The 144,179-nt window shown below is 40.6% G+C and overlaps 2 protein-coding genes and 2 long non-coding RNA genes across 7 annotated transcripts in view; 2 read left to right on the plus strand and 2 right to left on the minus strand.

Moving 5' to 3' along the window:
• LOC120443264 overlaps positions 1-5,043 on the plus strand; it is a 14,948-nt gene extending 9,905 nt beyond the window's left edge. Inside the window, exons 2-3 of the long non-coding RNA XR_005615292.1 lie at positions 4,213-4,277; positions 4,921-5,043. This is a non-coding gene — a long non-coding RNA (uncharacterized LOC120443264). The remainder of the gene's footprint in view (positions 1-4,212; positions 4,278-4,920) is intronic.
• Positions 5,044-24,280: 19,237 nt separating this feature from the next.
• LOC116316524 (serine/threonine-protein kinase VRK1-like) lies at positions 24,281-56,794 on the plus strand. 4 transcript variants are annotated; one of them, XM_031735082.2, is made up of 15 exons: positions 24,518-24,535; positions 24,885-24,949; positions 25,112-25,246; positions 26,589-26,644; positions 28,246-28,315; positions 28,870-28,957; positions 30,255-30,363; positions 30,559-30,651; positions 34,193-34,325; positions 47,603-47,723; positions 48,755-48,813; positions 50,222-50,394; positions 52,046-52,192; positions 53,458-53,625; positions 53,837-56,794. In XM_031735082.2, exons 3-15 carry the CDS (start codon positions 25,117-25,119, stop codon positions 54,188-54,190), a joined length of 1,701 nt encoding a protein of 566 aa, XP_031590942.1. In that variant the 5' UTR covers positions 24,518-24,535; positions 24,885-24,949; positions 25,112-25,116; the 3' UTR covers positions 54,191-56,794. The 4 variants fall into 4 exon arrangements, with proteins under 4 accessions (XP_031590940.1, XP_031590941.1, XP_039477399.1 ...); XM_031735080.2 differs by lacking the exon at positions 24,885-24,949 and having other exon boundaries at positions 24,281-24,535; XM_031735081.2 differs by lacking the exons at positions 24,518-24,535; positions 24,885-24,949 and adding an exon at positions 24,282-24,493.
• fancl (FA complementation group L) lies at positions 54,175-91,223 on the minus strand. The gene is made up of 14 exons (XM_031735085.2): positions 90,882-91,223; positions 90,316-90,374; positions 88,492-88,552; positions 88,000-88,056; positions 87,625-87,722; positions 76,472-76,568; positions 73,110-73,178; positions 61,186-61,336; positions 60,978-61,061; positions 59,905-59,950; positions 57,690-57,771; positions 56,885-57,001; positions 54,695-54,766; positions 54,175-54,315 (listed from the first exon to the last, which is right to left on the minus strand). Exons 1-14 carry the CDS (start codon positions 90,966-90,968, stop codon positions 54,280-54,282), a joined length of 1,116 nt encoding a protein of 371 aa, XP_031590945.1. The 5' UTR covers positions 90,969-91,223; the 3' UTR covers positions 54,175-54,279.
• A 15,100-nt stretch (positions 91,224-106,323) lies between these two features.
• Positions 106,324-106,871, minus strand: LOC120443223. The gene is made up of 3 exons (XR_005615250.1): positions 106,802-106,871; positions 106,697-106,719; positions 106,324-106,462 (listed from the first exon to the last, which is right to left on the minus strand). It is a non-coding gene; the product is annotated as an uncharacterized LOC120443223 (long non-coding RNA).
• Positions 106,872-144,179: the final 37,308 nt, after the last annotated feature.

Here is a 144,179-nt window from a genome sequence, read left to right on the forward strand (position 1 = left end):
TTAATCATGACACATTTCATGCCACTGTTTTTTATTCCCACTGTCGCCAAGTGCTTGCTAACCTGGGGTTTTCTGGTTACTTTAGGTTTTTTACTTTACAATGTAACACACCTTGAGACGATTGCTGTTACGATTTAGTGCTACATAAATAACATTTTATTGCTCTTGTGAATCATCCTTTCTTTGAAGTCATGATTTATGATATACTGTTAGATCTCAAGTACCTTGGTTACTCTCCAGTATTGTTACTACTGCACTACATGCAGCTGCAGTAGTAACACTTCAAAAATAATATGCACTTGGCATACTACTGGGCAGTTAATAAGGGTTTGGCCATAGAAAAAAGAGTTTATTTTAGCTCACTGTGGCGATTTTAAGGAATTATATACATATTAGCTATGTTATTGAGTTGTACTCAAAGCAAGAAGGTTAGGAAACATTTGAATGTGATATCAGGACAGATTTCTAGGTCTGCAAACCAGTAACAGCCCTTCCTAACTTCCTTTTTGACCAAAAAGAAAAAGCCCCAATATAGGGCCTCCTCCTGGTTCCTCTGTGGTTTTACATCTGCCTACTTGTACAGGACCAGAGGAGAGGCTTTGTTGCTGCTGACTGAGGCCTGATTTAGACTATTTAGAGCTTATGATATAGCCTATAAAAGTGGCGATTTAAGTGGCAAGGTGGCATTACAAGCATTTATACCTGTGCTGATGTGCCTCCAATGTTCTGCAGTTTTGTCTCTTCGAGTTGATGTGTTCTCATTCTAATCTTTTTGGAAAAATGGCAGCATAAGGAGAAGTAGATAGAAATGCACAGACGGAATTGCCGGTTCCAAATGGGACAATCACAGTTGTTATTGGCAACCGCTGAAACAACCTTTGTTGGTTTCTTCTGAGGAAGTGCACGTCAGATAGTGCCACAAGTTCCAGCATAGGTTTCAGAAGATTTTGTAGTTACATCATTTGGCGTCTGTTAGATGCAAGTTCTATTCCTCCAGGCATGGAATCAATGCTACCTGTGTCACAGCTGCTTGTTTATGTATATTCGTTGGTTAAAAAGTAAACGTGTCGTCCCTATTATGCTCTCTTTTAAACCATTCAACTTTTTGTTCTGTTAATTGTTGGACCAGTGGACACTGCTTGTCTTTGTCTTGCTGAGGTGATTGCAGTTCTTTAAAAAAGGCACTGGCAGAGCTTGAATGAATGCAACCAAAAGAATTTAAGTATTTTCATAGATGTTCAGCACAAACATCAGTGACACCTGCATACTGTAATATACACACAATGCATCACAAACATTTACAATATAAACTCAAATCAATAAGCATTTAAGAAAAATGAAGCAACACAATGAATTCATTCAAATGAAGGACAAAGCCTAATATTCAAACCATATTCACAGCACTTCTGACTCACATCAAAACAGTTTCATATCTGCTCAAAGGCACACAGTGTTTTTTAGATTACACACACACTGTCTGTAAAAATAATAGGACTACGGAGCATTCATTACATAATATGGTAAAACAAAAAAATGCAGCCATCTTTCAGTTCAATAACATACAAAATGCAGTATGCTGTAAATATTCAAGATTGTAGCGGGCACAGAGAATCTGCTGAGGGCTGTTCTCTGTGTCCGGCATCTCTTAGGTCTGTCAAAATGTTTGGGTGTCATATGAATTGTGTGTCACATATAGTAAGACTTTCATGTCGCTGAATATATCGTGATTTCCCCTTGAAGGTCTTAATTGTATACTGAGAGTTCTTATATCTCTCAGCTGGTCTGGAAACTGTTTGGTGTTCCTGAACCTCCTGAGCTGGAGGAAGTGGCTGGGCTGAGAGGGAGATCTGGGCTTCTCTGCTTAGGCTGCTGCACCCACGACCGGCTCCTGGATAAGCGGAAGAAAACGGATGGATGGAGTTCAGTTAGGTAATCAAGTATATGAGTAACTCACGGTATGAGAGTACAGCCTTTAAGTATTAGCTACTTGCTATTAGCCACCCAGTACGTGCAGCTAACTCTGCAAGCTAACTATGTGTGTTGATGAGTTTCACTGTAGAGTGTATTCTGTCAAAACCCTGCAGTGCTTCAAAGTGGCAGGAATGAGAATCAGCAGCTCTGAGTCTAAGGACATCAGCTGGAAAAGGTGGTGTGCCCACTCCAGGTCAGGGGCAAGTTACTATCGCAAGAGCGTAGGGTCTTGTTCACAAGTAAGGAGGGTGACTGATGGATTCAGGCAGTGATGCTCACCTTTGGTCAAGAGATTTGGACAGTGACCAAAAATAAAAGATTGCGGCAGAAATTAACTTTCTCCAAAGGGTAGCTAGCCTCTCCCTTAGAGATCAGGTAATTCATTCAAGAAGAAGCTCAGAGTAGAGTCACCAATAAACCCTTTTTAGGTGAACTGACTTGAATCGTTCTCCACTGCAAACATAGTAAATATGCTAAAGCTCGATGCAACTATTCAACAATATATGTTACAGTAAAGTTCAAAAACTAAATGACACTATATTTCTAGACACCTTTTTTGTTTTGTTTTTTCATTTGAGTGAACTGACCCTTTATTCCAAAGCCTTGATTCTACACAGCAAGCAAGTTTTTCCACTCGCTTCCATCTCGCAGTGTCGTGGCGACCGTGACGACTCGAGCGTGGCTATTTAACAGTAAAGATTTAGTATTCATGCGGTGTGCTGCCGGATCGCAGCACACTCATAAAAGCTCTGCCTGAGTCCAGCCCCAAACAAATGGGAGCTGCATGTTTTTCTGATTTATTAGAGGAGCCCTCCCTCCTTGTTCTCCTTCTCCTCCTCTTAATCTTTCATTATTGTCTTTTCCCTTCTCTCCCTTTCCCCTCCTCTCGTTGTGTGTTACAGTGTGAGGGCGCCACACTTCCACTTTCCCGCCTGTGCTGTCACGATGATTATGCGTGCATTGTGCAGGGTGCAAACATGACAAGCGTGTCACATGACGTCCTTAATGACAATCTGTCTGTGATCTCACATTTCTCCCCTCAGCTTCTCCTGTTGATGAAGCATGATGCTTTCCTTTTGTTGCCCTTAATGGAGGCTTAACGCCTCTACTCACAGATCAATATGACTTTATGAATTATTTGCTCTGAGGCTGTTTTTTCTCTTCCCTTTTTTTTTAGGGGCTACACTTGCTCATTAGCATGCCGTCTTTATTAGCCAGGGCCACCAGTGTTGTGTGCTTCTGCTCACGTGTGTGTGAGTGTGTGTGTGTGTGTCAACATGAGGCTTTAGGTGTTGTGTGTGGAAGTCGTGGTGTAATTAATCTGCTGGCCCTCAGCTCTGATTAAGCTCAGATTCTTCCACACAGCTGAACACTCTCCACCTCCCGTCCTTTTGGCTTCTGCTCATCAACACGCTGCGAAACACACAGTCAAATATGATGATTTGTGTTTGTGTGTGGCAGCAAATACAAAGACTGACAAAGGAAACAAGAAGAGGAAACATGTTGGCTTCAATTTCAATTTAATTTCAGTAGCTTTTGCTCCCTGTTTTTCCCTTAAAAAAAAACAAGTTTTGTGCAAAAACTGCTAATAAATTATAATGCATTTTCCTGAGTAGCTTCTGTAAACTGAGTGTAAAATTAGCAACAGGGGCTGGAAAGGGTGGGAAGCAGTTCCCACATCCATGCTTAATACAACAAAACAACAGAAAATATAAGTCCTCTATTTCATGGGTGTTGCCCTTTAGGTGATATGAAAAGTCAATAAGCGCCATTGTACAGACCTAATAAAAAGCTGCTTTATGTGAGCATGTAAGTGTGTTTGAGTGCACACCCACAGGCGCACACACTCCTCTTCCCTCGGCATAATCTCTAATAATTGTAGCCATAATAATCTTGCAAACAGAGGAAAAGGTCAAGTTAATATGGAAAAAAAAGAGAAGAAACAACAGGAGAGTGATTGAGGAGGAGAGAGGTAAACCAATATGACAAGAGTGGAAGGAAAAATGGGAACAGAGGAGAGAGGCGGGCATACGTTGCTACCTTCCGCCACTAGTCTCTGCTGTTGCATCAAGGATGAATGAGGCTCTCCGTCATCGAATTGGACGCCACACACTTTTTCTTCTCTCTCTCGTCTTTATTTCTTCCTTTTCTGAAAAACCTCAAGGTCTCTCAGGCGGTGTTGTGTTCCTGTCTAACTACACATACAGCACTGTCGCTGACATATCCATTGTTCCTTTGCAGGGGGAATCAGCACATTCCTCGCAAAAGTTGAGGTCCACTAGCCACGTTTCCCACGGAGAACAGAGGTGATGCTCAGCTTAAAGCATTATGAAGCATTATGCATTAGAAAGTATTACATAATGTTTACAGTGTGCTCATTATGTTCTCGTGGCACTGATGAGCAGAGATGGAGTGGTAGAATGAGTGCCGAGTTTCATTCTCAGCGTGATACATGATTATTGCATGAACTTAATGTGACATATGCTTGAAAAAATAGCTGATGTATATATTCATGTATTCAGAGACATTAAAGTGAGCTTTGCAGTTTTAACAAGCATTAACACCTTTCTAAAATTACATATGCTAAAAGAGTTATACATTATTTAATAGTGTAATTCCCTCAATTAAGCATATTTAAGGTAAGTGGTGCATAAACACATATCACATAAAGAATTCAACAATGTAGCTGTGAGCAGAGGTAAGGGTATTATTGGTGTTAACTTATGTTAATCTATGAAATTACAATTTCTCCTGTGAAAAGATAACAGGCAATATAACACTGTTTATAATATTTAACCACGATTAACAATAGTAATGTGATTCATGGGGTTTTATCTGCACACACATAATTTAAAGGTAGAAATATTTATAAATTGTGGATTTAATTATAGAATGTTTCAAATGTCTATGTATTTCTTAATGAACTAATTTCTTGTGTTACACCATCAGCTGAAGAAGCTTGTGCGATGCCGGCAAAATCCCAAAGAGTAAATAACCTACAATTCAGTAGGTAAGCAATCCAGATACAAACCATTTAAAGCTCCTGTCTGTCATCAGCTCTTCACACAAAAGGAAAAATAGAAAAGAAGAGAAAACAAAAAGGATTTTAAAAAAAACGGTGAATGATCATTTTTGTTTATGGATTTGAAGATTTACTAATAACGGTGACATTTAAATTTGAAATGTTCACTAATGATAATGCCATGAATATTAATCTAATTGTTCCTTTTACATGCTCTTGTACAGATGTGGCTAAAGACTCTCTCACCCCCTTCATGCACTTGTATTTTAAGCATAATTAATTTGCCACCAAAAGACATGCAAGAAGCCAAATGTACAGTAAACAAAGCGATACAAGATTATCACTGATAGCATTTTTGCTCTTATTTTTTTAAGATTGATGTAGATATTACACAAATATCGTTTTGATTTATTTAGCAAGCTAAAAACTGTTTTTTTTTGTGCGTGTGATTTTAACATGCTGCGGTGGTTTTAAATGTGCATGATCATTTATTAATAAATATATTAAAAACTACAGCTAAGCTTTGTTATGAGTCCTTCTTATCATTCTGTTTAAACATCAGTGAAAGATGCCAGATTCTTGATGAATGTGTTAATAAAGACTCAAACTTTAGTTTTTTAATTTCTGCTCACAAATATCATAAATACTTATTATTATTATTTATTGCTATTCATAAATGATAAAAAAGGGGTGAGCCACATGATTATATGTGTGTATAGTATATATAAGATTAAATAAATGAATATGTTCCATTACAACCGGTTTATGTCTGTCTTTGTAAGTCTATGAACAACTGTCCACTGAATTCAGCTGCTATATACAAAACAAGAGGGATTACCCAAACCAGTGATATTTCTTAACATGAATCCAGTTGGTTTTATGAGAAGCTGGACAGTGTTAAATTGACACTCATGTTTGAAAAATTGCGAAATCTCTAAATATTCATTGTGGGTTTTTCCTCTAGTTCCTTTTCCCTCTCGGGTGCTTGCGATGGGTGCTCTGAGACTTTCTTTCCATTGTGTCGACTTATTTCCCCAAAGAGCAGGAGATAAATGGGTCATCACAGATCAGCAGCAGGGACAGACTCTTTAAGTCTCGAGATATGGCTGTTGACAAGAGTGAATTCTCAGAAATACTTTTTTTTTTACACATTTTGGAAAGGAGGGCTGCTCCGCCATTAAATCCGTGTCATTTAGTGAAGCTGGAGGCTGTCATGCAGATGGCATCGTCTTCCTGTCGAACTAACCGCATTTGGATGTCTGTGACGCACAGTGCAATCCATTTCATCCCGATTATTATTTGGGATTCAGATCAGAGAAGGAAAAAAGAAGTTTGGATTGCCTGTACCTGCATGTAGAGCAGTTTAAAGGTTTGGCTCGTGTGCAAAGGCTGAGCGTTTGACTCATGATCATTAGACCTGTTTGGAGCTTGAGCATATGCAGCCAGCTGATTAAGTGTCTCTTGAAAGAGTCAGTTAATACACTGCTGTGAGGGGCTTCTCTTCTAAAGTTGTCATAAATAGGATGAGTTTCATAAAGATTATTCTCATTAAAAATCACACTGATAAGATTATATAACACATATTGTGCCTGCCAGTGAGTACATCTTCATTTTGTTCAGTTTCTTTGTTTTCTTTTAATTACATGCTCTCCGAATGGTGAAAATATAAATAAAAATACACATGTATGCACTGTTTTAACAGTTCTTTTTTCAGTCTCTAAGAATCTAACACACTTTCTAGCAGCACTGGTTTGGCCTGCATGTGATCATGTAGTGGGAATAAGACAGCAGCTGCTGCTACGTTTTAGCACAGCCGGATTTATCTGTTAAAGGGTGTCAAGGCAAAACTATGCTTTGGGTCCCCCTGTAAACCCCCCACCACCTCCTAAATGTCCAGGCTTGAGAATTTTGATTTTTTTTGTGTGTTTGATTTTTTCACTCTTGTGCATTCCTCCGAGTTTTACTTTGTTTTGTTGGTCAGAACTCCTTCATGAGTATTAACTAAACAGTCACCTCAGTACCACCTCCTACTTGCCAGATGGTCTTGTTACTACTTGCAGTCAATTTCTCTTTGTCCTTGTGATTTCTACTTTCCTTGTGTCTGACCTTTCACCTGAATTGATGTTTTTGTCTTGATCTTGATTTATGGGATTAAAGATTTTGATTTTTCTGTTGAATCATATCATTACAGTCCATTTCTGGTTTGCAGTGATGAAGCAACGTTTTAATGTCTCTTGTGTTAACCCTGCAAGAGATCTATCCAAGGTGTCACCCTATAACAGCCGGGATAGGATCCATACCTGTGACCCTGAATTGGATTGACATTAGCATAAGTACATATTTGAAAAAAGTCTACGCTGCTGCTAGTGCTCCTATAAAAATTAGAATAACACTATCTTTTTTGTGAGGCTGAAAATGTGGGAAATTGGATTTCACAGTGTTCAGTCGCAAACTATGGGAACAGGGGGAAGACCTTTTGTTGGGTCTGTCTTACCACAAACCCCGCTAGTTCTAGAGACTTATTCATCATGAAAGAAAACAAGGCAACAGCGTTCGATCGATTACTTGCACAAGGGAGGCCTCATCTGTGTCCAGCACGAAAATGACCCCGACGATGGCCTCCTCTCGCTGCCTTTTATTGAGAGACAGTTCACACAAAACACAGCAAAGCAACGCCCACATGGTTCTAAGGCATTGTATGTATATGTGTGAACTTCTGTATGTAAGTAAGAATGTGTGTGTGTGTGTGTGTGTGTGTGTGTGTGTGTGTGTGTGTGTGTGTGTGTGTGTGTGTGTGTGAAGGAGAGACCTCCTGCTGGGCAGGAAGCTTACATCAAAAAGACCTTCACAAGGATGTTGCCTGTAATAAAAGACTACAGCCCCCCACCCAGAACCTCGAGAATCTGGGGAGGGGGACAGTGAAATTTCCAAAAGTTGAATCTGTTCATCTGGACGTAGCGTTTTGTGGGAGAAACGTTTCGTCATTCATCCAAGTGACTTCTTCAGTCTCAGACAGTGAAATTCCTTTTGTAGAGATGGTAAGCATAAAAATGACAAACATTTGACAATTCACTCTAACACCTTTCATGTCTTTTTTTCTTTAAATCTTATGATTTACTTAAAATATTCAGTGTTTCCTCCTGTAAAACATATTTTACAGAGTAAATGTTCACAACTTGGTTCTCCTGTGTGAACTTGTGTGAACTTTATTTCTGACATGTGCCCGCAAGAACAGACTGAACTGTGAGATGAATATCTCCAAGCATCAATTTCACGCACACACACCTCATCCAGACGAAAAGCAAAGCCATCTTTTCACAGATATCACCATCACGTGACTCAGCTCCCAAACAGACAGAACCTGACTTCTCTTTGAAAGTAAACTTTTGTGGCGTGAAAAGAAAAAGGAAAAGTCATGCGTGGCAAATATCACACAGCGCTGATTCACTGTGTGACCAAACACTGAGCCCAAGTTGAGACTAATGAAGTCTTTAATTTGGTTATAGTTTATTAATGTCAGAGACACTCTTCCATTAATCATATTATAACGCCCCTGTGTGTGTGTGTGCAAGTGCTTGCACTAATGTGTGTGTCTTTTTCAAGTGTGTCTGAGCATATGTCTGCATGTGTCCATGGGCCTTCGCATATGTGCATGACTATGTGTTTGTGTGTATGTGTGCATGAGAAGTGTGCAGCTCTCCACCAGCAATAATATCGCATACATTTTAAAGGACCGTCATTATCGCCGTGGGTTACCCTCCGGCCCCCCATCACAAACCCCACAAACCATTTTCATTCCAAACTCATTAATATGCAAACTTATTCAAATGAGATTGTAATTAAGCATCTACTGAGTGGGAACCCTTTTCATGATAATTTATGATAAACTCCTCGCCACCTTTGATTGAGATTGATTTTTGGCGCAGACGAGCCGACCTGAATACAAAGCTACACCTGAGAGACCTGGAGGGAGAATAACACTTTTAAAACAGCAAACTTATTTCATGGCTGATTGTGCCACAATCATCTTGGAGGAGTAACAAAGATCTATTTGAATAATGCATTCCCACTGTGCTGGGGATGTGCTTAGCCTTAAAAAAATAGAAGAGGAAAAAAACTGGGCATATCTACTCTTGGCATCAAGGTGACAAAGTAATGTGTGTCTGTTTTATAATGGAAGGTAAATCAGCCATAACTCAGTTTATCCAGTGTTTTATTGGAACCATTAAAACCTTTTATCAGTCAAACTGACAGCTTGAAAAATATTAATTTTGTGTCCTTATAGATGGTGTGCTGTCTTTATAGTGATCATCTGTAGCCTGAAGCAGCCATGCAAGCCTGTTTTCCCTTTTAATGGGGACCAGGATTTCCAACTCCATATTTTTGTTCTTTGACTCTACCAGACTAGCTTTACATGATTCAGAGTTCAAAATAATCCTCATTTATTATCTGTCTAAAATGAGCTGTTTTAGCTTTCCTCCTTAAAGCTAACTTTCCTCTTATTGGCTGCCCTTCACAAACAAAACGTTAAACTGCAGGATGGGGCAATAGACATTGTTGAGAATAACTTGGTTGCTACTCTTGGCTTTATTCTTTTGGCTCATACTAATCTCATTATTATACATTTTGGTCATGTTTAACATAAAAATCCACCTTTAGACTAGGATATATTACTGAAAATGATATGATAAGGCTACAAAAGCATACCAGGCTCCTTTTAAAGGTATGTTCAAGCAGTTTGTTGTTAAACTTCCTTGAAGCTGTGAAGACCCCAGTCACCCATCACATGGACTCTTCACCCTCCTGCCCTCTGGGAGGCGCTACAGGAGCCTCCGGACTAAGACCACCAGGTACCGGAACAGCTTCTTCCCCACAGCTGTCAGACTCGTGAACTCTGCCTCCTGACATCTGACCCACGTTAAACTCATGGACTGAACATACACACACCCACACACAATGGACAACTGTACCCTCAAACACACAATAATAACATGGCCTCTGTAGAAATTATCCACATATCTCACTTATCTTAACTGCAATACTGTATAGTTCTGTGTAAATAATCATTCTGTACATACAATAATTTTTAATCCTACAACTGTTTATAACTTGCATAGTTCACATTTCTGTATAACTGCATATCTCATATTTCTGTATAGTTTTTTATTTCATATTCTGTATAGTTTTTTTCATATTTATATCCTGTTCATAGCCTGTACATAGCTTGTACTCACTACAGCCTGTACATACTTATAGTTATAGCATATTCATAACATACTTCATACCGTGTACATTAAAACATACCCATTTCTGTAATATACTTACATATCTATATTATTGCTAATATATATTGTAATATATCTATATCATGGCTAAAGCACTTCTGGATGGATGCAAACTGCATTTCGTTGCCCTGTACCTGTGACATGTGCAATGACAATAAAGTTGAATTCTATTCTATTCTATTCTATTCTATTCTAAAGAGAATTATGTGCATGAACAATGATCAGGTAAAACATTATGACAACCTGCCTAATATTGTGTCTGTTCCCCTTTAGGCTGCCAAAACAGCCCTGACCCATCACAACATGGACTCCATAGACTGCTGAAGGTGTGCGTTGATATCTAGCACCAAAACGTTAGCAACAGATCCTTTAATCAGGGAATACCATTTCCATAAAAGATTGTACATGGTCTGCACCAATGCTTATGTAGGTGGTACGAGTCACAGTAACATCCACATGGATGACAGGAACCAAGATTTTCCAGCAAAACAATGCTCAAAATAACACACTGCCTGTGCCGTCTTGCCTTCTTCCCATAATGTATACAGATGCCAGATGTTCCCCAGGTAAGCAACTCACCCAGCCATCCACATGATGTAAAGACAACATGATTCATCAGACCAGGGCACCTTCTTCCATTGCTCCATTGTCCAGTTCTGATAGTCATGTGCCAATTGTTGGTGCTTTCTAGAAGTAAACAGGGGTCAGCACGGGCAACCTGACTGGTCTTTGTCTATGCAGCCCCATACACAACAAACTAGGATGTTTGAGCTATAGCAGCTCATCTGTTTGATTGAACCACACGGCCCAGCCTTGGCCCAGGACCCTGTCGTTGCTTCAGCACTGGTTCTTCTTTGAACCACTGCAGATAGATACTGACCACTGCAGATGATAGATAGATAGATAGATAGATAGATAGATAGATAGATAGATAGATAGATAGATAGATAGATAGATAGATAGATAGATAGATAGATAGATAGATAGATAGATAGATGTAGCTCTAGTGAGTACAAGTATATAATTTAATATCACAATCCATTTTCTACCAAAGTTAAAGTCCTTTTCAAAACTGTGTATGACCCACATCGGCATCCCAGTCCACCACTTGGGCAACGGTGGTTTGGATGCAGATGGTAATCACCTTGATAATTAACACTCTGCAAGTACCAGTGGGGAGATGAAGAGAAGGAAGGCATTGTTTGAGGAACAACATCAAAGACAAAAGGTAGTCTCGAGCAAATGATAGCTGTGTAATTGCCCTGCAGTACCTGCGAGCTGCATGACCGTACTCTCAGAGCTAGTTAGAAGCCCCAGGTGAGAGAACAGTGAGGCCAAAACTCTTCATCCCTGTAGTCTACTCACATGCACATACATGCACACACATCTGCTCAAATTGGATGGAAAATTTGGGATCAACATCAGAGAGTCTTTTGTTTTTTCAAAAGTATATTGTTTATTGGGGTCAGAATGATTTAGGGGTGGGACTTGGGATAAAAGAAAAGAAAAGCAAAGTGCTGTTTGTTTGTGCATCTACAAAGTCTAGTTAGCATGGAGAATAAATCAATATGTTCTTCTCTGCCAGCAGTGCTCCTTTGTTGTTTATTTTTACTTTTTTTTGTCTGAACGGCAGCTTTATGTCGGACGCTTAGTGGAGGTAAAGTAGGTGAGTCTTGTTAGTGTGAATGGCTTGCAGGCCAGCAGCCACTCTCCTGAGTGTGAGGTGAGTGTGTGAAGCAGCTTCAGGTGTTCACAGAAGCAGTGCAGCAGAAAAACATGCAAACAGTTTTTTTTTAAATGATGCACATGTGCCAGTTTTATCCTTATGTCTTTCATCACCCCCCCCAAAAAAACCATCACACTGCAACACTAACATCCAACGCCTTTTATTGCCACTCAATGGCAATAATATTAGCTATCAGGCCTCTCTACTATGGAACCAGCTCTCACTTTGGATAGAGGAGACATACTCTGTCTCTACTGTTAAGATTAAGCTTAAAACTTTTCTTTTTGATAAAGCCACATCAGCACTGATATAGGAAGAGAAGAAGTCAATATTGGAAGCAAAGACATTGCCGAGTGTTTTTTAGACTGTTTGTTTTGGAACCGTTCAACAGCTCCCTCTGTATAATCTGTGACTTTGAGCTTCAGTATTGCTATATCATTAAAATGACAACATAACTCTACAGTTGTATTTTCAACCCAAAGGCCACACTCCAACCCGGGCCAGCCACTTTCAGCCGTGCGGAATATGGTTGCCTGCTCAGCTGACTGAGCTAAACCAGCACCCAAAAGGAATCATTTTTATGCGACAGATCATTTCAAATGCAACTTTCCAAACCACTGAGCAGTTTGTTGGAAAATGTGTCTGTAAGGTAAAGAAATAGTTCCTATGTTTCCCGGGGAGAGGAAAAAAACACAATGTTAATGTGTGATATATGGAGAAAGATGGAAGAAAGTTTCAAATTTTCAAAGTTAAGCATTACTCAGCAAGTGGAATTTTTATAAAGTGAAATTTTTAATTTTACATTTAATGTGCTAATTTATTTTAGAGTTATTAGATCAGATTGTTTTTTGTAAAACATCTAACAAAACAAACAGGAGTTGACTGTTATTAGCTATTATACCCATGTTACCTTTATGTTATTCAAAGCTCCCGTGAATATACCGGGCAGTACAGCACAGGCTAGTTTGCAAGTTTACAGTAATTCGGTGCTTTGCTGGTTACACCCATAGCCCTGTCCCTAGGTTACATCAAGGGTAACAGGCATCAATTTATACTTAAGGTGATGATGCCGATTAGATTTAATCTCTGAATTCAACCTTTTATACTAGCTTTATAGTGTCTAGGGGTTGGAAACGTCCTTGTGTAACATCTGCTTATATCTTGTTGGATTCAGCTGGTTAAATCCACAGAGAGCAGTGAATATAGGAATAGCATCACAGGTCAGCTGATAACAATACACACACACACACACACACACACACACACACACACACACACACACACACACACACACACACACAAACGCACTTCTGGAACCCACAAAACAAATCATTATGTGACTTATTTCTAAGTAATCCTTTTTACTGCCCCAAATGAGAAATCACACTTTTCAGCCTTTAGAGTTATCTTTAAGCTGCACTATGAACACCCACACACAGACTTCATCCAGCTCCATTTAAAAAAAATTTTTTCAGTAACCACAAGTAAAACCATTTCTCTGTGTGTTTAGTGTCATTAGCAATGACATTGATGGCCACTGTAATAATTACAGCATCTAAACAAATGGTTTGATGCTGTGATAGTATTAGCTTGCCATTATTAACATTTATTAGCATTTGCATTTGTAATTTAAAATGCAAATGTGTATTTGTATTTGAAATTAATGTTGAAAGAAAATTTCAACAGCAGCAGAGTTTATATGTATGTACTTAATCTGGACAGTGTAATTTAAATGCAAAGGCATATTATCTGCTCACATGTGTATGTGTTACTCGTCAGGTTATAACACATACACTATATCCTTTTGTTACTGGGTTAAAAGTTGAAGTCTGTTTACATTCTGTAGGCTGCTTTGTGCTAAATAATTTCTGAATCATCCTCTAAGACCCCCATAGGAGCAATTACAACATGAAAGATGACATATTGTTAAAATTACTGAAAGACAAAATTAGCATTGCTGGGTGTTGTTCGCTGCTTGATTCATCACTCTTAAAATCTCTGAGGACCAATGAAGGATAATGTTAATAAGCTGCTTGAAGACCTATACCAATGTATGAAACAGATTGTACAGCCTGATGTAGTATGGGGTTTATTAGAAAGCATTAAAAAACTAACCCATAGAACATTAAGAATGCTAAATTACTAGACATTAGCAGGTACCAAAATCATACTTATATTTTAACCACATAAAACTGAATATTTACTACTGCTGTATGACACTAACTACTACACTGATAGTGTGGGATTTGATTTTAAAAGCAGTGTCTATCTAATAATATAGTCATGCCCTTTGTAAAGCATGATGTCTTCTTAGATTCAAATATAATTAAAAAGATTTGCCCTGACATACCTTTGAAAGCTGTGGTCTTATATTTAGAAATTCAAAAGAAACTGCAGTGACTGTCTGTCCTAACAAGAAAATATTCAGTCTGTGTTGAAGCTATGTCTGCATTCAAGCAGAGCAACACAATGCCCAGGTCTAGGTCTTTTAACTGTAGTATAACACACTGCAGAGATGTCACTGTGATTTTCTTTTCATGCAAACTTTTGACTCTCATTCAAGACAGAGGGTACAAAAAGCATTATGATGAAGTAAAGCATAGAAGAATGAGAAGTGAGAGGGAGGGCATGGTCAAGGCATGACTTTAAAACATATCCAGTCAATAAGGTTCAAGGTATGTCCAGGTAAGAAGAGATCCTGTCTGTTTCCCAAATCCAAACTGGGAGCTGGTTCCACAAAAGAGGGCTTTCAGGCCCCCACAAATAAGCCCGCAGTCCGAGAACAAAGTGCTCTATTGCAGGTATATGGTACTATGAGGTCTTTAAAATAAGATAGGCCTGAATATTCAAGACCTTGAATGTTATAAAAAGAGTTTTAAATTTTAAACTTGATTCTGAATTTAAGAGAAAGCCAGTAAAGACAATATAGGAGAAATAGCTCTCTCTTTCTAGTCCCTGTCAGTACTCATGTTGTAGCATTTAGGACAACAATACAAAAACTTAATAAATACAAATTACAATAGGTGAGCCTAGAAACATCGATATGTCGTTAAAAAACATTTTATCAAATTTATTCTGTCTGCCTCCACGATTGGTGTGTTTTGTGTTCAGAGATTCTCAGCTGTATACCTTGGTTTTAAAGATATTTGAGTTACTGCTGCCTCTCTATCAGCTCAAGGGACATTGTACTTTGACCTCTCGCTGGATAATTTTTCTTTTTCAGACCATTCTCTGCAAATTCTAGTGATTGTTCTGTGGAAAATCCCAGAAGAGCAGCAGTTTCTGAAACACTCAAACCAGCCCATCTGGTGCCAACAACCACACCACATTCAAGGTCACTTAAATCATCTTTCTTCCCCATTCTGATACTCTATCTATCTATCTATCTATCTATCTATCTATCTATCTATCTATCTATCTAGCCAGCTAGCCAGCTAGCTAGCCAGCCAAATGCACTGGGTTGCTGCCATGTGATCAGCTGATTAGATATTTGCTTTAACAAGCAGTTGAATACCACTGCATATAAACATGGATAAACAAATCAAAAAATCAGTATGTGGTCAGTTGAGCCCAGTCAGTGCTGAACATCTTATATTTGAAATGTTCTGTAGCACATTCAATCCGCTGCTTGATAAGTTTTCTCTGGATAGCACACACCAGGGAGAAAACCCATAAGTGCTTAAGCAGTTGAATTCATAGGGAAGAAGCTGTTGAGTGGACGCAGATTAGCACAAATGAACTGTTATTGCATCACAACACAAATCCAGACGTGCGTCTTCGTTTCACTGGGTGTAGTCTCTTCAGTGCACTTCAATGTTTGCACTAAAGAAAGCAAATTACAGTTTAAACAGCTACACGTCTCCAATTTCCACTTGCTGGGCCACATCAAGAAACGTAAGAACTAAATGATGTTTGGTTTGGAGTTTTACATTTCAATTTAGCCTCAGGCCTGGAAGCCATTAAGGCCTAATCTGAATCCTGGTCAGTGCTTGCTCCCTGGAGCAGAAAGTATGGCTTTATTAGCATCAAATCATACACAGCACTGACAATGCACACACACACACGCACACACACACACACACAGCCCACGCCCAAGAACAGCGAAACAGCATCTCATTACTGGCCATTAGATTTGTATTACTTTCATTTGAACCAGCAATACATCTCATATTCATAAAGGGAACAAAGTCGCAACATGAAATAGTGACACAGCTGCATGACGGGAGCTGAGAGTCAAGGCCAGAAACAAATGACTCATAAAATGAAACAGTTTGAAAATGTCATTTATGATCCGAGGAAAGGATGTCCATAATTACCGACAAAATGTAACACCCACTAATGTCCCAACAGGTATGGCTACTGTACAGGGAGTGCAGAATTATTAGGCAAGTTGTATTTTTGAGGAATAATTTTATTATTGAACAACAACCATGTTCTCAATGAACCCAAAAAACTCATTAATATCAAAGCTGAATGTTTTTGGAAGTAGTTTTTAGTTTGTTTTAGTTTTAGCTATTTTAGGGGATATCTGTGTGTGCAGGTGACTATTACTGTGCATAATTATTAGGCAACTTAACAAAAACAAATATATACCCATTTCAATTATTTATTTTTACCAGTGAAACCAATATAACATCTCCACATTCACAAATATACATTTCTGACATTCAAAACAAAACAAAAACAAATCAGCGACCAATATAGCCACCTTTCTTTGCAAGGACACTCAAAAGCCTGCCATCCATGGATTCTGTCAGTGTTTTGATCTGTTCACCATCAACAATGCGTGCAGCAGCAACCACAGCCTCCCAGACACTGTTCAGAGAGGTGTACTGTTTTCCCTCCTTGTAAATCTCACATTTGATGATGGACCACAGGTTCTCAATGGGGTTCAGATCAGGTGAACAAGGAGGCCATGTCATTAGTTTTTCTTCTTTTATACCCTTTCTTGCCAGCCACGCTGTGGAGTACTTGGACGCGTGTGATGGAGCATTGTCCTGCATGAAAATCATGTTTTTCTTGAAGGATGCAGACTTCTTCCTGTACCACTGCTTGAAGAAGGTGTCTTCCAGAAACTGGCAGTAGGACTGGGAGTTGAGCTTGACTCCATCCTCAACCCGAAAAGGCCCCACAAGCTCATCTTTGATGATACCAGCCCAAACCAGTACTCCACCTCCACCTTGCTGGCGTCTGAGTCGGACTGGAGCTCTCTGCCCTTTACCAATCCAGCCACGGGCCCATCCATCTGGCCCATCAAGACTCACTCTCATTTCATCAGTCCATAAAACCTTAGAAAAATCAGTCTTGAGATATTTCTTGGCCCAGTCTTGACGTTTCAGCTTGTGTGTCTTGTTCAGTGGTGGTCGTCTTTCAGCCTTTCTTACCTTGGCCATGTCTCTGAGTATTGCACACCTTGTGCTTTTGGGCACTCCAGTGATGTTGCAGCTCTGAAATATGGCCAAACTGGTGGCAAGTGGCATCTTGGCAGCTGCACGCTTGACTTTTCTCAGTTCATGGGCAGTTATTTTGCGCCTTGGTTTTTCCACACGCTTCTTGCGACCCTGTTGACTATTTTGAATGAAACGCTTGATTGTTCGATGATTAAGCTTCAGAAGCTTTGCAATTTTAAGACTGCTGCATCCCTCTGCAAGATATCTCACTATTTTTGACTTTTCTGAGCCTGTCAAGTCCTTCTTTTGACCCATTTTGCCAAAGGAAAGGAAGTTGCCTAATAATTATGCACACCTGATATAAGGTGTCGATGTCATTAGACCACACCCCTTCTCATTACAGAGATGCACATCACCTAATATGCTTAATTGGTAGTAGGCTTTCGAGCCTATACAGCTTGGAGTAAGACAACATGCATGAAGAGGATGATGTGGACAAAATACTCATTTGCCTAATAATTCTGCACTCCCTGTAGCTAATTAAGCACATAAACATACATCAGTGAATTTAGTTTCAGATTGTAGCCAAAATGTAAATTTATGTGTGACTGAGAGAGGGAATCGAAAGGAGGGCAAAGAGAGTCAAACCTCCTCCATCTCTCTGGCACCGCGTCCATACTGAGTATCTCTTACTGATGGACACAGCACATTAACTGGCTCATTATCAGCCTCCCACCATATGGACTCAGGCCGGGGTGGGTCAGAGCTGCGGCCGCCCCGATCCGCGCTCCCCTTCCTAATTAGGACAATTATGCCATCTCCATCACGAGGGCCAGTTACACAAAATGGTGTCGCGCCCTCGCCGAGATTGGTGTCACTTAGCCCAGACTATGAGAGGCGGCGAGAGGAAACCGCAGTGTCGTTCAGCCGATGCCATTGAGCCCACAGAACAATTACCTTGGGTGAGGAGGTTGCAGACTAAGGGAGGAAAGAGAGAGAAGAGACCAAGGGAGGTAGAGGACAAGTGAAAAGAGGGAAGCCAACAGAGAGGAAATGGCAGAGAGATGGAGGAGGGTGAGGGTTAAAACCTGGGCCACACCGAGAGGTTACAGTATCAATGAAGTTAACACTGGTGACCTCTGGATCGATCGGGTGTGAGGCTGTCTACCTACCTACTGTATCCTACTGGAGAAGGACAAAGACGTTGTTTAACCTTCTGCTGGTCCCACTCAAGTTAACAGCTTCTTCCAGCAGAGGGCTACTTAAAGGAATAATGTTGGAAAATGTTTTAACAGCTCAAACAGTCATGATTTCTTAATGCATCACTCTGCTTAGAATCTCGTGCTTTGGTGCAGATTGCCAAAATACAGGGTGTGATTAATTTTGAGGACTTTGTTCCAGGACAGCAGTGCAGTGTGGAGGTGGCTGCCCTGATCTGCTGGCCTGCGCTGTGGCTTTTAATAGGTTTGTTTGAGTTGTGAGGAAGAGATGACATTCAGTGACCTTTCAACTTTAGTGGATTTCCTCACTCTATACTGATTTTGAAAGTCAGTATCTTTATAAATATACCTAAGCACATGCACAATAAAATCCGAAGCGGGTGGCACACTAACATCCATCAAGTCACCAGTGATCTTTACACAGAAAAACAAACAAGAAATGGAACAAACATTTTATAATAAAGGCCCCATGATCTCTATATTCCTTATTATAGTAGTTATTCTTATTATCCTAGTATTCTTCTATAACATGGGTGTCAAACATAAGGCCCGAGGGCCAGATTCAGCTCAGCAAAGACTCCAATCTCCCTCACTGGGTGGCTTTGGAAAATTTGAAGGAGGGCATAAATCTTGGACTTTTAACTGCATTTTCTGACTTTCTATAGCGTTTTGTACTGATAAAGACCTCCCGATACCCATTCATCGTACACCAAAGTAATTTAGCAATACACAACTAAATGACAGAGAATTAAAATATTTTTTTCAGACTCACATATACTTAGAGCAGCCATTCACACCAACCGTGTAACAGGATGAATTTCATGCTTTTATTTTGTTGGATCGAGCTGGATTTTTCAGATGTTTTTCACATGCAAATAAACAGATCTGACCAAAAAATGTGCTCATAGCTTAAAATGTGCACCGTAATGATTATACAATGATATGGAAATAGTAAAATAATGCTATTTTACCAAAGACACACAGCTACACACTGCTCCGGCTCAAATGGCTCTCTGAAACTATTTCTCTCCTCGTCAAAGGTCCCAACTGTATCACCAAGAGCTCAAACTGCCCCACTTACATCCTGAAATATGTGAGATATGTGATACAGCTGTAATTGTCCCCTCTGCTGGAGAATTGGATAAACTCAGAGTCTCAGTGTCTTCCTTTTCTTGTTTAAAAATATCAAGACAATCTCATCCTCACTTGATGTCGACTTTTTCAGATTTTTTCAGAGTGGCTGTGTGGCCCACATTGTAAAATAACTTAAGTGTTACGTTAAGTGTTTAGTTTACAGACAGGAAATATATAAAATAGGAGCAAATGGGACAGAGGTCCTTAAGGACAACTTGCATGGCCATTTTATTTACAAAATCTAATAATATACTAAAGTGATGATTCTCACATTTGTAAAATGCCGTTTAGTCAGGGCTACAGGTATGCAATTAAAAGCATTCCTTATCCCATTTGATATAAGCTCAGTAATAGCAGCTATTCAGACACATCGTGAGCTCTGTAGTGCAATAATTAGACTATATTCATTATAAGTGTTGTTCCATTGATCTTCAGACAAACAGCACACATGACTTAGAGCTGATCTCCAATCCAAAGCAGACCCAGTTTCTCCCCCTTTTTCCTACGACTACCTGATGTTCAACCAGTGATGTTTTATTTTCTTCCTTTCATAGCAGAATCCTTGAGAGTTAAATTAGGCCCTAAGGGTGCCGGTAGATCGATAGGCTCACTGCAGGTGCACGCCGACAGGAACAACAAGAGTAGGCATTTTGCTTCTCCTTTCATTGCAATAAAACACGCTTGATTGAGAGCGATGAGTGGAGAGAAATGTGTGAGTTTGTGTCCACCACAACCATCACCCTCGGTTTCCAGCGTTTTGTTCCTGCAGACTGTGTTCATTAGCCAGCCGTGGTATTGACCGTGTTGTACAGCAAAACGGAGATCAAGCTCGGTTACAACAGGGACGCTTGAATTCCCGAAAACAAACTGCTATTGATCTGTGTAAGTAAGTTGAATAAGCAGTATACAAGAGGCTGGTTTGAAGGCCCAATCCCGTGTCAGAATCCAGCACCACCTCTTCTTCCATTTTACAGTGTGTTGCTGCTCACACCGGCTGCCCTTATTGACTATTTGGAGTATTTATGCACAAGTGGAGTCCACTTTAAGTGTAACAAGGGTGTGCTAGGCTGTGTGTGTGAAGCTGGAATTTATAGATGACACTTTGAGCACCTGCCCAACTGGAACCTGCTATATTTTTACAAGGCTGATACACAGGAGGCTCTTTTTAAAGCGAAAGTTACCTATAAGATCAATAACAACACAACGCAGCCGCATAAGGGACACTTAGAAATGTACTCTTGGTCCTCTTCAATGGCATTTTTTATACAACAGGAGATACTTAGACCGTGACTAATTAATTTATTATATGGTGTTCATCTGCTTGGCAAAGCAGGGTAACCCACAGCTATTCAGTGGCATAATTAGACCTTTAAGTTAATGGAAAAGAGTCATTCCTCAATACACTAATGAATACAAGAAATATTTTACATTCTCTTTTCATACAGCGGACTTGTATCCTACTCCAAGGGAAGGACTTCATCTGGTTTAAATGGCATTGATTTTATTTAGAGAAAAAATTACACTGATCAATAAAAGTGCATTCAATGTAGCTTTACTGTAGGTTAGCTCATATTAAATTGGGATCAAGGCAGATAATTATTCATATTTATTTAATATCAAAATTAATGCTGTTTAACAAGTTCATGAGACCACCTGTCATAGAAACAAGGAAAAAAATGAACTAAAATCTAGCATATAGAAATCTGCCACATGTTGAAAAATATTTATTAGTAAACCAAATTCATGTCAGTAGGCTCCTAGAGCTGGTCCCAGGCCCAAATAAATGGGGAGGACATAGAATTTTGGCCAAATCAAAGATGTGTATCATAAAGAATGAAATTCCTATACCGGATCGACCGGTGCCCGGTTTAACAATGACCGATTTGGTGGTGTTGGCCAATAGGGTGCTAGTGGAAACTGTTGGCTGATGACAAAGGGAAAGGAAAGGAAAGAGGGAAGGCATGTTAGGAAACAGTGAGAGAGAAAGAAAAGTGGAGAGTAAGGACTAAATATAGGGGCTATGACTGGTAAAGGAAGAGAGCTGACTGAAATGATGAATAGAAGATAGGTACATGTATTGTGTGTGCAGGAGGACAGATGGAGAGGAAGCAAGTCCCCGGGCACTGGAGGTAGATTCAAACTGTTCTCATATAGATAGGAAGAGGAGTGGAGTAGGGGTAATCTTGAAGAAGAGTATGTGAACAATGGGGGAAGAGTGTCAGACAGGATACTGAGTTAGTTTGAAGATGGAATTCTGAATGTTGTCAGTGGATATGCTCCACATATTGGATGCCAGTTAGAATAGAATGAGGAAATGGTAAATGGCCTATGGCCTGTATTTGTATAGCGCTTTTTACTTAGTCCCTAAGGACCCCCAAAGCACTTTACACTACATTCAGTCATTCACCCATCCACACACACATTCACACACTGGTGATGGCAAGCTACATTGTAGCCACAGCTGCCCTGGGGAGCACTGACAGAGGCAAGGCTGGCGGACACTGGTGCCACCGGGCCCTCTGACCACCACCAGTAGGCGACGGATGAAGTGTCTTGCCCAAGGACACAACGACTGAGACTGTCCAAGCCGGAGCTCGAACCAGCAACCTTCCGATTACAAGACGAACTGCCAACTCTTGAGCCACGATCACCCACGAACTCTGAAGTAAGTTGGATGAAGTGGTAGAGAGTGTCCTAAGGAGGAGAGACTAGTGATTAAAGCAGACTTTAACGGACATTTAGGTGAAGGAAACATGGGAAGTGTTGGGTAGGTATGATGTTAAGGAGAGAGCACAGATGGTAATGGGTTTTGTGAAAAGGATGGAAATAGCTGTGGTCAAGAAGAGGGAGGACATAGTGTAACTATAAGAGTGGACAAAGGTTCACACATGTGGACGACATCTTCTGCAGAAGGTGCAGTGTGAAAGAGATAGGAGACTGTAATGTGGTGGCAGGGGAGAATGTAGTTCGGAAGCATCGTATAGCACTGTGTACTTTGGAAACCAAGAAAGGAAAGCAAGTGAAGGAAGAGCCAAGGATTAAATGGTTAAAGTTGTAGAGGGAAGAATCAATTCACTGCACAGAGGGAAAGTAAAGGTGCCATGCTAAGGGAAACTACAAAGATTGTGTTTAGTTTATCATTTGAACAGAGGAAGAAGGACAAGGAGACTTGGTGGTGGAATAAGGAAGTGCAAAGCAGGTTAGTAAATAAAAAACTGGATAGTCAGGGAGATGAAGAAAGTAGACAGGAGTACTGGGAAGTTAGACGTACAGTAAAGCGAAAAGTAGCAAAGCCAAACGAAGGGTCTTATATTGAGTTGTAATTGAGGCTGTACACTAAGGGAAGAGATGAAAACTGTAGGGATATGGAGAAGAGGAGTCGGGTTGGAACTTTTCTCAGATTTGCATCGAGGAGAAAGATATGGGAATAGAGGAAAAACTTAAGTGGATGTCTGAGGAATGGAGAAGTATACTGGTACCAGTTATCAAGAATAAGAATGTAAAGAGCTGTAAAAAATACAAACGGATAAGTTGATGAGCCATAACGAAGCCCAGAGAGGAACTGTGGTACTGCATGAGGAAGTCAGGAGCAGCAAGTATATGAGATTGGTGAGGGAGGACAGGACAGTGGGACAGTGGTTTGGTGTGCAGAAAGAGTGACAGATGGGTTCAAGGTGGGGGTGGGATTACATCAGGATCCTGTTCTGAACCTCTTGGTTGAACTGGTGATGGAGAGGTTTACAGATGAGGTCAGGCAAGAGTCTTCATTGATTATGATGTTTATAGAAAAAATTTTGATCTGTGGTGAGAATAAGGAGCAGGTAAAAAAGAGCCACCTGGAGTGGAATGAAAGTCACTAGAAGTGAGACTGAATACATGAGTGTGAAAGAAAGAGACAGTTAGATAGATGAAAATGCAAGGAGTAAAGTTAGTGAAGGTAGATGAGTTCAGTTATGAGTACCTAGCGAATGTCAGGACTCAGGAGTGATTTGTGACAGAAGGACGGCAGCCAAAATGAAAGGGAACATTTACAAAATTATAGTGAGACCTGCTGTGATATATGGTTTGGAGGTGGTGGCACTGACAAAAAGAGAAGGAGGCTGAGCTGGAGATGTTAAGATGACGAGAATGGATGAAGAGTCCATCAGGGGGACAGCTCAGGTCGAGTGGTTTCGATATAAAGTAAGAGAGGCAAGATAGGCAAAGCTGAGTAAATTAGCTTGAAACATCTTGATTAAACCTTTAATTCCCTACACTGCATATAAACGGAGCCAAGAGCTAAAAACTATTCCCTGTAGCCACGTGAATACAGGGAATACATACATTGTACTCGAAGCAATGTTTATATGTATGTATTGTGAATTATCCCACTTAAACGAAACAAAGAGGCTGCGATTATTATTATTATTATTATTATTATTATTATTATTATTATTATTATTATTATTATTACTATCGTTATTATTAATCCTACGTTATTTTGTATTCGCGCCTCCTTCGCATCCCTATTGGTTGTTGAGAATTTTTTGGCGCATGCAATTGGCTGTGTGGCGTAGCGGGAGGGATAACGTTCAGGAAGTGAAAAGGGGTTTGTTTCTGTTTCCAATTTACAGGGCAGCAGCTTGTGCTGGAACCCAGCGAGGAAAACGTAGTTTAAATTACTTATCGGTGTGTTCTTAGTTAAAAATCCCAAGTGACGACGTGCGGCTTTTCGTCTTCTCGGCGGTTGCTGAACATTTCAGTCCGTGAGTCATACTGAAGAACTTCTCATTAGCGGAGTTTAGCAGGTTGCTAATTAAGTTTTCTAACAGTAAATGTCTTTGCAGAGGAGTTCTGCCAGTAACTTTTAGCCAACTCTGTAGTGTTTTTATCGGTCTTGCGTTGTGCTGTATTCAGCTGTCATTCTATGTTTTATTAGGGTACTTGTGTTATTAGCTAACTGTTTCTACTAATGTTAGATAGCCGTTGGTCATAGCAAACATTCAAGCTGACCAAAAACTCCATGTGATATACACAATCAGTTAGTCGTTAACGTTTTATGTGTGTGTATTGTGTTAAGTGTTATATACTTGTGAAATATAGAACTATACTTTAATAATGGTCAGTTACACTAGCTGTTTCAGTTTTGATTTTCAGTAACTGCTTCAGCCTCGTGTATGAGTGCGTCATTAACTCCCTTAGAGGTTTTCCAGAGCCCTTGAGTAAGTCCATAAACAGCACTCATTCCTTTTCCTCATAGGCATACAGCGTTCTGTGGTTTCAGGGCACATTACAATATGTTTTCATGTTTTTCCTGTATGCAAATATTTGCTTGATATTCTTTCAATATTATTATTATTTTTTTTTTTTTTTAACATTCTCAGTTTTCATGGCACCTCCACGAAAAACAGTGCTACCCAAACCTCTTCCAGAAGGCTTCATACTAACAGACACTGAGAAGAAGAAATGGAGGCTGGGGAAAATCATTGGGCAAGGTGGCTTTGGACTGATCTATCTTGGTAAGGAGCAACGTGTCTGATGACAAACTTACCCATACGCACACACAAAAGCTTGTTTTATGCTTTATCATTCTGTTCATGGGTATTCACCTATGTTTTCAACCATGGAGGGGCAGTCCCCCAGAAGCCCAGCAACACGTAGCTGTGGGTGACATGCTTCTCTCATTCCATTTCTAGAAAAAGCTTGAAAAATCATTAAAGTTGAAACAATGCAGTATGAAAAGCACAGAAAGTTGCTGTAGTGGATCCTTTTTTTGTTGTTGTTTTTTTTAACAATGGTTTCACCTCAAGCCTTTGCATGTCATAACTGCTTTTTTTCCACACAAGAGTTGCCCACAGACCAGCTGTATCACATACTTTGGACACTCCCTCAATCTGACAACAGATGCGCTCTGCAGGTAGATGGGCTGTCCCTAGCTCTCTACAGTCTGCCAGTGTACTGCAGTTGAGCCCAAAATGAGTCAGTCTTTGAATTTCCGCATATGGAGGACAAACAGATTTGTGATTGTTGTTGATTTTTCGCAGCTAATTGCTGTATTGTCACAGACAGACTGCACGTAATTGTCAACTTGACCATATTCAGTAACAAACTTATAACAGGCTGATTCTTATTGCTGTTTTATCTCTGTCTTAAAATGCACCAACAAGATGGCAACTGAATGTGAGTGGTTATAAACCTGGTCGCCATCTTCAAAGCAACCTTTTCAAAGGCATCGAGATCACATGCTCATTCCATACAGTCAACCACCATATTCTCTTGTGTGACTGGAGGATAATCTGGTCCTCCCAGTGACAGTAAACTGTGCTACATTCAAGGACAGGAAACACATATTGAGGATGAAGTCATATGCTGACAAACCACAACATTTAATAATGTTTCAGATTTTTATTGTGTATTTTTTCTAATAAATAATACATTTTCTTTATGTTGTATTTCTTGATGAAATTAAAATGTTTTTATATTTGTTTTACTTCTGACAGAATGCCTCATTGTAAACCAATATAATTGCTTATTTATGCAAAAATAATCTTATTTAAAGTAATATCCTAATATTCCATGAAACTGCCAGAATTGTAAAAAATTCAGTGGCAAGTTTTTAGGTGCACAGGCACGCTGGTACTATGTTGATGTTTGTTATAAACTGTTTCTCTTCAGTCCCTTTTTTGTGTATAGATCTTTAATTTCCAAACAGATTACTGCTTACATGCACAAATCCAATGATGAAAACACTCGTATACATTTCCTTCTGGTCTTGGATATATTTTTAAGATCCAAGAGGCCTGCTCCTATCCAAGAATTATGTTGTCTTATCTTCATTCTCTGTCTTCTGTTATGTTTCAGCCTCCCAGGACATTGACAGACATGTTGGAACAGACACTGACTTTGTCATCAAAGTGGTGAGTACATATGTAGCGCACACAGCTGACCTGTCCACCTTCAGGGAGACGTTAATGCTGTGATACTTGAATGTGTCTGCACTATGCTGCTGGAAGTAGAAAGCAGGTGTAACTGTGATTATGGATATTACATGACTAGACTGTTATACAGCAAATGATGTTTCCTCTTTTTTTCATTTTCTATTTCACCAAATATCACCTGACTTTCTCACATGAAAGCACATGGACCAAAAATAAACATGAGAGCAAAGTGCAACCAGAATCGGTGTGATGATTCCTCCAACTTTGCACAAGAAGTAATGTTTAGTGTTAACAGAATGGCCTTTGATGGATTGCACATGTTCTTCTTGCTTGGAAGTTGTCATTTCTTGACGTGCGCCTTTTTGTGCCAGTTATTGGACGATAGTGAAGGGAACAAAACTCTGGTGACAGCATCTCTATCTGTTTATCCCTTCAATAAAGACGCTAAAATAATGCACAGGCCATAAGCCGCATTCTTTGTTTACTTGCAAGCAGAAATACTTTGGACTTGAATTAGTGTCCCCAAGATGCTTTGAAACCTGAAACAGGAATCAGAGATGTCTAATTAATGCCTGTTTGTCTATGTGCCGTTCTGAAAAAATGCACAGTAAATTCAGTTGAATCCCAACCAACGTCAGAGCTTAAATATTGACACATTTTGGTTTTAAAAGGGCTTATGTCCTGGACTGTGTCTTGGCTGGGAGCAGTAACTTCCTGGAATCTCTGCTGGTTGCATTGCAAACTCTCAATGACACCAACAGTTTAGGAGGTCTGTGGTTCCAGTTAGGAAACAGTCAATCACAAATACTAGTTTTTACTGTTTCTTTAATTTCATCGCATCCCCATTCACCTGGTTGAGAGGGTTCTGTCTGTACACCTCATGTTACATGGCTCTACTTCTTCTGCCATTTCGTCAGGGTCTAACTCTGAGTTCTGAACCAGTCCTATACATGCTAAACTTTCTTGCTGCTTCCTGATGTTCCAGTGAAAGAAATGGCAAGAAAAAAATATCGTTTGATGTTTTACTGTCAGCTGTTTAATTTGAGATATAACAATAACTAATCCCTCTCTTAAGCAAGCTCAATAAGTCAATTAATCAATCAATAGTCAATTAATTATTATGCTCTGATACTAAATTAAGCTAATGCTATTATTCTAATTCTATTTGTCAGCTAGCAGTGTTATTGTATGTATTACTGTGTGAAGTAGTTCTAAAAGATCTTATCAGTGACAATTGCGGTTAACATAAGTTTGGGCATGGACTTGAGCTAAAAAAAAAAAAAAGAAAAAGCATTTAGAGTTGCACGGGGCTATTCAGATGGGTTTGCTAGACTAAAGTTGGACAACATTCATGTGTCATCCAGATATTTTTATGATTTCTCCCGATACATAAGGAATAATAACATAAACAACCAGGAAACAAAGCATTGAAACAGGCATGTAAGTGACATGATGCTCACTGGCCGAGACACAAATCTTTTTCATAATTTTACCTTTTGGAATTAGACACAGACAATTAACTTTTGCATGGTCACTGGTTAAAGCTGCACTGTGCTAATACTGTGTGCTCATACATGCAGGAGTACCAGGAGAATGGCCCCCTGTTCTCGGAGCTCAAGTTCTACCAGAGGGCAGCCAAACCTGAGAGCAGTGAGTAGCACCACCCGTCCAGTGTCCCGGCAGCTCGCTGGAGCACGAGAGCGTTTGACTGATGAAGTGGCTGCAGACTCAGAGGCTTTGCTGAGTGCTGCACAGTAATTAATAATAAGCCAAAGCAAACATGCACCTCAGTGGCAGTTGGGCCCCACTCTCCGTGCTTGTCTGAGCTCTCCAACGCCTTCGTTTGGAGAGGAAGCTGCTCACACGTAATGATGCCCGGGCCTCCACTGAGCCCCTGACCACCTGCCAGCCTGGTTGAGAGCCAGTCAGGCCAGCCGCCATCAAGCCCTGAGCCAGGCCCACTGCTTTGTCTGGGGCCTCTGTGTGTGTGTATTTGTAGTCCCAATAAGATTGATATTTGTATGCACACATTCTTACACTTACAAGGACAAATCTTTTTTCTTTTTTCTTTTTTGGCAAAACATTTGTCTACTTTTCATAGAGCTCAGTTTTTGTTTTTTTTTGTTCAGACACAATAGCTCCATGTTAGCAACTTGTATAGATGTGTAGATGCATACCTGTGATTGTTCCTAAACTTGTTCCAGTGCAAAAATGGAAGAGAAGCAAGAAGCTGGACTTCCTGGGCATCCCGACGTACTGGGGGTCAGGAATTGCAGAGTATAATAACCTCAGGTATTGACACAGTCAACACTAATAGGTTTGATTAACTCATAGGTTGCTATGATTGTTTTTTTGCAGCCACCAAATTTTAAGCAAGGACAAAATAACTTGAACAATGCTGTGTTTAGATTCATAAATGTAAAATAAAGCAGGAAGAAAGAGCAGTGTGTTTCTAATGTTAATAAATATAATAATGCAGACGGCCTAACTGGAATGAGTGTAGTATTTTGTAGAAATTGACACATTTGGTATTATGTTATGTATCTTTCTTAAACAACTATATATGATATTTTACATTCATTTATGAAACCAGATCAGGTCTTCGTGTCAGTTTCGAAGCTATTTTTCCTCTCTGCCTTTCCATGCGTCTATTCATGATGTGTGCACTGTCTACATGAAGCTAATTAGAAACGTATATTGACATTGATATAGTATTATTAACACATATTAATAACTTATAAAGAAGATTAATTACCTCTTGACTTAATGCTTATTACAAGAACCTGAATATAAAGCATAACTGAAAAAATGTATTTTCACTGCATATGGCTGTATTTTAGCCTTAATCTAACCAGAAGATTAGCAAAAAAATATTCTTTTTTTTTTTTTTTTTTTTTCATCATTTAGCTCCATGAAGTTGGCTCTAAAGTAGACTCTTTGGGCAGAACTTAAAAAGGAAACGGTGTGTTCAGGGGAAAATATTTGGAAGGTAAAGGAAAGGACCTCTGGGGTTTTTGAAACCCAGCTGGCTTTTGTTCGTGTTCTGCACATGAGTAAAGTGGACATCAGTATTTATTTGTGCTGTTGTATATCAAGTAAATTCTATGCACCAGTGTGAAATCCACATGTATAGCAACCAAAGTTTAAAAAAATAAAACAAAATCAAGCAGATAAACTGATTTTAACAAGGAGGTTGCGTGTGCTTTCTTAAAAGCTCTGTTATCTGCTTTAATATCAGATTTCAACCATCTAGCCTTAGAATTAAGGCAACTATAGTAATTATTTCCAATAAAATATCTGCTTTAAGTCATAAAATGTGGGGGTTTTTTCACATCACTGTCAGTATTGTATTTTTTCTGTTGTTTTCTCTGATTCTTTTATTTGATTTTTCATCTTTGTTTGCTATATTATGACTCTTGTTTGTGAAAAGCATCTGTTTTTTGACATTTTGTTCCACTGTTTTGGTAAATAAAACATCCTGTCATAGTCTTTCATACAAAGTACAGTTTCGGTGTGCGTCGTTAGTAAATCTGGTGTTGTGTTATGTCAGAATTAGGACAAGAGTTTGAGCTTTTCCTGTCTCACTCAGGTATCGTTTCATGGTCATGGATCGACTGGGAAGTGACCTTCAGAAAGCTTGTGAGTCCAGTGGAGGCCGACTGAAGAAGATCGCTGTTCTCCAGCTTGGACAGAGACTGGTGAGATAATTATCATATTTTGACCTGTTCAATAATACCAGTATAAATAAGCTGGAGCAGCCTGATCGCCTATCAATAACACAGTTAAAGGCCAGTTTAACAAATTATGACCCCACTTTACCAAAACTTTCGTTTTACTGCATTACTGTCTGCCTATAAAATTCTTGTTTTGTATGCTTTTGATTCTCGTGCCAGGTGGATATACTGGAGTACATACATGAGAATGAGTACGTCCATGCTGACATTAAAGCTGCCAACCTCATGCTGGGTTACAGGGACCCTGAACAGGTCAGTCCACTGCAGATCCCTGGTACAGTTACAGGAGAGAATAAAACCCGTTGATTTTCTTTAAACTGCATTGATCTTAACCTCCTAAGACCCGAACTCTTCCACGACATGCATTTTTAATTTCTCTTTGATATTTGGGCATATTGGGGCCCGATGAATGTAAAAACAAAGAATTTCCAGATTTTTTTTTTTTTTTTTTTACCTTATTTTTGTTTTTAAGAAAAATGAGAGCCACAAATGAGGATATTCATTTAAAATTTTGATAGAACAGTAGCAGTATAATGTCCTCGTAAGTGGATATCAGGCCCATGTAGAGCAAAATTGAGTATTTTGGTCAAAATAACCAAAAATGTGATGTCCACATATGTGGACGGCAGGTCCTAGGAGGTTAAGTATGACCCAAAACATCTTAGTTTCATTAAAGTTATAAAAAAGATATAGACGATTCAGTTAAACAAACAATTTGATCTAGCAGAAGGCAACATTGCAGACATTGAGGACAGCTACAAGTACCTGGGAATCCCACAGGCAAATGGGAACCACGAAGAGGCCGCTAGGAAAGCGGGAGGAACGAGGCCGAGGACTACTGTGTGTCAGTACCACAGTGAGACAACAAATATCCACGAGTACATAAGGAAGATGGCCACAACTGGCTGCATGCTCAGTGAATACCTCAGGCAGCAGAACATCAAGAAAGAGGAGCAGAAGAGGAACAATCATGGAAGGACAGGCCGCTGTACGGTATGTACCACCATCAGATAGAGGAAGTGGCTGATATCCAGAAATCCACCAGTGGCTGGAAAAAGCTGGACTGAAAGACGGCACAGAGGCACTAATCATGGCAGCACAGGAAGAAGGTCTGAGCACAAGATCCATAGAGGCTGGGATCTATCACACCAGGCAAGAAGCCGGATGCAGGCTGTGTAAAGATGCCCCTGAGACAATCCAGCACATAACAGCAGGGTGCAAGATGCTAGCAAACGGGGAACACCATAACCAACACCATAACCAAGTGGCCGGCATAGTGTACAGAAACATCTGTGCCAAGTATGGCCTGGAAGTCCCGAGGTCAAAATGGGAGACACCCCCTAGGGTGGTCAAGAAGATCACCCAAGCTAAGATCCTGTGGGACTTCCAGATACAGACGGACAAAATGGTGATGGCTAACCAACCGGATATAGTGGTGGTAGACAAGCGGAGGTTGACAGCCATAACGATAGACGTAGCGATACCGAATGACAGCAACATCAGGAAGACGGAACTCGAGAAACTGGAGAAGTACCAAGTGCTCAGAGAAGAGCTTGAGAAGATGTGGAGGGTGAAGGTAACAGTGGTAACAATGGTAATCGGAGTGTTCAGTGTGGTGACCTCCAAGCTAGACGACTGGCTCCAGCAGATCCCAGGATAGGACAATGACCCAATATTAAATATCTGTGAGAAGGGACATTTTAGTGAATGTCTGACAGTTTTCAGGAGGTGCCCTTTCTTTTTTTAAAGAACAGGGATCTATAGGATACCTAAGTCTATCATTGGGAGAATATAAAATAATCCATGTCACGACTGGAGGGAGAAAGTACGGTTCTCAAGTCACTGCTGCTGTCTGCAATTTGCTAAAGATATTGATGAAAAGCCAGAAAGCTGTTTGAAAGAGAGCGTCATGTTTGGAGAATGGAAAAAACTATACCTCATCTCTTGAAAGCAGATATATGGTAATGGAGTTTTCCCCCTGTATATCAACACCACTACAGGGAGTGCAGAATTATTAGGCAAATGAGTATTTTGTCCACATCATCCTCTTCATGCATGTTGTCTTACTCCAAGCTGTATAGGCTCGAAAGCCTACTACCAATTAAGCATATTAGGTGATGTGCATCTCTGTAATGAGAAGGGGTGTGGTCTAATGACATCAACACCCTATATCAGGTGTGCATAATTATTAGGCAACTTCCTTTCCTTTGGCAAAATGGGTCAAAAGAAGGACTTGACAGGCTCAGAAAATTCAAAAATAGTGAGATATCTTGCAGAGGGATGCAGCAGTCTTAAAATTGCAAAGCTTCTGAAGCGTGATCATCGAACAATCAAGCGTTCATTCAAAATAGTCAACAGGGTCGCAAGAAGCGTGTGGAAAAACCAAGGCGCAAAATAACTGCCCATGAACTGAGAAAAGTCAAGCGTGCAGCTGCCAAGATGCCACTTGCCACCAGTTTGGCCATATTTCAGAGCTGCAACATCACTGGAGTGCCCAAAAGCACAAGGTGTGCAATACTCAGAGACATGGCCAAGGTAAGAAAGGCTGAAAGACTCGACCACCACTGAACAAGACACACAAGCTGAAACGTCAAGACTGGGCCAAGAAATATCTCAAGACTGATTTTTCTAAGGTTTTATGGACTGATGAAATGAGAGTGAGTCTTGATGGGCCAGATGGATGGGCCCGTGGCTGGATTGGTAAAGGGCAGAGAGCTCCAGTCCGACTCAGACGCCAGCAAGGTGGAGGTGGAGTACTGGTTTGGGCTGGTATCATCAAAGATGAGCTTGTGGGGCCTTTTCGGGTTGAGGATGGAGTCAAGCTCAACTCCCAGTCCTACTGCCAGTTTCTGGAAGACACCTTCTTCAAGCAGTGGTACAGGAAGAAGTCTGCATCCTTCAAGAAAAACATGATTTTCATGCAGGACAATGCTCCATCACACGCGTCCAAGTACTCCACAGCGTGGCTGGCAAGAAAGGGTATAAAAGAAGAAAAACTAATGACATGGCCTCCTTGTTCACCTGATCTGAACCCCATTGAGAACCTGTGGTCCATCATCAAATGTGAGATTTACAAGGAGGGAAAACAGTACACCTCTCTGAACAGTGTCTGGGAGGCTGTGGTTGCTGCTGCACGCAATGTTGATGGTGAACAGATCAAAACACTGACAGAATCCATGGATGGCAGGCTTTTGAGCGTCCTTGCAAAAGAAAGGTGGCTATATTGGTCGCTGATTTGTTTTTGTTTTGTTTTGAATGTCAGAAATGTATATTTGTGAATGTGGAGATGTTATATTGGTTTCACTGGTAAAAATAAATAATTGAAATGGGTATATATTTGTTTTTGTTAAGTTGCCTAATAATTATGCACAGTAATAGTCACCTGCACACACAGATATCCCCTAAAATAGCTAAAACTAAAACAAACTAAAAACTACTTCCAAAAACATTCAGCTTTGATATTAATGAGTTTTTTGGGTTCATTGAGAACATGGTTGTTGTTCAATAATAAAATTATTCCTCAAAAATACAACTTGCCTAATAATTCTGCACTCCCTGTATTTTCACTTAGTTTAATCAGCTTTTCTTTTCCTGCTTTGCAATTGTCTCAAAATTAAGCGATGCTTATGCAGAAATAAAAAACATTTCAAAGGTTTCACAATTTTTTTTTTTTTCCCCTGCAACTGTTGACGTCCCACAACCTCACTTTTGCTCTCATGCAAATAATTTATATACAAGTTTATATCTTTAAGATGGGAAGACTTTTTTTTTTCTGTCCTGTTGGGAGCTATAGGTCTACCTTGCAGACTATGGGCTGTCCTATAGATACTGCCCTGATGGAGTCCACAAAGAATACAAGGAAAACCCCAAGAAGGGCCATAATGGAACCATTGAATACACCAGCATCGATGCCCACAAAGGACTCGGTAAGCGCTTGACTTTTTAAATAGTTAAACATAACAGAAAATAAAAACATGTCTAAATGTTCAAATTTTATGTCAGGATATTAATGGTTGGTTTACGTGCCTGGTAAATTACACACAATGGAATATACAGTGGCTTGCAAAAGTATTCGGCCCCCTTGAACTTTTCCACATTTTGTCACATTACAGCCACAAACATGAATCAATTTTATTGGAATTCCACGTGAAAGACCAATACAAAGTGGTGTACACGTGAGAAGTGGAACGAAAATCATACATGATTCCAAACATTTTTTACAAATAAATAACTGCAAAGTGGGGTGTGCGTAATTATTCAGCCCCCTGAGTCAATACTTTGTAGAACCACCTTTTGCTGCAATTACAGCTGCCAGTCTTTTTAGGGTATGTCTCTACCAGCTTTGCACATCTAGAGACTGAAATCCTTGCCCATTCTTCTTTGCAAAACAGCTCCAGCTCAGTCAGATTAGATGGACAGCGTTTGTGAACAGCAGTTTTCAGGTCTTGCCACAGATTCTCGATTGGATTTGGATCTGGACTTTGACTGGGCCATTCTAACACATGGATATGTTTTGTTTTAAATCATTCCATTGTTGCCCTGGCTTTATGTTTAGGGTCGTTGTCCTGCTGGAAGGTGAACCTCCGCCCCAGTCTCAAGTCTTTGCAGACTCCAAGAGGTTTTCTTCCAAGATTGCCCTGTATTTGGCTCCATCCATCTTCCCATCAACTCTGACCAGCTTCCCTGTCCCTGCTGAAGAGAAGCACCCCAGAGCATGATGCTGCCACCACCATATTTGACAGTGGGGATGGTGTGTTCAGAGTGATGTGCAGTGTTAGTTTTCTGCCACACATAGCGTTTTGCATTTTGGCCAAAAGTTCCATTTTGGTCTCATCTGAGCAGAGCACCTTCTTCCACATGTTTGCTGTGTCCCCACATGGCTTGTGGCAAACTGCAAACGGGACTTCTTATGGTTTTCTGTTAACAATGGCTTTCTTCTTGCCACTCTTCCATAAAGGCCAACTTTGTGCAGTGCACGACTAATAGTTGTCCTATGGACAGATTCCCCCACCTGAGCTGTAGATCTCTGCAGCTCGTCCAAGTCACCATGGGCCTCTTGGCTGCATTTCTGATCAGCGCTCTCCTTGTTCGGCCTGTGAGTTTAGGTGGACGGCCTTGTCTTGGTAGGTTTACAGTTGTGCCATACTCCTTCCTTTTCTGAATGATTGCTTGAACAGTGCTCCGTGGGATGTTCAAGGCTTGGGAAATCTTTTTGTAGCCTAAGCCTGCTTTAAATTTCTCAATAAATTTATCCCTGACCTGTCTGGTGTGTTCTTTGGACTTCATGGTGTTGTTGCTCCCAATATTCTCTTAGACAACCTCTGAGGCCGTCACAGGGCAGTTGTGGAGCTGTTTTGCAAAGAAGAATTGGCAAGAATTTCAGTCTCTAGATGTGCAAAGCTGGTAGAGACATACCCTAAAAGACTGGCAGCTGTAATTGCAGCAAAAGGTGGTTCTACAAAGTATTGACTCAGGGGGCTGAATAATTACGCACACCCCACTTTTCAGTTATTTATTTGTAAAAAATATTTGGAATCATGTATGATTTTCGTTCCACTTCTCACGTGTACACCACTTTGTATTGGTCTTTCACGTGGAATTCCAATAAAATTGATTCATGTTTGTGGCTGTAATGTGACAAAATGTGGAAAAGTTCAAGGGGGCTGAATATTTTTGCAAGCCACTGTATGACCCACAAAATAATTGGTTTGTAGGTAAGCTAAATAAACCTTCACCATACATTTGCACAGTCCATTTGCCTCCATACATCTTTGTTTTGGTCAGTAACTTTTATGGAGTACAAAATTCAAAGGGGCTCATTCTGTCTCGTTAAATGCTCAGTTCAATTAAAAGTCAGCAGTCCTGTGCAAATTGAATTCTCAACCATTTTCCACACATCTTTGCTTGATGATCTTCAACTTAAGTCCAGATTCTAATTATTAGTGGCCTACTTAAATGGAAATTGAACAAATAAGATATCACCAGGTACTTAAATTGCTATAAGAAGACACCCCTGCTTATTACAGGGGCAATTGTGTCAGTATTAACTAAAGTGGTCCGCACTTGCACACATCCACCTACAGCAAAGTTTCTGAAGCTTATGATGATTCGAAACAGTCTTCATCATTTTGCCAATTGCCGTGTAATGTCCTGTGAATTTTTTCCACAGCAGGGCCAAAGCCCTGAGAAGATTAAGCAAATTAGTCCACTGATGCATCAAAAGTCTGATGCTCCAAATTCCTATTGTATCTGATTCTCTGCAAACATGGGCAACAAATCCTGGACTTGTCTGTCTGCTGGCGGCCTTATACTGACTATTGCTGCACACAAACTACAAACAAAGAAATGTTGCGGTCTCTCTGAAAATGCCTGTGGAATAATAATGCTTAAAATGCTAGCATGCATGACCAATGAACAACATTCTGATCAGGGACTTCTTATAGAGGCTAAAACGATCATACCTGAATGCCACCCTTATTTCTGTGATGGAAACATTAAACATGTTAAACATGAACAAAGTTGCATGATTGAAAATGAGTTTGAGCTACTTACTGTGTTAGTAAAAAATACTCTTAGTTAAAAAGAGTTCTGACATATTAGCAGATGTAGCGTTCGTCTGCTAATATGTAGATGAATGCTACATACCAGCGTTTCTCTAGATTACGTCATTGACATCATATTATAGTGCTCCTGAAACTGATCAAAAATTACAAATGTATTTTGTTTTTACTGGCCACAATGTATTATTATTAGTAGTAGTAGTCGCATTATTCGTATTGTTATTATTATTATTAGATGTATTTTTTCATTTAAATAATGAGGAAAGTTTCCAGGATACTGACAGTAAAACGAACAAAGACTGAAAAATGCCCCCTCCCACATTTTAACTTGCAGATATGGTCTTCTTATGCAAACTACCAGGACAGAGACATTAACTTGATTAAGTATGTCAGATTTTACAACTTAGAATGAAAGGTGTTCAAAATTCACGAAGTGCTTTACGTTATCTTTACTAAGGCTACTATAATTTCTTTTCTTTCCATCTTTATCAATAGATGTAAAGTAGTGTCCAATTCATCACTGTCTGCCTTCCTTGCTGGTATTGGGAACACATTAACTGGCAAATTGCCTAAATGCTCCCTTTCTTCACTGACCATCGATTCTCCATCCGCGGCCCCTGCTGAATTCCCCAGCACCATCTCTGTTTAACAATTCCCTAATTAGCTAAAGTCATAACCTGCATCGTGTTTTCATCCCCCCATTAATTAAGGGCTTTGATGTTTGGTTAGAGCAAGTCACAGATAACCCCTGTGAGCTCCACACCGGCCAACTCCACTACCCACCGGTTCAATATTGTGAGTTAGCATGGCTCAGACTGCCTAATCTCCATGGGAGAGTTTCTATCGCATAATCGATAAATGAAAGAGGTTCAGATTGTGTCCTGTCAGCAAAAACTATCACATGAAAAGCATGTCAACTGTAAAATGTTTAGAAGAAGGAAAAGATGGAGCAGCAGGAAAAAAATACCGTTTTTTTCCCACATTTTTTTTCTTTTAGTTGGTATCTAGCAAGCAAAGTACTTATTAACTTTCTTGATAATATTTTGTCTGGTTTTTTTGTTTTGTTTTGTTTTTAAAAAAAAATCAAGACACAGTTTAACACACATTCTAGTTTGGTACTTATAAACTTTTCCAGGTACGTAATTGTTAGAAAAAAAATCCAAAGAATAATTAACTGGTCACATATCAGGACCAGAGACTGTAGAGAAAAGCTAGATATAGAGACGGTTAATTCTCTCATTGATTTCTGGACTCGTGCATCTCGCCTTTTAATCTAAATAAGATCATGTCTGAGTTTTCAGCAAGTCAATTGCTACTGCGAAATAAAGCTCCAAAATCATGTCCAAAATACGAAAACGGAAAGATTACGTTAAGTTACAAAGAGCAGAGGGTGGGAACACTCACCATTGCTGTGTCATAAAAACATCAAATGATCAATTTTGATGTTTGAAGAGCATAGTTAGATTGTTTGTTTACATCACTCAACGCAAGCAGAACTGCATTACTGCATGCAGAAGACACATCATCCACATTCAGAAGCACATCTCTGTATAGTGACAGTTCTTATGATTTAAACAGGCAAATGTTCAGCATTGTGTTCTGCGTCCCGATTGGCTGTAGATCATTGTCGATCTCCTCCATGCCGTGCCGTGCTCTCCTGTACAGTACAGAATCGCTACATCGATCACTAGCAGTGTGACTCTGAAGTGCTGTACTGTATGTTTGTAAGTTTTCTCCCCAACAAACACAACAATGTCGACGAAATGTTTTGCACCGTCAAAGGCACCTGCGGTAGCACCCAAAAGGCAGAGGAAGATGCTAACCATCGCACAAAAAGTTGGACTTCTTGTCCAGAAGTCCAACTTTTTGTGGACTTTAGCATGTCCTGCTAAAGGAAGGTAGAAGTTACCGTATATATTTTTTTTTTTTTTTTTTTTTTAACCATACCGCGCACCGGATTATAAGGTGCATTAAGCTTAAATTAAGCAATTAAGCTTAAAGTTAAATTCATTAGTTCTAAAATCTGTCATTATTATTTATAGGAAAACAAATATACTGTAGGTTTATTTCTCAAATAAATGTTTGGGACTGAAAACAGGTTTTGATCTTCGGTTTCATTCTATAATGGACTTTTTTTTTTTTTTTTTTAGAAGGTTTGAACTTTGAGAATGTTTAAACAAGAGAGAAAAGTGTAAAACTGGTCATGCCTGTCTGAGAAAAGTGTATAAAGTGTGTAGTGAGGGGTTTTACAGCCTTAAAACCTCTAAAATAATTGTAAATAATAAAGCTGGCTACTTCACGGATTTCACCTATCGCTGGTTATTTTTAGAACATAACACTCGCGATAAACGAGGGAACTCTATATACAAATACTGAGAAATTCGTCCATTTGGTTGACCTTTTTTGGAAAACCCGACCGTAAACAAGACGCGAATATCACACCGGAAACGAAGCGCCCTACAGGAGTTTCCCCACCGGAAGTAGCATCTGCTAAGGTGCACATAGTCTATAGCTGTTTATTGAAGGAAGGAACTACCCATAGAAGCCAAAGCCACTTCTTGTACCAGGCTGTAAACATGCTTTTTAATGCTGTGTAGTTTGACATTTTACACTGGGCTTGATTTTTGTCGCCAGTCTCAAGCGACCTCTCCAAGAACTGCATTTTTGGGCACTTCCAAGTTGGACTAATTTTTTGGTGTTTCTGCTTTGTTAAACTTGATTTCTCAGAAAAAACATAAAGTGACCACATCAAGCGACTCTTAGAGCCAACGGCAATAAAAAAGTTTTTTGGTTTTTTTTTTTTGACTGGAGCCTGAGCTACACAAAAATTTGACATGCTTAACATTCTAGATATTGTTATATTTAATACCTGCTTAGATGGACCGGTAAGTGTTAGAGTACGTGCCACTGCTCTTGGAGATATAGTTTAAGAGCTTGACCCTTCTATACCCTGATGGCAACAATCCCCACAAAGATGTTGACAGGTTACCATGGTGAGCTTTGGTGAACTCGCAACGCGAGTGCCGGCCTATGAACTTGGAGTTAAGTAGTGTAATTACCGCCATTTGGTGGGCGGACGGCAGACAGAAGACCGTCTCTGGACGACAAGACTGTGAAGCAGAAGGGTTAAGAGTGTGACACTGCAGCGTGCTTTAGAGAATCTGAATAACAATAGGAGATAATTAACAACAACAGCATCACTTCCTCACCTCCCTGTCTAAAGCATGTAGAGAATGCCACATATGCACGAGGGTCTTGCATATTTATGTTGTGTCCAATCTTCCGTTGAGAAGTGTTTATGTGTGATGGTATGTACTCAGATGCAGCTGTCTCTGTGCTGTCTTGTGCTTTTAAGGGCATTATGAGGGGAAATGCTTACATGAATACAGAGGAGCAGACACACAAAATGCTGTTTTGAACTGCGATAACAGAACACACAAAGGTCAGCAGCGCTTAATATAGTTGTTGTCTTTTTAATTGTTAATCTATTATAGCACACTGGAAGTTGCGACACTTATTTCTAGTGTCAGTATCACATGTATTTTTCATCTTTATTTCCTTTCAGCTGGCTCCTGGTATCTATGGAGGGCTGTGTAATTATTTACAACAATAGGCAGCCTCACTGTAACACTGACTTAATGCACACTTTACACCCACAAGGGCAAACACATCTAACTCTTGTTATCAGAGTTGTTGAGATGAAGCGTGGCACATGACAACAGTTTTTTAAATGTTGGATTACTCTTTCTTCTGTTTTCTCTGTAGCTTTGTGCATATCTGTTTTGTTTAAAAAGTAGCCATTAAAGATGTTAGTCAGGACTGGTTCTACCATTTGAAGAAGTCATTAAAGTCATCTTTATTTAGGACTTTATAACATATCCCGTCTTTCCCAGGTTTACTTATTTTAACAAAGACTAAATTAAAAATGAAATCATGTGTGAAAAAATATTTTAGATTCTGAACTCTTTAACCCTTTCCCTCATGAAGACAAAATTTGTTGACCTTCCCTTTACCCTTAATGACAAGTTTTGACACCTTAGTATACATCAATAAAGACAGTTGGGCAGCTATCAGAGTAGTTCCCAGGGTTTTCAAAAGGTAGCTGTATAGACGGAGACTACCCCGTACACAGGGTGTGTATCTCAATAAATCTCAAGTTTATTGAGACTGGAACATTTGTGTAAGCCAGAGTCAGCTGCTGCTAGATTAGGCTGTCAGAGTGCGTTTTCTTTGAACCTGTTCTCAAGCACTCAAACATTAAGGTTTGAAAAATATCAAAACAGGTGGAAAAGTTGGTATCTGCATCCTCTATATCTGCAATGGTTTATATAGTATATCCATATAATCTGTTCTTAAATACTCCATAGAAACGGCACATGCTGTTGGGTGGGAGGCATTATCTAACACCTCTTTTCTCAACCCCCTTCCTATACATCCAGTCTTTCACCACTACTCCTGTTCTGATCAGCCTCACTGATTATTTAGACTTCCTGCTGGGTCCACTTTAGTATTCTATGGTAGCCTTGCAGTTTCTGACTCAGACACAACACTGTTTCCTTGAAATGTTTAGTACTTATAGGCGATCTGTGCCCATCTTCATCTTGAAGATGTAACCTTGCACTCGTACATTTGAATACTTGCATTTCAAGAATTTGCACGTTATCAGATTACTGCCCTCAATCCCACATAATGTGGTCTTCTGTGCCAGTGACCACGCTTTCCTCCTTAGACCAGACTGTTGGCTGGAGAGGATCAATGCTGGCTGTGACTCAGGGAGGAGATTTCTCCCCTCTGATGGAGTCAGTCGATAGGTAATTTCTCCCGAGACGTGTGGCGGCTGTTACAGTATTGAGCTGCTAAAACCCTCGGGCTCGACCCCTCTGGATGGACTTGGTCGCTAAATATTGATAGACCTCACACATTAATGTAGACTCATGCAGTCACGCACACACAACAAGACACAAACACAGTCTGGACTTGTTCTTAAAGAAGCTTTAGTACATGGGAAGCCACACTTGTACGATCTATTTAGTTCCCTAACATCAAATTGTGCCGTTCAGATCCCTGGTTATGGTTTGTGGAAACCTTTTTTGTGTTGGGATATTTACAGTGCTGAGATGGCTGATTACAGGACTCTTAGGTCTAAGGCACATATTGAGCACAATAGTTCTTTAAAGTCAACAGCTGATCCATTCTAATTGTACTCTATAGCAGAAAGGTAACATTTTCGAAAGAATGCAGTAGGTGGTGAAAAAAAATAAACTGTGTAGACAAAGAGAGAGTCTGCTAATGTAGCATTTCACTCCTATAAAACTGGCAATTTTGAAAAAAAAAAAAATGCAGGATTAAGTGATCCTTTTTGTTTTTGTTTTTAAATACCAGACCTCATTCACCCATGTTTAGCCTCTAACCTACAGTGCTACTGGAGTACTTGGACATTATGGTGTGTTGTAAAAGAGCAAGGACTAAAAAAATGAAGCCAGTGTGGAAGCGCCAGAACTCCAGTTCCTCTGACAGCCATCTGAGGCAGGCTTCAACACGGAGTAGAATAGAATAGAATGGAATAGAATAGAATAGCCTTTATTGTCATTGTACAGGGTACAACGAAATTGGAGTGCCACTCCCTTGGTGCAAAATACAATAATAAATATAAATGTAAAATATAAAAGGTACAATAAAACAAACAATAGTAAGTACGATATATACAGGATAGCAGCATTAATATAATGACAGTATGAATAGCAGCATAATATAATGACAGTGACAGTATGGTATAGCTAAGCAGGTTCAATTGTTTTTGTGCTTATTTACTACGGTGATAGCTCTGGGAAAGAAGCTATCCCTGAATCTGTTTGTCCTGGTTTTATGTGACCTGTACCGTCGGCCTGACGGTAATAGTTCAAACAGTTGATTGCTGGGGTGAGAGTAGTCCTTGATGATATTGCCAGCTCTGCTGAGGTACCGAGAGTTTGCAATGACCTCCAGGCTGGGCAGAGAGCAGCCAGTGATCTTCTGGGCTGTGTTGATGACCCTCTGCAGAACTTTCCTGTCTGCAGCTGAGCACCCTGCATACCATGTTGTTATGCCGTACGTTAGGATGCTCTCTATGGTGGCTCTGTAGAATGTCACCAGCAGCCTCTCCTCCAGGTTGTTCCTCCTGAGCACTCTCAGAAAGTGGAGACGCTGCTGGGCCTTTTTTACCACCGCTGTGGTATTTGCAGTCCAGGAGAGATCATCAGAGATCTGCACGCCCAGAAACCTCATGGAGTGTACCCTCTCCACACATTTCCCGTGAATGTAAAGTGGGGCCGGGTCTGCTCTGCCCTTCCTGAAGTCCAAGATAAGTTCTTTAGTTTTCGTGGTGTTCAGTTGGAGGTTGTTAACTGAACACCACTCAGTCAGTCTGTTGACCTCATCTCTGTAGTCCGACTCATCCCCCCCTTGAGATGAGTCCAACCACTGTGGTGTCATCCGCGAACTTTATGATGGTGTTTGAGAGATGGGTAGGGGAGCAGTCGGATGTGTAGAGCGTAAACAGGAGGGGACTCAGAACACATCCTTGTGGAGACCCAGTGCTGAGTGTGATGGTGCTGGACAAGTGGGGGCCGAGTCTGACAGACTGTGGTCTATTTGTCAGGAAGTCCTTGATCCAGAGGCAGATGGGGGTGGAGAGTCCCAGGTGAGACAGTTTCTGGACCAGGATCTCTGGGATGATATGATTGAATGTTGAGCTAAAGTCCAGAAAGAGCATTCTCACATAGCTTCCTCGGTGCTCCAGATGACTCAGCGCAGTGTGGAGCGCTATGGTGATAGCATCCTCGGTGGATCGATTTGTCCTGTAGGCAAATTGGTGGGGGTCCAAAGTGGGAGGCAGACCGGCCCTGATGTGCTGACAGACCAGTCTCTCAAAGCACTTCATCACTACAGGGAGTGCAGAATTATTAGGCAAGTCGTATTTTTGAGGAATAATTTTATTATTGAACAACAACCATGTTCTCAATGAACCCAAAAAACTCATTAATATCAAAGCTGAATGTTTTTGGAAGTAGTTTTTAGTTTGTTTTTAGTTTTAGCTATTTTAGGGGGATATCTGTGTGTGCAGGTGACTATTACTGTGCATAATTATTAGGCAACTTAACAAAAAACAAATATATACCCATTTCAATTATTTATTTTTACCAGTGAAACCAATATAACATCTCCACATTCACAAATATACATTTCTGACATTCAAAAACAAAACAAAAACAAATCGGCGACCAATATAGCCACCTTTCTTTGCAAGGACACTCAAAAGCCTGCCATCCATGGATTCTGTCAGTGTTTTGATCTGTTCACCATCAACATTGCGTGCAGCAGCAACCACAGCCTCCCAGACACTGTTCAGAGAGGTGTACTGTTTTCCTCCTTGTAAATCTCACATTTGATGATGGACCACAGGTTCTCAATGGGGTTCAGATCAGGTGAACAAGGAGGCCATGTCATTAGTTTTTCTTCTTTTATACCCTTTCTTGCCAGCCACGCTGTGGAGTACTTGGACGCGTGTGATGGAGCATTGTCCTGCATGAAAATCATGTTTTCTTGAAGGATGCAGACTTCTTCCTGTACCACTGCTTGAAGAAGGTGTCTTCCAGAAACTGGCAGTAGGACTGGGAGTTGAGCTTGACTCCATCCTCAACCCGAAAAGGCCCCACAAGCTCATCTTTGATGATACCAGCCCAAACCAGTACTCCACCTCCACCTTGCTGGCGTCCTGAGTCGGACTGGAGCTCTCTGCCCTTTACCAATCCAGCCACAGGCCCATCCATCTGGCCCATCAAGACTCACTCTCATTTCATCAGTCCATAAAACCTTAGAAAAATCAGTCTTGAGATATTTCTTGGCCCAGTCTTGACGTTTCAGCTTGTGTGTCTTGTTCAGTGGTGGTTGTCTTTCAGCCTTTCTTACCTTGGCCATGTCTCTGAGTATTGCACACCTTGTGTTTTTGGGCACTCCAGTGATGTTGCAGCTCTGAAATATGGCCAAACTGGTGGCAAGTGGCATCTTGGCAGCTGCACACTTGACTTTTCTCAGTTCATGGGCAGTTATTTTGCGCCTTGGTTTTTCCACACGCTTCTTGCGACCCTGTTGACTATTTTGAATGAAACGCTTGATTGTTCGATGATCACGCTTCAGAAGCGTTGCAATTTTAAGACTGCTGCATCCCTCTGCAAGATATCTCACTATTTTTGAATTTTCTGAGCCTGTCAAGTCCTTCTTTTGACCCATTTTGCCAAAGGAAAGGAAGTTGCCTAATAATTATGCACACCTGATATAGGGTGTTGATGTCATTAGACCACACCCCTTCTCATTACAGAGATGCACATCACCTAATATGCTTAATTGGTAGTAGGCTTTCGAGCCTATACAGCTTGGAGTAAGACAACATGCATGAAGAGGATGATGTGGACAAAATACTCATTTGCCTAATAATTCTGCACTCCCTGTACAGGCGTAAGTGCAACAGGCCTGTAGTCATTTGGGCTGACCACAGCTGTCTTCTTGGCGATGGGGATGATGGTGGAGGTTTTGAGGCAGGGCGGGACGGTGTTTAATGACAAGGAAAGGTTGAAGATTTTAGTGAAGACTCCGGTCAGTTCGTCAGCACATGCTCTGAGAACCTTTTCATGTATTCCATCAGGACCTGCCGCCTTCCTGGGATTCACTGACCTTAGAACACACCTCACTTGATCCTCCCTAAGTGTTAGTGTGCCGGTGCTGGGGGCGGGTGGAAGTGGTGTGACAGCTGAGGGCCTGGTCGTCTCAAAGCGGGCGAAGAAACGATTTAGATCCTCAGCCAGCGAGGCATCAGTCCTAGATGTCGCCTGGTTATTGCTTCTGTAGTTGGTAATGTGATTGATCCCCTGCCACATTTTTCTGGGGTCGTTGTCAGCAAAGTGATCTTCAGTCCTCCTCCTATAGGCAGCCTTAGCTTTCCTGATGCCTCTACTCAGGTCTGCCCTAGTCTGCCTTAATTGACCTAGGTTTCAACTGGAGACAGTCCCCACAGACTCCAATGTTTAAATGCCGAGCTTACCAGCAATGTAAAGCATTTTTACAGTCTGGTATGAGACACATATTTTGTACTCTTTAGATTGGTTCCTCCTTAATAACAACTGTTGAGGGTATGTGCTTTTAAATAGTTTTCATGTCTCACCTTGGAGTTGTCAGGTGTGCCGACACAGCCGGCTGTGCTCTCTGCAGGGTTTCAACTCTGCTAATTTGAGTCACTTCACTGGATTGCGCTCTCGTGTCTGTAGTTAAGGAGTCTATCAGACAAACAATATTTCCTGGAAGCTTGTCCTTTAGTTTTGATGAATATGTTCTAGTAATCAGTCTGTTATGTCCCACCAATTGATTAGGTGTCTTGACCATGTGTCACTTTTGGCTTCAAAAAACCAACATGTTGCAGTCAAACCACTAGTGTTGGTGCTTAAAGATGTGGAGTCCAAAACCAATTGGGTGATGTCATGGTGGCTGTGTCCATCTTTTAAATACAGACTTTTATATAGAGAGCCTGTGATCTGCCTTTCACTTTCCCACCAGTTTCAGACTAAAGTGAAATCAGTTCCACCATTTAAAAAAAACAAAACAATGTTTCTGTTAGCAGACTGGAGGAGCAGAGATGGGGTCAGCAGTACACTACTGTTGACTTCTGTAACATGTGGTAGTGATTTGAACTGGGATGTGTTTTACAACCAGTCAGTGAAGTTTTACTTTGAGTGTCTGGATGAAGCACGGGTATGGTTTCATTTAACCTCCTAAGACCCGAACTCTTCCACGACATGCATTTTCAATTTCTCTTGGATATTTGGGCATATTGGGGCCCAATGAATGTAAAAACAAAGAATTCCCAGATTTTTTTTTTTTTTTTACCTTATTTTTGTTTTTAAGAAAAATGAGAGCCAGAAATGAGGATATTCGTTTAAAAATTTGATAGAACAGTAGCAGTATAATGTCCTCATAATTGGATATCAGGCCCATGTAGAGCAAAATTGAGTATTTTGGTCTAAATAACGCAAAATGTGATGTCCACATATGTGGACGGCAGGTCCTAGGAGGTTAAAGATACTAAAGAAAAAATGACCAAATAAGTCAGCAAGAGTACTCCAGAATGAGTTTTTTAATCATAGTAAGTGTGGGAAGCTACACAAGTCCATTTGGAAGTAGAAGCTGAACCCACCCACCAGAAAATCATCATGATGGTATAACACAGTATTCAGTCTCATTTAGAGACTATAATTGAAAAGAGGGGTCTAGTTGATATACACTTTCTTGTCTTCATAAGTTTTCATCCTGTTTGGCCAAACAAAATAACCCACTGACAGATGACACAGTGTAAGAATTAGAATATGTGCTTCAGCCTTTTTGATTGATTTCTACTGTGTTAGCTTTAACTTCAAAATTTAAAGAGTACTTGTGTCCAACCTCGGCTATGCTACAGGAAAAAAAACCCAACTATTTGATTGAACGATAAACAGCAGTATTTTCTAACTGCTGACTTACGTGCTCCTACTTTTTCATTGTCTTCTTTAAATTGTCTTTATGGAATTATGCTAGCAGTACTGCACCATCACCATCATTTCATTTTTCTTCCTCTACAGCGGCATCTAGACGTGGTGACCTCCAAATTTTGGGTTTCTGTCTCCTTCACTGGTTATGTGGGTCTCTGCCTTGGGACGATGTCCTCAAAAATCCAACTCAGGTCCAGGAGGCAAAGACCAGGTAGGGAGTAACTGAGACTGAACGTGTATTCGGGTACTCTCTACAGAAGGATGGAAGATTTTAAACACCTTTTTTTTTTTCTGGATTAGAGTCTCTTTATTGCCATGAAAAGCTGTTGACTGATGTTGCAGATTTCTGTAGTGAAATTAAATTATAATAATTAAATTGCATTGCAGCATCTCTTGCTCTAACAGTACAACATATAGTACCACACACACACAAAGTCTGATACTGGAATTTCACTTAATAACATGATTATAAATCGTTACTACCTTTCTTCCTGTTTCTGCCTTAAAGAAGCATGTGCAGCATAGCACAGGTGTAGTCTGTTTTAATGATGTGAACCCAGACATCACCCAGTCCACCTGTCTGGTTTAAGGAGTGGTAAAATTGTATCAAAGCTTTGAGTCTGTTTCGCTTACAGGACACCGTTTGAGCATATTTCATTAAACAGGATAAGTTTTCTTATCTGTTGTTGAAGAGTTATACCTGAGGGCAGATTTTACTGTGTGCTTTTATAGTCATGGAGCTCTCATTCATTTTGATTGGGGCTTGGATTCATGCTAGGGTGGCTGCCAAGTCTCCACTGCATCAGTACTGTGCAAAAGTCTTGAGCCACGCCAAATTTCCTTATAATTAGCTTTCTATAAGAGAAGACTTTATTGTAATTTTTAATGAGATCTTCAGCAATAGTTCTCCAGGTTTTTATGGTCTTTTTAAAGTTTCCATTAATTTTTTTTTTAAAATTTAATTAAAAAGAAACAAAGACTACAAGTGCAAATAAGAGTGTAATGACTTAACAGCTCTGTCTGATATGAGGCTAGATATATATGGAATGTACTCCACAGCAGCGTTGCATACATAATCTACTCCTAATAATTATGCTGAGTGTGTGTAGTTGATGTCAGAGTGAGGAAAAACTAATGTTGTGTGCTTTGGCTTCATTTCAACTCGTTCTCCTGCTCTGCCCCCGAGTCCATCTCTCACATCTTTTCTGTTCTCACCTCTTCTGTTTTCGCTTCTTCTCTCAGACTGATGGATAATCTGCCACATTCAGTCCAGCAGCTGTCAGTGAGCGGAGCCAGCACAGGTAAGCCAAGGCCAAAGGGCATCTTCAGGTTAGCGAACTTCTTCTCCACTTCTCAGGTTAACGAGAGAATTTGAAAGTAAAACTACAAGCCTTTGGAGGGCAGGAGAAAAATCTTCTTTTGGGCTTTGGGTTTACTGAGAATCTCTGTTAATAAAAATACAAGATTAGACAGAGCAGCACTTCTTTATTTTTTTTTTTTAAATCAGTATGTGTGAATGTAGAAACAACACATGTAAGATGACGACTTTTCTAGTCATTAGAATGATATCATTACTTAGTGCATTTGTAGAGAAAATATGAATATTTCAAAGATTTTTTACTTATAGAGATATACTGAAGGCAAGTTCAGGTCCAATGGAATATAGCTACAGCCGAACTCTACAGGTGTTTCTGGTGGTTGGAGAACATATTGTATTCTTCCACATGCTGCTTGGAATCTGATCCAAGAACTGAGTCAGCACAGCGTGGATGACTTTTACGCACTGTGTAGGCAAATTGTGTGGCTAGCTGCTTGACTTTATACTCCTGACTTCAAAGATTAAGCGGCATGGCCGAGTATTTACAGTATGGTGTTGTGACCTTAGATTCCCAATGTAAATTAAGATTCCGGTACATTAATAATGTAAAGAGTGCAAAATCATTTGCTAGCTGGGTCAAAATGATGACACGTGACACATAAACTTGGTGTAGCTGTGTGGTTATTTGCTGAGCTCAATGAAGAGGCTAAACTTAGTTTGTCTTCACTTCAGGCATTTTTAAGCCAATCTTTAAACTGGATTATAAGAAGAGACGAGGCTGCGACAGTCCAGGCTACATGAAAATGTCCCGCCCAGAATAAAACAATCAGTCTCCTTTTCTCTCACCTGAAGCTCCAGAATAACTTTGTAGCAATTAAACAGCTGTCCCATTGACATGCCTTTCAAAGTTAGTCGTGTTTTATCTCTCCTCTTTATAAGGAGAGGTCACACCTGTGGGATGGCTCGGTGTGTGTGATGTATGGTTGGGACTAGATGCTCCTCTACTGACAAAGCCCGGCTGCCTGCCACAGATAAGAGCCGGGGTATGCATCAACCCTGTGTGCGAGTGTGTGTGTGTGTGTGTGTGAGACACCGTGCTACTGCAGTATGTGTCATACACGTCACTTGGCCAGTGTGTGATGCATCAGGACTGACTGAGTATGACACTTCCACACATGCAGGTCCTTAGCCACGTGCTCGCCTGATCTCCTCTGCGGAGAGATACCACCACACACACACAGACACTCAGAAATATACGGGGTGCTTCATTTTCTGAAGATGCACACTTTCTTGAATAGTAACTTTGTAAAATCAAACCAGATTTAATCAAATCACTATCAGTATCAGTTAACATATCTGATTCTTGATGTCCACTCTGCTCCTGTCTTCAGATGAGGTGGCTAAATTCCTCCTTTATGTGAACAAACTGGGCTACCAAGAGAAGCCCGATTACCAGTATCTTAAAAACCTGTTGGGCAGTGCTGTCAGGGGAGGACTTGATTTGTCCAAGCCACAGGGAGCTGCAGGGGAATCGTCCACCAAAGATTCTCGAGCCAAGGAAAAGGTGAGGACTCAAAACCTGTGAGATGGTGTGGAAAAATTTGGCACTTTTCCTTTATGCACTGAAATCCTGTGAACCCATCTTCATCCTCCAGTAGGCATTTGGCTTCTTACTGAAATGTTGGCTCAGTTAGACATCTGTCTATAGCAGCTCACTTTCTCAGCGGGTGTGGTCACTTCACAGGCACAGGCATATTCCAAGATGACAACGCCAGGATTCGTCAGGCAGATTATGAAAGCATGATTCACCACCACAGACTGCTGGGTTTAACCCCAGTGGGAATCTTTGGGATGGTCTGATTACTCTCACCATTGACTGGCCCTCCCTAAAATGTTTCTCGTGCATTGGAGAATAACCACTATGACACAGAAGCTGAGAATACACCAAAAAAATTAGATCTAAGACTGGTGATAATTGACAGAATTTTACCATTCAGTCAACATTCAACTACTTAAGTGTTTGGCCGCAAAGATCCTTGTTTCCCCTGCTCAGTCTCTTAACCCTGAGTGCTGAAATGTGACAGCAGTGAAAGGGAGGGTTAACCTGCCCCAATGAGCATGTGAACCAGAGGCGGTCAGGTCTGAAGCTGGAGGGCTGCGATTCTGCCTCAATTTAACCGAATAACTTCTTGACCCCCCCCTCCCTTACTATCAACGGCCCAATTTGAAGGAGTTGATGACACACACTACAGAGCACAGGGTGTCTCCAATTATGCTCCTGATTTCCTCTCCTCTCCTTGTGTCATTTAATTTCCATGCTAAAGTGCTGGCCAGTTTGATCCCTAGTTAAACAGAAGTGGCCATTTACAGGCGGTTTAGTGAGGAGAGTAAATGTCAGCTGAGATAAAGGCCACTGAATGGGTATATTCACACAATCATTTGCCACTAGTGTTGGATAAATATGGAATTATTTTATGGAGGATTATAGTTTTGTACTGAGGCAAAGTTTTATTTAAGAAACACTGTTCAAAGGTGGGCTTACGGGGTAAAGAGATTTCACGTGACATTAAAAGACATAGGAGCAAAGCATGCACAGCTGTAGATCAGGAGTTCAGAGGAAATGGCCTTTAGACTGAGGCTTCACACAGAATCTGGCCTCAGCAGCAACTTTTGTAGTGAATAATGTTAGGGCTGACGTCAGGCAGCAAATATTATCCGTTCTGCGTATGTGTAACATGAAAAATGGGACTGTGTATTCTCCTGGATATTGGTATTGAGTTTGAGTATTTTATTTTGGACTTGACAACAGTAGCAGTCCAGTAAAAGAAACAAACCAAACATAATGAGTGAGAGCCAGTAGCTGAGATGAGGAAGTGGACAGTGAAAGCCTTACCTTCATCTGAGACAAACTGCTGATGCTTGTCTAGCTTCAGCTAATGCTATGTTAGCTCTCCTGCTAGCAGGTGACACACGGTGAAGTAAACGCAGAACACTCTAACTAAAACTAAAACTAAATTGCACTGCATAGCTTCGTACACTGAAGAAGGCAGGATCTCATATCTGATCCAATCTATCCTCCAGCTGCGTTGCATAAAAGGAGGAGAAATAAGCTCGCAGATAATGTTGTGACTGAAATGAGGTCAGTTAGAAAGCAGTCGTGTCAGCCTCACATCGGCCATCAGAGAGATAATAAAACTGCTTTTTGTTTCCGTCAGCAGAAAGCAGGAGGAGCGAGCGGAGTCTCTAGAGCCAAAGCTACACCTCTACAGGACCATGATGAAGTCTATGAAGGGGGAAAGCCCAAAGCAGTGCCAGCTCGCTACATCAGAGGACCACCCATCAATAAACCTCTGTCAGAACAGGTAAGGCCTCAAACACCTTAACTGTCACCCTTTATGAAACAGTATGCTGAGACAACATAACCAGAGTCCCACATCTCTTGTAAATACAAAAATAACTTTGAAAGTAGATTTGAATTACACTTTAATATTTCATCAGAACGGTTCAGAAGCTTGTGTAACAGTTTACTGTGTGTGACATTTCTGCTTCCTGCTAAAGAGTGTCTAAAAGAAAGATCAGCTGGAGTTAACCTAATGATGAGATCAGCTTTGACTGACCTGATGTTGCACCTCTGTGTGTATATGATGACATGAACACCATAAGGCATCCAAACTCCTTGAGGAAATTACAGTCCAGCATTTTTCAGCCTTTGTGCTACTTTTAAGACCTTTACACACAAAACACACTAACTTATTTTTCAGATTTTTTTTAATGCAAACTTGTCATGTAACATGTTCAAGGTGAAACACTGGAAGATTTACACAAAATGGATCAAAAATTTGTAATTTTAGACAGAATTACATTCAAATATCTGTCACAGGCACTTTCGTTAAAACAGAGTGATCAGCATGAGACGTACGACGTGTAATATTGCAGGTCATGCATAAAAGCAGTTGGTTTCTCAGTCAGGAGCTGCAGAACTGTGCTGTATATTTCTCTGTGTTAAAAGTAATACGTGGGTAAACTGTTTTCACTCAGCAGGTTATAATTTGGTTTCTTTGAAGTGATCTCCCACACAGACAAGAGTCTGAATCTAAGACCTCACGCTGCTGTGGACACAGTCATCAGGCACAGATTTTACACACCTCAAAGAACCAATATGGGTTTAAGTAGATGCCAACATTAGAACATTCTTACTGCTTTACCTGCTGTCAGACAAGCCATTACACTCCACCAGCCTCCACTGACAAAAACAGTCATTTTACCTCATAAAACAGGAGCTGTTCACTGCTGCCTCGACTGGTTGGTTAGTGGATTTTGTCCCCTATGGATTGCACTATAAGCACGTTATGAAGATGAAGAATAATTTGGCTAGAGTGTTTTTGTTTTATTATGAATCTGCACAGGCAGGAGTTACCCACAGCTAAAAATCAGTAGTGGAACAGTACAGACAACACAGCACCCCGGGTTCTTGTGCGTTTGCCATTAGATGCTGTACTTTGATGTGTTCATCCCTCTACCTGTAATGCACCTGAGATCTGTGGCTGTTTAAAATACTAAAATTCACTGTCAAATAAATGATTAAGTTTCTGATTGGTCAAACTGCCTTTTATTTGTTTGAATATAGACGGAAGAAGTTCTCCCTGCTGTCAGAAGGTCCCCGAGGCAAAGGCCTGTGTGCAGTTATGAAGACATCGACAGTGAGGAGGAGGAGGAAGAGGAAGAAAGGCCCAAACCCATTGCTGCATGCTATCTCAGAGGTCCTCCAGTAAAGCCCAGAGCTCAACCCAAACAGGTGTGAGGCCATAGCTTGGGCAGAATGAACCTGTTTTACACTAAAGGCTACAAAACAACTATTTACACCTGACTAAATCTTTACAATGTGCTGTAGACTCTTCAGTTAGGTTGTTCCTCCAGATTTCTAAAGGTTGCAAAGAAAAAGCAGAATTGAAAGTTGACACCTAAATGCTTCAAAGCGCACACACTTGAATTACCTTCTTTAACAGGAACGTAACCCCAAAAGGACAAGCAGCAAAACAGATGACGTGCCCCTGACCTCAGCGAGAACGGAGCGCCGAGTCTTCCCACAAAGGAGAAAAGAAGATCGAGCAAACCGTGACATGGAGAGGCAAACACACACACACCACAGAGCGGTGTACAGCCATCCAAAGTACTGGGATAGCCAGCTCTATTACAGACATGCTTTGGGTAAATGGGAAGAGTCTGGTCCCAAAAAGTCAAGTCCTGAAGCCGGTCCCCAACAGAGAGGATGGCTGACGTCCTGGTTACTCTGTTTGGGCGCCTTTCTTTTACTGCTTGCTGTTGTCAGAGTTTGCCAAAGTACATTGAAGCCCCTTTGAGGAGCTAATGGATCTACGAGTTTTAACAGCTCCTTTCAAAGCTTCTTCCCAAAGTGGAGATGGAGCAGCCGGGAACACAAAGCCTCTCATCAGGACTTCTGGGCTGCCATTTTCACAGTGATGGGCTGAAATAGAAGGACAAGCCTCAGTTTATTCTACCTATTAGATGTTCTGTAAAGGTAAACATGCGATGAAAGATTTCTTTATGATAAAAAGATGAAATGGGCTCTCGTTTCTAACTGCGACTCACACGCTCGAATAAAACCGTCTTTGACTTTGAATCGGTGGCGAGCTGTATTCACAGACACGCAGTATCACACGCTTACTCCTTTATCAGACGAGGAGTAGCTTCAGTCAAAGTGTATGAATGCAGCACATTGTTGAAAGCGCAGTGGCAGAAGAAAAGGCTACAGGATGTATAGAGGCATGCTAATTAATAAGCTGAATATCTATTGAGGGCTTTCTGAAGGCAGCTGTCAGTCACACTGTGAGGCGCGCACATACCTTACTGCAGTAAGGACACTCTCCAAAAACAATGTTGAAGCTCTGCCTGCTGGAGTGCAGCGCTCGCAGCCACTGAAGGCAAAAGAGAAAAGATCAAATCATTACCTTGAATCTGGTGTGTGGCTCATAACAGCACTTTCAATATACACTCTGTACAGCTATGTTTAAGATTATCCAGCACCCTTGAAGCACTGAAGGGCTTTTTTTTTTTTTTTTTTTTTTAAAGTCGATTAGCATCCTGCGATTTGTTTCTGAGTTTCAAAGATATCTGGCCATGCAGCAGCGTGTCACTGAGGACAGAGTCCAAACATAGTCATCTGTGCTCATTTCCTGTGTGTTGCAAGGCTGCACTGGTCCAGTTCTACCTTTGATCATATCTGACTGTCACTCACCTTGAGCAGCCCACCTGTTGAAACGCTAAAACACTCATGGCTAATGAACGCAAATCTTCTATGCCTGATTAAATGAAATGCTGTTTAGAAACACTTTACAATATGTATGTCCTCAGAGGGGAAACAGGAAGGAATAATCTGTATTCATGTGCGTATTTAGACAAATGAACACACTGTACTTGCAGTGCGCTGACCACATGCAGCTCTCTGAAGGCAACAGGATAAGGCTTTGTATTATGACTGAGTGAAAACGGCAAATGTAATGCGCAAAACTTTGTTCATTTAAGCAAATAAATAAATAAAATGGATGTTTACAACTGTGTCCACTCCTCAGGAGGAACCCTTACAGTGTTTGAGGAGGGAGCACTTTAAACTCAAGTCAATAAATGGAGAATTGTGTCCCAGAGGCACACTGATGGTACGGAGGGACTTTTTTAATTATTATAACCAGATCAGTCATTTGGTCATTTTGTAGCTTTGAAGTAGTCTGGGGTAAATCTTAAACTTTCTGAGATTATAATATGGGTGATGTGACAGTCTAGTTGTTGGGCACATGACATATGAACGCAAACACCCTGAGCAGTGAGTTCATGCTCAGTTTTTTACCCACATACAGCCACACATGCTTTTTCAAAAGTCATAATTATACAGTGTGGTGGTTTCCACGTTCACCTAACAAACAAAAGAGAAAATCCAAATCCCTTTGCATCAGGAAGACCATCAGGTGTTTCAAAATCTGACAAACCTACTTTTGCTGTGGTGACCCTTTCTGAATAAAGAAACAACCCAAAGTAGCTTCTATGAATATATACATTGCTCAAAGGGAAAAAAAAGGACTTTTGATAGTTTGGGTTTCCACTGACCGCTGTTGTGTCATTTTATTCTTGAGAAATCACATACTGTATGTCAGCAAAGATATTCAAATTGAATATTTGTACATCAAGATATGTCAGATATATATAAAAACCATTTCCGTAATAAGTCATAACACTGTGGCTTCACATCTGGGCCGTTGTCATGTCAGACATCTTTATATACACAGTCTATATTCTCCTTAAAAAAAAAAAATCAATTTGTTAAACTTCCAGGACATTGATCTGGTCAATTAAGTAGCAGAGGGCAAAAAGGGCTGTAGAAGGCCCTTAACCGATCAGCAGGACTGGTATCTGCTTGCACACCACAAATACAGAAACAGACTTCATGAGGGTGGTCTTACAGCTGACGTCCTCTAGTGGGCCCTGTGCCACCGTGGAGCCCAATTCTGGTATTCTATGGCATTTGCATTTGCCATAGAATACCAGAATCAGCAGTTACATCATTAGTGTGGACCTGCTATAAAATGGACTACCTTGCTGTATGAATTTTTTGTTCACTTTGATTTTCAGGATGCCTACAAATTCAGCCTTCTGTAGGTTAATAATTTTCATTTCCATCAAATGATGTTGCATCCTTTTGTTCCTAAAACATTACCGTGTATACATATCCACTGAAGTCCAACGTGTTTCAAAAGTTTTTGGTTTTGTGTTGCTTACAACATTTTTGAATCCTTCATATTAACTTGTATCAAATGTGTCAAATAATTCATACACACACATATTTTATTAAGACTTGATGAGTTCATATCCAGTTTTAATGTAAGGCCAATGATGAGCCATTATTTGCAGCTTGCATTTTTTTTCTCTCATCTGTTATAAAAAGCTGATGTGGACACATCTGTCTGATTTCATTATTCAGTCTAAAAATGGAAGGAACGCTGTTGTAAACCTCAAATTCTGTGGGGGCGTGTGTGTGTTCATACCTCATAAAGACAAGTCTGGTGGAAGGGCTGCCCACAGCGAGGGTCATTACACACCTGATCAGGGATGGCAGCTTCAAGTCGATATGAATAGCAGATGCCACACTCAAGGTTGAAACTCTACATGGACAGAGAGCAGTGAATGTGCACTGTCCTTACACACACTAAAGCACACACACCCCACACGTCACCCCATAACTCCTTCCCTTTCTCCCTGCTCCTCGTTGCATTTTGTAATGAGTAACTCCTGTTTTCTTTGGGTTTTTTTTCCTGCAGCTATCCATTAAAAGAGATGTCAGAGGAAAAAAACCCCCAAAAATCAACATCTGGTCAACTCAACTTTTTTGCACTCCTCTGAATTTTAATGAAGCGGAGGCATTAATCACCGCGGCGACAGTGGATAAACACGACACCCTTTCAACCCATCCGCAGAGAGAGGAGGGGAGAAAAACGAGGGCTTTAAAAAAAAAAAAAAAAGAGGGAGACAAATGGTTTTTCGTGATTAAAGTGGTTTGATAGTGCAGAGAATTCTGCCATCTTTGTTATTCTAATGATCTTATCTGTAAACAACCCAATTAAAGGAGAATTGGAGCCCACCTCTAAGAAAAACAAAACACACAAAGAAAAATGCGGAAAGAAACGGGAAAATAAGCAGCAGTGTATGTCCGCCCCCTTAGAACTCTGAGCTCAAACAGGAGAATGTATGCAGAGATGTAAACACACACACACACACACACACACACACACACACACTGGTGAAGAGAAGGGACATGTTTGAAATGGAAAATGGGGCAACTATGTGACATACAGATTTTTCGTGGGTGGCAGGTGATGGGAATTCGATCTCCAAAACATCCCGGAGGTTGTGCAAGACGCTGGAGTCCGGGTTCCTGCCAGCAGACCACAGACAGCTCCTTCACACACTAATTAACCACATGCAAATGAGCCCGCAAAGACACTGGGGGATGATTAGGAGACTTTCACTACTGCTATATAAAATGTAAGAAAAAAAAATAGCAGGAACATTTGAGCCGCCTCAGACTGTACAGTGGTGGAGAGAGAATTTACTGAGATGTGTGTCATGCAGGGAGGCAAATGTTAAAACCTGGGGTGAAATTTAAATCTGTACCCAGCTTCATTTGGAAATGACTTTTTTCCCTCCTTCCCCTGAGTGTTAATCAAATGGTTCTCTGCTCTCTGTGCAGGGATCCACTTCGACACTGATAATGCTCCTGGATGTAAAGATAAAAAGAATTGGAGTTTGAATAGCAGATATGCTCACAAATAGAAAAGACCAAAATCAACAATTAAAGCACAGATGACACTTTGTTGTGGACACAATGGAAAAGCTGCAAACACCACAGATGAGTTGTTCTTGTGTTTTACCCTTTCCTAATACACGTGCTTGTATAAAACATGGGCACATTCCCTCCCATGACCAGCAGGGGTGACCCCTCTCGCTGCAAAAGATAAATAAATAAAAAGACTTCTGTCTGGGTGGGTGAGTTGGCTAACTCACTAAACTCAACAATTAGACAATCCCCTTTTAGCAAGCACTTTTGCTCAGGAGATAGAGCAGGTCACCTACTGATCGGAAGGTTCGTGGTTTGATCCCTGGCTCCTCCAGTCTGCATGCCAAGTACCCTTGGGCAAGATACTAACCCCAAGTTGCTCTCCGATGCATCCATCGGAGTGTGAATGTGTGTGAATGTTGTTACAAAAGCACTCAGTTTAGAGTCAGTGCTTGTGAGAATGAGTGTGATTGGGTGAATGTGGCATGTTGTATACAGCGCTTTGAGTACTCCGGGTAGAAAAGTGCTATATAAGAATCAGTCCATTTACCAGTCCACTTGGTGACAGTGGGAAGAAAAAACTCCCTTTTAGCAGGAAGAACTGGGGGGAGTGAGACAGGACAAAAATGTTGGCAAAACAAAGTGGGTGGGTCCTGAGATAACCTTTTCTCAGCTTTGAGGTGACTGAAGTGACTGCCAGTGAGAGCACAGGATACCAGGAACCGACATATGACCTGGTAGGAAATCAGGAACCAGAGCCTGGAAGGTCAGCAAAGCAATTCCCCACCAGCATGGAAACAGCTCTATTGAACTTAACATGATGCTCATTTTGCAAATTATGGACTGTAATGGGAACACCTCACTATCTTTCAGAAACTGAAAGTAACCACTCTGTCAGGAATGTCACTCCCAACTGTCATTTATCAACACAGAGGTGTGAACGGGCATATTTCAGCCTCAAACAATGGTTTCATAAATCTAACCAAGTATTAGTTTTTTTTAGGTATTATCTAACAAGCAAGTGGGAAAAGTGGCCGGTCCATTGAGGCAGCAGTGAAAGACACCTTATGGGCAATGTTCTCATCCGGGAGTTTCAAAGAATGCCGTTTTGTCACATATTCATGCTGGAACAACTACTCCATGGTGTCTGCAGCTGTGTGTGTACTTCCACAACAGAGAAGAGGGCTTAAGTTCAAAAAAATAATCTAATATTTTTGTAGACGAGGCCTCAGGCCTGTGTGCTGTTTAGTGAAGGGCAGGTACCATTCAGGGAGTTCCTCTAAGCTTTTAAGCTAAAAACAGCTCACTGCTCTGAGAGCGGATCAAAATGCTCTCTGTGCAGGTCAAAAATAATGAGCAAAAAGATGCTAAAGCTAAGATAGAAAGATAAATAGATGGTGCAGACGTGGATGAGAATGCTCTGCAGGTTCAGAGTGTGCTCTTTATTCACAGCGGTCATGATAACTTGTATGTTTTTGATAGGAACCAATGGGCCCAAGGCTGACAGCCACAGAGTTAAATAATAAGTAAGTGTTGTGCAAGTATTGATGGGCTTGCTTTTTTTCCATTTGATTTGTTGACAGTAATGCAAAAATTATATCACAGTACATCGCATTATACGTGACATCCACCATATTCTTCAGAAAGTGTGTGACATTCAGAGCTCAATTTCTGCTCAAAGAGATTCTGCTGAATTAGCATGTGAAAGCTCAGTGACTGAGAAAACCTTACCACAAGTGCATGTTAGCGTTCAGCTTATTCCTCAGCGGAGTCACCACTGAAACAAAACACAAGAAATCATGTGAAATTGGATGGAAATCAAAATACTAATAACAGCCTTAAATTAGATCTGCAGTCACATTTCAAGCAGCTTCAGATACACTATTATTGTATATAAGGCCTTGGAAAATTAGACTACCTTAAAAAAAAAAAAGCACTCTGCATATCCTCAAACACCGTCTCTTATTGGACAAAGGCCCAGATCAGCACAGACAGCGGCATCACCGCTGTCAGATATGAACCATCGTTGCTTGTGCTGTTCCACAGGGGAGCTTTGTCTCCGTGCAGCGCTCATCACTCTCACTGTTTGTTATTCCTACATGCAAAAAGCAATATTTCTATGCGACCCCCTGTATTTGAGGGTCGCTGCCTGCCTCCCGTCTTGGTGGCTGAAGTGTGCGTGTGTTTAATATCTTTTGAGTTGCATTGCTAGGCAACAGGCTAGGAGTCGCGTGACCTTGGGTTTACAGAAACAATGGCCGACAATTGACGGGGACTTAAATAGAAACCGGAGCTCAAGCTCGCAGGCTGACTGGCTCCGGTGTTGCTGCGCTGGGAATGAAGATGTGCCACTCTGGAAGCAGATCCTCTGACACAACAACACACAACAGTCAACACAACCAGAGATGTGTGGAGAGCAAAAAGAAAAGCACTATTTTCTTTCACAGCTCGTGGCTTCTCACTGATCTGATCTGAATAACGACAGAATTTAGACTTTATTGCCTGGTCTGATCCTCAGCTGCTACGTTATTGTGTGAAGACAGGCAGGATGCACAGGCCTTAGGAAGATCCCATTTATGAAACTACTAGTTTGTTTTTTAATTGAACTCATTTAAGTTAAAGTTAAGTTAAAGTCCAAGAAGAAATGCTTGAACGTGGGCGTCTTAGTGACTGTCACATGCATGTAACCTGACAGCTGTGTATTTCCCATGCTGTATCATTGTCAGTCAGTTTTGGGGTCATAATACTGCAGATGTGCTCTTGTGCTGCCTGCAAACACACATTGACTCTCAGGTCATACCCACCATGCTCTGCTCCCAGCAGGCAGCATTCTGGGAGCATCTTTGGGTGACTGGGATCCACCTCTACTTTGATGGAGACGTTGTTTCCTGCACACACGCACACACACAGATGCACTCATAAAGACTGGTGGGTAGTTAAGTGGGTATAATATTCGGTTTTATCGTTAGTCTGTGAAGCTGCATCAAGATCTGGTGATGTGTGGAGCAGTACCAATGGCGATCCGCCTCGTGGTGTCTGAACGACATGGTTTTTCCGGTTCCAGAATCCAGGTCTTGCTATCAATCTCATCCAGAACGTCCCAGAACTCTGTCAGGGACTCCAAAACCAGCAGGAACTGGCTGTGGAGCTGCTCCAGAGTGCTCTAATAAACCAGACCAGAAGAATTATACTGCTGTAACAGCAGTTACTTTGATACAACTAGCTTCTATTATCACAGGTCCCAGTCTGACCTGCTAACTATGAGCACTCCTTACTGCTTAAATTTGATTATTAGCCGCCAGGTGCTGATAATCAAATGTACTTAGGAAGTGTGAGCACTATAAAAGCAGAGGTTTTTGACAGTTTGCAGGTCTGAAGCATCCAGGTCATCCCAGCAAAATTACAAATGATTAATTTTTTTTTAAATTTTTTTTTTTAAACCCAAAAAGCAACATTTGGACATTCATCTATCACAGAGTCAAATGTGAGCCCATCTAAGACCAAGGTGGAGATGTGTGACTAATGCACAGCCCCGTGTTTGGCAAAAACCTAACACAGCATATCCACGCAAGCACAGGCAGGAGGGGGATGATTTGGGCTTGTTTGGCAGCCTGAGCGTCCTGAAGTTATTGATTTGATCATAAACTTCTCTGAGTACCAAAGTATTCTACAGTCAAATGTCAGACAGCTAAAGCTAGAGTCAAGAAACAGGACAATGATCCCAAGCACAGCAGCACATTTAAAAAGAATGGCTGAAAAAAAAGAAAGAAAGAAGAGAATCACGATGTTGCAATGGCCCAGTCAAAGTCCAGAGATGTCGTGGTGGGACCTTAAGAGATCTGTGTATAAATGAATGTCTGCAAACCTCAATGAGCTGAAGCAATGCTATGAAAGGGAGCAGGCCAACATTCCTCAGCAATGATGTGAGACACTGACTCTGTCTTAGAAAATGATTTCTTTAAGTTATTGCTGCTAAAGTGGCTCTACAATCTAATGGTGGAGTGTACTTTTTCACATGGCTGGAGCACGGCTTGTGTGTCATTCCAGTCCTTTGTCTGTTTCAGTGTTACTTTGTTTTGTATCTTTATCATTTCTGTAAAATTATAACGATCTATTAGGGAGTTTGAGATATATTAGCGGGGGTAAATAGGAACTAGCTGCCATTTCTAATGCTGTTCAAATTAAAAACGACTGGGATCGATCTTAAATCAATCTCAGAAAAAAACCCATTTAAAATCTCCTAGACAGTTCCCAATATTCAGTTAAGATATAACCAGTTTTAGTATTCTGGTTTTATCTGTAAGCAGGTTCCCGTAAACAGTTAACACAGAGTTCTTACTGGATAAATTGTTTGGTTTTCAGTCAAAGTCAGTGATACAGGGTAGGTTTTAATATGTCATTTAAAAAGGTTAATAATTACATTTACTGTTGTTAAATACCAAGTCAAATGCACAGAAAACATTTGCTGCCATGTTTCATTTGAAAACTGAAGTGAACTCAAAGTGTAGACAGCAAATGGACAGTGAGTGAAGACTGTATAAATTTGAGGTGAACACACATGGTTACACACACACAGAAGAGAAAGGGAGGCTGATAGAGGTGTGGGAGAGCAATACAGATGGAATGAGAAGGAAAAAATTAGAGGAAAAAATGAACCAAAAATTATGGGTCATTGTGCCAGCACAGTGCACACAATTAAGCATCGTCCAGGTGCCGAGAGCCTCAGCAATTACAGCCCAATTAATGCCAGTGGTATGATTACGGTTACAGCTCAGGATAACTGCGCTAGACCCAGTTCAGAAAGAAGAAGAAAAAAAAAGGAAGAAGAGCTGGTAATTGAATTCCTGCTGCATCTGAGAAGAGAACACGCATAAGAGTGGAAAACTGTAGGGAAGTATAAAAGAGAGTGAGTCTGAGCTGAGATTTGCTCTTTGGCCATCTCAATCAGTCCTCTTTATCTATTTATGACTGACCTCAATTTAACTCCTAAAAGCAGCCAGGTTGAAAGAATTCACTTCTCTTTACTTGGATGCTGTTAAATTTCACTTTCTTTAACCTCTTTTTTTACAGTTTCTTTTATTTGTTCACTATTGTAATTTCTTTCACTCTGTAATTTTATAGAATTGCAAAAGAATGCCGTCAACGTGACATTTTACTGAGAATGGACATGAGCATGTTGCCAGCATTAACATTTTCTTCTGTGGAACAATGGACAAAATTTTATTTTATTTTTTTTAAATTGCTCATTATATGTAATGTTATTTACATGTGATCTTCAGATTTTACAACTTCATAGATAACCCAAAGGAGTATGACCACTCACAGACAACGCAAGCAAGTAACATTGACTGTCTTATAACAATTGTGGATGTCAAGTTCTATGAGGTTGTGAACTGTTCCTGCAACCCTTACTAGGATCCCTGAAGTTAGGAATGGTCAGTACTCAACTATGATGACGTCCAGCCGATTGGGTCGGGAGATCCCCAAAACCCCAAGGCTTGTGGGTGGACCCAATAACAGGCCAAAGAAGGACTAACCATCAGGGGGTCACGCACATCAGTTTAACCACCACTTACTGAGTATTGTAAGGGTACTGGAATATCTCAAGCTCTGTTTAACTGCAGCTTTACCAACTGATTTCACAGTGACTACCAGCACCAACAGCAACTGTCAGGGAATACTTGTGGGTACACTCATTCGAGCCCATCTAGAATGACTGAAGTCCTCACCCTATCACTAAGCTTGTGACCAAAGTTGAGTATAGGAACATAGACATATCCAGTACAGCTTCCACATCACCCCAATAAGTTTGTCAACTATTTTACCTCATTTTCCCATGGCTAAGCGCATCCGTCATGACACCTGTGCAGAGGTAGTAAGGCTTTTACAGATATAAACAGACAGGCTATAGCAGACCGCTCTCACGTTGGTAATTTGAGTCACTGAACATAACCATGCACACCTGCTGTCATTACGTGATAACTTAGCAACCCACGAATCTGACCAAATATAGTTACTTCTGGCTCCAAAGAGCCAACATGGCAGCAGCCAAAACACTAACGTTTAACACACAGACAACATATATATATATATAAAAAAAAGGATGTAGGTTAGGTATGCAAGTATTAAACCTACATACCTGAAATTCTCTGTAGTCATGATTGGAGGCACCCTCAGCATTTTCTGTCTGACTTATACACCTGTTACGTATGTCACCCAAATCCCTCTGTCCTTGACTGTTTTGGTCCTCTGTGTGGTGGAAAATGGTGCCATGGTACAAAGGAGTGAAAGGTGGCTCCTTCCAAAAAGACTTCTGTCCCATAGAAGTGACGAGGCTGAACTTGACCTCTGTAAACACTTTAGTGATGAGTTTATTCGTTGGGTCACTTCTTTCAGGTCATACTGAATAAACAATGAGTCAGTTTACTAAATTTTAGTCATTGTAAATATTAGAGAGGAGGATTATCCAGGGTGCGCTCAGTGTAGCTTCACAGTCAGAGCAGTCCCTTGCCTGAAAATGCTAAAGGCTTCAAAACAGGGCTTCACAAACGCTTGAGTGACACCACAGTACCTAGGGCGATCGTGGCTCAAGAGTTGGGAGTTCTCCTTGTAATCGGAAGGTTGCCGGTTCGAGCCCCAGCTTGGACAGTCTCGGTCGTTGTGTCCTTGGGCAAGACACTTCACCTGTTGCCTACTGGTGGTGGTCAGAGGGACCGGTGGTGCCAGTGTCCAGCAGCCTCGCATCCGTCAGTGCGCCCCAGGGTGGCTGTGGCTACAATGTAGCTTGCCATCACCAGTGTGTGAATGTGTATGGGTGGATGACTGGATGTGTAAAGCGCTTTGGGGTCCTTAGGGACTAGTAAAGCGCTATACAAATACAGGCAATTTACCATTTATATGAAAATGAGTTCAAAACTAATGGGTAATGCCAAGGTGCCTATAGAGTACATGGTCTGAACCAACCATGACTGCAACTTTTCTATTTATTATACAATAAGCAAGCACCAACATTTAACAGCAATTTTGTATTTTCATGCAAGGATGTTTATTCAGGCGGGGCTTTTTGGGTCCACTGCTTAGCCAGTCACACACACAACTTTCATCATCTCTCATGCTTGTACTTTTTGGTCGTCAGAAAAAACAAAAGAAAACACACACACACACAAACCATTGTATAGCCTTCAAGCACACAAAAACTGCATACACACCAAGGTTTTATTTCCCTTCCCATTCTGGTTCCACACAAATGCACAGAGTGGCACGTCTTGGCCCTGCAACAGAGCAGGCAATAATTACTCATTCAAATGAACATGTCAGGACTGCCGACAGACAAGCCCTTCCCCCCGCCACACACACCCTTCACACATCAGACAAAAACACACTTGCCACAGATGCAAGCGCACATACACAAGCATATACACACACTTCATGTTGCAGTGTGGGAGAGATCCATCAACGGCCCAGCAGGCAGACAGGCTCCATACGGTAGCGCTGTTCTAAGCTGGTCCTCACTGTACGCCTGCCATGTATCAGCTCGCCAACACACAGACACACACACACGCCCATGCATTAGCATCTCTCTCCTCATATTCTCTGTCGCTGGTGTTTCCTCTCTCTCTGATTGACATAACGCATTTCACAGCTCCTTTTTTTGTCACTCTCCAAACATATCCTCACTCCTGGGGTCTAAAAGTCAAACTGGTCTTTACAAAAGTGGACATCAAATTGGCACAAAGGACGTGCAATGTTGAGATACAGAGTGCGAGTGTATTTTTTTAACGACGGATTACGTGACTGTGAAAAAATAAATCAATCAATCAAAACATTTGTGTGTGTGTGTGTGTGTGTGTGTGTGTGTGTGTGTGTGTGTGTGTGAGTGAGAGAGAGAGAGAGAGAGAGAGAGAGAATGAGCAACATCCGACTCCGAGGCAGTGACGGAGATAAAAAGCAGCACCAGAGTGAAAGAAGAAAGACGGCAAACAACAATAATGAGGAGCCAAAGAGATACAAAGAGTCCACAGCTGGTTTTACATCAAAGCACTTTTATGCCAATTATAGTGGACTAAATTTGAGGGGCTGAAAGAAAATGTTTTAATAGAGCAGGTGGAGATGTGTTTTGTCAAATTATGCAATAAGCAGCCGAAGATGAGTCAAGTGGATCAGTGTAGTCCTTAATCAGAGTTTGAGTCTCCGAGAGCCTCAATATATCACGGTACAAAACTCTGATAACAATAAAGAATTTCTAAAATATCAATTACAAAAACACTGACACACACACGCCATGTAAAAGCCTGATTCTTGTGACATTACACGGTCACATAAGTTATTCACAGGACTCTATGCATCCCTGTAAAAAACTAAGTAAACCTCATAATTCAATAGCTTATAGAACCAATTTAATACCAATATAGATTCATCAATCCATTCATTTTTTTCTGCTTATCTGGTGTGGGTCGCAGGGACAGGGGCCTAAGCAGAGAATCCCAGACCTCCTTCTCACTGGCCACCTCCTCCAGTTTATCCAGGGGAGCACCAAGGCATTCCCAGGCCAGCCGAGAGATATATTCTCTCACGCGTTCCTGGTTTGCCCCAGGGCCCTTCTCCCAGTAGGACATGCCCAGAATACCTCACCCAGGAGGGGCCCAGGGGGCATCCTTGTTAGATGCCGGAACCACCTCAAACTGGCTCCTTCCAATGTGGGGGAGTAGCGGCTCTACTTGGAGCCCCTCTTGGATGGCCCAACTTCCTCACCCCATCTCTAAGGGACAGGTCAGCCACCCTTCAGAGAAAGCTCATTTCCACGTTGATCGACCAGTAAATCAAGAGCTTCGCTTCCATAAAAATTATGAACAGAATCGGTGACAAAAGGGAGCCCTGGTGGAGTCCAACACCCACCAGGAACGAGTCCAACTTATTGCTGGCTATGCGACCCAAGCTCTTGCAATGGTTCTACACTAAACACATGTAGACTGCTTGGACAAACTCCCATGCACCCAAGTATCCTCGACAGGGTAAAGCAGTATTAACTTTTCTGTATGACTTTATCAACCTCTCACAATGCTGTAAAAGAATTTTGGCCTACTCATGCTTACCACATTTCTTCAGTTCATGGAGGTTTATGGATATGAATGCACAACTCCTTTAAGATAAGCTGAGTTTAAGTCTGGACCTTGACCATTGCAACACCTTGATTCTTTTCTTCTTCAGCCATTCTGTTGTAGATGTACTGCTGTGTTTGGGATCATTTCCCTGTTGCATGACTGAATCTCAGCCAAGCTTTAGCTGTCAGTCACACATTTGAATCTAGAATTCTTTGATATACACAGTTCATGATTTACTCAAAAATGAGAAGGTGCTCAGGTCCAGTGGCTGCAAAATAAACCTAAATCATCAACCCTCAGCCACCACCAAAACCAAACAGCAAATGAGCACAAACATGGCGCTGTGCATTATGAACTCTTTAATGCCTTCCAATGTCCAGAGACCACTGTTTCAGAGATCTCTGCTTTGTTCAGATGCAAATTTGCAACCCTAAGCAATGTTGCCATGATTGTTTAGAAATGAGTTCTCCTGGCAGCCCTCCCAACAAGCCAATCTTGTTCTGACTTTTCCTAACAGCACTGTCATTAATTTTAACATGTTAAATGAGGCATCAGAGTCTGACGTGTATCTCTTGTCTTGTTTTTACAATTTGTCTGACCACTGCGTGATCTGACTTTCGGTTAAATTTTCCCTACAGGGAAGATCACGAATGTATCAAAAGTTCTGTTTCTATAAAGGTGGCCAATACTTGCTGATGATCAATTAATCGAGCGTTGATTAGCAACACCTGGCTGCTACTCACCCTCTTAATTTCTATGAAAGCAGTAAAGGTGTGCTTAGTTTTTCTCAGGATTGCATTCTGTGAAAACTCTGTTTAAAATACTGTAACTAGATGTTTATTACAGGCTTTTATCAAAGACCCCTCACATCCTGGACACTCACTTTTCCCCCCCTTCCCTCTGGTAAACGTTACAGGTCCATCAGTTTTTACCCACAGGCTGTCAAACATGCCCTACCTCCACCCTGATTGGAGGATAACTGCACTGCCAACACTCATGGATATTACACCTTATTTATAAATCGTATTTCTGTTTATACTTCAATGCAACCAACACCCCTACCTCTTTAAACTGTATTTATTATAACCTTATTTAGTATAGTTCCAACAGCACCCCCCCACTCAATGTGCAATATCACAATGTGCAATATCACTGATCACACTGCACATCTCAATGCACCTGCTAGTTAGATGGCATGTATGTGTATGTATATAGATGTAAGCGTGTATGTGGAAATATGTGTGTGTATGTTTGCAGGTGCATGTATAACTTGTACATATCTTTCTTGTGTAAATGTAAATTTGTCTGTTATTGTGTAAATACTTATGCTATTGTGTACTCCACACACATGGAGAAATGCCAAACTGTCTTTCACTGCTCTTGTAACAGTGATCATACAAAGCTATTCTATTCTATTCTATTCTATTAACACTAGGTTTACTATCCTGCGCAAATTTGCGTAACTTCCCTAAACCCAATACCCCCTAGAATTACTGGCTTTTTTATTTTCTGGTGCAAGTCCCGAGGTGTTAAGCACCCCTGCTGAGATTTTCACAGGTCGTCAGCTTGTTTCTCCTACAGCTTTTGTTGTGCAAACCACCCATTGTCCTTGAGGCCTGGCACATTTGCATTTGCTCACTCAGAGTTGCTCAGATCCAAGGCAGGCCAAACCTCTGTGTTACAACTTTCAGAAATGCCTGATAGAAATGCTTCAACTTACTCATGAGATTTTGACCACATTTTTTGCGGAAGTCACAACTATACTGAATGCACGACCGTTGTTGCCAGCTGCAAGAAATGCTTGGTAGGGAACAGCTGTTCCCTACCAAGGTTCGTTCAAAGTTTGAAAGACTTTGAAATAAAACAGACTTAATATTACCCATATATTGTGAATGTCTGTCTTTTGTATGTAGGTTGTAACACAGAGGTTTGGCCTGCCTTGGATCTAAGTAAACAAATGCCAATGTTGCACACACACACACACACACACACACACACACAGCAAATCTGCATTTATTTGTCCCACAAGTGGAAAATCTGCATTGTCATTGCAAAAAGTGGACAGAGCACAGTATAGAAAGTGCACTATACAAACAATCTGGAAACATAAATATGGACACGTGTATTCAAAAATACTGGTGTATGTATACACACACACATCATATCTATCTATCTACGTGTGTGTGTGTGTGTGTATGTATATATATATATATATATATATATATATATATATATATATATATATATATATATATATACACACACACACACACACACACACACACACACATATATATATATATATATATATATATATATATATATATATATATATATATATATATATATATATATATATATATATACACACACACACACACACACACACACACACACACACATATATATATATATATATATATATATATATATATATATATATATATATATATATATATATATATATATATATATATATATAGATGTCTGTGTGTATAACTAGACTTTATGCTTTAAGTTCATGAACTTATGGCATTCATTTCAATCCTGTTTGTAAGAGCAATCATGTGTCCTGTTGGTGCCATTGTGGATTGCTGGTCAGAAAGTTTTCTGGTGCCACTAATCAAAGAGACAATGCCCCTAGATAGATTCATTTCAATTATGCAACACCTTCGATTTGATGACAGGGACACGCGGGCAGAACGGGTGAAAACAGACAAATTTGCAGCGATCTCCGACATCTGGACACGCTTCAACGAGAACTGTGCTAAAAGTTTCACTCCAGGGGAACACATGACCATAGATGAACAGCTGTTCCCTACCAAGGTTCGTTGTCCATTCACCCAGTATATTGCAACCAAGCCAGACAAATTTGGGATCAAGTTCTGGATGGCCACGGTTTGGACACCAAATATGTCTGCAGTGCATCTCCTTACTTGGGAAAGGACCCCAGTCGTCAGAAGGGAGAGAGGCTGGCAGAGAACGTGGTCATGAAACTGATGGAGCAGTTTTTGGATGATGGAAGAAATATCACAACGGACAATTTCTTTACTTCACTGTCAATGTCGCACAGACTGCTGCAGCGCAAAACAACATTACTGGGCACGGTGAATAAAGTCCGACGTGAACTTCCTCAACTTGCAAAAGATACTGCAAAGCGAGAGGTATTCTCCACTTCAGTGCTTAGAAGTGGCAGTGTGTCCTTGACAATTTATGCACCTAAAAAAAACAAGACTGTGTGTGTTCTAAGTTCCATGCACCAAGGCGTGACGATCGGTGACGGCAGAAAGAGGAAACCCAACACGATCACAGACTACAACCACATGAAGGTATGTGAATGTGTGTACAATTTACACCAGTGCTACAATGTTTTCTGATGTGTGCTATACAGGCCTATAGAAAAAACATATACTCATGACTCTCTCGCTCTGCTTTTACAGTGTGGTGTAGACGTGTTGGACCAAATGGCACGGATGTATTCTGTAAGATCAGCAACACGCAGGTGGCCAGTAGCGGTTTTCTACAATATGCTGGACCTGGCGGCAGTGAATGCCTACATTTTGTACAAGGCATGTACAGGGTGGACAGGCAAAGAAGATTGTTTCTGCATCTTCTAGCTTAGCAACTTCGTGCCGATTCATGCAGCACAAGGAAATCTTAGCACAGAGGCAGGCTGCTGCAGCTGCTGTGCCAGGGACTGTAAAGACAACGCAGTGCCAGGTGCAAGAGAGCTGCAACAGGAATCGCAGCAGATTTACCTGTGCAACATGTAAGAAATTCACCTGTGCCAAATGCAGGGATGATGGACACTGGGTCTGCAAACCCTGTAAAGTTTGAAACACTTTGAAATAAAACAGACTTGTGTACCCATATATTGTGAATGTCTGTCTTTTGTATGTAGGTTGTAACACAGAGGTTTGGCCTGCCTTGGATCTGAGTAAACAAATGCCAATGTTGCACACACACACACACACACACACACACACACACACACACACACACACACAGCAAATCTGCATTTATTTGTCCCACAAGTGGAAAATCTGCATTGTCATTGCAAAAAAAGTGGACAGAGCAAGGTATAGAAAGTGCACTATACAAACATTTTATATATATATACATATGCATATATATATATATATATATACATAATATATATATATATATATATATACATATTATATATATATATATATATATATATATATATATATATACACACACACACACACACACATATATGTATATATATATATATATATATATATATATATATATATATATATATATATATATATATATATATATATATATATATATATATATATATATATATATATATATATATATATATATATATATATATATATATATATATATATATATATATATATATATATATATATATATATATATATATATATATATATATATATATATATATATATATATATATATATATATATATATATATATATATATATATATATATATATATATATGTGTGTGTGTATATATGATATAGATGTGTCTGTGTGTATAACTAGACTTTATGCATATTATATAAGGTGTGGCTATATAAATATATGTACAACTCTGTGTATATATGTTTATGGACAGGCATGCAGGCAGGTAAGGAAGGAAAGCAGCCTTGCAGGGAAGGAAAAACTTGAATCTCTCATGGTTAGGGGTTGGGGGAGGGTGTGTTTGCACAACAAAAGGAGGAGAACAATGGAGCTGACGACCTGTGAAAATCTCAGCGGGGTGCCAAGAGGTGTTAAGGTCGGGGAGAATTTACGCAAATCTGCGCAGGCCAGTAAATCTAGTAGTAGGGACTTGCACCAGGGAAAAAAGGCTCAGTAATTCTAGTGTTAATGCCTGGTTCACAGTTCCAGCACTACTTCTACAAGTGCATGCTCAGTCCACTGTCAGCGAAACCTTATTATCATAAAACTAAATGTGATATATGTTATATGGATTCATACACAAATAATACTGCACTTGACAGCATGACAATGAGGGGCAGCAAAAAACAGAAGACAGTTCACTTGGTGGGTGTTTTTTGTATTTTGATTTTTGACAGTTATACACAGTTATACACTGGCTTAATGAAGAGGGCATATTACTTAGTGTTTGCATATTGCTCAAACTCAGTGCTTTACATTGAGTTTGACTGGCTTAATTTATCTGTGCACATTTACAGACGTTACACAGTTTCTGAGTTTTATTAGAATTATTTTTTATATGAAAAAAAATTGGGGATGTGTCATCCGCATGTTTATTCTAATCCAGTAGTAGGTGTGTAGTAGTCAGGGATTTCACCATCTTTTACTCTGAATGTAAATCTTCAGTAATTTTAGAATCTGTCATAATGAACTACGAACTTCAAGATCTTTTGCCACAAAGTAAGAATGGGTGGATAAATTATACTAAAATTTAATAAAAAGCATGAAATAAAAATAAAAAAATATTACACCCTGAAGCTTAACCAAACATTTTTAATGCATTATGGTGTATCCTTAGCAGAAATTTAATCCCAGTTCATCTTGCCTGAAATCAAAATAGCATTTTAAGGTTTAATCTGATGTCAGTATGAATTCTTGTGGTATTGCTTTTTAAGGCAGCTTTCACTGACTTCATACATTTAAAATATTGGGAGATATTTTTTTTGATGTGTCAGATATTTTTTGTGAGTTAAATCTTTTAGATGACATGTTTCTGAAACAAAAGTCAAAAGTGTGATAAAAAGCAACCAAGTAGCATTTGACATTCACTGAACAGAAGTAAAACCTCTTTAGACAGACAATGTGTGTGGAGCAGTGTATATTTACTTACCTGTGCTGTCCAGTTTATAGCTAGTGGCACAGGCAGGTCAGCTGAGCATTCAGGAGCCTCTGCAGGATGCTGTGTGTTAAGAAGATGGGATAATACTGTAATACTGCATATATTAAGAATTCATTTAAATACAAAAGCAAAGTGATCCCCGAATTCTGATTAAATAAATGTGCATCAGGAAGTTGGGCATCATAGTTTAGGAATTAGGCTTAAACTGGGATTTCTCAACATGCTAGAAGAGTCTGCTATAATAGGTCAATAGCCTCTCATAACTGACATTAACAGCCACCCTGTATTTATTTAAAACAGTCGAGTTATTACGACTTTACTGGCTCAACTTTCTAAAGAGCTGAAAAATACATTTTGGTCAATATATATGAGCAGCTCTTTTTTATCCTGATCACCTTCAGCATCATACTACTCTGTCCTCATCCTCTCTCACTCCCCTGCCTTCCAAGCCTCTACGCATCCGTGCCAGTGCTGCCTCCTCCCTGGCTGTGCCTGGTGAGGGATGACCTGGCGCTGGATCTGGCGGAAGCAGCTGGAACACAGAGAGGACTTGGAGCTACTTTTTCACAGTGCCAAAAAGGTGAGGAGGGCCAGGTAGGCAGGTGGGCACAGAGTGGGGTCCCACCACCCTCCTTTGTCCCCGGTGGATGTCATCTGGGCTTAGCTAAGCACCAGCTCACCATGATATCCACCCACCATGCCCAGAATATGCATCCCCACTCTGACTTACAAAAAGTAAAACATTCAATTCAATTCAATTCAATTCAATTTTATTTATATAGCGCCAAATCACAACAAAAGTCGCCTCAAGGCGCTTTATATTGTACAGTAGATAGCACAATAATAAATACAGAGAAAACCCAACAATCATATGACCCCTATGAGCAAGCACTTTGGCGACAGTGGGAAGGAAAAACTCCCTTTTAATAGGAAGAAACCTCCGGCAGAACCAGGCTCAGGGAGGCGGCCATCTGCTGCGACCGGTTGGGGTGAAAGAAGGAAAACAGGATGAAAGACATGCTGTGGAAGAGAGACAGAGATTAATAACAGATATGATTCGATGCAGAGGGTCTATTAGCACATAGTGAGTGAGAAAGGTGACTGGAAGGAAAAACTCAATGCATCATGGGAATCCCCGGCAGCCTCACGTCTATTGCAGCATAACTAAGGGAGGATTCAGGGTCACCTGGTCCAGCCCTAACTATATGCTTTAGCAAAAGGAAAGTTTTAAGCCTAATCTTGAAAGTAGAGATAGTGTCTGTCTCCCGAATCCAAACTGGAAGCTGGTTCCACAGAAGAGGGGCCTGAAAACTGAAGGCTCTGCCTCCCATTCTACTTTTAAATACTCTAGGAACAACAAGTAGGCCTGCAGTGCAAGAGCGAAGTGCTCTAATAGGGTGATATGGTACTACAAGGTCATTAAGATAAGATGGGGCCTGATTATTTAAGACCTTGTATGTGAGGAGCAGGATTTTGAAATCAATTCTGGATTTAACAGGAAGCCAATGAAGGGAAGCCAAAACAGGAGAAATATGCTCTCTCTTTCTAGTCCCTGTCAGTACCCTTGCTGCAGCATTTTGGATTAGCTGAAGGCTTCTCAGCGAGTTTTTAGGACTTCCTGATAATAGTGAATTACAGTAGTCCAGCCTGGAAGTAATAAATGCATGAACTAGTTTTTCAGCATCACTCTGAGACATTCACTTGAAAAGTTTTAAGTAATTCTACTGTCAAAATCTCAAAATTAAACATTTTTTTTTTTTAAAAGCCTCATTGTATGTGTGGAAGATAAGCTGCAGAGCTCATTTCTTCAAGTGTGCATCATGTAACCTATTTTTAAATATATTTAAATATTTTTTTGTTGCCAGTGTCTGAATTATAAAATTTTTGTGTAAAGCAAAACCAAAATCTACGTCTGCACAAGCGGCACACCGCTTTGGTTACATCCTTAAGTTTACCTCTTTCATCTTGTTTAAAGCCAAAGAAATCCCAAATTGGCGACTTTATATTTTTTAATGCTGTCAGAGTTAACGTGCCGTCATCACTGAACCGATGACATACTGACATGGGTTAATTGTTAACGCGATTGACAATTAACCCATCTGGAGCGCAGACTGAGTCAAAATCCCTGAAACGTCTCTGTCAACACTTTTCGGGCAGTTTGTCCAAAGTTTGTTCATTCTGCGCTCCAGATGGTTTGAGGGCGTTAAAAATTTTAATCACGTTAATTGTGATGACCGCGTTTAAGCTGGGTTTTTTGGAAATTAGTTCGTCCATGTTTGGACTTCTGTGTTGTAAACGCGCAAATCAGTCCGTGTGTGTTTACATTGCTTTGCTCATCAAAAAGTGTGCGCATTCGCGAAGATATCACCCATCTGCGATTGTTGGACTGATTTTCCAGTTGGAAAATTTTTACATATCGCCCAATCCTACTGTGCACAAACACTAGTGAGCAGCACTGTGCTGACTTTAATTAATTTACAGATGCAACCTATGCAGCGCTCGTTTAAATTTCCACTTTAGCGATGCATGATGACATTTAAATTTATCCTTTATCCTGATTTGAAAAATAAATTGTCTCATTATTTTTCAAAGTTCAACTTGGTTTTTACAAGTTTAGCGTTTTAAAACCAGATCTCACAAACTTTACCAGTAAGATCAATCTTACTGGACGAGCAGAGGAGAAGCTGCACATCTCATTTCTGTAAGTAGTTCATTAGTCTGAGACTAAGATATCACAAATCATGCTTTCAGATAGTGAAGCTTTTCTGCTTGAGCAGTGACAGCGAACTCAGAGTCAATCACGGGAAGCTGCAAGCGAAACGAGAAGAACATTTCAATGATCAGAAATCAAGTAGCCTCACCACTGTAAAGCTTACAATCAAATCATTAACTTTCATTTTATATGGAAATTCCACAGCTTGCATTTAGGTTAACCTACACTAGGTAGAGGTTTTGTGTATCTCTCTCAATAGCAGAGCAGAGACAGCAGCTATGCAGATGAGTGTGGGTGTACTGATTTTCTCTATGCGTTTTCCATCACGCTGGGGTTATGTGGAGATATTTTATCTGTGCTACATCTCAGTCACAGTGGGTTATCGTGTCTCTCCACACCCTCTCCAGTTTGACCCAGATTTAGGGGCACAGATGTAAATCACTGATTTGCCATCAGCAAAGTGAACAACCCCACATGCATTTGGTGAAGTCAGCCTGTTTGGATTTGGATTGGCTGTAGGTCAACATCAAGTTGTAGAGTATTCCATTTGATGATGAATATTTCTTTTAGTGTGGAAAATGATCCAGTCCTTACGGTAAACTGTGTGTTTCTCAGTGTGCACAATGAGAGTGCGCCTTACCTTAGACTTGAGTTTAACAGTGAGGATGTGCTGCCTTCCAGCGGAGTCCTCCGCTTTCAGTCTCAACATTCGGAACTCGGTGTCGATGAAGAGCAGCCTGAAGATGGACACGCACAAAGCACACGCCATAAATCAACCTCTATTCATAGAGAAGGGCACACGCAACACTGTAACCTGACAGCAGCCATCATCCGTCATTAATCACAGCTGCAGAGAGCAATATTGAGACATAAACTCTACCTTGAGATTTATCACTCTGGGTACCAACACAGTGACATTACATCAGACTGCAACTCTGGAGTCATGGCCTACAACTATGGATCATTTTCTGCTAATCTGTGTTCCTCTGCAGCAAACTGTGGCCACAGTAACCTGACATGCACTGCCTTACCTCAGCTGACTCAGTCCTCTCCTGTGATCTAAAGTCCTGGCCCATACCTTACTGTACCATCCTGTAAGTTAATTTGCCGATTCACCCTGTTAATAAACAGCTGACTAGTCATCTTACAATAATTATAATGATGTTCACATATATTTGTATTCACCACTAAATACAGAATGAAAAATTTTAAAAAAAGTGCCACCAGTGCTTTACCAGCTTGGCAAAACCTGTCTGTCTGGTGGGTTTTTCTTAGTAAAAACAAACAAAACACACAGTTTGTGTCGGCACAGAACCTGGTAACAGTCTGCTGGATACGAATATTGGGTCTTCCTGCTTTTTGGAGAATTCCATCTGTGGATAAGATTTATAAGGAACTTCTGGGTATTAAAAAAAACAAGGAAGACAAAATAGATGGTGGGCAAAAATGAACTGTGGCCCCCTTTTGCACAGGTATGTGATCAATCCATTCATAATTTCTGTTGGTATATGACTGATGGCTTTGCCCATTTCCATTATTTTTTGTCGTTTTTTTCTCTTTGTAAAAGTTCCCAAAAATAAAGTTAAAAAAAAAAAGAAATTCATTTAGCTGAGTCGTGCTAGTCCCAGACCCAGACCACCTTTCAACCAGCGTTAGCAAAGAAGTTAGTTTTATATTAGCATTAGGTTAGGTTAGTGAGATTAAACAAGACATTTAAAAAAAATACATCACATAACAATTAAATTGCACAGTCTCAGTCTTCTGCAAGAAGACTTCATTTTTACTGAACAAATAATTAATAGCAATTATCCCCAAAATAAAGTATAATAAAGTCTGTATATACTTTAGTATTGACGCAGATTTTTATTAAATGTTCAGAGCAAATGAAGTGGCAGCTGACAGAAACAAATAACAGCCAACACCAGTTTGTCCAGAGGAATAACGTGACCCTAACATTAGTGAGGCTTTAGCAGTTACAGCAGTGAGAGGAAGCTCTCAGAAAACGATGCGTCTCTGGATGACCTTAGGCTGAGATGTTTTTCAGCCTGAATCAACTTGTAAATCAGACCTTCTCCTTCCTGAGCTAATTATAACCTATTGAGGTTAAGGACACAACACTGATGTGGCTGGAGCATTCACCAACACTGCTGTCAGATTTACTGCTCCTTCTGCTGCTCCAGCACACTGTGAAGGAGTCAGTTCCTCCCCCTCGCCAGACCAACACCAGTCTACTGAGACCCAAAGATAAAAGACTGATCCGAGACAAAGGATTTGAACAGTCCTCCTCCAGATTTACAGTACATTACGACGGGCGCTCTATGCCGAGGCTGACATGGCTGTATATCAGCTGAGGATTTATGAAGTGTGTTAGAGAGGACTGATGTGAGCATTGTGCTCAGAGAATGAATCGCACGCACACACACACTTAGGGAAGTGATGGAATGATGGGAGACGGTGTCCGATGGGCCCAACTCATAAAAGCGTCTGCTTGCTCACTCACTTTCAATCAAACGCCGGAGTAGGGTGTCCGTGCTTTAATGCAATATGCTAACTAACATCTACGCATACAGACACACAATGTCACCATCGTGCTAGTCTGACAAAGCCACAATTTTAGTTTTGTGTGAACCAAAAATCGGTGCTACCTGCTGAAACACTGAATTTCCTGAACAGGCACTACTCTGATTATTTTATATCCTCCACTTTTACCAAAAGGACAGTCATAAAACACCGATTGCTGCTCACAGGAATAAAGACAAAATAATGGCAAGCATGACAAGTTACCAAACCTATTCAGGTGATGAAGGTGACAGGTGTCCGAAAGAACAAATCAATGGCTAACAAGTTGAATCGTTAAAATCAAGTGCCAGCAAGTTACAGAAGGCATGAACATAAGAATGACCGTCTGTCTAAAAGGAAAACCTCTCAATGTTTTTAAAACGATTTCACATTTGATATTGGAGTAACCCACAATAGATCCCTTTGTATTTCTACAGCTCGTACAGTCTCGTAGGCTGGATGGAACTCAACTTAACAACCATCAGATATAACACTTTTGTAGGTACCTGGAATTAAAATGAATCTTTTACATCTTACTGTTCTACCTGTACAACTATCTACATCTACAGTACTGTGCAAAAGTCTTGGTCAGCCTTCTTTTTTTTTTTAATATCTCACAAAATGCCAGCCATGTTTTTTAAAATGACCTTGAGTCCTCAAATCTTTCTAAAGGTCATTTTAAAGTTTTTCTTTAGATACTGGCTGCTTTTTCACCGATTTTTAGCGAAGTACCTGACCACTGAACTAGGAATCATTTAAGTACAAGAAAAATGGCACATCCAGGGATAAACCTGACAGACACATCTGGCCCTTCTGTTTATCCATCTACCATTTACTGACCCTTCACTCAGTCAAGTAGCAGATCTTAAAGAAGGAAAACAGAGAGAAAAGGCTGACTGTGTACCGAATTACAAAAGAACTAAACTGAAAATGACTGGTGACAAGTTGTATGGAGTTGTGAATCCAAATTTGAAATTTCTCGTTCAAATCACTATCAGGTTGTGGGGAGGAGGTCAGAAGAGGTACAACTGTGAGTGTGTGCAGTCTGTAAAACAGGGTGGAGGCTGTGTCATGTTTGGAACTGCATTTCAGCCAGTGGTCTGGGAATGTTGTCAAAACTGATGGAATTATCCGATGGAATAACCCAGAAAAGTACTGTCAGATTTTGATCCACAATGCAATACAATCTACAGAGCACAAGTTTGGCAATAGACCACAATCCAAAGCCCAGCAAAAACACACCTGGATAGAAAAACATCAGTCTGGCCTCCCTAGAGGTAGAACCTCAATATTTGTGAAATAGTGTTGAACGCAGCTAACATCCAAAGAAGAGAAGAGTATACAATTTTTTTAAAACAGAGAAAAAAAATTTAAAGCAAGAAATACTTAATTACTGAATACCTGTTTGTTTGTTTTTAATGCCTATTCAAGAATGTTGGCAAACCACTCTACTTCAAAATCTACTTGTTCACAACTTCCAATAGTGTGCAATGCAAGTACATAGTATTCATGAGAAACCACTTAAGTATGTTTTCTCTAATGTGGTGCATGCAAAGAGTTATGAGAAAGAAGTAAGGCTGGCACAGTAGCAAACTTGCCATTGGATATTTAAGCTGTAAAACAAAAGCTCAAAAAACATCAAAGAATATTGCTAAAGTTGACCTCTGCTCTATAAATCTGGCAGAATGTAAAGAGATAATCTCGACAGAACAAATCTGACCAGTATATAGTATAAGAAAAAGAACTTGTAATTCTGGTTTCTTGACAAAGAATATCAGGAGAAAAAAAAATCATTGGTGCATTGCTAAAACACATTTCCAGCTCCTCTCCTCTGGGGTTTCACACCCCGTATAGCAGGGACTAGCTGCCGCCCCTACTTGGCCATGATGGAAACAGCGTGACAGTCAGATGTCCTGCTGGGAAGACTGATGAGAGCATCCCATTTGCAACTCCACACTTCCAGACAGCGCACACCACACACATCAGTGTGTGCGCATGTGTCTGATTTTTTTTTAATATGGGAGTGCGTATTGACAAAGTGATTCATGAATGGTGAGATCAACGCATATGTAATGCTTGTGTGCACTGCATCAGAAACACACATGCAAAACGATGGCATGCACAAGAACGGATAGAGAACGATGTAAGCCGTACAAAAATAAATAAATAAATAAATACTAATAATAATACTAACAATAAAAACACCAACTTTAATAAGGTAGAGGCTACAGCCTGGTTTACACTTTAACTGTGCTATTTAGGACATTCTCATTACTTACAGCAAACCCAGATAACAACATTGTGTAATTTTACAGAACAGGATTTTACATGCAATTTATTAGTTGGCCTAATAATGTAGCGAAAACAGAGATGAAACCGTGCGTCCCCCCTCAGCTCCGGCCTATCAGAAGCTTGCCGATGTATCTGGCCTCAGAAGAGCAGCAACGCAGTGTGACCGCATGATAATACCAAGATAAGAAGAGACGGTGCTCTGCACGTCCACCAAGAGGCTGTGAACATCGAGTGCCAGCTGTGCCCATAATGAGCCCTGCAGCTTCTAGGGCCACGTACCGAGGCCTCTGAGTGATGGCAGCTGACCTACTTGACCTCATTTTCCATTAATTAACACATGGTTTGCCATCTCCAGCCAATTAAGATGACCACACTCTCAAAATGCACAAATGGAGACATGGAGAGAGACAGAGCTGCTCACTTACCTGGCCCAATCAGCAGACAGAATTACAGCTGAAAACCCCTGGTGGCTATTAGCACGGCCCGTACCAATTAAGACGCTAAGCGAATCTCGAGTGCTTTGGAGATTGAGGCCCACTGTGTATAATGCCTCCTAACCGTAACACGACACTGAAAATGATGTTGGTCCCATTTCGGCATAAAGCATACCTTCACCCCCCCCACTCCTATTAAAACCTGAGAGTCTTCAATTAGAGCCATTTGCATTTTGCTAATATCATAATTGTAGCTCCGGTCATTAATAGGAAAGTGGAAAATGAGTGTAGTAGTCAAGGCTTAATCCGAGCTGGGGGAGAATAGATATCTTTCTCCTAACCGCCGCCGCCACCTCCTCCTCCTCCTCGTTCTCTCCTGATGAGCGGAGAAAACGGTATTAGCCAGACCCGTCAGCGCACGTGGGCTGAGCGTTATTAAATGTGACCTGGATTTAACTATAACTCAATAACTAAAAATAAGGAAGTCATTAAGAGCCATTTGTTAATGTAGAACTGTGTTGTTGTAGGCTCTCCAATCAGTTTACGCTGCTGAAGAAAGGGGGAAAAAAAGTGCTCCATATAGCCATTTAAAGCAGTGGAGGTTTCTGCTCATATGCGCACCACAATAAGTTAATCCTGCCCCTGGGGAAAACGCAGAAAAGTAAAAATACATGTATCAAAGCTTTGACAGAGGAACAGGAGAGCCACCGAGTTGATACGTGGAGCTCCATCAGCGAGCAATTCCACAGGCAAATTACTACCACAGTATCCTGGGACCATGTAAGTGGGGAATGGAACCATGTTACTACATTGTTCATTAAGAGAAAATAACTTGTTTGATTATGACTTGATATTCTCAAAGCTAATTTCAACAGCCTTTTACATTGAGTGGGGATTGAATCTGCACTATTTTAACTTGATGATCACACCTACAGCTTTAGAATCACCACATGCACCTACAGACTTCCACAATATTATCTGATCAATCTCATGGAGGTCATCCTGACCTCAAACGCTGAGAAGTGACAGACGGTTTACTCCCAGCGTATGAACCTTACTGTGCCTGAGCAAGCCTGGCCTACAAAATCAAGTTCTCCTCAGACTAGCGGGACCACTGCATAAACTCACAGGGAACACTTAAGCATACAGTGCCCTGAACCACTTTAAGATGTGGGTCCAGGAATAGTTCCATTAAATGAGGTGGTGTGATTGCTATGCTTTCACGACTCAGACTGCTCGTGAAAACAACTGTTAAGTAATTAATAAACCTATAAGTCATGAGAGGACAGTGTGCAGTAAAAACAGCCAATAAATAAACCATAAAATTCATAAACCACAAACCTCTTTGTGCTGTGCAAAAGTCTGTGCGAGACAGAGAGCAGGCGATCAGAGAAGCTGAGCCTGACCATAAGGCTGGATGCATTTCACAGCAAGTGCTTATTTGGATTAGACTCATTTTGATTGCTTTAATAAGGTACGCCTTTTTAAACTTGTAAGAACATGTAACTATGGTAACTGGCTGGTTCTGGTTAGACTTAGTCTGATGATGAGTTAACAACTAACTAAATGTCTGTTTCTTCTAAATTTTAAGACATGAGAAAGAATGATAATTGTTTCAGCAAGTATGAAGAAATGCATACGAACTGTATTAGAATATACGCAGATGAGAGGTAACAGTGACATGTGAAGGAGTGATGTCTTGGTAAGAAAACAGTTGAGTGCCATGAAAAAGTATTTTGCCTCTTCCTAGTTCCTTAGTTTTTTTCACATTTCTTTCACTTAAATCTTTCAGATCAAACAAATTATATTAGTCAAAGATAAAGTAAGAAAAACACGAAATGTAGTTTTACGTGATTATTACAGGAAAAGAAAAACAGCTATCCAAACCTAACTGGCCCTGTGTGGAAAAAGTAATTTCCCCACCATTGTTAAATGATGAATTAACTGTGATTAACCACACTTTTTGGAAAGCTGAGTTCACTTTCACTTGCCACACCCAGGCCTGATTACTGCCAGACCTGTTGAATCAAGAAATCGCTTAAATAGAAGCTGTCTGATAAAGTGAAGCAGGCTAAAACATCTCACAAAGCAACACATGCCAGGATCTAAAGAAACAGGAAACATAGTCATTGACATCCGTTGGTCTGGAAGGGGGTTACAAAGCCAATTTAAAGTGTTTGGGCCTCCAGCAAACCATGGAACAGTGGTGAACCTTCACATCAGTGGCCAGTCTACCAAAATTACTCCAAGAGAGCATTGACGACTCATCCAGGAGACAAAAGAACACAAAAGAACCCAGAACAACATCTAAAGAACTTCAGGCCTCACTGCCTATGTTAAGTTCAGTGTTCATAATTTAACAATAAGAAAGAGAAAGGTCAAAAATGGCATCCACGGGAGAGTTTCAAGGCAAAAACCACTGCTGACTAAAAGGAACACAAAGTTTCATCTCTCATTTGCCAAACAATATTTTGATGATCCCCAAGAATTTGGGGGAAATGTCGTGTGGACTAACCAGACAAAATCTGAACTTTCTGGAAGGCTATGTTATATCGAGTGTAAAAAAAAAGAACATCATATCAACAGTTAAACACGGTGGTGGTAGTATGATGGTCTGGTACTAGTTTGCTGCTTCAGGACTTGGATGAGTTGCCATAACTGAGGGAACTATGAATTCTAGTCGGTACCAGAAAATCTTTAAGGAGAATGTCCAGCCATCAGTTTGAGAAATTCAAAAGCACTGATCTAGGAGGACAAAACAAAAAAAACAAAACAACAAAACAAACAGCAGGTCCATCTCAGACTAACTCAGAAAAGAGCAAAAATATCTGATTGTGCCACTTTTGTTATCAAGAACAGCAATCAGTTATTAGGTTTAGGAAGGCATTATTTTTTTCACATAGGGCCACCTAAGTATAGATAATCTTTCATTCCACTGAAAAAGGTAACTGCAAACTTTTTTTTTTTTTTTTAACTTTTTTTTTTTAACCGGTTGCGAAGTAAGATGGCCGCACCGACGAGAGCCCCGAGTTATCTCTGCAACAAGACTTAAAAACTAGGGGTGCAACGATACACAAAATTCACGGCTCGGTTCGGTACTTTGGTGACACGGTTCGATATTTTTTCGATATAAAAAAAAATGTTTATGCCTTTTTAATTTGTCATTTATTAAAATTATAAATATATATTTTAACTCAAAAGTACAGTTTTTAAATTTAATGTTGCTGAAACAACAAAATAATTAAAAAAAATAAATCTATCTGATCGAGAAATCACTCATCTTTGGAAAAGAGAGTTTATTACAGAGAAATGGCTCTTTCCAAAATAAAAGCTATACTCTACCCTTCTTCTGGAGTTTATTCTCAGCAGCATATTAAACATATCAGGTCCCCATAAGGAGAATCATGTACTAACGGCTGTCTAAATGACTCGGGTAAAGTTTGTAGCATGCGTGCTTGTTGTTTTTGTCTGCTTCCAATTGTCTTTGCACTAGGATGATGTTGGCGTAAATGTGCAGTCATATTCGTTGTGCTGTCAGCGTTAATCTCGTTAAAATGACATTAACGCCATAACGTGGCAAATCTCTGTTAATGAGTTACCGCAGATCACCCCGTGCGTGGGGCTGGACGGCGTCAACACGTTAACAAGCTAACTGCGCTAACGCACAAGTTCCCACCAATGTAATTGAGCACTGCGTGGCACATCCGACATACTGTTTTACTTTTGTTCATGACGTGCTTACCATCAGGGTCATGCTTCACATGAAAACCAAAATAGTTCCAAACGCCAGATCTGAATGAGGGTGGGGGAGGTTCAATTTCGGGTAGCGTTGAGGCAGTTGCCATGTTGCAATGAGCTTAACTTCTGTCTCGCTAGCTTGCGCTGTGCTCAGTGGATCTGCGCTCGACAGTGGTCAGTGGGCCCGGTGGCGCCAGTGTCCGGCAGCCTCACCTCTGTCAGTGCACCCCAGGGTGGCTGTGGCTACAATGTAGCTTGCCATCACCAGTGTGTGAATGGGTGGATGACTGGTTGTGTAAAGCGCTTTGGGGTCCTTAGGGACTAGTAAAGCGCTATACAAATACAGGCCATTTACCAAGAAGCGGTCCTACAGTTTCACAAGTACATTCTGCACTGGTCACTTCATTCTTATTAGTATTTATACAAATAAAAACCTTACTACGTGCAATACTGTACTAACTGCCACTCAAAATTTTATACTGTTCAGTCTGTACTGCTGCTCACTCTTACCACTGTATCTCATGTGCAATATCCCATTTGCCCCCCCCAAGTGTGTACATACATTTATATATACAGTGGCTTGCAAAAGTATTCGGCCCCCTTGAACTTTTCCACATTTTGTCACATTACAGCCACAAACATGAATCAATTTTATTGGAATTCCACGTGAAAGACCAATACAAAGTGGGAACTTGAGAAGTGGAACAAAAATCATACATGATTCCAAACATTTTTTACAAATAAATAACTGAAAAGTGGGGAGTTATTCAGCCCCCTGAGTCAATACTTTGTAGAACCACCTTTTGCTGCAATTACAGCTGCCAGTCTTTTAGGGTATGTCTCTACCAGCTTTGCACATCTAGAGACTGAAATTCTTCCCCATCCATTCTTTGCAAAACAGCTCCAGCTCAGTCAGATTAGATGGACAGCGTTTGTGAACAGCAGTTTTCAGATCTTGCCACAGATTCTCGATTGGATTTGGATCTGGACTTTGACTGGGCCATTCTAACACATGGATATGTTTTGTTTTAAATCATTCCATTGTTGCCCTGGCTTTATGTTTAGGGTCACTGTCCCGCTGGAAGGTGAACCTCCGCCCCAGTCTCAAGTCTTTTGCAGACTCCAAGAGGTTTGCTTCCAAGATTGCCCTGTATTTGGCTCCATCCATCTTCCCATCAACTCTGACCAGCTTCCCTGTCCCTGCTGAAGAGAAGCACCCCCAGAGCATGATGCTGCCACCACCATATTTGACAGTGGGGATGGTGTGTTCAGAGTGATGTGCAGTGTTAGTTTTTCGCCACACACAGTGTTTTGCATTTTGGCCAAAAAGTTCCATTTTGGTCTCATCTGAGCAGAGCACCTTCTTCCACATGTTTGCTGTGTCCCCCACATGGCTTGTGGCAAACTGCAAACGGGACTTCTTATGGTTTTCTGTTAACAATGGCTTTCTTCTTGCCACTCTTCCATAAAGGCCAACTTTGTGCAGTGCATGACTAATAGTTGTCCTATGGACAGATTCCCCCACCTGAGCTGTAGATCTCTGCAGCTCGTCCAGAGTCACCATGGGCCTCTTGGCTGCATTTCTGATCAGCGCTCTCCTTGTTCGGCCTGTGAGTTTAGGTGGACGGCCTTGTCTTGCTAGGTTTACAGTTGTGCCATACTCCTTCCATTTCTGAATGATGGCTTGAACAGTGCTCCGTGGGATGTTCAAGGCTTGGGAAATCTTTTTGTAGCCTAAGCCTGCTTTAAATTTCTCAATAACTTTATCCCTGACCTGTCTGGTGTGTTCTTTGGACTTCATGGTGTTGTTGCTCCCAATATTCTCTTAGACAACCTCTGAGGCCGTCACAGAGCAGCTGTATTTGTACTGACATTAGATTACACACAGGTGCACTCTATTTAGTCATTAGCACTCATCAGGCAATGTCTATGGGCAACTGACTGCACTCAGACCAAAGGGGGCTGAATAATTACGCACACCCCACTTTGCAGTTATTTATTTGTAAAAAATGTTTGGAATCATGTATGATTTTCGTTCCACTTCTCACGTGTACACCACTTTGTATTGGTCTTTCACGTGGAATTCCAATAAAATTGATTCATGTTTGTGGCTGTAATGTGACAAAATGTGGAAAAGTTCAAGGGGGCCGAATACTTTTGCAAGCCACTGTATCCTGTAACTTTTTTCTTTTTACTATATTTTATAAACATTTGGCTCTTACTATTTTTTTCACTTACTATACAGCTGAGTTACCGTCTGCTGCTCGTCAAATACATTTCATTGCAATATTGACCCTGTGCTAACTTGCATATGACAAATAAAACTGAAACTGAAACAGTAGCATGCACCATAAGCAGGACTGTAGGATGTTTCCAGAGGACTGCATTGTAATAACACGATCAGTGTTGTTGCCTTAGCAGATCATTTCGGAGCCTGCTTCTGTCAGAGATTCCTGCCTATTGAAAGGAAATACTTCCGTCTCCAAGTGCTGCTCACAGGGGATTGTCTGACTCTTGGAGTTCTCTCTCCAATAATGAAGGGTCTTTACCTTACATTATAAAGCGCCTGGAGATGAATGCTGTTGTGTGTTGTTGTGGTGTCCTATAATCAGCAGACACAAATCTAAGCTGCGGCTCAGACAAAACCACCAGTAAAAGTGCCGTTCAGAGCTGGCAAACATGCTGACAAACATTTCACAGCTTAATAACTGACGCACCAATAAGGCCCTGGTTCCGGAGCATGTGTTGGTACTCTTACAGGCCCACTTACTTGTCCCACCCGAGGGTCTCCATCTCAGAGATGAGCTGAGAGTAATACTGTGGAGGCGGGATGGAGCGGCACTCGGGGTGGCTCTTCAGCACCACTTCCTGCAACAACACACACAAAGCTCTTCTTATTTTAAGCCCAGATTACTATGCACATCATATCACAACTTACTCTCAGGAGCAATCTTTCTACAGAGCAAGCTGAATCAGGGCCGTGATGACTGTTTTCTTTATTTTTATGGCACAAAATACACATGCACGTGCATATGCCTCTCAAGCAAGGCTATTGATAATGGCTGGAGGTTCCCATTTAGTTGCTATTCATGAAGCTACAATGTCAAAGTGACTGTGCCAGCCGCCATGTCATTCTCCTCCTTACCAAGACAGTCTTCAGCTCCAGAATGAAACCGACAAGATCAGCCGACTGCTGCAGCCTCTGTGAGGAGTCAAAAACGAGAGAAAAGACATCCTTGAATGGAGGGATAATGAAGTGACAGTGTCTATTTTTTTCCTCTAGCCAGCCATTCAAATCAAACACAGTGTTTGTGATTAATGGGGGCTGCCACCAGCTTTAATAATTAATGATAGCTTAAAGGCTGTGAAAATAATGAACTTTGCAGCCCGGGGTGAAATATCAATCTCATCCAAATAACCCTGAGGGGCCACATAACAAATAGGGACATTTTCCAGGCGATGTTAATTAAACAGTGAAAAATATTTTTTCTCTGCCTGTGAGTGAGGCGAGCCTGATGGGTGACAGAGGGAGCAGGAGCAACACAAAGGAGCCAAATACAAAGCACGCAGCACAAAACAGCGTGCTCTCATAGACAGAGACAACGTATCACTAAATACCAACATGCAGCACATTTACCTGCTTCACTATGTGCTCATATCCACGCAACAGGTGCTTCAACTGCCAGCAGCAGTGCAGCCTGTAAGGACAAAGTTGTGAATGGGTTACTGAGAACATCTCCTGTGGCCAGGCACAAGTTTCAAGAGCATCTTTTCTGGCTCAAAATGTGCTTTCAATGGTGCGTACACACGTATCGCTGATTGGCCGAGTTACCTTACCTAAGAGTAATCCATACATTTTCCTGTTAGTGCTGGCCATAACTTAACCTTGATTAAAGGTCAAAACGCTTTTTTAGTGGTGCCTTATATTTTTTTATAAACCAGAAAATATAATAACTAACAGATAATAACTAACAAGTGATTGCATAGGGGTGTATAAACACATAGAAAGTGAAAAACAGGTAAGTGAAGAAGAAACACTGATGGAAGGCCCCCAGCAGCCTACACCTATTGCAGAGTAACTAAGGAAGGATTCATCCATCCCTAACTATATGCTTTATCAAAAAAGAAAGTTTTAAACCTAATCTTAAAAGTAGAGAGGGTGTCCAGAACAAGAATTTCCATCTTGTTGTCATTAATTATTTTACTTAAATACCAATTCAGTAAATTTATAACTCTGCATGTATTTGTTGTTACATTTTATTTAACAAAGCTAGTAACAGTATGTAGATAGGACAAAGGATGCCAAATGTGGAGCTGAAATGCATGAGGAAAAGAGGAAGACCATAGACAACATTTAAAAATCTAGTGAATCCTTAAGATCCTCAGGATAGGGTGAGATGCAATCATACGAATACATACAGCAAATGTACATGAGGCAGAGATCCAATTTCCCCTAAACCTTCATCGGTTCCCTGTTAAATGCAGCACTGAATTTAAAATCCTCCTTGCAAATAAAGTCCAGAATAATCAGGCTCCGTCATAACTTAAAGACCATATAGTATCAAATTATATCAGCAGAGAACTTCACTCTCATACTGCAGGCTTACTTGTGGCTAAAAGTAGAATGTTTTGGTTCAAGATACTCTCTATATCAGCTCCCCCTCCCTGAGCCTGGTACTGTTGGAGGCTTCTTACTTTTAAAAGGGAGTTCTTTCTCCCCGCTGTCACCATCTGATTGTTGGTGTTTTCTTTTTATTATTGTAAGGTCTATAATATAAAGTGCCCAGAGGTGGCTGTTGTTGTAAATTGGTGCTATATCAATAAAACTGAATGGAATACACAAGACAGACCACAGTCTTATAATTAATAACCTGTGGGGCGTAAAATTGAGCAGGGACAGACGCGAATCAGGAGAAATAGCAGCAACAGAAATTCAGTTTTGGTGTATGGAGAAGCAGCAGAAAGCTGAGGATATGTCTTAGGAACCAAACAACACAGTTTAATGTTATTACTAAACAACACTGTTAAGTTAGCTCTCACAAATTAAGATACACTAAAATACTGTTACTTCCTTATAATGAAGTTTATTCTGCCAGAAAAGAGCCTTTGTTTGATGATATTGGTCATAACTACATATGGGAAAGTTAAGCTATTTCATATAAATCTTATTTTCCTTTTATTCTTTTAAAGCACTGATGTAAAAGCACACTTTTGGAATTTGACACTTTATGTCTCATAAAAGATTTTATGAGTCATTTTCATGAAAATTATATATTTTTAAGGTATTTCTGTTTGGCACAGTTTTACCCAGCGTGCCCTTCCTGATGCAACCCCAAAGGTTTACTAAGCAAATCTGTTAACTACTACATTATAGCGGCACTTTATTACAACTCCCTTATTAGACCTTATCACGTATCACATTTAAAACATTTGTACAGGGAATACAAGGAGATGCTTGTACTTGGCCTCCTTGAGCTGTCGATCTGGTGGGAGTACTATTCTCATCCTGAAGTCTCTTTCCTGGGGAAAAAAAAGACAAAGCATTATCAGTTTACTAGCTCTGCGATCAATGTGATACAGAGGTTAATAACTTCTACAACTAACGCGCTAATGAAGAACACGTGACCAACTAGCCTACGTTAAGGAATTGGATAATATTAAGTTTCTTTGGGTGTTTCAAGAGACACATAAACAATGGAAATTTACTTTAGACCACGTTTTCAACTTTGTTTTCATCGCTTTAATACGGCATGAAACTCGTAGTAAGTAACAGCTTTCAAGATTATATACCAGCTTATGAAGTCGTTTCATGCGCTAATAAAATTACGATTCTCCTGCCGCTACTAATGTAAGCTGCTTAAAATAACAGGACGAATTTACCAGACGTTTATATAAATCAGTTAGATGTCTAAATATATGGTTTCCAGGCAAGTATTTGCAAAGCGAAAAATCTTTAAATTAATCGTTTTTTCAATATGACGCTGACATACGCTCAACGAAAAACGACACACAAAGGCATTATTTTACCTGAACAGTGATAAATCCATCGTAGATTGTCTGCTGCTTGTTGAGAGGTAAAAGCAACGGGTTATCGTTTACCAGTGATTTCTCCATAAAACTTTCTATGACCTTTTACGCCCACGTTTCCGCTCTTAAAGCAGGGTTGCTACTTATTAGCTTGAGTTGGACAGCAGGGACTGGCACTGTCTGATTAGTCGCTGACCTCAACCAAACCTGAGATATTCAAGCTAAAGCTGTTAAACGCAGAATTAGCAAGAGGTCTGTTGACAGAACTGTCGCTACCCGATCCGAAGAACAATCAATCGCAACCTCTATATCCCGCCATTAAACCCAAAACAGTCGACGTCATTCAGTTGCTTTCAAAGACTTCCAAAGAGTATCGTAATTCTGAAGTTTGTTGACAGTTGCTGGTGTGACGTTTAAACGTTAGTGTGTTGATGATTTTACTGAGTAACTGCCGGTCTGTATAGAAGTTTTAACTGTTGAAATTACTGAAAATTACTGACATTATTGCCCATTATGTAATTGCATCTAATTGACAGAAACATAATTTTTATTTTATATACAATCTTGCTCCCATCCCCTCAGGGATGGTGTGTTTCTCAAGCTCAGGTCTTCTACCAGACAGCCTTGAATTTGAGGGTCCTGTTTCTAGGACTACAATCTTGTGGACAGAGACCTCCGAAATTGTGCCTGGAATTTGGTAAAGCTATTCTTCCACTTTTGTGGTAACAGCTCCAAATGCTCCTATTAACACTGAGACCACTTTTGACTTATCCTTCCACATCTGTTGTTTCTTCACCCCATGATACTTCTCTATTTTGTGTGCTCCTTCTTCCAGTAGTTGCTTTCCACTGGGATTGCCATATCTATCACTACTTTGTCAACCACCACTACATGTGATTGGTTGGCCAAGAATACAGGTGTCAAACTCCAGTCCTCGAGGGCTGATGTCCTGAAACTTTTACATGTGTCCCTGCTGCAACACACCTGAATAAAATTTAGTAGGTCATTAGCAAGAGTCCATAGAACTGGACTGCATGCTGAGGTAATTCATGTTACAGCAGCTCAAGAGTGAATGAACATGGTGCAATAAAAGTAGTTTTAGAAGTACTTTTTTTTTTTTTTTACTTACACTTTTATTTAAATTTACTTGAGTAGGGTTAGCAGTTGCCACCTCGGCATGCAGTCAAGTCTTGCTAATGACCTACAAATTTTATTCATGTGTGTTGCTGCAGGGACACATGTAGAAGTTTCAGGATACCAGCCCTAAAGGACTGGAGTTCGACACCCCTGGTCTAAAACCTTAGCCCTGTTCTTAACCACTTGTGGTGTTGTCTCCCATTGGGACTTGGGGACTTCTAGTCCATATGTGGCACAGATGTTCCTCTGCACTGTCTCTATGGATCTGGTGCTTAGGGTTTGTTCTTGTGCTGCTATGATCAGATCCTCTGTGCTCTCCTTTAAGCAGGCCTTTTCTAGGCGCTGGTAGAATTTCTTGATGTCAGCCACTTCCTCTGTCTGTCAATGATACATACCATGCATGGGCTTGGTCATCCAGAATAGCTCCTCTTTTGTTCTGTGGAATACTCAGACACTTGTAGCTGTCCCCTATATCTGCTGTTCTGCCTCCTGGTAGGTCACCTTCTCTCACTTTACAGCCATTTGCCCACACTTATTCCACACTTATTCATAACATTTTTTTTCATACTAACTCATGGACAAAAGTGTCATGAGAGACAGGATCAAAAAGAGGTACAACGAGATGTCGATTACTGATGTTTTACAAGCTGCCAAACAAAGGCTCATAACTCTTGCCACTAAGCTGAAGCAATATACCAGAAACACCGAGGCCAGGAGAATAGATGGTCTGTTCTCCAAAGATCCATCTAGGATGTATTCTTATTTACAAGGAAACAGTAGCAAAAGGCCAAATCCACCCAACACTGAAACTTAATAATGCTGGACAAAAATCTAAGAGAAAGAGGTGACACCCCTGCCAAGTGCCTAGTGGACCTAAGAGCAGACCACAGCAGCCTCCCAGAGCATAGCCAGTCAACATCACAAAGGAAGACATCCAAGAAGTTTCCAAAATGAAGAGCTGAACAGCACAATGACCTGACATCATCTGCACCTACTGGCTGAAGAACCTAACAGCACCCAATGAGGTACTCATCCAGACTGATCCATCCAGACCCATCATAAAAGATCCCTTTAAGGGACACTCAGGCATTGTAGACAAATCACTGGAAATAACACCAGAGGGCCAAAGCAGGTTGACAGAGCAGTACATCAGAACTCTAAGACCAGGCAGGCCAATCATGGATACGGGAGTGCTTGACACTGTACAAGGTTGATAGTGTGCTAACAACATTTATTAGCAACTCAGTGAGGCTGTGGAAGACTACACTGGAGGCCTACTCCAAGGCAATCGCACAAGATACCATCAAGTGTGGAATATACCAAGTTGATGCACTGTCCTCGTTGCTGTTCTGCATATGCCCGAACCCCCTCATCACTAAGACCAATTACAGATTTAGATTCAGGAGCGGAGTGTCAAATATTACAATATTAAAAGTATATTTTGGTAAATGGACTGATTCTTATATAGCACTTTTCTACTCTCCCGGAGTACTCAAAGCGCTCTATACAACATATCACATTCACCCAAGCACTTTATCTGTACTTAGTGCTTTTTCTAACTACATTCACACACATTCATACTCCGATGGATGCATCGGAGAGCAACTTGGGGTTAGTATCTTGCCCAAGGATACTTGACATGCAGACTGGAGGAGCCAAGGATCGAACCACCAACCTTGCGATTAATAGGTGACCTGCTCTACCTCCTGAGCTACAGCCAGGTACAAAAAGCTGTTTTAGACTATGGATATTCACCACTTCATAACAACTCTATAGGGATACAATTTTTTTTTTAAATCCATCATTCTGGATACCTGTCTATTTGATTGACAGGTATTTTGACACAGGCAGCTTTACCTCCTTATTTTCTTCTTTGCTTCAGATCTGCTAATTACAGCCACTGAAGTGGATCTCCCTGCTGTGGAGCTTTTATAATGTAATTATCTGTCAAAAATATGGCTTGCTATGTCTTAAAGCCCATTCAAGAAATTTGTGCTTCAGTTTTAGTGAATCAGTTACTAATGTTTTCTTAGTATGTTATTAGTTTATTATTGCTAATTACTAGATACAGTTATGTGAAAAATAAAATTTTCATTGGACTCTGTGTAGTCCTGTGAAGTCAATAGCTTGTAGAACAACAGATGAAGGTTGGTGGGCTGTAGTAGCTCAAAAGTAGAGAAAAAAAGTGCTACATAAGAATCAGTCCTTTTACCATCACCCGCTGGTTTGTAAACTCCAAGCTAAGTATTTTAGATGTCAGTATTTTGGTATTTTGGAAACAGAGGCGATAAGCAAGGCGTAGATCTGACTGTAAAGGCTAACTTGCTAGCCATTTTAACAGCTCTATTTTCCCTCAGAGTCCTATCCAATGAAAGTCTATTTGCAACCACAAAGGTCACACACCAGTGACTGGAGGCATCTCACATTGGCTTCATTTTTCAGATCAAGAAGCTTAAAATGCACAGTTAAAATGACTCAAATTTTCAACTGTGGAAGTCACTACATCCTGGTGTTATATATACTCTCTGGTATTTTATTGTATTGTACAGATGCAGACAAAAAAACACACCAAAGAAAGAAGAGTAACAAAGAACAGACAAACTTAGTCAGAAACCAACAAGAGCAACATAGGGGAGTAAAAACACAGAAAGCCTGACCTTCAAAACAAAATAGAAAGTACCATGAAAGATGGACAATCCATACAGATAACAGAAGACGCATTCAAAGGAAAGCCATGGAAAAGGAAGACAACCAAAAATAAAATAGAGGCAATGCTGTGGGACTGAGAAATGCAACCAAGTGCTAAAAACTACAGTTACTCTAATGGCCACTTGAGAGTGGATCTAAATTGTTCTATTAAAATGTTTTTTGTTTTTTTTCGTGAATACTTTACCTCTCATAGTGACTAATTGTTTTGGGGGGCTGTTTTTTAATAACCTGGCCGCATGGCTACTTTGATCGACACATGCGCCAACAGATAGCTATAGCTTAGTATCTGCTCTAGTATACAAAAAAGTGTAAAATTACTCAAAACATGTTTTATATTTTTTTATATCTTTGCTTTGATTACTGCTTTGCACACTCTTGGCATCCTATTGATGAACTTCATGAGGTAGTCGCCTCAAATGGTTTTCCAACAGTCTTGAAGGAGTTCCCAGAGATGCTGAGCACTTGTTGACCCTTTTGCCTTCACTCTGCAGTCCATCTCATCCCAAACTATCTTGATTGGGTCTAGGTCAGGTGACTGTGGAGGCCAGGCCATGGCGCAGCAGCTATTTGACCATAAAGTCTTCTCTGAACAGCTGATTTAGAGATGTACTACTGGAAGACTGTGTGGCATTTGACTGGGCTCTAATTTGAGGTGCTGTTAACTTGTGATTTCTGAGGCTGGTGACTCCGATGAATTTATCCTCAGCAGCAGAGGTGACTCTTGGTCTTCCTTTCCTGGGACAGTCCTCATGTGAGCCAGTTTCGTCGCAGCGCTTGATGGTTTTTGTGACTGCAATTGGGGATACATTCAAAGTTTTAGCAATTTTCCAGACTGACTCACCTTCAGTTCTTAAAGTAATGATGGACTGTCGTTTCTCTTTACTTAGCTGATTGGTTCTTGCTACAATATGAATTCTAACAGTTGTCAAATAGGGCTGTCAGCTGTGTACCAAGCTGACTTCTGCACAACACAACTGATGGTCCCAAGCCCATTAAGAAGACAAGAAATTCCACAAATGAACCCTGACAAAGCACACCTGTGAAGTGAAAACCATTCTAGGTGACTACATCATTAAGCTCAATGAGAGAAGGCCAAGGGTTTGCAGCGCGGTCAACAAAGCAAAGGGTGCCTACTTTCAGGATTCTAAAATATATGACATATTTGAAGTTATTTTTCATTTGGTACATAATTCCATATATCTTGCTTCATATATTTGATCTCTTCAGTATGTATCTACATTGTAGAACGCTTTAAAAATAGAGAAAAACAAATAAATGAGAAGATATGTCCAAACTTTTGACTGGTAGTGTATTTACCACTAAAAGCAGAGATGTTGATCATTGTCTGTAAAGTTAATGGAACTTTAAGGTCAAGCTTGAGCTACCATTTAAATTTGGTTTTCCTTAAATTTGACACCGCCTTACCATTACTCTTTAGCAGGTTTGTGTTTTAACAGAATGGCTCATGAAGTAAAGCAGGTCATCTGCTAATCGTACGGTTGGTGGCTGGAGCAGTCAATCACCAACCGTAAACCAAAGTATGCTTGGGCAAGACACTGAATCCCAAGTTGCTCTTCGATGTGAAGTGTGAATGTGTGGGAATGTTAGTTAGAAACCATTAAGGCATATAAGAAAGTGTTTGTATTGGTGAATGAGGCATGTTGTATAAAGTACTTTGAGTGCTCAAGTAGAGAAGAAAAGCACTATATAGGAATCAGTCCATTTTCCATCCATAAAAGCACAAATAATTCTATAGGGGGCTCTTAAAGAACACTTTTCTCCATATATTAAATCCACCGGCGTCTCCCCTTAACCAGCAACCAGTAAAATCACCTCAACATATGGCAAATGAAACTCTAGAGATCCAGCAAATTCCTATTCTAATCCAATGACAACATGATTACTACAGAAGTGCTCGCCGACAATGCACACTTGTCCTTCGGTTTCCTTTTGAGTCCCGTATTCATTCGCGGTGCTGCGAGCAGAGAATGGGAAAGTGTGATTATACAGTATAGAGCTGGTGAGGGGAGTGTGTCAAAGCGTGCATGCCACACAATGTGCCTGGAGAGATTGATGTTTTTGTCATCCACCTGCTTCAAAGCTGTAAAAAAAAAAAAAAGCCGGCTGATGCAAATAGAGAAACCTAGGCAGGCAAGCTCACAAACAAAAGAGGGAGAACCTCACTGCTCCTCTTTGCACGTCTGTTTTTTTTTTTTTTTTTTGAGGAATATCTGAGGTTTCTGTTTTGACGCACATTAGGCGCAAATGAACACTGACTCTGAGTCTTGTATCTGGGAGTGGGTAAGTGTTTGAATGCCCTTTTTTTCAGTTCTCTTAGGGAAGTGGGAACAATTTAAGGCTGTTGTTGCTTTTTTTTTCTCTTTCTTTCTTTTTTAAATATGATGCATCGGCACAGTGGCAGTGGGAGAAGGAAGCAGCAGCAGAAGCAGCTTCCCTCCCTCTTTCTCTGTCTTTCTCTTGGCTCGCTCTCTCCTTCTTGTCACAGAGACAAATTCTGCAGGCGTGCGACACGGCCGGCTTTAATGGCATTCCAGTTGCAAAAAAAAAAAAAGGGCGTCAAAATGTAGCATCTGAGGATAGCAGAGGGGCAATATAGGCGGTGAGCTCTCTGTGGTCTTCTCTGTCTCCTCTCTCTCTCTCTCTGTCTTGCTGTCTTGTCTGTCTGACCGCTCTCTCCCTTCCGCTGCCTCCAGCGCCGGGCTCCGTCTGGGAGAAGAATGATCTATGGTGCTTTGTTTATCACTGGCCATGGTCACTTCTCTGGAACGCAATTGGCTGGAACTACACCGTGTGGGTCCTGCACCCTGAGTCTCTCTCTCTCTCTCTCTCCCTCACTCCCTCCCTCCCTCTCCCTCTCTTTGAAGGAAGACATGAGCAGGGGTGCCTTGTCCGACTTGCCTTTTTTATCTCTCTCGTTCTTCTTCTTTTTTCCCCCTCTCTCCCTCCTCTCTCTCTCCGTGGCGTTTTGCATGCATCTGAATGATAATGGAACATATTGTTCTCTGGACCGCTGATTGATTGAATGGGTTGACAGCAAAAAAAAAAAGAAAAAAACTGTGTTGACGGCATTAAGGAATTTGTGCATGCACGCTTGTAGATTATCTTGTGTTTTTGTCCTTTTTGAGCACTGTTTGAATGAATGTGTAATGTTTTTTTTTTATCTGAATAGCATATTCTGCGATTTTTAAGCGCAGTGGGAGTGTTTGTGGCTTTTATTCTCGTTCCTATCTCAAGACGTGTTTTTTTTTTTTTTTGCTTCTTCTTTTTCTTCCACTAGTCAGATTCTAATGTACAAATTATACAAAGCATCTTTTCTTTATTTTATTATTCTGCATGCAATATGTCAGCACCAACACGCTCGGCGCTCTCAGTTCCATCAAAGTCAGATAGATTTTGTTCACAGTGTAATCAAATTTCTGTTCTTTTTTCCCCATCCTTAGTAAAAATCCTTTTTTTGTTTGCTTTTCTGTTTGTATTTTAAGATCCATTTCAACTACTTTTTAAAGCTCATCTGATCCATTTACTTGTGATTATTTTACAGGATTTGGAATCTTAAAAGATGTTTTTAACCTCGCTTACATGCAGATTCTCTTTACCCTCACACAAACTGAGTGGGGGACCCATGTACTATCACTTTTCTCCCCCAAATATCTCGTAAGAGTGTGTCTTCGTGTGTGTGTGTGGACAGATAAGTGCTGCGTGTGAAGTCTTAGCCTATGGATTACAGGCCTCACAGATAGGCTTGTATCCAGACTGCTGTCTGACATGAGTTGATGGGATTACAGGAGGCGGGCATCTGTCCCCTCTCTTCACACACACACCCTCACCACCACCATTCTATGGGTGGAATTTGGGGTCACAGTTTGTGTGTGTATGTGTGTGTGTTGTTAGGGAAGTTTTAATATATATATTTTTTTTAAATTAAGGCTGCAAAACCAGATATTTTATGCAACTTAATGTGCAAATTGTTATTACTTTTCACGCTGTGCACCCTGGTGCAAAAGGAATACAAGTCAGTAGATCAGGTTTCCAGATCTGAATTTTACCCTTCTAACTTTTTTCTTTTAAATTAGTTTTTAGTGTTGGAAATATTTTTGTTTGTCAGGCTTCAAGCAGCTGCACGGGCGCTGAAACAACAGCACACCGTTTCTAAGGCTCAGTTATCGGTGTCAGTTGTTTCACCCATCCGTGATATGAAGAGCAACATCAGTGCTGTTTGCAGCCTGTCACACAGGAGGACTTGCTGCTTTTCGTGTTGTATATTATGATATCATCATATTCATTAGAAGAGAAAAAAAAGACATTGAAAGAAGTCACGTTGAGCTCATTGGTGACACTTCAGTTACACATCGGTATAATTTTTCTTTTCACATAATTGTGAAATATTAAGGCTGGGAAGTTCCATAGTAATGCATAAATAATAATAACAATGATTAAATGCTTAAAATTATGCCGCTTTCTATACTGTGCGTATGTAGTGTTTGCATAGTGTGGTTATTGAATACGGGTGTGTGTAATGGTTTCACAGTGCATGTGATTTTTGGCATTTTAAGCTGTGTGTTTGTATTTTATTATATTACTCTAATACTGTGAATACCTGCTCAGAGATTGTGTATGCAAATTAGTTAGTAGCTAAATCTGCTAAAATCCATTTTCTCTATTATAAAATCACTATTTTTGTGCATGATTCTTGGAAAATAAGAAATAATTACTAAAGTAAAATAAGTGTAGGATTAGAGTTAGGTTGGCAAAATGATAAGAAACTAAAAAATGTCACACTTCAGCAAAGTCTCACATATGTTAGCTTATTTCTGTTAAAATCTATAAAAACAAGTAAAAGTTAATCAAACCCTGAATATAGATGAGTCACTAATAATAATATTTGTGGATATTAAAAGGTTCAGTATTTTAAGCAGTAAGAACAAATACATACTACATATAAAAATGGCAGTGCACAGAGGCTGGATCGCACTTGTGTTATTAATCCAGTAGTCTTATTGCTTGTGAAAGAAAGCTGTTCCTCAGTCTGCTACTGCGTGGTGTATAAAGGAACAACAGGCTGTTGTGTTGTGTCCTTTATGACTCTCGGGGACCTCCTGAGGCACTGCTGGGTTTACGGCTCTCGCAGACTTGCGCAGCTTGCACCCAATGATGTGCTGAGCAATGCACCACCCTCTGTGGAGCCTCATGGTCCTTGCTGATGTAGTTGACATATCGGGCAGTAAAGCAGTCCATCAGACGGCTGTCTTTGGTAGAAGTCCCTGCAGATTTAAAGATTCAAGCCAAATGTCTTTATGCACTTAAGGACACACAGGTACTATTTTGCTGGGTTTCTTTCTTTCTTTCTACATTGGAGTGTAACTAGCCTTTCTGAAGTCCTTGAGAATAGGGACTCCAGGTATTCTAAATTGTCCATTTTGAGACAAGAGTGAGGTGGTTGTTGCTGGTTGTTGTTCCAGAGCGGTAACTCCTTCCTGTAAGGCCTTCTTCTTGCCAAGGGTAGATCAATCCCATAACTGCTGAGTGGTCAGGTGAACTTCACAATGGTGTTTGTGGCCTTTGCTGCCGTGCAGTTGTGGATACTGCAGAGCTCCCAGTGTGACGCTGTGTCGATTTGTCTGTCCTGCGAGAAGAGAAGTCTTTGGAGGCCTGCGGGAGAATCGATGCAGGTAGCATTGAAGATTGCTGAGAAAAAGCACGCCCTGTGTATGTGTGTTATTTCTCTCCGATTACTTCTGACCCTCTCTTTGCATCCAATGCTTTGTTTTAATCAACGGGCACCACAGGCATCATCCCTCCCAGCCGCACCACGACGAACCTTTGCGCAAATTGGTTATGTCTGTTGATACCGTCCAGATAGTTTCATGATCTGAGCCGGGTGGAAACCAAAGCCATGGATGCAAGTCCACTTGAGCTGATTAGCGTGTGGAGTGTGCTTGTTAAGGCATACTGTGAAGTGCGCTTGTTACATATACACCCCTCATGTTTGATTACTGCTGGCGCTTTACGACTGGCGGCTGTGTACAGAAGCACTGCTGGGATCTGACATGTCCGGCTCCTGTTTTGACAGCACGATATTTATACCTGTTATCATCATCCAGCAGTTTGCCATCGACATATTCAGAGTTAGTCATGGTTAGGGTTTGGTTAATAGCTTTGCCTTTTTTTAAGAAAATGTCGAAAACAATAATGCCAAAATGTGCCATCTTGTAGTTTTTGAAAATTTGCATTTTTAACTGATAGCTGCAAAAAAAATGTTGAACCCTAACCCTGGGGAGGTTGCTTGTCCCTAAGTTATCATGTGTGGTTACCCCAACCCTAACCCTAACCCTAAACAATTACAAAAAAAAGGGGTTAGGGTTTTCACTGATGATGACTAAGATGTCAGAGAGTTAAAGGAAATTTAAAAGAAATTAAATTTATGCCATCACTGTAGATTAATGTAGACATTAATCAGATTCTATGACTAACAAGCTATAAAATATTACATTAAGTTATCCTATGTATTAATCCCTAAAGCCTCCAGAAAAAGCTCTTTTGAGCTTGGCTTTGCCTGAGTACCACAAGCAGAATATGTTATAACATATGCTGCGTTATTGGACATGCTTCTCTATAATGCATGTATTTCAGCAAGAATTCCTCTGTGCTTGTGCGACTGATTCTAACACAGATTTAAAATACAATGTGAAAAATTTTGGGTGGGTGGTGAAATTGCCTGCTGTGAGTTTCCATCTGGCCTGTGCAGTGTTGGAATGGACCATCCTCCTTCACTATGCCAGGCCCGGAATAAAGCTTCACTTTAAAGGATCAATTCTTTTATTATTGAAGTAGGTCTCAGTAGTGCAGGATAATACATTCTACATTGATCCCCCTCCCACCCAACTCTACCCCTTTCCCTACTCCGCTCCCCCCCCCAAAAAAAAACCTTTATTGCCATTCCTTCCAGTGAGGTTCACATTAAAAAAAGAAAGAAAGAAAGAAAGAAAAAAAAGACATGTTCGACAGAATAAAGATTTTAGAAAGTGACTGGAGGACAAATAAGCCCATAAACTAGGGTATTCACATTTTAGTGGGAAGGAAAGACAGGGGGAGAAGAAGGAGTTGGAGTTGCCAGCAGGCTTTTTGAATATCATTACCAGCTTTGCAGAGAGAAATTGAAATCATAAGCATAAGGAAAGTACCTGGTAATTAAAACTGTCTCGCCACACCGAGGCTTTGATACCTGCTCAACAAAAGTATACGCGAGTGTATGTGTGAGTGAGTGAGTGTGTGTGTGTGCGCGCGCACATGCTTCTTGCTTGGATGTACATATTGTGGCTGCATACATTTAGGTGGCACACAGCAGAGGATGTGAGAGTGTGTTTTACACTTTTTACCCCGTCTGTCAGGAGGATGCCTGATGACGCGCTGCACGGTGTGGATTGCCGTGTGCCGTGTCTCTCTCTCTGGAGACGCAGGCAATATTTGCAGCGAACACTTCAGCCGAGCAGGAGCGAGCGTGTTAAAACGTATTTATTTTTGAAGTCATGTGCACCATTTAGATTTTTTTGTGATATTAACACAGAAAAAAAAGAAAACAGGCTTCCTTCATGTTTTTTTGTATCTTAGTTTTGTGGCCTGTACTGGGGGGGGGGGCAAACAGCTTGATGTGTCTGTATCAAAATCAAACCCCCGAAGCATGCGTGCCAGACCCTTATTGAACAAATTTGCGCCAGTGAAGCCAGCAGTTGAGGACATTAATGATCTGGACCCACTGGGGTCTGGTGCTCAGCGCCCACAGGCTACCCGCTCGATCCCCAATCAATAGCTTTTTATTAAAATTGTTTGCGAGGCAACACAAATCCATATTGTTTTGCCTCGGACAGGGGTGGCCAATGTGAAATATGTCGGACATATTTATATATTTTTTTCCACATGAATGCATAAAATGATTGGCTGATATGCATGGAGAAGAAAAAACACACACAGGGGCAGTGGTTTAGCTTTATTGGAATATCCATTTCAGCATTGATTTTCATAAGAGATGCATTTGTGATTATCTTATTTTCTCCTTCCTCAACAGGGTTGAATTACATATCATATCATCCCTGGTATTAAGGCAAAATTAATAACACAAGTAATTATAATACTTACGTCTAATGATATGCTGTGAGGGTCCTATTGATTCAGTCGAGATGCATCTAGGGGAAATGGCTTGGAGCTCTGCCTGGCGACTGGCGCTACCAGCGTGCTGCGCTCTTGACAGCACAACGCTAGGCTCAACCCTCAATCCACACTCAGCATCACTTTACACTTAAAAGCCACTCTGTGCTCAGCGATTAAGCTCGCTTATCTACTCGCGCTTGTTTTCTCCTCACGTAACCTCTGACACCGGCCGGTGCAGTCACTGCTGTCTGGATGTGAACTTTCTCTGTGTTTGAACCCTTTCCTTCTTTTTTAAATTTTTTTTAAAGCTATTGAACAAGTCACTGTTTAAATTAAACTTTTAATTTCTTATTTTTCCAACATTCCTGAAACAATTAACACAAAGAATATCACAGTATGTTTATGAAGCCCACATTTTATTCCATCTGCGGTTTTTGCTCTCTCCGAGTGCGCGCTCCTGCACACAAATCTCACTTTGAGACTTGCTCCTCCTCGAATACATACACACCTATATATGTCTTGCATCCTCACAGTCTTCTAAAGATCCACTTAAACGTGTCATTTTCACACCGCGAACAATGCACAGACCTTGTGAGTAATTTCCGTCAATTTTAAAGAGAGAAAAACCTCCACCATCTCACCTTTTGATTTATTGCTTCTTCGTTTTTAGTCGCCTGTTTTCAAACTGACACTAATCCCAGTTTATGTTCGCATGCATTATTTTTTTTGGTTTGTACTCCATCTTTCTGCTTCTTTCTTTTTTAATTTAAAAAAGATTTTTTTATTTTTTAGTGTTTTACCTGGTTAAAAAGAGGAAACTTGAGAGAAAGATGAGGACAGAAACCAAACTCTGGCCTTGTTGATTCTGAAATCTAGTAGACAGGATACTGCCAAAAAAAAAAAAAAAAAAAAGAATTTCTAATCCAGGCTTGACTCACACGTGTGAAAATGTGGAGCTGTTAGATGTGAAAAGCTGTATGATAATCATGGAGGGAAAACACATTTGATGGGTTGAAATTTTTCTTGCCCCATCGCAGAGATCTGACCCAGCTTGGCCTTATATATATTCTTTAGATTTTCTAATTTTAAAAAAAAGAGGGTGGTGCAATGTCCACGATTTTTCGTCACACTGGCTGTTCCATCAATCAGACCTCCCTTGCTCTTATCTCATCGCGTCGCTGCATCATGAGAAAGTCGGGCTGCCTTTGAGGTGAAAGGACAGTGGGCTGCAGTTGCAAGTGCTGACCAAAAGAGGGCAACATGATGTCAGAATTATCCCCCCCTCCACCACCATCGCCGCCACCATTACTACTACAACTGCTGCTGCCTCCTTTCACCGCCAAGCCCGAAGCCGGTGCACAGGGAAGAGTTTCGCTGAGGGGGTATAGGTGGCTGGGTGCACCGTCACTCAAAGCTCTGCCTCGCTCTCTTGGCAACAAAGCTGGCCGCCTTGTCATGCGGGCGCCACGTGGATAAACTTCTTCACAGTCGAGGCGTAGGTACGGTAGCTCCACTTTAAAGAAATAAAAAAAGAGGAGGGATGGTGGTGGGGTAAACGGGGGGATTAAGCATTACGCTTCAGACCCTGAAACGTGGTTTGGGCCCTCAGCCAAGCACGTGTGGCACTTTGTCCTGATCCCGAGCTCGTTTTGATTTTGTCATATTTGCATTCTGTCTCTCACTTACTAACCGTTTCCCCGCCGCCTTTGATGGGGTGAAGCGCGGTGGCCGACGTTTATTGAAAAAGGCACAAAAGAGCAGCGATAGATCACATGCTAACTGACACCTTTTTTTTTGCCATTCCCTGTTTTTTGGGGGGCTGTAAAAATCCCACAGCCCATTTGTTCTATGATGTGACAGCATTGATGATAGGATGACAGATGTCTTACCAGCCCACCCCGTCGGTGCCAGCAGCCACCACCGCCAGTACCCCAGCCTCCTCCTGAAACAGTTTGCCCCTCGTTCGGTGGGAGTCCACAGCTGCATTACTCCAGTATGGCAGTACTCCCTTAACCCTGCACACCCCCTCCTCCTTCTTCTTCTTCTCCTGGAGGCGCCCCCCTTCTACCTCCCCTCTAGAGGAGAGAGTGATAGGCCTCTTTGGCACAGCGCTGCCTCTTTGTTCCCTGCCAGGTTGGCTCCAGGAGGCAGGGTCAACTGTAATTCACAGTGCGGTCAGTAGAGGACGACATGCCCTGCACAGCAGCAGGGGCTCCGGGCCTGGAGGAGCTGACACTTATTGTTCACATTAAAAGGGACTGTTATATCTAACACCAGTGTTTGTTAGCGGTTATTAATAGAGAACAGTCTAATCGCTTGTATTTTAATTGGTTTTACATGCAGTAGCGCTGCACTGTAATACATAATGCTGCAGTACTGCCTGTAGAATTCAATTACATCTGATGTGATACAGAGATCTGGGTGTGAAAGAGCTGAATAATTGATTAGTCAACAGACAGAAAATCAACTAAATGATAAATGATTAATTGCATAAGAAAATGCAAAATAACATTTATTTCACGTGGCATTTGGGACTAGACGCGTCGCTCTAATGTCGCTGCTTCAGCTCGTCTCTTCCTTATAAACAGCAGGGAGGTACTCTTTAGCAAGGTGTTTAACCCCCAGTGGAGCCGCTCAGGGGCCAGCAGGTGAGGCGGCGGGAACTGAACAGAACTGAGTTGAGTCTGTGTTCGCAGGATCCCTGTTTATCTTCATTGTTTTATCATCTCAGCTGAAAAAGACTGTACAGAAACCAGGAGAGGGACGCTTGGCACCACGGTAGAGCAGCGGTGTCATCTCACAGCAACGAGGTTCATTGTTTAAGCTCGCGTGTAAATTTTGGCTTCCACCCAGAGTCCAAAAACATGCATATTAATTTGTAATTCTATATCATGAGTGTTTCCAGAATTTTTAAATCAGGTGAAATAGAATATTTGATTTTTAAAAAGTAAATAGGGTGATACAGTGTAAAAACTGGCTTAGAAAACATGTAGGTATGTTTCATGCTCATGTGCAGCCCTTCAGGCTCAGACGCATTACATGAAAAGTAGTAAGAATTTTGTATTGAAACACTGATTTGCAGCGTGGCTTCAGTGAAAGTCTAAACATACTTAAGTAAGAGTACAAAAGCTCACAATGTACTTATCGTGCTTAAAATAAAAGGACTATACATATTATATCATCAGATCACGATTAATGATTTATTATTATATGTATTTATCACTTTAATGTTTCAGGTGGAGATGATTTTAATTTCTTATATACTGTTGGGTAGTTTTACCTTTAATAATAAAGCACATATAAGTACATTGATATTTCAAAATATGCAACATTTTTTAAAATGCCATGGCATACAAAGAACAATAACTGGATACTAAATATCAATTCAGTCAATTTTGATATGAGGTAAAGACCCTACGATGAAATTTGACAACCCCATATGAGTAAAAGTGGGAAAGAAAAACTCGCGTTTAACAGGAGAAACATCCGGAAGAACCAGACTCAGGGAGGGGCGGCAATCTGCCATGACAGTTTGGGAGTGAGGGGAGAAAGACAGGACAAAAGACACACTGTGGAACAGAGCCAGAGATTTAGAATAAGTAATGATTAAATGCAAAGTGGGGCATAGATGTAGTGGTGCAAAATATATTAGAGCAGAAAAAGAAAGCAGCATAAAGTATAGCATATAAAGGTTAAGTACACAAGAGTGCCTCGAGCTCATATAGGCAGTGTTAACCCAACAATTACAGGAGAAACCAGAGCTCCCAGAGAAAACCTGCAAACTCTTCAGAGAAAGGCCTTACCTGGGTTTGATCCTAGGATCCTCCTGCAACAAGGCAACACCAACGCTGTAGTTATATCTACTCGAGTAATGTCCTTGAATATTAATAAATCAAGTTACCATCCACCTTTTGTCCATGCACTTATCAGCCGTGGTTGAGAACTGGGTCCACTGTGGGACCACCCATACCTCCCCTCTGGACATGCCCCTGTTCACAGATGAAAACTGTATTTTAAAATATGTGAGAAATATGTTGTAGTGTAGAGCACTTAGAACACTGCTCTCGATCGCAGTCGATCTCAACAGGGAATTGTAGCAAACACTTTTATATAATTTTATATGAAATTAAAATAAACTTATTATATTTTTATAAAAGTATAATATTTATACTTTTATATAATTCCATTTGTATTTTTATACAGCTAAAACGTTGCAAACGTCACCCCGAAAACAGGGGCATTTTGCAGCATTTCTATCACCAGTTTCCTTTACAATAAAAGATAATCACGAGGATAATTGCCAAAGAAAATAATCGCAAGCTGGATCCCGGCAAAGTTCACTTTCCTTCAGCATGTGCGCAAAGGCCTCGCAGCACATGGCTGAAATGCTGCACGTTTCTCCATCTCTGTGAGTCTGAAAACAAAAAAACGACACAAAAACAGGCGTACTTGTGAAAACGACACCAGGTCTGGTCCTGACTGCCACACACACACATACGCACACACACACACACAGTCTCCTGTAAGATCCCTAATCCCGTGTGCACCACACAGGAAACAGCAGGTGCGTTTAGGCTCCCTCCATGTTAAACAAGCTCCTTTATATTTGTCTGAATGCTGGAAACAAACTAACTCATTAGAAACACACACACCCTGCTCCCTCTTTTTTTGGGGGGGGTGATATTTTATCTAGGCTAATGCCGTACGATATTTAGACTTCTGCTGAACTCGTCATTTCGCAACATCACTAACATGCGCGTGCATATTTATTTTTATTGCCTTTTTTCCTCCTCTTTTTTTTAAACCTCCCCCTTCTTGCCAGGTTTTTGTAGAACATTTAGCTAATTGATTATCACATGCCTCGGCCTTATCAGCAAACCGTTATTTTGTAAATGAATATTCAGGAGAGATTTCTCCTCTCTTCGCCTTTGTAGTACATTATTTGTGGACAAAATATGCAAACATTGAGGAAAAGGCAGCTCGCTCTTCTGCCTCGCTGCCTAATTACATTTTGCACTCGCACCTATACAGAGATGCGGCGTGTATTTATAGAGGAGAATGAATTCACACACACACACACACACACACGCACACTCCCCCGGCTGCAATCGCATGCCAGGCATCTGCTTATGAAGTGGCTCTTTTCTGGATCTGCAACTGTACCCCCACCCCTCCACCAACCGTCCCCTCCAATCTTTCTACAAGAGGAAAAGAGAGAAAGGAGCTTAATCGCTCTTGTCTGTTCTGTCTTTCACACACACACACACACACACACACACAGCACCCTTCTCTATCACAAACCCCCTTAAATATCTGCCGCCTGGCTCATCTTCTGTGTGATCAATTTGACTTGTTTATGTTTACGCACCGGCATTCTTGTCGCCGCCGCCATCTTTGTGATGAGGAGCTCTCTTAGGGAAGGAGAAGAGACGGACGGATGGATAGATGGAGAAGAGGGGGAAGGAGGGGAAGGACGGACTGACAGGTGGAGAAGGTGGGAAAGGAGGAGGGTGGATCAAAGAGCGAGGGGATAGAATGACAGAGGGGGATTTGACGCTGAGAGGATGGAGAGTGGGGAGGTTTATCTGCGACATCCCTTGTCATCATATATGTAGATGCCTTTTGAAGTTTGTTCCTGAACCCAGTAATGCGGCGTGCGCCAGCACACTCCAAAAAAAACACAAAACAACAACAACAAAAAACCCCCCAAAAAAACCTAGAGCACCTCACTGCGCCCAGTTAGGCTGCAGCGGCTAATCGTGCTCGCCAGAACACACTCTGCTTTAATTTTAGCCATAATGACGGCAAGAAGGGCAAAATGATACTTTAAAGAGTAGAGGAGAGTGGAGGCAAAAAGAGAGAAGAAGAGGGAAATGAAAAGAGTGAAAAAAAGAGACGGAGAGAAGAGGGAGACAGAGAGGAGCTGTGAAGGTGATTAGTTGTACTGGCGGATCTTTGCGGTGGAGGAGGTTGGAACACTAATCCTTGCTTTGGTTGGAGACATTTTCGCGCAGTAGGTCCCTTTTTTCCGCCCCCTCTCAATTTTAAGCCCCGTGTCAAGCTCAAGCCCTTCTTTTCCAGCACTCACTTGCTCTCATTTCCTCTGCCTTCTGGCAAGCCCTGCTATTTATAAGAAAAATCATTTTTCTCCTTTTTTTCCTCTCTCTCTCTCTCTGTCTCCCTTTGCCTTGCTCTCTTTTCCTCCTTTAAATCTTTCCTGGCGTGTTTGATTTTCTGCCTTACTTAGAGAAGGTGCCCAGATGAGTGGCAGCCGGCCAGGGCTCGTCTCTCTCCGCCGCTCCTTCCTCCCTCTGCCTCTCGTCTTCCTCCATCTCCCCTCACATGTGGCTGTTTTAACAACGTAAACACACGTCTTTAAAATTTACATCGGGAAAATGGCAGCGAGACACTCTTGCTGTCGCTCCACCAACGACTAGCTCACGTTTCCAAGCATCCCCACTGCTTTGCATAACCAGTGTAGCGATGTGAATTGGCCCTCTGCCCAGACAATAAGCCATAGATTTTTTTTTTCTTACAGTATGACATCATTTATCCAGTGCATTATTTTATTGTTTTGGCTGCTTTCTAATTTGATGGATCTCGCTGTTGTCTCAATCATCAGCATCGCTTCTCCTGCTTAATCTGTTCCGCCAAAATGAGGAAAATGTATGTATTTAGAACACTACTCCTGCTGCTGCCTCAAATGCACGTACTGACGAGCTTTAATCAGGACAAAATAGTATATCTACATATATATTTATATATATATATATATATATATATATATATAGATACCAGCTTTGGCCTGACTCACTACATATAAAGAAAACTTCACTTTTCGCATTTACATTCATGCCAAACACTCCAGGGCCTGTCAGTGCTCGGGGCCAGATATCATCCAAACTGCCATTGATTTGTTTGTCCTTTGGCCCTTTTCCATGGTTTGGGAAATGAATCATTCTTTTTTTTATATATTGTTGTTGTTCGTCTTGGCATCATCTGTTTAATCCATACACTCCATGTTTTCCATAAATAACAGGGCAGAACTTTGCTTGGACCGGCTTGTAATGCTCAGTGCTTTTGTTCTCAAAAGGATGACAGCAGCGCTCGAGGTGCTTCACGCAAACACACTCACACACACACACACACACACATACACTTAACCGCTCTTTTAGAGGTAGATTAAATTTAGAGGGAGAGAACAGAAAAGATGTACACGGTCACATCTGCAAGGGTACAAGTTCATGTTTCATGATGCGTGCACGACAGTAACCGAGGGACATGCGAGCGTTTGAATCGTGGAAGTAACTCATCAGCTATGAATAGGACAGTTTGAAAGGTTCAAGTTTCACAGGATGTCTTATTGTTTTTATAACCTTTCAGCTTCTCTCCATTTCCTATTCCTTTTCTCCATCTTTCTCCTGCAAGAGTGGGCAAAATTAATTTCCCTGACCTTTGCCTGGCCCCAACAGTGTAGGGGTCAAATTCCAGCGTTCATTACTCTATCGTTTTTATTTCACTATGAAATATGTGTGACTGGATAACGAGAGCTTGGGGAGTCCAATTATACATTTTTATTTTCTGATCCACGGGAGGAAAAAAATGAAGAAAATAATTAAGAGAAAATAAACAGCTACCTGGTCAGATGGGTAGTTTAAACAAGGGCTTAAAAAAGACTAAGTGGCTGGGTTTTTCTAAAGTGTGTGTGGATTTGGGGGGGGCATATGGAGTTCATGAGATGGTAGCGTTTGCTTCTAAATGATCGTGTTGTGCATGTGCTTGAATGCAAATTTGCAGATTCACACGTGTGGGTACATACAGACAAAAAAAAAATCTCTCTTCTTTTACGGCCTTTGAAGGTACCTGCTGTATATCAACCTCAAACTTAAATCGCTCCTCTTATTTTTCATGAAGGGGTGTTTGGGGTTTTGTATGCATTTCCAAAGGTTGGTTTACACTAATGGACACCAAGGCAATTGTGCCAGGTGTGTGCTATGGATGTAAGCCCTGTGTAAGCACGATAATTGTGCCACTTAGCAAGCCCAAGCTGTGTGGGTTTACCTCCAAATAACCTTCCCCAGTCTTGGATTCTGTAGCTAACAGCTGCCACGTAGTAGTATCAGGACTTAGAGCACTGTATTTAATGTACCTTAGATGGTGAGGATCAAATCTTCCATCTTGCCTGGATAATATTGTACATGACATTTCTCTGAGGCAGAGAAGCTCTGAAGGAAAAATGATCTGACTGACTTACAAAAGTTTTGGTGGTTAAACTTTGTATCCAGCTAGGATGTTAGCAAATAACAACAAATTTCACTTTTACTTCCAGGGTAGCCAACTTCTCTTTAACAATTATACACTGTCTAAAAGTCGTAAACTGTCATGCTAGCTTTAATGTTTATGAAAAACTCTTCAAGTTAGTCTAGCCAATAGGCTAACTTGCTAGTGCTATTTTTTTTTAAACGAATTATTACACCTAATCATAAAAAATTAGACGATATCAATTATTTTAAACATACCCACATTATGAAGTTACAGACCCTTGGGAGCAAATGTTTGGTGGACCTTAACAGTCATTGTCATGCTCCACTTCTGTTTGTTTCTCTTACAATGTCCTCTTTTTCCTCCTGGCACCAGTACCAGTAACAGTAATGAAGTTTAGCTCAGAGAGCTTTTCTAGAGAAAAGTTTTTTTGAGATGTGTCCACTTGGCAAAGGAATAAACAAAACAAAAACAATAAATATAGATTTACATACATATATTAATAATGCAAGGAAACAGAAATATTTCCTCCGCTGGTGAGGGCAGGCTGGTTTCTTTTGTTAGATCCAACCAAGTTTTATATCATGACTCCACTATGATTGTGAGCAGCTAAACTTAAGATTAGCTAGCATATTATCTTACTGAATGTCTCATCAGGTTTAGATGCATTGCATACAGCATTGTTTTGATCCTGAATTGGATTAACAAAAAAATTTAATAAAAGTTAGACATCAGCAACAAAGGGGAGAAAAGGACAGGTAAAATAAAGAATACAGTATTCTACCAATTACATAATTTTGCTAATATATAGTTTCAAGATGCCACAAACCAAGATTAGATTGATTTCAATTGGCCCAATTAACCTGGGAGAGAGCTTCTAGAAGTCAGTTTTCAGAGGGAAGGTTTTTGAAGATAACCAAACTGATTGACCTGGTTGGTTGCTGGGTGCAGTCCACTGCTGATCAGCAAATCATTTACTTTGATTTGTTCAAAACATGGGCTCTTTGGTGTCCTTACAGAACTTGTCACAGTGTTTTAAGTGGTGCAAATTGAAGGTACAGAAATATCGTCTTCCAGATTTAGGAGCATGGGTGGCGAGTATCCTAAGGAGACCTCAAAGGGAAATAAACCGGTGGCCAAAGAGGTCATACTACCCATGGCAGGTGTGCATTCCAAGTAAATGGGCTATTGAAGACTGCACTGATTTAGACATTCATTCTGTCCATTTGTCTGTGGATGGAAACCTGTGGATAAATTTACTTACTCTTGTACTTGTAGCGCTGAACAGAAAGCTTTCGATACCTGGGAAGTGAAATTAAGTCCTAAATCTGAGACTATTTCAGTCAGCATGTTGTGTAGCAGGAGCATGTGGTCCACTATGGCATCTGCAGTTTGTAAAGCGGATGGTAACTTAGGTAAGTTAAGAGAACGAAGTGTGCTGCTTAGAAAAATCGTGAACAATTGCCAGTAGTCAGAAGTACGTTGTTTCAATGATGCTTCAATGATAAAACGTAACAAGGGGTCTGGGTGGATGGGAACCAGTCTAGATGTCTCCTCTCCAAATTAAGGTTTGTTGCACTGGTAGAGAAAAGGACTTCGAGCAAGGTGAGTCTGACTGAGGTAACTCAAATTTCCTATAGTCTTTGATTAACTTGCAGTAAAAGTTTGCAGAACTGCAGAAGTCTCTGCAGTCCCTTGCCACTGAAAGGATGAGGCCACTCTACCCTTAACCTTCCTAAATCTGCTTTGACCTGTCCCCTTTCAATGACGAACTCAAGAAAACTAACAAATACGCATAGAATTCACATTTCTCAGCTTTGAAAAACAACTTATTTTCGAGCATCCTTACTTGTAGTTGGTGCTACTCCAGGCTGTTTGAAAAGATAACAATGTTGTCTAGATAAACATACTGTCATGAAACGCTATGTGGCAGGCAGGAATTGGACCCAAAATGCAGGCTCGTAGACACAAGGGATGAACTCAAAACCACAGCTTTATTCACAGGCCGGGAAAGCGTACAAAGTAAACTAAACTGGGGAATAACACACTAAACTTACAGGGAGACACCAGGAGATCCACACAGCATGAGGGTACGACGCGACACTGGGTTGAGGAAAACACAGGGCTTAAATACACAGGGTAGTAATGAGGGAACGGGCAACAGAAGGGAGACACAGCTGGAAGAGATCAGGGCTGACGAGACAGGGGAACCAAGCTTCACACACCAACATAAGACAAAGACTTTCACAATAAAACAGGAAACATGAACCCAACACAAAGACGCAGACTTGACACTGAGAGACAGACAGAAAATGACACCTAGCACTAAACCCACACAAAACATGAGAACACAAATCCTAATCACAAATAAACAGAAACATGAACCAAATAATCATCATGACCACCACCACAATCAGCAATACAAGAGAATGAGAAAAACAATCCAAAACACCAAGATAACTGAAACACAAAGTACCAGAGAAACAAAGAATAATCCATCATTCAAAATAAAAACCAAAGCATAATAAACTCAAAATACTGGGTCCAACAGACCCAGAACCGTGACACATACACAAACTGGTTGCGCCACTCCTGCAGGACATCATTGACCAAGGCCTGAAAGATAGCATGGGTATTAGTTAGTCCAAAAGGCATCACAAGATATTTGAAATGCAGAGTTGCTGAGGGCTAGTCGCTTAGTCCATATGTATTTTTGATAGTAATGTTTAGTATATGAAAATAGATACATGGAAGGGTCCTTTGTCATCCTTTGTTTTATGAAGTAGAAATCAGCTTCTAGGAGTGAGGCGGATGGATGAACGATACCTGTCACTAGAGAATATAGTTTTCCATAGCTTGTTACTTTGGATGGGTCTGATCATATACACACCTGGATGGAAGAATGGAAAGAGGTTTGTGGAACAGTCATATGGTTTGTGCGGTGGCAGAGAGTGAGATAAATCTTTCTTAAAACCTTTAGCTAGGTCATGTTCAGACGGAACAAAGAAGAGATCTGGTGGTTTGGTCTGAAGTGGCTGACTTTCACTTTTGCCAGTTTGCAAGGCTGACTGCCAACATATAGAATTACAGTTTGTATGTGAACAGGTCTCTGTTTGTATGCAAGGTTGCAACAATGCTGCCAAAAAATTTATTTTTGTTAAAACACGGTTGATATACAGACTTTGTAAATTGCAACGGATCACGGTTTATCCGAAATCCGAACCGATCCCACTCCACGGTTCGGTACGCACGTGATCCGAAGATTCGAAAAAGAAAAAAAAGTATGTGTATGGTGCGCGTCGTCAGTCTGTCAAGCGGTAGCGCTAGCGGTCCAAGTAGCGGAGCAGAGGAGTTTGCGGCATTTAAGCAGCCCTTTGCTGCCCAGTCCGACCGGGCTAAAGCTAAAAGCTAATGGGGTGTTTAGCTGCAGACGGGAGGCCGTCGTCTGTTGTGCAAAACAAGGTTTAAACTGTGATGAACGTGCTTGACCCACGCTATGATATCTCGTTGCGCGTCCACTTCAGTGACAAGATCCTTCCAAGCATGTATGAGCAGGAGAAGTTTAAAGTTATGGCTGAACTGTCCCAGGCATCTTCTGTTGCTCCAACTACAAATGGGTGGAGCTCCAGGGCAACGGAAAGCCACGTGACCGTGACCGCCCGTTATATCACAGCGGAGAGGTAGATACAAAGCCCTGCACTGCCCTATAGATTACATTAGATTAGATGAAACTTTATTTATTTCTCGGGTGGGTTCCTCCGGGAAATTCAGTTTCCAGTAGCACAGCACCCACAGAAGCTGCAGAATGTGAGCAGAAATATACAATGTTTACACATATATAAATACAGAGTATACAAAAGGGATAAATAGAATAAATAGGAATAAGGATACAAGGGAACGGCACATTTCAAGTATTGTGAGTCTATTGCACCGTTGGATATTAACAAAAACTATTGCACAGTGAAAAGGCACTACAGCTTACTTGTTCCCCCTCCTCTGTCCCCGCTTTCCCCTCCAGCGAGGAGTTAAACAGTTTGATGGCGTGTGGGACAAAGGACTTGACTTTGGGAGAAGCAACCTGTCACTGAACAGACTCCTCTGGTTGTTTATGGCCATGTGCAGATGATGCAGAGGCTGCCCAGCATGGTCCATAATGTCCATATTGCACCTTAATTTGTTTTTATATAAGTGCGTGGAATGAGTCTTCAGTTGAATGTTTTTAATAGGCAAAAATACTTAAATAAGTAAACGCAAGTAGTAGAATTTTTGTCTTTTTTTTTTCTATTTTTGCTGATCCGAAAATTGATCCGATCCGTGACTTTAAAACCGTGATCCGATCCGAACCGTGAGATTTTTGATCCGTTGCACCCCTAAAATTTACCATATGATATTTTCACAATATCATAGCTAACAGTAAGTCTTGGTTACAACTTTATGACTCATAGTCAAAGTGCCTTTTGGGAGTTATGCACTGTGTCCATTTCACAAGTTTTCTCTCCATAACATGAAATGTACACGCATGCAGAAGTTGCAGTAAACTGCAGTAACAGCAGAGGGAGATATTTTATTTCAAGCCAACATTAAACTAATCATGGGAAACCGTTTAAACCGACATTATTAATGCATTTACATGTAAATACATATTAGCCGCCTAGCTTAATTGTTTCTGGCGATTAAGGACCCTGCAATACACTTAATAAGTTTTTTGTTCACTACTGACTTCTTAGATTTAAACATATTACCTCCCCCTGGTAATGCAACTTCTGCATGGGTGTCCATTTCACGTTTTGAAGAGGCAAAGTGAGAAATTGACACAGTGGGCTGGCGTGTCTATTGCATGTTTTTGCCGTGTTACTGGTTTGAATTATGAATGGGAATTTTACTTCTGGAACCTGACTGCTAATCGGCAGGTGGACTATACTGGATATGCAGGTGGAACTTGGGATGGAGTTAATTCTAATGCTAATTCTGGCTAGCTAAGGTTAGCAGGGCATTTGGTAGTAATTCTGCTTATATTAAAAAAGATGCAAATTTTTCAGACAAGTTTATCTAAAGTAAAGTACTGGCCTACTAAACCTGAACTTCTGACTTTTTTATTTAATGTCTTTAGGTGAAATTTGATCCTGAATAATTGAATAATTTATAGTGACTATTCACTTGTTTATTTAAATTCATTTCTCAACCTCAATACCTGTAATATCTATAGCTAATTAGATAAGTTCCAATGGACTGACTTTAATGTGGACACTAACACACCATAGTTTCACATTGGGTAAAAGATTCGAAAAAGAACGTCCCCTTAAATGACTCAAAGTGCCAGTCAGTAATGGACTCCATAGGTGTCGAATACAGTGTTGGTCAAGTTACTTGAAAAAAGTAATCAGTTACTAATTACTGATTGTTTCCCCCCAAAAGTAATCCCGTTACTTTACTAATTACTTATTTTCAAAAGTAATTAATTACTTAGTTACTTAGTTACTTTTTAAAAACATGATTTACAACCTGAATAGGTGATAAAGCGAAAGATCTTTCAACCCAATTCTACTTTTTCTGCATAATCCATCATACAAAATGTAATCAAATGGAAAAGTCTCTTTTTAAAACTTGTTTTATTAGTTTTAATCTTTTAACTTTATGCATCAAGCAAAAATTAAATTATATGCAACATTCTCTGACTGGAAGAAATTTGTTTAACATTTAAACCTATTTTCTGCACATTCCAGCACATAAAATAATTTTTTTTTTTTTTTTTACACTCACTCTTTCAAATAGATGAAAGTAAAACACAGCAGAAAATAAATAAAATTAAAGATTAGCAGTCCTGTTGCTCTATTTTCACCTGTAAAGCAGGACTGGGGTAGGCGGAGGTTTACCCTGGTGCAGGTGTGCCACAGCGGTCAGTTGAAGAATCCGCGAGTTTCTCGTAGCGCACTTGGTGCTTGCTTGGAAGTTTAGGGGTTTTTTTTGCTGTAAAAAGAAGTTTTCTTCCCACGCACAACGGACACTAATGTTTTTGTCACTTTTTATGGAATCAAACTAAAAATAAGGTCAGTACTTCCACGCTTTAAACGCTGCACGCTCATACTCTCTCCGCACTCGATATATTATCCATTGTTGATCTGCAGACAGCTGTTGTCACGAACGTCGCACTCGCTTATGTCACTGTCATGAGACACTCTCGGAAAAAATCACGGTTTTAGTAACGCAGTAACGCAGCGTTCCTACGTGAAAGTAAGGGTAATCTAATTACCGTTTTTGCAATAGTAATCCCTTACATTACTCGTTACTTGAAAAAAGTAATCAGATTACAGTAACGCGTTACTGCCCATCTCTGGTCGAATACAGCTTGATTGAGATCCTCCACTCTCCAAACGCTGCACACTGACCCTTTCCTTTAGTAACTCTACACAAGAATAAAAAACGGAAGAAGTAAACGTCTCTTAATCCTCTCACCTTAGCACGCTCAGTAATGGCGAGAAGTGAATAATCTGTGTTCAGGAACCCTGAAAAGAAGTCATCTGATCCAGCCCCCACCCCCCGACACACACACACACACCGTTTTTTGGAATGACCACTGGGATCTTAAAGTCTAAGCTGTGTCCTTTCCAGCCATACTCCATCAAGTCAGGGGTCCAGAAGCTCTCCGGACGATTAATGGAGTGAAACTTTTAAACGTGTGAGTCAAATCAAAGGAAGTGAAGAGAGACGGAGCCACAAAGAGGAGGACGAGAGTTGGGGGAGTTGAGCTTCATCTTTTAATGGCAGCAAGTGTGTGTGGAGAGGACGTGGAAGCAGGAAGGTGGAGGGAGAAAGAGGGAGCGTTTAGTTCTGATAGATATTGATAGAGATTGTAATGAATGTGGTGAGGGCATGGCACCCTAAAGCGCTGCAGTGGTAATGCAGGGTGACAGTGTATTTGTACTAATAACCCCTTAAAAGTGGTGATAAAATACTCCACTCCCCTACTGGAGCCCCTGATGGATGTGCTGGGAGTAATTAAACTCCATTAGGCTGCGGGTCCACTTACCATGCTTCTCAATGTGTGTGTGTATGAGTGTGTATTTGAATGTCTTAAAACACCACTCCCCTCAGGGATCAGGCTAATTCAGGTAGAAGGGCAAGTGTAGAGCCATTGTTTCTGTGTGTGTGTGAGAGAGAGAGAGACAGAAAGAAAGGGAGAGAGAATGCTATGTGTTAGTGTGTAGAAAAGCATATGCTGCTTTAGAAGAGCCCGCTGAATGACACACACTGTACATCATTTGGATCTGTGGCGCTAACTTAACACCAGCTCTCCTCTCCAGTGAATTCCCAAGGGTTGGCAGTGCATAGTAGGTGCAGTGTCAGTGTCATTGTCATCCAGCACATGGCTGTGTTTTGCTGTTGACAGGGAAGCGCACTCTGCTGCGCTCCTGTGTTGTATTTTTTTCTTTTTTCATACCACAGGAGATGTTTTGACTCAACATTGAGCCAGGGGAGAAGCCTGCGGCAAGACCACCGTACCGGGCTCACTGGGAATAGCAGCGGCCCTGCAACTCTCGCCATGTTTTCACTTGCCACTCAGATGCACGCATGAGCAGAACTGCTGCGCAGACACACACCGGCCCAGTGTTAAACAAAGTGGCTGGTAAACAGCAATATCCGTGACCTCCAGTTCAGGCAGAGTAGAGTGATGATGACTACAAATGCTAAAGAAAACGGAGTAAGAAGACAACAAATGATTCATAAACTGCACACGGGCTTTCCCTAAAAGCACACGCTCTTCTTTGCTGCATGATTCTGGAGGCCGGGGCTTTTGCACCTATAAAGGGCCGATCATTTTTAAATGACCTTCCTGGTCATTAAAAAGCCTTGCCTCATGGGTCAGCTCTGAGCCTGTCTGTTTCAGGTGGGGGGAAAAACAAACCAAAAACATATATATGAGAGAGAGAGGGAGAGAAAGGCATGTCTTGGCATGCATCCAAAACTACATGTATGTCTTTTTTTTCTACTTCTTGTCTCTCCCTCCTCCTCCCCACCCCCATGCTCTCTCACTCCCTTTCCCTCTCTAATCACACCCTGACTTTACTTGACCTTTCTGTGGCTAATTAGTCAGCTTGTGAAAAAAAGGATCTCCAGCGAAGATGGTGATGATGGCGCTAGTCCGGTACTGCTACAACATGCAAATTCGTCCGTGATTAATTCCGAGACTCCTTTATTGTTCTTTACTCTCAAAAAAAACCAAAAAAAAAAAAAACAGTGAGCAGTGGTGACCTCTGCGTTGCATGTAGGTGAGAGGAGAGCACTGGCTTGAATATACGGCGAATATTTCTTTTCTCTTTTTTCTTTCTGCTTAATCTCTAATTTCAGTAACTATAACCACACACTTCTTTAATATAACCAAATGTATGATGGTGCTGTTTAGAGTTAGAAATAATTAAACTAATACCAGTTATTTGTCTCACGGGGGGAATCACAGTTGATTGTGTTAGTTGTAATGAGTGGGTGGAATAGCGCTGAACAATATCATTTTTTATTGCTTTGCTGATGTCAAATGTGTTTTTATGTGTGCGCACGCATACAGCAGAAAACATTTTTGTCTTGGCCGCGTGTGTCCGTGTGTGTTTGTGTGTGTTTGTGTGTGAACAGCTGGATATGACTCAAGTCCTGAGCTGATGTCTGTTCTTGGCATGTTGACGTGTGCCTTCAGGTGCATAGTGTTCTCCATTTCACGCATAAAAGAGTTAGTTTTTGCAGACATACACACACGCACACACGTAAGCAGGGACAAGGAAAATGCATGCAAAACATCCGCCCACATACACAGACACACTGGGAAGAAAGGAGAGGTAAGAGCAGGTGTGTGTGTGTGTCACATGCTCAGTGAATCTAGTGTGATTGACTGTGTGTGTGATGTGTCAGTGTCTGCTGCTGCCTTATTATTACAACTTACATATACTGTTTTTCAGTTTAATAGTTGATCTTCCTTTAGTTGAGAAAAAGGACGTTTAAATCAGGTTCCAGCGGAGTATAATTCTCTTGGAAGGAGGTTTATAATTAGCACGGTGCTAACATGTGTTAGCAGACACATGTATAATACAGTATAATGGATTACTATTATATGCACGTGATGGTGGAGAAATAGGATATGCAGTTACTGTGTGCAGATAGATAGATATAATCTATGACAACATACAGGTTTGATATTTCACAGCATAATTTAATCGTATTACAGCCAGTATGTTTGAGATATGCAACTTTAAGACAAACAAATCTAAAGATTAAAAGTGTGTAAAAACGCTAGAATGTTGAAGTGACCAGGGTGGGTTTTTTGTTTGTATTGCTGTAATGATTCAGTTTGAGCCTTTTCCAGCAAAGGATGACAGTGAAAAAAAAAAACAACTGCTACTACTATTAATAAAACATGTAACTGTCATGTCACCTAAGCTTGTCAAACCTACGTTCAACTATATGAAAAACAGTGTACGTGAATGATTAACCTTATCTCGTATTAAGCTATAAGAGCTGAAGTGGGGATCTCCTGAATCTAAAATAGAAGGAAAACAAATCAGAAACACACACACACCGTTTCCAAACATAGTTTTACATTTATGTCAGACTCAGAATGTCTGGTAAATTTGAAATGTACCATCGTCGTGGCACCTGTGTTACCCTGGGTTTTTAAGATTGTAACCTTGAAGGTTTATGATGTGATTTTCCTCCTTTCGGCTTCCTTTGTGACCCCCTTTTTTTTAGCATATTTTGCAGAAATCACATTTTCTGGTAATATGAGTGCAGTACGTGACGTTGCTTAAACACAACAATATCACATCACGATTATCATTGTTTAAGAAAACAACAACATGGTAACAATACTAATATTTTTAAGAAATCAGAAAACAGGGCAATAATGTTTTGAGTCAAATTCATCTACAACTTGGTTTATATTTGTTTGTATTTGGCAAATGAATAAAACTCAAAACAGGAGAAGTTGGAGGCAGGAAGTGAGATTGTGTGAAAACTATTACACTCTTATTTACCATATTATTATATGTGCATCAAGGACACAATATCATCATTTGAGTGAAATTACTTTGGTTCATGACACCTATACGAATTTGTCATCAATAAAAAGTGAACATAATGTCATCTTACAATGACAGATGTATAGTAGCTCCAGCTCTGAGGTACTTTTTTCCCTTTTGTTTGCTTGAAACTGTTTGATCTTTGACTCCTGATTGAAGGTTTTTGATGTCTTTGTTAAGTACTGTTTAGAGAATTTTATACGATTTATTGTAGAGAATAACAATGTGTGTCCTTCTGTGCAGTGGAAATAACGTTCATCTGAGTTTTACATCCACGGGCCTGACCCCTATTGCTTTACCGTACATCTAATTTGCTGCCCTCCTTCATCACGGGCATTGATCACTCACTGAGCCACCGGCTTTCTGCGCCGCACTCCTCGTTGCACAAACTGGCACGCTCTGTTCCATCAAATCACAATTCATCTTTTCACAGCACTCCGACGCCTCACACAGCAAAAATGCATTTTCAGTTTCTCACCCCAGCGCTCAAGGAAATACCTGCTCCTCTCCATCAAACGTGCATCAATTAAGCGCTGATGTGAGGAGAAAGGACAATCTATAGTTTGGAGGATTTATTCAATTTGCATCCGTAATTGCGTGCAATTTACAAACTCATTATTTTACAATTTAGTGCATTTAACAGCAGCTGGAGGGCAGATAATGGTGAGGCTATAGGGGGCTAACACAGGCCCCAGATGGGCCCCCCAAACATGATGCAAAGCACAAAAAAATGATGATTTTCATCTGTCTGACTTTCCAAACAAAAAGCAAAACATTTTAAATGATTCCAGGAGAGAACAGAGGGAATAAAATAACAACACAAAAGAAAGTTGATACCGGGAAAAGGGGGAGCTTCTGGTAATGCATGTGATTGTATTTTTACAACCTGACAGGGATAATGTGAAAGATATCAGCTCTGAATAATTCATAATATCTGCACAATCGCACCGTATCGATTGGTTTCAATTGACTTTTGATCGAAATAATAGTTTGAATGTTTAATGATGAGAGCCCAGCAAGTACGAGCGCCACGCGCGATACAAAGCTACCAATCCGGACACGATTGTTTTTTAACTTCCCTGCAGGTTTCGGTATACTGATGCTTGAAAGGTGGCACACATGAGCTCATGAAGACCGTATAGCAAAGGTGGGTGGCTTCTTTCAGGCCTTTCGGGTTTGATCTGTGGGTGAGGCGGCCTCTAATAAGGTCCAAGGATTTTCAGCGTGTTGAGTTGTATTTAAAGCCACCGTGTGTGTCGCATTGCGCGGATGTGTCTGCGATGGCCTCTCTCTTCCTCTCTTCTCATAATTGATTGTTTACTGAGTGCTTTCCACCTTTTTTTTCTTCCCGAGCCTGTAAGTATAAAATTTTAATTAGGAACACTGACAGGTCTGGCGCATGATCCACAGCCTTGCATCCATCACAGAAAAAAAAAAGGGAGAGAGAAAGATGGAAAGAGAGAGTGAGGGACACTTCCTTTCACCACCCCACCCCACCAACGCCCACCCCCTCTCCTCGATCTCCCCTCTCCTGACGCCGGACTTGAGCAGCAGGTGCCATATTACTGTGTACAGAAAGGCAATTAGGCAGCATATTGGATGAATGAGGAGTGCATTAATATTAGCAAGTGCATTTGTCAGTGGCGTTTGATGCGAGTCCTTTTCTTTTCTTTCTGCAACATTAAGATTGTGGTGCTCATAAATTCACTGCTTAAACCACCATCTGCTGCGCTGTCAGCCCACACCGAGGAGAGAGGAGAGGAGAGGGGGAGCCATTTATTCCCTTCTGTCTCTCTCACCGGGGAAAGAGAGTGAAAGACAGATAGATAAGAAGAAAACACATTCATTCCCTCCCTTTCTTTGCCCCCCTCTCTCTCTCTTTTTTCCTGGTTCCACAGGGAATGTGGAATGTGTATTAGGATTTATGGAGACGCTTGGCGCACACTGAGCGACACTGCTCTTAAATCTGGCTCTTTTCCTTTTGTCTGGAGTGCTACCTTCTGCTTACTGACACATGCGTAGACACACTGCTCCTCATTGTGCTCGGCGAGGAGATAAATTCTCAGCCACCTGCCAATTCAAACAAGCACAGAGAATAACTTACAATAAACAGGTGGTTTTGCCATCGTTATTCAGTGCAGCGTGCGGCCAGAGGTCAAGCTCCCCCGCGACCCCTCTCTCTCGTTTGTTTTCTCTCCTTTGCTGTATTTCGCCCCGTGAAGCTCAGATTCTTATCATCGGCGAGTACCGCTAAGTGGTTAATTGAGATTAGCAACAATGAGTGTATATGTCCAACGTGTCTCTGCCATGCTGTGAGTGACATGTTCTAACACTGCTTTGTTATTGTTCACAGATGCCATCTTGATTGGATAACATAAGCGTTTGTTTAATTTTTTTAAATTTTTGTTAATTTGACTAATGTGCATACAAGATATCTTTGGGATGTTTGTACGCAATTAAAATCTTAGCAGTGGGGCCAATTTAGGCAATAAACTCAGGGCTGTCTATGTTGCTCCATTTCAATACATTATAAATATATTGTAAATACAAATTATTACTAATTGCATCCAAAATTCTGCTGACTTCATCGGTGATCAGGAAAAAATTTTACACTCTGAAATCTGATGAAGGTTGCTCCTACAAAAAACTTAAGAGCAATGATGCATACTCACTTGGTTTTTATTGAAGTGTTCAGTAGTTAAAGAGAAAAAGTCATTGGAACTTTTAGTTTATTAAAGTCAAAAGAGCGCTGCCTTGTTTGAAGTGGAATGCTCATGATGCAGTTTTAGTTTAGCAAATCTGATAAATAAATTTAGAAAATATCGCTCTGACTGGCCTGGATTCTTTTTTTTTTTTTAGAATGTTAAAACTACATGTGCACATTATGGGTTACACTGCACTGCTATTGGAAGTACAGCTTAATATTTGAACAACATCTTGAACATGAAAACTGACCAGTTTATTCATAGTAATACAAACGTATTTATTTGTGTGCTGAACTTAAGGAATGTAAGTAACATAACTTAATGCACATTTACTTATTTTGTTTCCTTTTGGTTAATTCATTTCATGCAAACTCATCTTTGAGAAAATCTCACTATGAAAGTGTGGAGTGCTTATAATGACGTATGTCATAAGAGAGAAATCCCTGTTTCTGTTGCATTGCTCTACCCCACACACAGCTTAGTTACACTGAACGTTTTAATAGTAACCTGAACATGAACGCTGACTAGGAATCATTAAATGTTACAGAAATCTGAGTGGCCTAAAGTTTTGCACTGCCCCCCAACAATATTAAGTATATTGAAAAATGTTAAATAAATGATTTACAGTTAAATATTAATAGTCCTGTGATTATCTGCCATTGATGTCTTCCATAATACAAATTACTGACGAAAAAACATGCACAGCTATGCTCCTCAGTATGTGGACATAATATAACATAAATAAACTTGCAAAAACTAAAAAAAGATTTAAATGAACTATTTTAAATTAAAGATTTATTTTAGCATTTAGATCATGCTAGTTTCTTTACAAGCCTGAAGGAAAGGATCGTTTTTCATGTCTATTAATAACTAGACTTTTTGGCCTTAAACTGAATTAACCAACTAATTCAGCTGCCTGTATTTGTATGAGGCCATAAAGCCGGTGACATAAACATGTCATGTATGGAAAATGCTTTTCATAATAACAAAAGTAAAACTATACCTACTGCAAAATTATATGCTGTTTATGAATTATATTTGATTGCACAAATAATAACACTAAATAACTGACCCTCCCCCCCAATCCACAAGGCTCTGGCTCATTTTACCCCACAGCTTTCTTTCTTTCTGTTTTTTTTTTTTTGTGTGGAAGAACTGCTTAGTCGCCGTACACTTTTGCTCTGTATGAATCTGCACCTGTAACAGTTGCTACGACCACAATATTCAGCTGTTTTAATGAAGCTGCATGTTAGTGACCCACTGTTGAGGGTTAAAAATGTGAATGCCCGTTATCTGTTGACAGCAAGTCATAGACATGCACCATGCATCTTTATCCTCTAAACCCCGATTCATCCCAATTATTCTCCAAATTTCAGGTGTTTTACATGCTGCAGCTCAACAGTTTTGCATGTGTAATTTTTTCCTCAATCAGCTGATGTAGGGCTGGAAACATTACCATGTGCTGGTGCATCGTTGCATAAACCTATTATCAGATGCATTGTGGGGAAGTATTTTTAGAGGCGAGGGATGGAAGGAATTTTGCCACTGCTGGCTGCCTGAGTTTGTACACAACACTTGGAGTTGCCTTCTCTGGGGGCAATCATCTGAGTGTCACGGTACCTGTGGGTTGGATGCTTGTTTGCATGTTTTAGAGTGGGGGGAATTCAGGAAGGAGGCTGTTGACAGTGACCCCGATCCCAGCCTATATGAAAAAATAAAAACAAAAAGAAAAAAGGAGAAAAGAAAAGCAGAAAAGTGTCACTGGAAGATTACTGTCACATCGCTGCAACCGTGACGATGCCCTGCGGGCAGTACAGAGGCAGGATTGGCAAGGGGTCGGATGGTTGGATGGGGAGGTGGGGTGGGGGGGCACTTAAGCACCACTCCCCTTTCCTTTTCTTTCCGACCCCCTCCCCTCCCCAACTGCTTGCTTTCCTTGGTGATTAGCTCGCCCTGCGGTGAGCGCTAAGCATCCTAATCTGCAACTGTGAGGTAGTGGGTGTAGAGAAGCAGAAAGACAGACACACAGACTGACAATACACAACCTAGGGTGAGAAGAAGCACACAGAGATGCACAAACACACAAATTATACTTATTAGAGTGGTTTGGTTTTGCCTGTGAATGATCTGGTGGGCTACAATCCTCTGTTGTTTTACATTATCATAGAAATTGCTGCTATGTTATTGTATAATAAATGCAAACCGCATCAGACTAGCATTTTGCATATTGTGGCAATACTGCTTTTGATAAGCATTCATAGCATTGAAGTGATATGGATAACTTTGGTTTATTAGAGCCTGGGTCTGTTGACACAAAGCTCCTAAAACTCAGAGTTTTTGAACATTGTCTTTATATCCAATGATTTGTAAAACTTGTTAGCAAGTCGGTCAAAAGACTATTTCCAATGTTAAGATTGAACATATGCACTCTGGGTCTTTCTTTCTCTTAACTATTATCACCCCAGTAATGATAATCTTGTACTTGCCAAGTTAATTGCTGAGATCTGGGGACAGGATAACATTGTCAAAATTATATTACGACAAGAAATGTAAGCAGTCAGGAGATCGGGGTTGTTTTGGTTTAACATATTTTAGTGAAAACAAGACAAAACAAAAAAACTTACACACTTTCTGGTTTAGCTGTGCACAATGAGCATGAATGAGTTAATCTATTGAGACTTCAAAATGTCCTCCAAGGTACAGAAAGGCTCAGTATTGCTTCAAACTCTTATCTAAAGGTAATAATTCAACTGAATATCTTCCAAAGTTACATTCGTCTTAACATGAAATTTCCTCTGTCTTAAATGAGCGCGGAGTTGTGTCTCTCTGCGGAAACACATCGAAGAGATTTGATACTGACCCAGCTCTGACTGCTGGAGCCTCATATTGTTTTTTTAATCTAATTTAACACTTTTAAGCAGTGAGGTTAGCAATCTTTTTTTCTTACAGGAGGCCAGGCCTGCATAGCAGCATTAGAGGTAATTGTATGGAGGCTGCAAGAAAATAGTCGGCACAGAAAAACTGCCAGTATTAAGAAAGCTAAACTGAGCTAAAATCTGTGAAAAGTCATTTACTGTGGAGTTTACAAACGCCTTAGATTGAGTAAAGGGAACCAAGGTCTTTAATTTAATTTCCCTCCGCAAACTGTTCCAAGTATGTGGAAAAGAACGCACAAAAGCTTTTCTTCTCATTTCTGTCAATATGCTGGGGTCATACAGCAGATAAGTCTTTGGCGATCTGAAATTACAACTGGAGGATGAGCTCTGTGAAATAAGCTGAAAAACATACAAGTAAAGATTGCCTAAGATACATTCAGGTACGTACCTGGAACCAAAGGCATACAGCAAAGGCCACAGCGAGAACATACAAACTACAAATGGAAAAGCCTCAACCAGAATTTGAACCTAGTACCTTTTTACTATGAAGCAACAGCGCTACCCACACTATAGCGTTACTTGGATCAAATCAAAATGAGTGAAATACATTAAAGTGCCAGCACGGTGATTTGGAGCTCCACATCTACATGCTGTAGGTACGCTCTGACACAGCATACAGTGTTGGAAAATCAGCTGTTTCAGCTACTATTGCTTATATTTGTGCTTTTGTTCGTTATTTATTTTAGTACCTCCTGCAGAGAACACAGACGTTGTGCAAAACAGAGAACTTTTTGGTAGTGGAATGAAACATTGAAAACTATCCATTGCACTAAAGTGATCTGTGCTTCACACTAATGTTTTTTCGATATTTGATATGAATTTTGTCGGGCTAAATGCTGTTGACTTTCTTTTCTTTCTTTTTTTTACTTGTCCTGTCCGGCACTGTAGCAATCAGAATTATTGCCTAAAGGCCAAGAAAAATGCCCAAGTGGATAATTATGGCTTTTGCCATACTGGTCCACTTGATTGTCATAGTTTGTTCGATCTTTATTGTTTTTTAATTTATTTTACTTGTAAGTTATTACAGTCAGAATGGACAGGACCAGTGGACGGGAAAGAGAAAGGGGGGAAAAAAAGAGAAGTTGGGAAGAGACTCAACAGAAGGAGAGGGAAAGAAAAACCGAGGAGAAGGAGAGAAAAGACACTAAAAATCTGTTTGATCACCAAAAAGAGAAGAAAAAAGTAGGGAAAGGACAGCAACAACCAACATAAGCATAAGTTACAATAAATATTAAATACTGAATGTTACTGAGCAGCACACAAGACCGACAACGCACTAAATGTTTAGAGGCAGGAGCCAACCAAGATACCGTGTGTCTGTGAGTACAAACAGGTGAACGCCCATGTATACACCTGTGTGTGTAAGTGTGCTCATATTCAAAAGGTTTCTCCATGTAACTATGTAATAATAGGTAGGTAGGTAGGTGTGGGGAACCGTAGCCCTGCCCCCCAGGACTTGAAGCAATCATGGAGATTGAGTCCAAAAGAGTCCAAGGAGGACCACCGGAGGTGCAGTCGCTGTTAACTTTCTGAATGAATGACGCACAATGCATGGCAAACCAACTATACATATGGACAAAAATCCAGGAGTGTAAATGCAGCGTTAACCACTTTAAGGTATCATCAAAGAAGCAATAATTTTTTGTGTATTAGGAAACTGTCATCTATGTGCCCACAACATTAAAACAACCTTCTCGTTCGTGTCATTCCACCTAAATACCTCAGCGCTCGGCCAAGGAAATATTGCAGTGTACCACTTACCTGGCACCAGCATCTTGACAGCAGACTTTTTGTTTCATGTGCTTTAAAGGGCAGAGCCTCAGATGTAATGGTTTATTTTAGTGGATTCGGGAGATGCTGAGTCAGCCTGAGACCTGGGAAATTTGGAGCTGGGGAAGTGCCTTGGGCTCTTAGTCCTGTTCCTTAAGACGTTCTTTAGCAGTTTTTGTTGTGTGGTGGGCAGTGTTGGGGTCATTACTCAAAGAAACTGAGTAACGTGTATTACCCATTACTCATTAGTTTTCTTAAAAGTAGTAGCCTACATTACTAAATTACTTGTCGGAGAAAGCAATTAGTTACACTATTCATCATATTACTTTCTCGTTACTCTGGAAAATGACCTGAAATGCATTGTGATCATTAGGCTACACACACCAAGATTTAACACTTAACAATCTTTCTTTTTGCATTAATGCAGGAACACAAAGTGGATAACACACAACAAAGTAGAAAACCAGCCCAAAGAGATTTCAAATAGATCGCTACAGTGATTCTACTGTAGGAACATAAACAGGTAGAAACAGAGGCTGCAAGCCTCATCAGTGCCTTTGTGACCTGCTGAAGATCAGGCTCTGGCTGCTGGGCTAGGGTCTGTATGGACTCAACTTTAAAATCATTCTGGATTCTTGGTTAGCTTTGTGTTAGCATGATGTCTCTGCAAGTTTGCACAAAGCTGATGTTGTGTTAGCACTATAAAATTGATTTATAAACAAGTTGTTTCTATCCTGGACACAGTTTGTACATTATCATTGTGCTCTTGTCCTTTTGTGCAATTAAAATAAAAGCAATGTCCATAACTCCGCTATAGACCATTCCAGCATTTTTCCAGCTCCTGCACACAAACTGAAATTAGAAAGTAGGTTGTTTGATCTTTTTTTACTTTCTATCAGACTGGTGTGCAGAAAACGGAAGAACCTTTGCAACGCAAGTATCAACTTAATTGTAACTGTAATGTAGTTACTGAATTTAGTTTAACAGCATGTTAAATTACAGCTTGTGGGAGAATAGGGTAACATGTCACCATGACAAGTGCCTGGACTGGAGTGTTAAAAAGAAAGCCGACCTATCTAAGGTTAGGGTTGTGTCTCATTTTAGCGGCATGCTGAAAAACTACAAGATAAATGTTACAAAAGAAGATGCAGACATTTTTTCTGTAAAAGCTTTTCCATCCAGGAGTTCCAAACAGGTGAAATAATAAAAGAAAGAGTGGCGTGTTAACCTCATGCGAACCCAACCACTAAGACTGAGCTTATATGTTTCGTTAAGTTAAGGCCCCCTGGTGGAGGGCTGCAGTAATAACACAAATTCAGTTTGAAAGTGATCAAAAATGTATACATTTTCATATGTATATAAATGTATTTATTTCTATAAAAAGTGAAGTAAAACCCTGGTTAGTTGGTGATGTTACTCATTACTCTGACCTAAATTTACTGCTCTTGTATTGAAGTTTGTGTCCCAGTGGCAGGTGAGTCACACATTGCCCTTAACTCTTTGCATTTGACTGGGTCGCATTACCAATTTATAGCCGGCAGCCTGTGTTATTTGCATTTTTTAAATAAGAATTTCAATCAAATCCGTGAAGTTCTCTTGTACTTTGATTAGAGTGTGAGTGTTAGACTTTGATTAGATTTAAGATTGGGCCTGTGGAATCTTCTGTCTCCTTTTAAGGACGCCGCTGCACTCTCAACTTTGGGAAAGGCTGTGATAAACTATCCAGCACATATAAGTTACATAGTTCTGCTGTATTCCTGTATTACATGTCACAAGTCAAGATCTGCCATCTCTGTTACTGGAATCACATTCCTACATTTCCACATATGGAAACCTTATTATTTCAAGACAAAGCTGTGGACTTGTCCTTTAAATGTGCCCTGCTCGAGTGGTTTAATCAGACCCAACATGGCTCCTTGCCGTGAAGTTCCCTTGAATCAAGTCATCTGGATGTCATCATGGGCATATGGACACCATATTGTGTCTGACAGTGGCGACTACTGCCGTGTGGTTTCACCACGGTAAAGTGGTAGCTCTTGAAGTGTTGTGAATTCAGCACTTTGCAAGTGTAGACTGTTTGTCTGGGAGAGTCCCTATGGGCTGCGCACCACTCACACCCTCTTGTGTACACAGATTGTTTAGTCAGCCTTAAACAGCCACACATGCATGATGTACTGTACTTGCTGCTAATGTATACACACATGCAGGAATGCACACATTCTTTTAGTAAAGCTAAATCAACCGTGCGAGAGCCCTACATCTGCCTTAAATCAGGACTGATCAGTCTCCCCAATCAACCATTTTGGCCCCATCCAAAATGCTCCATTTCCTGACCCGGCCCTCATCTCTCTCTTTCTTTTTCTCTCTTTTCGCCATTAGTCAAAGCCCCCCTCTGATTCTTTTTTAACAACCCTTCCCCAAACACTGCGACTGCCAGGTTTGTCAGCCGGTGTAGATTTAGCTGCCTTGTCAGTAGCGCTGCTGTCCTAATCTCTATCACAGCCTCAACTCTGGCCTTGAGGAATGATCAGACAGAGAATGAAAGAGGGTGAGAGAGAAGCAGATTTTGAGCCAGAATAGCTTTCTTTTTTTGTTCTGTTTTTTTTCTCAAATAAGCAAATATGTAAAGTGGCAAAGGCCCAGTGCAGACCTACCCGAGAGATGTTTATGACTAGAAAGCTGCAGCCTCCCCTTGGCCCTTTGAAAGAAAGAGAGAGGTTGGAGGGAGGGAGGCAGGGGGTTCAGAGGGGAGGCAGACTTGGCACAATGCTCCGACTAGTGTTCTGAATTAGCAAAGGCCTCGTTCACCCCCACTCCTGCCCCTTTGTACCTTCTCCCCTTTATTTTCTTTATCTTCCACTCTTTGATTTTTTCCCCCTTCCTCCTAATGGCTCACGGCTCGTCATAAAGTAGGCTAATTTATGGAAGCTTGACTGCGTTGGCCTATGATTTTAAGGATCACATTAGGAACATAAGCTTCTTTTTGGCTTTTGTGCCAAATGATTAGGCTGTAATTATGTTCACAACGTTGGGTCAGTATTATGCTGACTTACTTAGTGCACAGGACACGTTCGTTTCTAAAGATTCAAAGATGCTCAAAACACCTATATATGATTCCTTTGTTGCTAGTTAATACTATAAGTTGAAGTTTATACTTAAACATTCAATCCTTAAAACACGAATCCACCAGTTAGGTTCTTATGGTTGGAAGAAGTGCAGTGATGTAATGGCCATATAACATTCAAGTGCACTGTTGGACCCTTAAAGCGTATCTTTTTTATGTTCCTACCATTTCAGGTGCACATTAGAGGGTTCTGTGTGTGTATTCTGCAACTGGTCCCAAATCAACCTTTACTAAGAAGTGGATCTTTCTTATACCTTTTTTCCACCAAGCAATAAGACTGGTAAAAACAAAGATTTGGTCTCTATAGCTAATTTCCCCCAACGCAACAACTGTCAATTTCGTTATAAGTCATCATTTTGGATTGAAATTAGAATAGAATAGAATAGAATAACTTTTTTTTTTTTTAGCGCAGTGTCTGCTTTCATTGACAGCTGTTCTCCAAATTGGTGGCTGGTAAGCATCGCCTCTGCTAATTCACATGACCAAACTGGACCTCTTGATCATATTTGTGCTTTTGTTGCCTTTCGTAGGATTTTTTACTGTCTGAAATAATATGGCTGACTGTGAGGTACAGCCCCTCTGAGAAGTTTGTCCTTCAACTTTGGTGAGTGAAATTCTATGACCAGCGAACGTGTTTAACATTAAGAGCTGGGAACACTGTTTTGGAATGATGACTGGAGACTTTATTGTGTTAAAAATATCAGCTTACCTTTGCTGTTAAAGGTTGTGTGACAAAAATCTTTTTCATATACTAGTCAGTCACTTCATTCCACATGAGAAGATCTAAGTTGCACACAGTAAATGCACACATGTCTGAGTCACAGCTGCACACAGTGTGCAGCTGTATCTGCTTTGGTGCATTTTCTTTTTCCCTCTCTGGTTTCATACATGCTGGACTAGCTTACTGGTGAATAATGCCTGTACAGCCTGAAAAGAATACCTAAAGCAGGGGTGTCAAACATAAGGTCCAGGGTCAGAATTGTCTCACCAAAGACTCTAATCCGGCCTTCTGGACAGCTTTGGAAAAAGTTAATAAATTTTGGACTTTTAACTGTATTTTTAATTTTATAGCTTTCCCTACTGATAAAGACCTTCCCCATGGCTATTCATACTACACCAAAGTATTTAAATGACATAGAAATTCCTGTTTTTTCACTATCTGCTAAAGAATTTTCTGTTTTTACAATGGATTAGCAGTTTTTTTCTTTAAAAAAAGGACATTTTCTGTGAATTAACAAAAACTTTCCTTTTCAGTCTTTCAGTCTGAGCAATGAGCTAGCAGAACATTTTCTCTAAAATTGTAATTTTACACATTTATTTCTTACAATTTTAAGCCCAAAGAGTCATATGTTGACAAATTTCTTTTATTGACAGCACCATTTTTCTATCATGTAGAGAAACTGATGTACTGTTGAAATTGTGCTTCTATGTCTTGCATTAAAATATCCCAGTTAAATGTGTAGTTAAAGATCTTTACACTAACAGAAAGGGGAAGTTTCAGGCCACTTAAGATCAAATATTTTATCAAACAGATAAAATGAGTTTGACATCCCTGACCCAGAGATATTACACTGGGCTAAGGAAAGATACTGCACCTATATGACTCTGAACCAACGCTGCCAATCAGCCAAATTTGTCCAAATTTCTGTCGTAATTGGATCAAATTAACTTTAACTGCTGCCCTAGAAAATTCTAGATCTGATCAAGTAAAATTAAGTAAAGCAGTGTTCTTTGTACTAAAGATGCAGACTCAGTAAAGCAGGGCAAAAAAACAACAACTCTTTAAATTCAGAAGGAAGGATTTGATAAACTTTTGATAAAAGGATTCATTAAGCAGCCTTAAGTTACTTGATATTATAAATGTGGTAGCCATTTAACATGGTTGCATTCTTATTTATTTTCATGCAAATTTAAACTTTTATGAAATATTTTGATTTTTAAGATTTAACCTGGGGGAGCTTGTTGGTGTATGCACAAAAGTGCCAGCAACAGGGGCAGGATTAGAGTGCGCTTGCGAGAATGTGGGTTATATTATAATACCAGGTCCAGGGAGCAGCGAGTAGTATGTGGGTTAAATTATACTGTAAGCAGGGACTGCTGGACTGTATTTGGGTCATATCATACACTTTAAATAGGGACTGGTGCACAATATGTGGCCTGTCTTACATGTAAATCCAGTCTCCAAAAGTCACGCTTTATGGTTTATGTGCATCTTAGAGATTCTGCCCTTGTTGGGAAGCTTTTTGTGTGAATTTGTATACCATCATACACATGTACTGAGATGAAAATTTTCCACCACACCAAGGTCATTGCAAAAAAACATGTCTCACGTATCTGTAATCTTACTCACATGTCCATGCACTCACCCACAGAAGCAGCTCATCCGCACTCCGGCGGCCTGTAAGCCCTCAGATATATAATTTTCTTCAAATGCACCTTTTTGGACTAGTTTGTCTGTATCCCCAGTGCCCTTTTTCAATCTGAGCTGCCGACTCATCTTGTCGTGTGCTGTCTTTCACAAATCACACAGCAGCGGGGCTGTGATCAGAGAGGGACAATTTGTCAGCTGTATGCATGAGTAAGCAACAGATTTGCCATCCATTACTCTGACCGGACACAGGAAGGGAGAAATAGAGGGGATGGAGGGGACTGTGTGTGTGTTTGTTGTTGCACTACTATCCTTTTTCAATTTTGGACCTTCAGATGGTAGCCCTTTTTGGAAAGTGAGGACAGTTTGGTTGTACATTATTTACACAAAAACTAGTTTGATGTTTGATTTCAGGGTTAAAGAAATCCAGAAATGCTTTGGGTCACCTAAAGTGCTAAGTAAAATGAAAAGAAAACATAACCCTCTCTGATAACCCTTTTTGTTTTCTAGAATTTACCATCTTGCATAACAGTGCATTCTAATGTAGCCTGAACCTTTATGTAAGCATTCTTGTCATTTCTTTAAGTAGTCTGCAGGAATAGTTGTCCAGGCTTCACAAAGGGCATTCCGAAGCTCTTCGTTGTATGCTAGCTGTCTTTTGTTACATTGTCTTAATCCAAATTCCACACTATTTCAGTAATATTGAGGTCTCAGCTCAATGAATGATAGTGCTCTGTTATATGTTTTTCTATCCAGGTGTGCTTTTAATGCATGGACAGTGTATTTGGGATCACTGTCACACTGAAAAATGAAGCAGAAATGAAGCATTTGTTGAAGAATCAAACTCTGATGGTAGTTTTTGCTAATAGATCCCTAACACCATTTGCTGAAATGCAATCCCAAACCATAACAGAGCCTCCACCGTGTTTTACACATAGCTGTAGTGTAGTAGCTGTTTTTGGTTTTTTTGGATGATCCCTTCAGGAGTTTAGGAGCAGATCATCTGCTTCCAAGCCAACCTTCCACTGAGACTATTTCAGATAAAACAGAGGGATTTCTGATGAAGTGGCTGGATTAACTAAAGGGCTAAATCTTTGCTGGATTTCTTCCCCTATTTCTTAAGGACACAACTTTCAGATTCTGTTGATCTGCTGTGGATATTTTTAGGCCTGCACTTTTTTTGATCTTCCACCTGTCCAGTTTCCTAAAAAATGTTTTGAGCACACACTGCACACCATGTCAAGATATGTGATGTTTTCACCCAAGACTCTTTGAACATTGCATTGTAGGTGCAAAAATACTATTTTATGCCTTTCAAACGGTTATATTTGCAATTTTTATAGATTCAGCTAAAGAGATGCAAACAAATTATGCTTTTATGGATTTAAATTGTTTGAGATAGAATTGAATATTGGTTCTTTGACAAGTTCTTTGCTAATGTTGTGTAGACACAATACTACTGGACATCCCTTGCGTTAGGTGCTGTCTCTATGGTTGAATGGAAGGCTTTCAGAAATCCTGGAAATCTGTTGCTCAAGTCTATTCACTGGCTCCTTTGAAACAAACTACAAAGAAGAATGTGGTGACTCCAAAGTGTAGTGGTTTGCACAGTGACATCAGGTGAAAGGTCAGTAGTTCATTTTCAGCTGGACACACAAATTTGGGGTCTTCTCAGGAAAGGCATAGCATAAAACTCCAAGCCAAACATGCAGCGCTACATGCTGTGGTGACCCCCTTATGACAAAAGACAAGTTGAAAGGATTGCTGGTTGCGGTTTCTACTTCACAGGGGTGGGCGATATATCGAATATACTCGATGTATCGCAAGTTTTTCCACGCACAATGGTTAACATTACTTTATTGTAACCATCAAGTATAAATTGACATGGAAATACAGGGAGTGCAGAATTATTAGGCAAATGAGTATTTTGTCCACATCATCCTCTTCATGCATGTTGTCTTACTCCAAGCTGTATAGGCTTGAAAGCCCACTACCAATTAAGCATATTAGGTGATGTGCATCTCTGTAATGAGAAGGGGTGTGGTCTAATGACATCAACACCCTATATCAGGTGTGCATAATTATTAGGCAACTTCCTTTCCTTTGGCAAAATGGGTCAAAAGAAGGACTTGACAGGCTCAGAAAAGTCAAAATAGTGAGATATCTTGCAGAGGGATGCGGCAGTCTTAAAATTGCAAAGCTTCTGAAGCGTGATCATCGAACAATCAAGCGTTTCATTCAAAATAGTCAACAGGGACGCAAGAAGCGTGTGGAAAAACAAAGGCGCAAAATAACTGCCCATGAACTGAGAAAAGTCAAGCGTGCAGCTGCCAAGATGCCACTTGCCACCAGTTTGGCCATATTTCAGAGCTGCAACATCACTGGAGTGCCCAAAAGCACAAGGTGTGCAATACTCAGAGACATGGCCAAGGTAAGAAAGGCTGAAAGACGACCACCACTGAACAAGACACACAAGCTGAAACGTCAAGACTGGGCCAAGAAATATCTCAAGACTGATTTTTCTAAGGTTTTATGGACTGATGAAATGAGAGTGAGTCTTGATGGGCCAGATGGATGGGCCCGTGGCTGGATTGGTAAAGGGCAGAGAGCTCCAGTCCGACTCAGACGCCAGCAAGGTGGAGGTGGAGTACTGGTTTGGGCTGGTATCATCAAAGATGAGCTTGTGGGGGCCTTTTCGGGTTGAGGATGGAGTCAAGCTCAACTCCCAGTCCTACTGCCAGTTTCTGGAAGACACCTTCTTCAAGCAGTGGTACAGGAAGAAGTCTGCATCCTTCAAGAAAAACATGATTTTCATGCAGGACAATGCTCCATCACACGCGTCCAAGTACTCCACAGCGTGGCTGGCAAGAAAGGGTATAAAAGAAGAAAAAAACTAATGACATGGCCTCCTTGTTCACCTGATCTGAACCCCATTGAGAACCTGTGGTCCATCATCAAATGTGAGATTTACAAGGAGGGAAAACAGTACACCTCTCTGAACAGTGTCTGGGAGGCTGTGGTTGCTGCTGCACGCAATGTTGATGGTGAACAGATCAAAACACTGACAGAATCCATGGATGGCAGGCTTTTGAGTGTCCTTGCAAAGAAAGGTGGCTATATTGGTCGCTGATTTGTTTTTGTTTTGTTTTTGAATGTCAGAAATGTATATTTGTGAATGTGGAGATGTTATATTGGTTTCACTGGTAAAAATAAATAATTGAAATGGGTATATATTTGTTTTTTGTTAAGTTGCCTAATAATTATGCACAGTAATAGTCACCTGCACACACAGATATCTCCCTAAAATAGCTAAAACTAAAAACAAACTAAAACTACTTCCAAAAACATTCAGCTTTGATATTAATGAGTTTTTTGGGTTCATTGAGAACATGGTTGTTGTTCAATAATAAAATTATTCCTCAAAAATACAACTTGCCTAATAATTCTGCACTCCCTGTATGAAGCTGTCTGCATGTACTCACTGTGAGTTTTTTTTTCTCCTACACACTGCGAATGCATCATTAATCCCACCTCGCAAAATTTTCTACCTGGCACACTGCGCTGAGAATACTATTTATATTTTTCCCAGATAGGGAAAAATATGGCGACAGCGGGAGTTTTAGACAAGCGAGGAAATACAACTCGCAGTCGTTTAAATTTCACAAGGAGGATGTTGAACAAAATGCGTCATTTGCAAAACATGCCATGAAACTATCTGGTCTTTAAGTCTGACGTCATTAGCCGTTTTCAGGTCCAACCTCTGCTTCAGGTCCCAAAGTCAAATGAACACTGTGGCATCACTGAGAGCTGAAAAATTAGAATGTACAGCTCTGCTATTGCTTCCAACATAAATGAAGACAGAAAACTAAACAGTGATGACATTTGTAGGGTTACTGAAGTTGAGCTAGCTGGTATATTATATATACTATATTATATATATATATATATTATTGTATTCTATTTTTATCTTATCTTATTGTATATTTTATTCTATTTTATTCTACTGTATATAGTATTTTATTTTATTCTATTCTGTACAGTTGTGTACTGTATTTATTCTTATTTTATTTTATTCTATGAATTTTTGCTTCATAACTTTTGCACTGTCCACTTCCTGCTGTGACAAAACAAATTTCCCACGTGTGGGACTAATAAAGGTTATCTTATCTTATCTTATCTTATCTTATAATGATATGCTATGTGGTGGCTAGCTACACAGCTATGGTTAGCATAATATAAACACATTAGCACAGTGAAGCTGGAGGATGAACACTAACTTTGTTTCCACTCCATAAAAGTTAATATGAGTGTTCCTGAAGGTTAGGGACAAATGCAGTTGCATGGCAGGATCCTGTAAATGGACCAAACTTCAGTTGGGAGAACAACTGAGATAATCCATCCACAATACGAGGTTAGTCATTAATATACTGCTGCATGGGCTGGGCTGTAGTGACATTGTAAGGTTTTAAAAACTGAGCTTTAAAATGAATAGTTGTAATAAAAACCGAGAGAGGCCGACAGTGATCACTGACTGTTTTTAGGGGCTTGTTGAGATTAAATAGAATACAAAGCATTAAAACATGTTAAATACACAACAGCCTTAATAAATGCAGAGTAGTTTGGACCCGGAAGCAGGGTTATCACGTCATCACTTAAAGATCGGATAGTCGCTAAAGGTTACAGTACCACGAAATTATTCCACCAGCTGAATAGTCATCCACTGCAAAATGAAGAATGTTTTTAACTCTGCATGTCAGCATTTACCCGCGAAAAAAACACATTAAATAAACCAGCTGTGATACCTGTGAATGTTCTTGGTCAGTTCTTTTAATAGTCACTATCTAGACTTTTGTTTCTGTAATTTGAGGCCATCACATTTTTTATTTTACCATTTTTATATGTTATAAGCACCATTTTAATTTAAATGGTTTTATTTTGTCTCGTGAATTCTTGCTTGATGTACTTTTTTGTTGCTATGATGTTTGGTTTGTTAAAGGTCCAGTGTTGACCACAGAAAGAGATTTACTGTGACAGTATTGTCATTAGTGAAAAACCTCTGTGTGCAACTGATGGTTAAAATGGTTAAAATAAAACATTTCAATTTATTCAGATTTTTTGTATTCAAAGTAAGAAAAATGGAGGTTATTTAAACATATTGTTATATATATCATGTATTGTGATACAGCAGAAATTATTGTGATATTAGATTTCCTCATATCGCCCAGTCAATTTAAAGCGTTACATCTGTAATCCATCTGAAGATTTGTATTGTAATGCAGTTACAAGACATACAGTTAATCAACAGGTGAAGGAACAGCATTGTGTACGTTGATGTCACATTTTAAGCGCTCCTTTTGCTGTTATTACTGCAGAGCTGAGGACACCTACAAGAGAACTCAAGCAGATAAAAGGTTTTACAACATATTAACCGTCAGATAGCTTGAAGACATTTCACAACCAGTAGGCCTGCCAATTTCTTTGACAAAAAGTCGTTGAACTAAAAAAGAAAAGTTGCCATCACCTGTTTAAATGCATATTGGTGTCAAGATCAAGTATAAACAATATTAAACATGTTAGTAAAAATACACAGACACAAAATTTTAGTCCATGAAGCTGACCTGTCACTGGCTACCAGCAGTGTCATGCAAGCCTGTGGTTCTTTCAGATCATTACTCTTACACATCATCAAAAATTAATTCCCAGCAAGATGCAGCTGAACATCAAACATGTTTGGGGTGCTGGTCAACAGGCCCCAATGAAGAATTAAGCTCTGTTGCACCCTTCAGTCTTCCTAACACAAAATCAAGTATGCAAGAACTTTGAGGTCAGTGAATAAATCCTCTCAGCACCTACATGATAAATAGTTCCCTTTGACTCAGTACTTCAGAGTAAGGATGGATGACGTTGTGAAGACAGGGAGCTAGAGATAAGAAAAAGTGGGAGAAAAAAAGCAAAGAATGGGATCACAACTTTCTGCTTTGACATCTTTCTGGTATGATATGGAAAAAAAACAAAAAACCCTAACCCACTTACATTCAAGCTTCGTGAAAGTTATGCATGTGTATGCATGAGGTTATGTATCTATATCGGCTAAAAGGGATTCTCTTTGTGTGTGTCTGTGGTTAACATTTACCACATTTTGTCTGATTGAGTGAAGTTATGCTGAAATTCCCCCACATTCATTTACGCATGTGTGCATAGGTGTTTAAATTTCCATACGAAGGTCATTTGTTGGCAGGCCTCTGAGGCCCTGAATAGACTAACAGACACATCTCATACAATTGCTTTTGTTAGTGTGAGACAAAAGGGGATGAGAATGTCTGTTCTGGAATATCTGGATAGTGTGTCAGACAGACTAACAGAGTGGCAGCCAAGTTTGGTAGTTTCACAGAACTTGTAACAGCGCGAGTAGTCCCACAACATAAAGCTTCTGAACTCTAAAGGTTGACTGGCATTACCACAAAGAATTGTAACTGTAATTGTAACATTATGAACCCATGAATGCATGACTATTCAAAATGCAGTCATTCCTTTATTCATTTGATCTTGAATTCACTGATCCTTTCTACCACACTGAGGTCAAATGTTTTTTTTTCCTCTTTTTTTCCTCTGGAAATAAATTACAGAGACCTCTGACAGGTTTGATCATGTGACAAGCAAACAAACCGAAGATCATGAATCATTATCTTTCTTGTGCTTTAAACGTCCTGCTAGCCTACGATGTGATACTGTATATATTAGAGGTCAGTAGGAAATGTAAATCGGTTCTATATTATCATTCAAAATACAACAGTGTCAAAAGTAAACGTAGTAGTAGTACATTTGTGAGTTGTATTTTCCATCTAGGCAAAATACACAACAGGAAGTAAATAAAACAGATGATCCCATTACAAAAGTACCTGGTAAGTAATGCGTTAGATCAGGAAGCAGGTAAACAGTAAGTTGGTGTTGGAAGAAGAAATGAGCAAGAGAAATGAGTATGTGTAAGGGTTTGAGCACTCCAAAAAGGCAGGTATTGTGGTGATATCATGTTTTGTACTGACACACAATGGCGCTACAGCGCTCTAAAAACTATAACTTTAAAAACTTTCTTTTAATCCATCTTTTTTTAAAATCCAGGCCTCTGTAGTGGAAATTAGCCTTAATTCATGTTTCAGCTCCACTGTAACTTGTTTAGCTAATTCTCTAACTACAATGCATCAGACTATAGTTTAGAGTACACCCACCTGTTGTGGTCACAATCAGTGACCACAACACAATGCATAATGTTACAACATAATGCATACTATATCATTATATTCCTCAGCCACTGTCTATGGATTGGGTGAATGCAAAATATTGCAAGTTAATGCAAAATTAGTGGAGAAAAAAGATGATGATTCCCACTGTTACCCTTTAGGGCAGGGGTCCCCAACTCCAGGCCTCGAGGGCCGGTGTCCTGCAGGTTTTAGATCTCACCCTGGGTCTACACACCTGAATCAAATGATTAGTTCATTACCAGGCCTCTGGAGAACTGCAAGACATGTTGAGGAGGTAGTTTAGCCATTTGAATCAGCTGTGTTGGATCACGGACACATCTAAAAACTGCAGGACACCGGCCCTCGAGTCCTGGAGTTGGGGACCCCTGCTTTAGGGGCTCTTTGGAACAAGCTCTCTTAGCTGATAAAAGCTCAGCTAGACTCCAATCAGTCCATAAACTTTCAATATGCATGTATGTTCAAAATTACACGTTTAAGTCTTTTTCTTACTCATTTGCCTACACACACACACACACACACACACACACACACACACACACACACACACACACACACACACACACACACCTCTGGTATGAATGGCCCTTGGCCACAGGCACAGTTTTCACAGTAAACTAACCTTGATCAATAACCTGCTATGGACCTCAGCAAAACCCACTGTTCTCCCTACTGCTGGATTTCAATATCACGCCTGTTTGAACACTCTAGCCATGGGCCAACTATGTGTGCGCATGTGTGTGCATGCACATACGTATGTATGCATGTACTGCTGCTGCATGAATTTACGCGAGCCTGCAAGCATGTGTGAATGTGTTTGTGGCCTCCTGAACGCTGTGTGTGCTTAAGGAATTCTCTGTGCATGAATTTGGTTGTGTGTGTTTTGGGCTGTGTGTTTGAGTGAAGCCTCGGGGTCCGCTGTGAACGGTGCTAACTGGCCCTCTGAACTCTTTCCTGTGAAGAGAAAGAGAAAGCCACTGGGCATGTGCAGAGGACAGCATGCCATTTACCTGGGCTACGGATGGTTTTTAAAACTGGCAAGAGGGACTTACACACACACACGCACACACACATACTGAAGATACTCCTGCCTTTTGCCTCAAACGCAAAAGCACACCTTTGCTCCCTCGCCTCAAACACAAACACACTTCAAAAGTTCTTTTTCTTTTTTTTTCATTTTTCCTTTTTTATTTTTGGAAGCGATGCAGCCAGTACTACCCCTGCGTTTAAAGAGCCTAACCACTCTCTTCATGTGCCCTTCTCTCGCTTCCTGCCTCTGCAAAAAGGCCCCAACGCGCCAGAAAAACTTGCTAGTTTACATCCAGCGCTACAACTAGCGAGACAACCTTTTGGCTCTCAAAGGTGTTCGTCTCAAAGTGCTCTTTATATACAGTGAAGTGGGGCCACACATTCGGCCTTTGCTCCAGTTTGAGCTGGGCCTTTAGAAGAGTAAATGCTCTGAAAAATAACCGCTGCTGAACTCTGGAGGAGTGAATAGTTGTTGAACAATGCTGCGGTTTATAACATAATGAGACATATTTGGGGCTCTTTCCAGTAATGAGGAGTGGATAAGCAATCATTTTTACTCAAACGAGTGTGAAAAAAAACTCATGCCTTATCTGAACCTGCATGTGTGTGTGTACATTTGTCTTAATGTACCTGGCAGGATGTGTACGTGTGTACATGCATTAGTTGGTAGTTGAATACAGCTGACCCAGATGTGTTAAGTGGGTCATGGGAACATCACAGCCCACACACTGGGGGTTATGGATAGGCAACAGCCTTGTGGTTTGTGTGTGTAAGTGTGTGTAGATGGGGTTAGGACACTGGGGCAGTGCCCTGATTATACTCAGATTAGATTTGGGAATTCATCGCCCCTCCTTCTGAGCTTTACCCCCAACTCTGTCTCCTATTACTTTTTCTCTCTTTCTCTTTGTCTTCCTCGCCTTCTGTTCATTTGCTTTAACCTCTGGGCATCCAGAGGGGTTTGTTTAAGACACATGCTAAATAATCAAATTTTGGGAAATTAGAAGATGTAACATTTCGAATGAAGCAATTTTGACATTGCAGTTTTTCCTGTTAAAATCCTTTCTGTTTGGGTGTTTCAATCAGATGAAAATTCTATAAAAAGATTTAGGGTTAGGGTAGGTTTATGTTACGGATCCTCAACAATGTTCTAAGCTAGAATTAACAATGTTAAGAAGTTGTTTTTCCTTATAGCAGTTGTACAAGGTGTGAATGTGAGGACCAATGGTTGTCTGTCTTTCTGTGTTAGGCAGGGTTTACCCTGTCTCTCGCCCTGTACCAGCTAAGATAGGCTCCATCACCCCAATGGATGGATGGATGGATGGTTGCAAGGTTACATGGATGGCAATTTTACAAGGCGTAAAAAAAAGGTTATGAGAATCTTTGGAAATCTCGATTTCCCATTCAAGAGCCTCATCTTGTACACTTCTATACATGAACATTTTAATGGTGGCTGCTATTTTTTGATCACTTTGTAGAAGTACTTTGTTACTTGTACCTCTGCAATGTGTTTCTGGACATGCTCCAGTGTCTGAAAAAGGTGACGCTTCAACTTGATTTACATTTTGGGAACCGAACAAGGTCACAACAAGGCAAATATGAAGAAGGTATACAGATATACAGAAGGCTGGGTAGTCTAAGGAATTGGAAAGAAAAACAACAGGACTTTCAGTCACTTTTCTTTCCAAGTTCCTTAGATTACCATAACCCGGATGACTGAAAGCCTTCACAGACATACTTCATATTGGGTAAAAATAAAACAGAGACACCAAAGTACT

Source organism: Oreochromis aureus, linkage group 13 (assembly GCF_013358895.1).
Source record: "Oreochromis aureus strain Israel breed Guangdong linkage group 13, ZZ_aureus, whole genome shotgun sequence".
In the NCBI taxonomy this organism is placed as follows: Eukaryota; Metazoa; Chordata; class Actinopteri; order Cichliformes; family Cichlidae; genus Oreochromis; species Oreochromis aureus.

Excerpts from the sequence above, each read along its gene's own strand:
- LOC116316524 (XM_031735080.2), top strand. The coding sequence starts at position 25,117 with ATGGCACCTCCACGAAAAACAGTGCTACCCAAACCTCTTCCAGAAGGC. Across the intron at positions 25,247-26,588 it reads CTTTGGACTGATCTATCTTG|CCTCCCAGGACATTGACAGA; the intron begins GTAAGGAGCAAC and ends GTTATGTTTCAG. Across the intron at positions 34,326-47,602 it reads CGATGCCCACAAAGGACTCG|CGGCATCTAGACGTGGTGAC; the intron begins GTAAGCGCTTGA and ends CTTCCTCTACAG.
- fancl (XM_031735085.2), bottom strand. The coding sequence starts at position 90,968 with ATGGAGAAATCACTGGTAAACGATAACCCGTTGCTTTTACCTCTCAAC. Across the intron at positions 61,062-61,185 it reads CACGAGGCGGATCGCCATTG|GAAACAACGTCTCCATCAAA; the intron begins GTACTGCTCCAC and ends GCGTGTGTGCAG. Across the intron at positions 59,951-60,977 it reads CCTGCTGGGAGCAGAGCATG|TGGTGACTCCGCTGAGGAAT; the intron begins GTGGGTATGACC and ends GTTTTGTTTCAG.